Here is a 142,062-nt window from a genome sequence, read left to right as displayed (position 1 = left end):
AGCCTGGGGTGGCAGAGATTTGCCTTCAGCTCCTACTACTGCAGCCCAACTGTGGTGCTCTGTCCTCCCCAGAGCCAGTGCGTCCCTCGGATGAGGGACGGGATAGGTGAGGAGCTGTACCACCTGAACGCCTGTGCTCTCCGATGCCACGGTCCATGCTGAACTGAGGTCCTGGACTATCCCACACCAAGCTGCCTCCTCTATGCCTGGCAGCCTTCATCCCGATAATGAGCCCCTTGGAGCTCTTGAAGGATGGCCCAGGGCTGCTCAGCTGAGAAAGTTTGCTCCCTCCTCCTAAAGCAAGTGGCTGTTTGGGCCACCAGCCCTATTGACCCTTGACCCCAGCCTGGCAAGTCTAGGGAGCTCGAACGGACATGCTCAGAGCCTTCCAAGCTGGGTCACCGATGTCTGCCTCATTGCTGGACTGCTAGAACCATCCGAAGTCAGGGTTGCTGATCTCCCAGGAACATTCTGGATCTGTGTAGTCAGAGCAGCCAACTGCCAGACTCCCAGGCAGGCTGTGTCCCTGTGTCTTCTGGCTTTGAGTATACAGGTGATCCCTCGCTTTTGGCCCATCCCAGCTTCTCTGTCCTTAGGTATACACTCCCTTCAGCCTCTCCCCAAGCCCTGAGGCTCCCAATAGGGTAGATTTGTACTGTATCAACCTCCCAGGAAAGTGGAAGAGGCTCTTCATGGTGGGCAAATGTCCCCTCTGTATGCCCTGGCTCTGTTTCCACCTGCCCATTGGCCACCAGAACACACCCTCTCACAGCTCAGGGGGCAAGCCCAGCAGCGCAACCTTGGCAGCCTCTCCTGAACAGTGTGGTGGCTCTGGGTACCACACCCCATCTCATGCTGGGTAGAGTTGAGCATCTCACCCCATTGGGTACCACATCTTTTTGTTTCAGGATCTGACCCAGATGTCACTTTTATCCCTGGCCTCTTCCAGCTTGTGGAGAGTGTGTTTCTCTTAGATGGTGACCCCAGTGAGAAGGGCAGGCAACTACTGAATCACACAACTGGATCCTTGATGGTCGTCCTTAGCAACCAGCCCTGTGGCTTCCGTGTGGATGGGATTTTACCTTCTGTTTGTCTCAGCCAGCAGGGAGCAGGCAGTGAATGAGACCCAGAGCTAGTCCCACAGGCCGGTGACTACCAGACTCTTGGCTGCCGCTCTCGGGCTGCTTTCTGGTGCTTCAGCTTCAACGCCACTCTCCACGCTGGGCATCTCTGAGGACTGTTCCCCCGGAACATTCAGTGAGGCCCAGGCCAGCATTTAACAGGGGATCAAAAGCAGGGTCTTCTACATCTCCAGGAATGTTTGGGACAAGGCCTCTAAACCGTGTGCATCTTCCAAAAGGCCAAGAAGCAATCTTAGTGTCATCCCCATGTTGGTGTCTGAGGCAAGGCAAAGGAGGAGAAAATAGCCCTTCTCTCTGCCAGAAATAGTCAGCGTCCCTCCCAAACCAAAGTGAGGGACTATGAGGAGAACTTGGGTGTCTACTCTCCAAGCCACAGGTTCGACAGCTCCTCAGTCCTGGATGAGGTGACGATCTCATGCCTCTCCTGAGGTACGTGCTCAGATGTGAAGAAGCCACACAGCGGCTGATGCCCGGAGCACGTGTTCAGTGGAGCACCTTCCTGCTCCTGTTTCACATGCCTGGGAAGTTACTGGAACACTGAGAACCTTTGGGACTTCCCGAGCTAAGCCTCTCATCTCTGCCTCCTGACTCTAGAGTTGTGCATGCTTGCTGAGTCTCGGGGCTGTGGGGAGAAGCTGCTTGAAGCATCACTGAGCAGGAACTCAGCCTCAAACCATCAGAGTCTCTGGAGGCCCCAGGACAGTCACCCCCTAGGGCCAGTGGCCCACGATCAGTGTTCCTGCTTTCTCCCAATTCCCTCCCTCTCCTGGCTGTGATGTGAGGTGTTGGGGCGTCCTGCCTTTGAGGGTGGGCGACTGGCCTCCCAGGTTCCCCAGACACCTGCCCCAGAGTGAAGGACTTCCTCTGTTTCTTAGACCAAACGGGGAAACGTCAATGTCTTGGGTCTCAACCCTTCTTCCCACAGCAGTGGCTGCGATTTACATTAAGGGCTGGAGTAAATGGAGCAGGTTCACAATTAGTTTTCAAAGTACTTATCTCATTAAAGTAAATGAATTATTGATTTAGTGACACATGCTTTTAGTGAGTGGCATGGTGCCTTCCCCACTCTGCCTTGGCGCTCCGAGCAGTGGCCAGTCCAAGCGAGCCTGCTTTGTGTGGGGATTTTTTTTTTAATTTTAATATTTCCTTCTCGTTATTTAGCTTCATAATTAAAGTGGCTTCACATGAGAAATGAAGGACCGGTTTATGGGAATCAAAGCCCCAGGGATTGTGTGCTTACCTCCCTGTGGGGAAGCTAGGAGCTGGGGGTGGGGGTGGCTGGGGGAAGGGAGGTGGTGAAGGGGAAGTATCCTGACCTCAACAAGGAATGAAGGTTGTGGGGGAGGTACGCTGGCGATGAATGGATAAAGCAAGCTGAGGCTTCCTCATGGGCAGCTGCTCCACCAGCTCCGTCCATCCGTCTGTCCATCCACACTGTGGAAGCTCATGGTATTGGAAGCAGCTAAGAATGCAAGGTGACAGGAGGAGGCAGATGGCAGAGAGACTTTGCTGGTTGAGGAGCTAAGCCTGTCCTGATCTCTAGATCCAGAGTCCTAGTCCCTGTGTGTCTGAGGGACATGAAGGGCTTCACCTGTGCAGTGTCTGCTTCTGTCTCTCTGGGAAGAACCGCAGCATGGGAGGGGGCAGCAGGGGAGAGGGGCTGCCCCTGAGTCTCAAGTGTCAGCAGGGAAGGCCATGTAGGACACTGGTCACTGACCACCCGCTGCCCTGGGCACGTGCTGCTGACTCAGCGTCTTCCCAGGAAGTGCCGTCACCCCGAAAGATGAAGTGCCCCATTAAAGGCCACTGGCTTCTGCTGGCCTTGGCTTTGGGCAGATTCTAATTTCTTCTCTGAGTTCAAATGAATATGGCCTTGCTCTGCTCTGGGCACAGATGGTAGTGACAAAGTCAGAATGAAAATGGGGCCCGCGGGGACTGTGTCCCATGAAGCTGCTTTGGAGAGCTTCAGCAGGACAGCTGGGGAGGCCTCACCAGGACGGGCTGGAGGCAGCATTGTCCTGGACTCTTCTCTCAGTGGCTCTGCACGCCTTTCGTCTCACCCACACATGGGACCACACTGCAACCCAGCTGCCCAATCCCTGATCTGGGACAGGACCGGACTGGCTGGGGGTGAGAGGTAGGAAAGGTCAGGGGTCAGATGCCATAGGGTCAGCTTAGGGGACAGTCAAAAAGTGGCAGACCTGGGCACAGCAAGTCAGCAAAGCACCACTCCACCAGGTCCCAAAGGAAGGCCGGTCTGCTCTCAGCTCTGGAGGCATAAGCCTTCTGCCAGTGCCGCGTGGAGCTGAGGCATAGCTGTCAACCCACGCACGGCACGGCACCTTGCAAGCCCACCGCATCCCCAGACAGGCCCTGGGACATCCCCAATTGCTCTCGGGCCCAGCAGAAGTAACCCACACAGCCACGGTTGCTTCTGTACTCCCAACCTGGATAGCTCTTGTTCACAGCTCCACTGTCAGTGCCTGTCTGGACATGAGTCTGTGGGGCGCTGGGAAGCAGGTAGGGATGCCCGAGTGGCAGCCCTGGTCACCAGCTGAGGGTTCAGGGGCGCAGGTCTCTGAAGCTCTAACTCTGACCCAGGCCACTTAGACAGGCTCAGGTATGGGTTCATCTGTCCAAAGGTTCTCCCTGACCCTTGTGGGCGTGGTCCTACCCCACCCCCACCCAGACTTAGAGGACAGTTTTTAACATGTGACATCCATGAGCCTCTGCACCCCATCACGCTACTGTGACATCATCTCCCATGTATGGGTCTGGGACTGGGAATCTAGGGGCACTCCTCTTTCCAGCAAGCTCGGGATACTGCTAACTGGTTCAAATGTGGCTTTGAAAATATATACTTTCTTTGTGATCTAAAAAAAAAAAAAAAAAAACTTCATTTAATTAAAAATGTTGACATTGTGCCTGGACACCCCGCCAAAGAAAGTGGCTATAAATTAAACATTAAATCTTTAATGGTCCATAAAGAAATCTCCGTTTCTGCTTATGTCTATACTAGGTATAAATAAAGAGAAAGCTCTTTTCGCTGGGGAGGTGTGGGGACACGGGCTTTCTGGATAATCTTAGTAAGTGATTATAATTCAAAGTTAAATTAATCCATGGCTTTTCAGTGCATGTCTGCGTGGGTGGGTGGGGTTGGGAGTGGCTCCAGCTTTGCCTCTCTGTGACATACAGTGTGTTCTGGGCTGGAACAGACATGTCACCTCTAGCCAACCATTTTGACTGGGCCAGGACTCTGAGCAAGGAGTGTGAGGGCTAGGCTGTCCTCTGCCCTCACCCTCTGCCTAGGCAACACCCTGGAGAGGGGCAGGGTGTTCTAAACACCAATGTCTCTCAAAGATGACTTATAGGCACTTCAGGCTCCGAGGAGAAAGGAAGATGGTGGGAAGGCTCGGGAATGGGAACTTCATTAGGGAGAAAGCAAGTCCCTGTGGGCAGGGACCCACAGACTGAGGGAGGAATCACGCGGGAGAGGTTAATCACTGCTCCACCCACTGGGCTACAAACCTCCATGTCCCAGAGCGTGAAAACCTGGAACAGGGAGGGGGCTGGTGGGAAGAGTCAGGGGACTGTGTGATCCCCCCAACTGGTCCCCTGGGAAGACTACATTAGGTTCTTTTCGCTGCTATAACAAACACACCGTAGGCCTAGAGATGTAATGGGTCTCGCTGGACTTTAATCAAGGTGCTGTATCTTTCTGTTAATCCTAGGGGGCAGCGGCTTCCTGGTGTCTCCAACTTCTACAAGCCCCTTGGGTTTGGAAGCCTTTTACATCTTCAAAGCCGGTGGTGACTGGTCAAGTCTTTCCCATACCCCGTGACAATATTATCTCCTGCTATCCGTGGGACTAGGTCACCAACAGGCCACAGCACAGCACAGACTCGGTACCCCAATATAAAGCCAAATATTCTAGAGCCTTTATTCCCACCTACGTTTGGTCCTGTTAGCATCGAGACCAACATGGCGGTCGCTGCCAGGGCTAGGACGTGGCAGTGAGGATATTCTCTTCCTGAACGAAGGCTGCCCTTTCTTACTCCCCAGGGGAAGCTACGGCAGCCATGGCCCTCTCTGCATACTTGTAATCTTGGGGTGCCTCTTCAGTCTGTGAGGGCCAGAGTTGCTGAGTAGCGGTTTTGCCGCAGGTGTCTGAGAAGAAAGGGTTCTCCCCTCCTCCCGCCACCACGTCCCAGGGAGCAAGGGATATCCAGGAGCTGGGAGCTCCAAAGGTTTGAAAGTAGAGGAAGGTGGCTCCATATGGGGTTAGAGCTTGGGTAAAAAGATACGGCTGACAAAGCAGCTGACAGTCACCAAGAAGCTGGCTCAAGTGCCCTGTATTCCGAGGCCCTGGGGAGGGGGCTTTGGGGAGTACAGACTGGGAAGCATGCCGTGGAGACCCATGGAGAGAAAGCCTGCCTTGACCTGAGACTAGGAGGTCCCTGACATGGTGGCCTTTGCCCCGTCCATCACGAGTTGTTCTTAGACTGTGTTGAGATAGCGTGTCTCACCCCAGCCCCCAGGCACAGGAAGGGCACTCAGCAAACAGTTTGGTGTCACCTGTCACATCAGTGCTCTCTCAGGCACAGGTGAGGAGGGAAAGCCTCGCTGTAGCTGAGGGGCTTCCAACAGATCCCTGCAGCCTGCCCAGCAAGTGCATGCAGCGCTGCTTTTCACAGGATGGTGCTGGGGGAGAAAGGCGGAGGTCAGAAAGTTCAGTTATACCAAAGAAGGGAGACACCGACCAAAGGAATAATTGCTGGCCTGCTAAGACAGCTTGGGAGCGGTATATCTGACCTCACAGGGGGACTCTGTTATATATAAGTACACTGTAGCTGTCTTCAGACACACCAGAAGAGGGCGTCGGATCCCATTGCAGATGGTTGTGAGCCACCATGTGGTTGCTGGGATTTGAACTCAGGCCCTTGGGAAGAGCAATCAATGCTCTTAACCACTGAGCCATCTCTCCAGCCCCACAGGAAGAGTCTTAAGAGGTTAGAGGGAAAGATCACGGCCAGGAACACAGACTGGCTACAGATGGACCCTGAAGGTCAGGCTGGTCGAACCAGGATTCAGCGATGGTAGTGATAGACTAACAGATGAGGAACACCCTGGCAGTCTATTCATCTGGTCAGAGATGGCTCTGTGGGCTGACAAAGGGATGCACTCAATATTCTTGGTGATAATCCAGAACTGTGACCTTGGCTGGGATGGGATCGGGGCACCCAGGTGAACATAATTGAGCTGGAGTTATCTGAGGGTTGGGCCTGGCCCTCAGAATTCCAGATGGGACTGCCAAGTCAGACATTAATGTTCACTGGGGGGAACTGATGCCAACATGGTGAAGATGTCCCTGGGGAGAGCATTACAGGAATGAAGGGAGGGCTCTGGACAGATCCAGCAGATTCCCACTGAAGGAGAGGCTGTGGGGACTGGGGGAGGACGGCCAGAGCTACCGGAGGAAGAGTGATGTGTGTGGGCTGTGGGCCAGCCAAACATCTTCTGTGCCTGGGAGCCAGCACAGCTACCAGGCCTAGGTTGCACTGGTAGGGAGACAAAAGCGCCCCTCAGGTCAGCTGATCATTCTGTGATAGAGTATGTGGGTAGAAGGGGCTGGGAGAAGAGAGATCTGAAACATGGCCAGGCATAGTGGGGAATCAACAGAGGTTTGCATGGAACTGGGAACGGATCTGCGATGGTTGCAGAGCTGGGAACAGACAAGGATCGGAGCTAGGATCAAGACCAGAGATGTTATGTTACTCTAGCAAGAGCTGGGAGCTGGCAGGCACAGATGTTAAGAAGGGAGATAGATAAATAGAACCTGGGGGACAATGTAGGGAAGTGGGAATAGAGACTCTGAACTTGGGGTGCTTAATCAGTGGTGACTAAGTCAATCAATGACTAAAGCTGGGGCTAAACCCCCACACACACTGACTTGCAGTGACTAGAGTTGGAATAAGGTTCCAAAAATACTGGGCTGAACCTGTAGGTGCTCTCAGAAAGTATGTAGCACAGGGAAGCCTAGGAGTATATGTTTGACCCACAGAGTGGCACTGTTAGGAGGCGTGGCCATGTGGAGTGGGTGTGGCCATGTTGGAATGGGTGTGGCACGTTGGAGTGGGTGTGTCACTGTGGACATGGGATCCTAGCTGTCTGGAAACCAGTCTTCTGGCAGCCTTCAGATGAAGATGTTGAACTCTCAGCTTCTCCTGCACCATGCCTGCCTAGACGCTGCCATGCTCCCACCTTGATGATAATGGGCTGAACCTCTGATCCTATAAGCCAGCCCCAATTAAATATTATCTTTATAAGAGTTGCCTTGGTCATGGTGTCTGTGCACAGCAGTAAAACCCTAACTAAGACAGCTAAGCACACAGTCGATTGTCCAAGTCCAAAGGATATACCTCATGAATAGCTGAGTCAGGGTGCTGGCTAAGGAGGCAGGGCTGGTGTTAGATACCCTGAAACATCAGTCTAGGGGAGCCCTGTATAGGAACCTTTCCCGGAGTGTACCCATCCTATTGTTTCTTCAAAACCAAGAGTGGGGATATATGAAACTCACCACACGTTTATCCAGTGAAGCGAATACCCGTGTAGCGTTGAACAGCCACCAAAACAAATCTGCCCACAGGGACATTGCCACCCACACTCTGCTATCTGCTTACTTAACTGTCCTCATTAGAGACTTTTCCAAAAGAACAGCCCAAAAGGTCGTTTCTGTTATTATCTGAAGTTCTGACCATTAGCCCAGGGCCTTGGGGCTGTAAGAGTAAACACATCCACGATTTATCATGTCTCCCGTCTCAGCAAAGACTTTGTATATGAGCAGAAGCCTGGGAGACAGGAGCTATCTGTTATTAAATAAACGGAACTGTCAATCCAGGCACCGTCTGCAAATTAGCTGCTTGTCCATGTGGGTTAGTCGCAGGCAGACGGGCACCAGGATCTGGGTTTGATAAAAAATCCATGTTTGCCTCTTACTTCTGACACAAAACTGAATAACACAGACGTGTTAATCCTGAAAGTGAATTAGGTTTTGGGTTTTTTTTTTTTTCTTCTCTGCAGTGTCTCTAAGCTAAACTAAGAGCTAACTTGTTCTCTGCCTCCAGGGAGGCTCTGAATGCTATTCCTTAAGGTTAACTGTCTTATAGGAGCCCTGTTCCTTAGAGGCATGCTAGCAAGTATGGTGGCAGGGGCAGGGGGAAGACTCACCAGGCTTTGAAAAACTCGTTTGCCTGATGTGTGTGTGTGTGTGTGTGTGTGTGTGTGTGATGATATTTGTAGGTGCAGATCTAAGTGCATGTGCACGAATGTGTACACATGCTTGCAAAGGCCAGAGAACAATCCTGTGTCATTTTCAAAGATGTCACCTCCCTGCTGTGCTTGGCCTGGAGCTCACCAGTTAGGCTAAGCTGAGCAGCCAACAACCTCCAGGAGTCTTCCCTAGTGCTGAAGTTACAAGCACAAACCACCATACCCCGAGTTTTTGTGTATTCTGGGGGTCAACCTCAGGCCTTCGTGCTTGTGAGACAAGCACTTCATTGACCGAGTTTTCTTCTCAGTTCCAGGCTTGTTAGGGGTGGGGTGGGGTTTGAGTGTCTGGCTTTTGTTTTTCTCCATGTGGTTAGATGCACGGACTCTGGGAGGATTTCAGGAGCCGCAGTATAGACTGAGCTACACAGGAAGGCCTAGTTAGTGTAAGGGGCAGGTGGAACTGGGGGGTATGGGTAAGAGCCTACCTTATGTTTGTAAGGATAGGACAGGCAAACCACCAAAAGCTTTATTGGCTTGGATTGTGTGTTTGCAGTAGGCTCTTGACTTCAGCAGTTATCAAAGTATCTAGTACCTGGCCCTGGAAGGATTGAACAGCAGTCTGGAATGTTGGAATCCTGGACTAGAGGTAAGCACACTCCCAGACTAGCTGTCAGGAGTCTCTACAAATGAGCTAGCTCAGGGAGGGCTGCCCTCCAGGGACGGCCAGGCTCACATGCCAAAGTAAAGGCAGCTAGAGCCCAGTGGCCAGGTAGTACTGACCAGAGGGAGTAGTTAACAGCAGGCCCGGACTTTGCTTGCAGCTCAGCAACTCGGCCTGGCTCAAACTGCAGCTCAAGCACAAACAATAGCTCCGGAGATCTGAGCTCTCTGTAGCTGCCAGCAACCCAACCGCAGCAGAAACTGCTCGTGGTCCCCAGGCTCCTCTGCAGTTTCCGAGATGGATTTGCAGGGCTGGGTAGGTTTTGGGAGGGGTGTGTCTCTGGAGTACCATGTCAGCAGCAGGAGGGAGGTAAGCGTGTTGCTGATCTGATGGGAGTGGCTCTGTCCTCACTGTCAAAGACCTTCCTTGGGCTATGGAAACTCACAAGCCCTCTAGCAGAAGATGGGCAGTAGCCATTTGGCCTTGGGTTGCCCGTGGGGCCTTCAGGGTTCTGAGACTGGAAAGGAAGCCACGGAGGTGCCGCCTGCTTCAGGACTGGACACTGGGTTGCTATGTGGGTTATTTATGCTACTCCTTTAGCCTTGGTCTCTGTGGTGATTAATGATGGCCATCCCAGGATCTAAGATAGCCTAGAAGAAAAATGTCTTGGCATGTCCATGAGGGACAAGATGGGGTTGAGAGAGGGAAGAAAGTTCCACCCTGAGTGTGTGTGCAACATCCCATGGGTTGAAACCCCAAACTGGATAAGAAGTGAGCTGAGCCCCAGGAATCATCTCTCCCCACTTCCTGCGGCGGATGCCACGTGAGCAACCCTTAGGCTCATGCTGCCAGGCCTCCCGTTACGGCTGACTGTGACGTCTCTAAGTCGAGTTGGTATTTTGGCACAACTAGAAGGAAAGTTACTGATAAAATCCGCCCATAAGGCAGATGCTTAAGGCCAATGGTCAGGGTGGGACATGAGCTCCCCTCACAGGTGCCTAAAGGCTGAAGCATCACCTAGCAGGGCTCACCAGGATTGGATAAGATTTGCAAAGTTCCCTGCAATGACCATGCAAGCCTGGGCAAGGAGGGCGCCCAGCAGCTGCGGCTGGTTCTGTCACAATGATTCCTAGCGTCCAAGGAAACTAGCTAAGGCTGGGGTACAGTCTACCTTACTGAAGTGATGTCGCTTCCATTCAGGTTTGTGTCACACTCCTGGAAGACAGAACTCGTGGCACAGACAATGTAAGTGTGGTCTCTGAGGACTGACCTCCCCACCACACACACACACACACACACACACACACAGCTCACTATAGGATCTGACAAGGCAAAAAGTGTAGAAGTTTTTGACTTTCTCCAAGCTTCCTCTCCTGAGCCCCAGGACTATGGAAGGCCCTCCCTGGCTGCCTTGTCTGGGTGAAAAACTTGGCAAAGGTGAGCCTAATCAAAGATATGTACTCACAGAGGCATACATGCTTGCACCACTGAACAAATGAATAACCCACAAGCCCTGGAGGTAAAGGAATTTCTGTAATGGTAGAGGGTCTCCACCATGATACTTCTCCTCTCTCCTTTCCTCCGGAGCCGGAGGAATTTGCAGACTCCAAGTCCCCTGTCTCTTCCCAAGTTTATATCTGGGAAGTTTCACCTACTGCCACAGTGGTGGTCTAGTTGTTTAAATTAAAGGCTTGGGTATGTTCCCTGTGGTCTCCCTTATGCACCCACACAGAGCAGGTTGAGAACCATCCCCAGTTCTGGGCTGCCCTTCTTCCCCCACTTCTCTAGAGTCCTACACGGCGTTCGCCCTACTCAGCCCCACACTCAACTTTCATTGCATAGGTTCGTCGATTGAGACAGGTTTTCGAACATCTCAGAGGAGTTAATAGGGTGGTTTCTTGGGGGATTTGCTTAGGAAATGAGATTTTCCTAGTCTCTCAAAGGAGAAAGGCCACATCTAAATTATTGATACGGAAACCTGCTCATCCAAGAAGCCTGCACGCCCTGGTGGTGTGCATGCTGCAAGAGGCTGTCTGCCTTGTGTCGGGGTTTGTCTGTCTGTCTGTCATGCTGGGAATTTAACCTAGGACCTCAGGCATGCTAAGCAAGCATTCTACCACCAAACTATATGTCAACCCCTGCCCTGAGTACTAATAAAGCCCTACCTCCATCTCCCCCAGTGAAGATGCTCAGAGTCTAAGCAGTGCCCACCCCAAGGTGAGAAATGAATAGACCCCCCTTCCCAAACGTCACCTCCCAGGGGATGCCATCTGGGGCTCAAAGGGCCTATGGTATACACACCCATCCTAACAGCAGCTTAGGACACTAGTCCTCCTCCTTGAAGAAAAGTATGTTTTTAAAAGAAACAAGGGGACAGGAAGCAAGATGTCGCCTCCAAGTAGAGACTGGACAACTGCCCAGATGTGGACAACATTGAGCTGTCTTTGCTGAGTGCAGGGGAAAAACACTAAGTGTGCAGAGCCCAGCCCTGTGGGAGGGAGCTCAAACAGCTCCAGAGTCTCCATCTGCATTAAAGAACTCATAGTCAGGCACCAAAGAGGGAGATGAACCAAGAAACTGCAGGACAAACGGGGCAGTGTTTGTAGATCCAGTGTGAGCTCCCTGGGAGAGAGGACTACATCCCTCACATCACTATGACTGCACACATGCCTAGACAGCAGGGTGGCCGAGCTGGGTATCTCTCTTCCAATGTGGTGCCCACTAACCCTGTGGACCACTTGTAAGACATAATGCTCATCTTTCTGTTTGTGTTTGGCATCTGTTGTATCTCATGAGTCGGTTCTTGAAATCAGAGTCAGGGTGTTGGAAAGACCAGGTTCTAAAACCAGGCTAACGTGGCATTGAATATCAAATTTGAGCCTCCAGCCTCTTTTCTGAACTTACTGGTTGCAAAAGCAAACCGGGGGAGTATGACAAGTCATCAGACTCATTGTCTTTAAAAGTAACAGAAAATCCAGAAGGTCCTAGTGAGAAGAATGGATTTGCCAAGTGCATTGTTACTGCAGGGACAATTGTCCAGCCATTAGAAAGGAAGAAACTCTGACTGACACCTGCTACCTCATGCTGAACCCTGAGGAGGTCAACTGTAGTGACTCATAGCAGATAGGACAAATTCCATCTGACCCCGGTCACAGGAGTGTACTGGTTTCTATCTGACGCTGGTCACAGGAGTGCACTGGCTTTTTCTCGGGGTGACTAAATCCCTGATGAAAGCAGCCTGGGGTGGGTGTGAGTATTTGGACTCATCGTTCCAGGCATAAAATCTACCGTGGCAGGCCGAGTGTGCACCCCACCTCTGTACACATTATCACATAGGGGGCAGAGTTGGGATGAGAAACAGGACTGGGCTATAACCCTCAAGGTCTGCCCCAGGGGTCTGTGTTCATCAGCTAGAAGGGATAAGGAAGGGAGGGTTATCTGGGCCCTGTCTGCCAAAGATTTCATGACTCCCAAAACAAGTTCCCTAGCTTGGACCACATGTTCAAATATATGAGCTCATAGGGAACCTGTTGCATTCAGAGCATAATGGGGGACTCAGTTATCAAATTCAGGGACAGAAAGTAGAGGGGAGGGAGAAGGCTCAGAGGGAGGATTCAGTCTATGGAGTCTGATCCCAGGACTGGGAACAGAGTTGACAAGTTATCTTCTGATTTTTCACGTGTACCCAGGCATGTGTGTGTGTGTGTGTGTGTGTGTGTGTGTTTGTCTGTCTGTGTGTGTGCACACGTGCGCATGCATGTGCGTGCACTCAAGTGTGTGTGTGTGTGTGTGTGTGTGTGTGTGTGTGTGTGTGTGTGTACACCTGCACAACAAATAAATATAATTAAAAAGAGAAATAAAGCAGAAAGGGAGTTACCAGGAGCCGGGAGAAGAGACTAGAATTCAACCTTTAATTTGGAGCAGGTTCAAAAGGCGAAGAGTTGTAGAGATGAGGATCGTGGTCGCACAAGGCTTCAAACACCCGGAAATGGGTACAACACTGGACATTGCATGTGTTGTTCCATAATAGAAAAAAGTCCACATAGAGGACATTTTTCTGGGGCTCTGGTATGGCTGTCGTGGTGCCTGGCTCCTGCTCCATCAGAAACAGCTCCTAAGTAGCTTCCCATTAAAGGGGTTCACCAGGAGGCTGTCCATGACAAGCGAGCAAAAACTGGGTGACTTAACTAGAAGAAATGTTTTTCTTCCCAGGTCTAGACCCAGAAGCTACAAAGAAAGGCAGATGGTAGAGCAGAGGCTGGGCGCGACTAGATTGATTTGAGGGCTCGGAGGGAAGAGCCTTCCTAGACTCCGCCAGCCCCTCTGGATGGTGTCGTCTTTCCTTCCTCCATTCATAGGCACATCACCGAGCCTCTCCCTCCACCTTCCTGTGTAAGAGTCTCTGTGTCATCTCCTCTTCTTGTAAAAACACTGGTCATTAGAGTGGAGCTCACCCTGAGTCAGTGTCAACCTAAGCAGTGACAACTAGAAAGACCACATTTCCAAATAAGGTCACAGTCTGGGGTTCTGTGTGAGAGACACCCTCCTGCCCAGAACAGCTGGCTGGTATCCACCTCATCCATGTGTGGAAGGACGAGGGGACACCTGCAGACTTGAGATGGCCCTGTGCTGGGCCTTGGTGGTGAGGGCTGGATACAGTCCACAGCAGTATTCGTGATGTAGATTAGAAACTGTTAGCTCCCCTCAGCTGCTCCCCACCTGCCACTGTGATTAGTAAGCTCTCATCCATCCACAGGTTTGTGTTTGGCTCAGTGGGTACAAAAGAGAAATGGGGGTCCGAGATGCCAGCTGGCCTCATCCCTCCAATAGAACCTCACACGCAGCAGCAGCCGTTGACAACATCCAGCTCCTCCAGCCTACACAACAGCCACCAGTTAAAGCACTCAGGTCTTGCAGAGAGAGTCCAAGCTAGCAGAAGAACCAGCTGCCTTCAGATGCTCAAAGTAAAGACAGCCAGGGGTTGTTGCAAGCAGAAAGGTTGCAGGCTGTACTGGGTACCGAGGCCGCTCGCATCCTAGGCCCACAGTGATCAGAGATGGAGCCAGTAATGATCAGGTTGAATGCAGAATCTGTCCCATGAGAAGGCAGGTCTACTCTCCACACAAAGTGGATGCTGCAGGCTCCGTATTGGCAAGACCCACGCAGCCCAGAGTGAGCATCTGTAAGAGAGGAAACCAAGCTCTGCCCTACACAGCCTGTGGAGCCTGGGCGAGCTGCTCCACCTGGCTGAGTGTTCGATTTGTCATTTAGAAACTGGAATGATTCTAGCACCCACCGCATAATGATTTCATTAATAGTGTGGTCTCAGAAGGGCCCAGGCCCTGGCCCTGTTGAGTGGCATCAGCCGGAGCTCTTGTGGGCCCCATTATTACACAGGACTGTCCATTCAAGTGAACTAGGAAAGCTGGAGACCTGGAGGGACCTGGAGGGAGATGGATATAGAATTGGGGGACCACTGGATTGTTGAATCTTACTGGGCTTCCTTACAGAAGAGGCTGGGATCCTCAAATCCCTACTGCTCTGATGACTGTCCTATAGACCCATATGCAACTGTGTGCTCAGAGCTGGTAGCCTCTGGTAGCCAGAAACCTCAACAACTCCCAATGTCCCTGGTAATGGAACAGGGCCACAAGTGAGGGACCTCTCATCTTTTCCCTTCTGCTCCCTGACTGTCTCCCTCCTCTCCTCCCCTCTCCTCTCTTCTTCCTCCTCCCTCCACCCATCCCTCCAAACCCTCCCCTTCCCCTTCCCTTCCACACCTGCTTCCAGGTATCTACCAGTGAAATTCTCCTCAATAGGAAAGGAAAACAGTAGCTCCTCACCCTCCATCACGATGATCACCACCATCCAAAGTTGTAGTTAAGCCACCCCCGGTTAATTTTTTATTTATAAAATTGCGCCCTTCACCTCCCGTTCCCCTTAGGGAGCAAGCAGAAATGGATCGTTTAATAAAACCCAAAGCATCACACAAGGTTTGTACGTACCTTCTACAGCCTCCAGGCAGCTTGTTCACCTAAAAGGGTTCAGGATCATTAGGGAGAGGCCTGTTGAACAGCCTGTGACAGTTGAGGCAGAGGCTCCTGGGTCCACCCCTGCAGGAGGGTCTCGCTGCCAACTTCAGTAACTCACAGAGCCCCACATAAATCTACTTCAGAGCAGCAAAGGGGACAGTACCCAAGGGTGTCACATACATCTGCTCCACTGCAGCAAGGGAGTTGGAGCCCAAGCTGTCCCTCTAAGGCCTCATAGACACTTGAGTCCCACACAGATCCCTGGTCAGAGATGGGAGTGGCTTCTGTTGCCTTTGCTGCTGGGTCTGGCTGGGTGTGTGGGTTCAGGCAAAAGGGAGAAGATGCCCCCCACCCCCACCCCCCAACAGGGAAGATGAAACCAGTTCCACCACTTCCACTGCTGGGTCTGTCCCTGCTTCTGCAACTGCCACGAGCTAGAAGTCTGCAGCCCCAAGACTTCCCCGGGAGACAGCTGCCCTTGGACACGACTCACTGAGGCAACAATGGCCACAACTGTCAGTCTTGTGAGTGGCTGAGAGAGTCACCCACCAGCAAAGCCAAGCACTGTCCACACACTGGAACATGGTCAGTGAGGTGCATAGGGCTACACCCTGCTCTCTCCCTTCCCAGGAACAGGCAGGCAGGACAGACAAGCAGGGTGGGGTGGTACAATGGCCTGCCAAAAGGTGGGCTATGCAAAGTTCAGGGTGGAGAAAGGCTGGAACCCACATTCAGTCTAACACAGCAAGACCCCGTGTCCTCGTGTGGCTTAGAGGCTAGCTCTGTGTGGGACCAACTTCCTCCCTGGGCATCATGGTATCCAGAGAAAACGGAAAATTCTGTGACTCTGGAGATTTGGCTAAAGGAAGGAAAACAAACAGGCTATGTCTAGGAACTAGGAAAATGAACCCAGCCGCCATATTTGGTGGAAGCATTTGGCTCAGCAGCCTCCCTGTTCCCGTCAAGTCTTGCTGCTTAAGAGATGCAGAGGCTTTTGAGAGATGGAGAAGGGTTTCAGCCTCCAGGTTTCGCGGTGTATCCTGGGTCCATATACATGCGCCAAATAGTTGGTTTGAAATATTTGACTAAGCGAGAGCCATGAGACAGGTGCAGCGGTTTCGTAGTGTGAGCGGCTCGGAACTGGACAGTCAGGCCCAGGACAGCAGGGCACTTGGCCTTGCTCATCCCTGCCCTGCTGCCCAGAGACTGGGAATCCCAGGACCAGGGAGCTCCCAGGGATCGGGCGCAGGTATGGGGGAAGCTGGCTGAGGGAAAGGGGTATAGGGAAAAGGAGATTGTCATCCCCAGCTTTCCTGTCAGTCCTGACTTCACACAACCCCAGCAGGGCAGCGGGCCTTCCCTTTCTCGAGCTGTGGCTGCAGACCCAGCTCCCTCGCCATGTCTGTGTCTCAGGGCTCTCGTGAGTGGAGCGAAATCATACTGAGTTGGGAGAATAAGTCCCCTTATGAATTAATTCAGTCAGCACTGAGACTAGCCCCTGGGCTTGAAAGAGCAGCAATCGGTGAGAGCCGCTCAACCCATCCATCTTGTTTCAAAATGGATGGCTCTCTTCGAAGTGCCTTCCAACACATCTGCCCCACCAAGTCACTTCAACAAGAAAACACTTCAAGAGCCAAAGCAGCCTTTGACATTGTACCTGGGGGGACCTCCTCAGCAATGGCCTTCCCAATGTCTAGTTCAAATCCAGCTGCCCCTTGGACCACAGCCCTGTGACTTTTAGGCGGGTTGCTTATGAAACAGCCAGGCATTACCAGTAGGGAGTCAGCCAACCCCATTTTCATTCTTATTTCCCATGAAAAAGGATGCTCCGTCCTACTTTCTAAAGCTACAGTGCTTGGGGGTGGGGTCACAGTGCTTGGGGGTGGGGCCACAGTGCTTGGGGGTGGAGTCATAGTGGAGGATGGAGCTGGTGTAATATCGATTTGAACCTCAGCTTTTTTCTTATGAAAAGTAGGAAGAGGAAGAAAGGGCCCTCCGTCTGTGGCTGTGGAGAGGGCTGGCTGAGGCATGCCTATGCAAAATAAATGCCCACAGCCACCTTCTCTTTATGGCAGTGTGGATAGAGATAATGGTGGTGATTTTTCTAGAGCTCAAGAAAGATGCTCAGTCCAACTATCTTTCAGCCCAAAAGTGCTTCACTTCATCTTTCTTCTGTTAAATTAAAAAAAAAAAAAATCCATGTACAGGGGCTGGAGCTATGGTTTAGTAGACAAGGACACACAGTGCTTTTAATGTTTTTATTTTATTTTTATATTTATTTCTTTTACTATATGTTTGCCTTCGTGTATATATGTGTATCATGCACATGCCTTATTTTAGTTAGGGTTTCATTGTTGTGAAGAGATACCATGACCAAGGCAACTCTTATCAAGGCAAATATTTAATTGGGGCTGGCTTACAGTTTCAGAGATTCAGTCCATTATTGGGGGAAGCACAGCAGCAGCAGACAGGCATGGTGCTTGAGGAGCTGCGAGTTCTACATCTTGATCCAAAGGCAGCCAGGAGGAGGCTCTCCTCCTCACTATGTGGAGCCTAAGCATAGGAGACCTCAAAGCCCACCTACAGAATGACACACTCCCTCCAACAATGCCACACCTCCTAATAACGCCTCTCTGTGGCCAAGCATTCAAACATATGAATCTGTGGGGGCCAAACCTATTCAAACCACCACATGCCTCAGACCTCAGAAGGTCATAATAGGACGTCAGAGCCCCCAGAACTGACATTATGGATGAATGCTAGGGTCCGACCTAAGCCTCTGGATAAGCAGAGGATCATCTGCAGCCCAAAAACTTCCTTCCTTTGCAGAGAGCAGGATTCTGTTCCCAGAATCCGCACCAAGTGGCCCACAACAGTCTGTAACGCCAGTTTTAGAAGATCCGGCACCCTCTTCTGGCCTCTGAAGACTCTGCACACATGTGGTATACATACAGACAAGCAGGCAAAATACCAACACACATATAAAAGTTAAAACAGAAACAACACACACAGACACACACACACACAGAGAGAGAGATAGGCTTTTGGAAGAGGTAGGAACATTTTGGAAGCAGGAAGTGGAGATGGCAGTGTAACACTGTGGATGCTCTGACCCATGCTTCGGAAAAGAGCTGAAGTACCAACTGCTGGGCCTGTTCGAGACTATGATCACAAGTGTTCCAAAACTGTGTGCAAAGGTAATTTTGAGACTTCATAAAAATACACGAGGAAAACCTACATTCAGCAGCAAAGAATCCACAGTGTGTACACTTGCAGATATACAAATGCATGCACACACACACACACACACAGGCACATGCACACATGTACACACATCGAGGTGTGTGTGTGCACACATACACAAGTTTCGTGTGCACACACACATTCAGTTTATTTCTAAGCTCCCAAGTATCCTCCTGAGGTGGTGGAGTTGGGGACCAGAACAGGTGCGAACCCCTCAGCCCATGAATTCCCGCTGTGAATGTTTGGCTACAGGTCTGTGAATGAACATGGTCCACAACTGTCTATCTTTAGTTCCAAATCACTCCTGCTGATGGAAGCTACCAGAAGCTGTACCTGACTTCAAACACCGCACAGTGGTTGCTTGTAGATCACGGATATGCCGATATTAGCTGTCCTTCCTTCCGCAGGTTTTGGGATTAATTTGCATAAGATGGTCACACAGGGACAGTGACCTGCATACTCCTCATACCTCGCATATCTAGCAATAGAAGCCCAAATTGGGAATCAATACCCTGTTTAACCATCCACAGATTGGGCATTTGTGGATCGCTTAGAGCGGGGGCAGGGGAGGGTGTGGGCAACTGAAGAAAAGGAACAACAGAAACATCTCAGAGTCTCAGGAGACAGAAGTTTAGGAAGGGCGGGTGACAGCCCCTGCTTGTTTCCCTTCGAATGCTAAATGATACCTTGACTTCCGGCTAAGCTTGCACCGCTGCGGAACCCTTCTCACCTGGGCAGGCTTCCTCCTCCCGGGAGAGGGTGCTCCCGCCTCCCCCTTCCCCTTCTCCTCCCCCGGAGCTAGCATCACCGGGCTTCCAGATGCACATGGGCCAGGCTGATTGTAATTCTCTCTGCTTTCTCTTTCTCTTTTCTTAGAGAGCCCAGAGCGCCTCCGGGAAAATTGGCTGAATAAAAGGTATTAAGACTTTCTCTTTTCTTCCTGAATGGTTTTTGACAGATATGAGCATGTTGAACATCTCAGGAGCTGCTGATGGTGAGCGCCAGGAATTGCTGGGGTTTCCCACTGGCTAGAGGGAGGGAAAGATTGGGGGATGGCAGGGAAATTTGGACATCTCCTCTCTCGTCCCCCGGGAGATGGGCTTGAATTTTGTGAGGAAGGAGGCTCAAAGTCAGGGAAGCCTAAAAGAGCTGGACAATAGCTCAGCTGTTCTTAGACAACTCCGACCTGCCCAAGAAACAATGTCCGATCCTTCCTGGCCCCACCCCTCACTCACTCCCCATTCCACCCCCTCCCCATCCCCCGGGCTGCACAGTCTTAGATTCCACTGTCTAACTCCTCTCCCAGACCTAGTCTGGAGCTGGGAACTGTGAAGCCAGCTCAGTTCCCGGTGCTAACCCTCACTAAGAGGCCGGACATTGTGAGAGGGCTAAATCACCTGATGCTCTTCTCGGCTCGCCCTCCACCAGCAACTCCTCTGCTTCATAGAGTGTCAAAAAAAAAAAAAAAAAATTGCTTGAAGTGGGGGAGGGATGTTGTCCAAAGGATGGAGATTGGTTGTGAGCAAAATTCGAAGTTGTGACTTTTCAGCCCACCCCCACCTCCTACCACACACCCGTGCGCCTGGGGGTGGGGCTTCCTGCTGGCGAGCTCCTGGGTCTGGGGCGGGGCTTCCTGTTGTTGCGCTCTTGGGCCTGAGGTCGAGGTGGAGCCAGTGGTGCCTCAGTCACAAAGTACCTGGCGCTGGACAGTGCAAAAAGAGAACAAATGAAGCCCGGATGAGGCTCAGCAGACAGAGTGCTTGTCTGCAGTGCACGTGGTTGTGGGTTCCATCCCCATACGTGGTCCACACCTGAAATCCTTCGACTTGGGGATGGAGCCAAGGGAATCAGAAATTCAAGGTCACCCTCTGCTACTTGTTGAGTTTGAAGCTACACTGGGCTACGTGAGGCCCTGTTTCGTAAAAAGGGAAGGGGCCGAAGAGATGGCTCAGCAATTAAGAGCACCTACTCTTGCCCAAGACCCAGGTTCAGTTCCCAGCATGCACATGGTGAGTTGTAGACATAATTGCCTACAACTCCAGTTCCAGGAGATCCAGCGCCCTCTACTGGCCTCCGTAGGCATCAGGCAAACATTTATACACACAAAATAAAAATAAATATTTTTAAGAGACAAACTGACCAATTCACAGCTCGGGTTGCCATACGATGTTGAGGTGCTGGCACCCAGGGAGGGCATTACTGCTGAGTTAACAGATGTCATAAGGCAAGAGAAAAAAGCAGGCACCTTGGTCCTGTACTTGGGGTTCGGGATGTGTTTGTGTGCGTTATACATATGTATTCATGTGTACATGCAGACCCCACATACCCCAAAGCACACATGTGGAGGTCAGAGGTCAACATTAGTCTTGTACTGTCTTTTTCTGCTTTGTTTTTTAAGATAGTCCCTCATTGAACCTAGTGCTCAGTGATTGGCTAAATGGGCTGTCCATCTTGCTCCCAAAGTCTGTGCTCCCCTAAGGGAATAGAGTCACCTGCCACCACACCCTGCTTTTATGTGGTTGCTGGGGGTATCAAATTCAGACCCTCTTGTTTGTAAGCTATTGTACGACCCACTGAGCCAGCTCCCCAGCCCCCCAACTCCCCCTTTTAGAATGTCACTAATTCTCCCCCCTCCCGTGGAGGGTGGAGCCTTTATGGTCTAATCACATCTTGATGCTGTTACTATGGTAATTAATTTCCACATGGGGAGCATTCAAGCTCAGCAGATGGCATGTGGCAAGAGCCTCAAATGTTTCTGCATGTCAGAACTTAAAAAAACAAAACAAAAGAGTGTCATCAGATTCAGGAGCAGTGTGAGTTCCTAAGGTGAACTTGTAATGTCTTTTGTGCTGATTTTGCCCCAAGATACCCCCTGGTTCCCTCGTCGGTCCTGCACAATGAGGAAGAGTCCATGTGGAAACTGGCCTTTACCAGGCCTCACAGGCTGTCTGTGGAGCCGAGTGCTTAGGCCACACTCACCATCCTCCAATCAGAATGGAGTCAGGGAGCCCTGCTCCTGTGACTGGGGTGTCTCAAGCTGAACAGTGCTTTATAAGATGTCCTGGGCTCTTTGATCTCTGCCAGACTTGCATCGTTGCCAGACCTGGTACTTTCAGAGCCTATGAGGCTGAGGCAGGAGGATAACGAATTCCAGTCCAGACTGAGCTATAGAGTGAGACCTTGTCTTCAGCAAACAAGCAAAAATGGTGTGGGAATATTAACCACATTAAGTCAGATTTCTTCTACTCAGGAGTCCTGGGTTTTCTGTAGAAACTCATACATGTTCAGGTAACAGGAAGGCGAAAGGAAGAGCCTGCCAGATGGCTCTGTGGGGGCAGGCACTGCCACCAAGGCTGACCCCTGAGTTCCATCCCCAGGAACCCCGTGCTAGAAGGGAAGCAACTCCTGTACCTTGTCCTCTGACCTCCACAGGAGCTCATATGCACTCTAGTTGTGTGTGCGCGCGCGCATGTACGTGTATGCGTGTATGTGTGCATGTGCGTGGGCACACACACACACACACACACACACACACACACACACACACACACGAAGCTTTCTGAGATAGGGTCTCACTGTGTAGCCTTGGTTGTCCTGGAACTCTCTGTGTTGGCCAAGCTGGCCTCACCATGTCCAGCAGTAAATAAATAAATGTAAATGAAGAAAATTACTACAGTGGACTGCTGGGATGTGTTAGGGTAGCAGGGTATGGGGGGATTATGTTCAAAGGACACTGGGTATTTGCAAAACTATAGCCTTGTGTGAGCTCACCTTAACAATATTTTAAAGTTGTACTGACTCGTGCAGACACTTTACATTTCCCTGTGAATTTTAGAGCTACTACGTAAATTCTGCTAAGAAAAAAAGAACACCCTGCTAGGATTTCAAGCAGGCTCACCCTGGATCACTGACGTCCAACACCAGTGAGCCTCCCCTTCCCCCACACCCCGTGTCTGACACAAGGTCTGTGTCCACACTTGGAACACTGCTCCTCCGTCTCTCAGTAGCACAGCCTTTGGCGCCGGTGTGTGTCCCGGCACACCCACTCCCCGAGTCCCACTTCTCTGCTACCTCAGTGGCTTTTTCCGGCCCAGCTCCAGGGACGGCGGCAGCGGCGGGGCAGCAGCTTCAGAGATCAAATTCTTCTGTGCTTCATGTATTGATCTTGTGTCTGCAGCCTTGCTGAACTCCATGGCTGCTGGCTCCTGTCACCTTTCACAGGTTCTGTGTGACTTTCTATGGGGGAGAAGTGAAAAACACGCACTTTCTGGTCTGGGGTCCTTAACACTGGATGCAGCCAGCGTAGGGCTGGACAGAAGGGGAGCTGACGCTGACACGCTTGCGGTGTCACATCAGGTCATAAATCGTCCTGTTAGATGGAGTGTTCGGTGCCCACTCCCGACTTCCTACCTCATACAGCCTTGCTGGAGGTTGTTGTTGTTGTTATATTGTTTGCTTGTTTGTTTAGTGGAGGGCATGCATGCACATGCTAGAACACGCGTGTGAGTGGAGATCAGAGGACTGAGCACTTGCTCACTCATTTCTCTCCCTCAAGTATGTGGGTCTCAGATTAAACTCAGGTCGTCAGGCCTAACAGCAAAATGCCCTTTACTTCCTGAGCCATCTGTTCAAGCCAATTAATTTAAGATCACACACACACACACACACACACACACACATCCTACACATATATCTATGCAACATTATGTGTGCCTGGTGTCCATGAAGGCCAGAAGAGGGTATCCCATCCCCCGGGACTGGACTTACGGCTATGCTGTAGGTGCTGAAAATCGAACCCGAGTTTCCTGCAAGGACAGTCGGTCGGTGCTCTTAGTCTCTGAGTCCCTCCATCCCCCCAGCCCCAGATTTGTAAGTTTTCTTGGAGACTAAGCGTGGAATGCTGCACCTTCTTTCCTTGTGCGACTTCCTTCTTGTCTTGTCCACTCGGTGCGTCCCATCGACGGCTTTCAAACATCAGTGTGACTTCATTTGAAGCCACCGTTCTATTTTTCACACACTTATTCTTTGTGTCTCTGTCTTGCTGTGTTCTTTTGTGTTGCTTCAGTGATCCGGGTTTGGTTTTTTTACCTCGTCCTTGGCTTCCTCCACCATAGCTCTCCGCTCTGCCCTTCTGGCAAGCATCCCCACGTCCGAGCCTGTGTGTGTCTGCTCTGTGGTCAGCTTCCCGGTGTTTAAACCCACCTGCGTCGCACCGCAGCCAAGCGAGGATGTTCTCACGTCTCCCTCCAGACCTCCACGCCTTTGTAACCGTGCGCTTTGCTTCTGTGTGCAGTGAACTCTACGCAATGCCATTGATAGCTTTTGCTTAAGTGGTTGGGGTTACTGTGGTGGTTGGAATGAAAATGGCTCCTGTAGACTCATCAGGAGTGGCACTGTTAAGTGTGGCCTGGTTGGGGGAAGTGTGTCACTGGGGGCGGGCTTTGAGTTTTCAGACACGCCAGCCAGACCCAGTGCCTCTCTCTTCCTGCTGCCTGCTGATCCAGATAAAGAGCTCTCAGCTCCCTCATTGTCTGCCTCTCTAAGTCTACTCCGTGCCGTCACGCTTCTCACCATGGCCTTAATGGTTTAAACCTCTGAGCCCCAAGTGAATATTTTCCTCTATAAGAGTTGCTGTGGTCATGGTGTCTCTTTCCAGCAATTCACATTCTGGGTGACCTCAATGTGGACCTCAGCCCCTGTTCGGCTTCCTGGACTCTCTGTGAGAAAGTCCACCGAGTGTCTGAAAATGTCTTCATTTCATCTGCTGCCGCTAAGATCGGAGGTTGCTGCTTCACACTGCCACAGGGCCTCCTGTTTGCTGGGTTGTCTAGGTGCTACGATCTTACCATTCCCTTAGCTTACCATGTAGCTTTCTTCTCTGGCTACCTTTAGAAAATACTATTTTTATGTATATGTATGTGTATGTGTATGTATATGTATGTATGTGTATGTGTATGTATATGTATATGTATATGCAGAATGTGTGTCATGTGTACTCAAGTGCCTTTGGATGCCAGAAGAGGGTGTCAGATGCCCCGAGGCTAGAGTTACAGGCAGGTGTGAACTGCTCAATATCAGTGCTGGCAACTGGACTCTGCCCTTCCCTCTGTAAGAACACGGAGTGCTCTGAACCACTGAGCCATCTCTCCAACCCCTACTTTAATTACTCTTATTTGTAATTGGCACACATGCCATAGCTTGGCTGCGGAGATCAGAGGTCAGCTGTGGGAACTGACGCCTCTCCTCCTGCCATGTAGGTTCTGGGGATTGAACTCAGGTAATCAGGCTTTGCCGCAAGCACCTCTACCCACTGAGCCATCTCGCTGCCTCACTCTGGCTGCTTTGAAGACATTCTTTTGTGACTAGTCCAGAGTGATTTTTATTGTGACTTACTTAAGTGTCTTTTCCTCCCAGTTTCCTGAGTTTGTGAAGCTTTTTGGACTTGTGGGTTTGAGTTTCTTAAATTCTATTTGTTATTAGTGGGTGTGGAGATGGTGGTAGGGGCATAAACACCACACTTGTGCAGAGGTCCAAGGATGACTCTGACATTTCTCTCCTTCCACCTTGGTCCCCAGCAGTGACCTGAGGTTTCTAGGAAACTATAGCAAGCCGTTTGTCCTCTGGACCATCCCACCAACCCTGAATTTGCATTTTTTTTTTTGTCAAATTTAAAAACATTCACCATTTCCTCTCAAATATTCTGTCCCTTTCGGAGACCCACTGAATTAATGCTGCTTGTAGGTACATGTGTTTAGAGCCGACCACCCGGTATTGGATAAACAATTAGGGAACTTGTCCCTGAGGAAGACTAATTCTTCCTCCCCCATGCTGCACTTGCTAATTGAGTGTAGCTCTTCTTCTAGGGGTGGAAGTGTTGTGAGACCTCCATCCTTGTCGCCACCTGTCCTATCCTTGTTCAGGTCTTGTCTAGGTAGCCACATTGTTGCAATTTCACGCAGGCGGTTCCCGGCAAGTCTGGCAGCCAGCATCCTGATTCTCTGACTCTTAACAGTCTTTCTGCTCCTCTTCAGCCGTGTCCCCTGAGCCTTAGATGTAAGGGTTGTGCTGTAGATGTATCGGCTAGGGCTGAGCTGCTCACGGTCATCATTCCTCCACATATGGACCAGTTTGGATTTCTGGGAAGTTCTCCACCCTCTGTACAAGAACAAGTTCTTAGCTGGTTCTCCATCCTATCTCGCTCTGAGACATTGTTTCTTACTTTTCCTCATGGTGTTGATGACGTCATCAGTCCATCCCGGATATTTTTTTCCTCCCAGGAAAAAACTAAAGTAACTAAAGTTACTATGGGTTGTTTAAAAAAAAAAAAACAAAAAACTAACTTCTCTACCTGATTAGCTAATGAAATACAGAATATAATACCTGTTTTAATATCTTCGCCAGCCTCTCCTCATTTCAGGGGCTTCTTTCTGCCTCTGTTCATACATGACAATCTTTTAATAAATTGTACTGTATGTATATAGGTGTTTTGCCTGCACGTGTCTGTACCATATACGTGCTTGGTACACATGAAGGTCAGACGAGGGCATCGGATCATCTAGAACTGGGGTTACAGACAGTTGTAGATTATTACAGAGTCCTACAAGTCAAATCTAGGACCTCTGGGAAAGCAGCCAGTGCTCTTAACTGCTGAGTTATCAGTTCATCCCCAGACCTGGTAATTTTTAATTAGATGTTGGATGTTGTCAGTTTTACCTCAGTGGGAGGTGGGTGCTGCCATCTGAGTCACTGAGGCATATCCCTGTACATATCCCTAAGACTTGTTCTGGGTGCAGTTAAGCTACTAAAAGATGATGTGACCCTTGACCTTTGACCCCCTGGCAATTCTTAGTCCCAGATTGTCAGTGGCTCAGAGATGATTCTGAGTCTGGCTTTAATCATCCCTATTACTAGGGCCTCGGGGACTATAAGGTGCTTGACCCACGTGACTGCCAGACTCTCTCAGGTGGTACTTACCTCAGCCGTGGGGAGTCTTGGCTGAGTGCTGGATGGGGCAGGGTGTCTAGGGCTTCTGCACTGTCCTTGGCAGGTCTGATCCTGCAGCTTCGGGCACTTGCTGCTAACTCTCGGCTTTGCTTCCTCCAGCCAGTACAAGAACTAACCTCTGCTCAGGACCCCTGCACCATGGTTCAAAACTTTCTCAGGACAGCGGGGATCCTGAGCCGCCCCTTCCAGGCCTCCTGTCCTCAGTCTTCACGGCTGAAGGCAGTTCTTTGGTTGGTTGTCACTTCATGCAGGAGGCAACAGGCATCCTTGACTCTCCACTCTGCCTAAAAATGGAAGGTTTCCTTCGCACACGTGGATACCTGTGAGGTGGCCACATGGCCCTTCAGAGGGTACATACATGTGCATGTGAGCAGACCCAGGGGTGCCACCGCCTGTCCCTGTGTCATCTAGGGTGGGAGGTTATCCGAAAGGACAGACCGTGTTGCTGTCAGAGCACTTGGGACTTGGGGTCCCAGAATGGAAGCCAACACCTCTGTCTTCTTCACCATGAGAATGGCAATGGAACACTGCAGCCTTGGGGTGCAGACCCCCACAAAGGGTATGTCATATACTCTTTTCTCCAGGAGAATCTTGTCCGTGAAGAATAAGAGAAGAGGGGAGAGGGGAGGGGAGAGGAGAGGAGGAGAGGGGAGGGAAGGGGAGGGAGAAGAGAACAAAAGAGAGGGGAGGAGAAAAGGAGGGGTAGAGGAGAAGACAACAAAAGAGAAGGGAGGAGGGAGGGGAGAGGAGAGAAGAGCAGAGAAGAGAGGAGAGGAGAGGGGAGGAGAGTAGAGGAGAAGAGAGAGGGAATGAGTAAATACCCTACTCAGCACCCCCAGCCACCCCTCCCCCATAAATATGACTGAGTAGGATGTAATGGAAGGGAAGCATCCAATCCTCCAAATGCAACCCCCACACTGGCCTCGTCTGAGATGGGTAAGGCTGAAGCCTCCCTTTTGACTCTCTCTGGACACAACCTTGCCAGCCAAGAAGGGGCCTGGAGTCAGCCCAGCTCCCTTCAGCCTACATCTTCTTCCATGCCAAGCATGTCCCTGAGCAGTGGTGATTGTGGACTTCTTGGCTGGAGTTTCTATGCCCTGCCATGTAGAAGGAGCTGGCAGATCAGGAGGACTCAGAGGGCTCGCCTTCCTGCCCATTCTGGCCTGCTGCCCCTTTGAGAGATATCTCCACTACCCAGACTTCTGCTGACAGAGTCATATCGGATCGTGGTGTGCTAGGTGTGTGTGTGTGTGTGTGTGTGTGTGTGTGTGTGTGTGCGTGTGTGTAAAACAGATATTTTTTTTCTGTTGAATGATCTCCAAATATGTGGGTGGCAAAGGGTTAGCTCCAATTCTGATTATGCCTGACCCCAGCGCCCAACCTCCATCTCTCCATACCAGCAATATACTTTGTGTACTTCTGGCTGGAAAATCAGCTCCTAGCTCCACAGTTCTGCACCACAGAACATGGAGTGGGTCCCTTGTGTCATACACACACACACACACACACACACACACACACACTTCCTGCAGGTCCCCAGCTGGGAGGCTGATACCCTCCACAGGAGGAGCAGAGCTATAACATGAGAGGCAGGATTTGGGGGGAACAGGAGAACAAGGCTGTGCAGATGTGTGGAGGGGCTGCAAAACCAGCCTGTGTTCTCCCCGGAGTATTAATTACAGTTAGAGCCTAGGCTTGTCAGGGCGCGCTCTGCTCGGGCAGAGTAATTGATACCGGTTGGGAGCTGTGGGTGGGTCACGGTGCAGGAGCAGGATACCAGGACATCAGTCTCAGGGCTGCTCGCCGGCTCCAAGGAGAGAAAGGAAGGAAGTGTGAGCCTCAGGCAGCCTTCTACAAGATGTCTACTGTCTTGTCTGGGTTCATGGGAGGTCTGCGTGGTGGGCACCATCATCCGGCCGGTGACAGGGGCCAGAGTGTCCACTCACTCTTGTCAGTGCTCTTGCATGCTTTAGGCTCTCCAGGCTGCTGGTGTCATCATCGAGGGAGGTCAAACCAACCTCAGCCTGCCCCCACCCCTCCTCTCTCCAAGACTGCCTGAGCACCCTAACTCTCTGCTTTTGGTAGCTGCACCTGCAACCTAGGCTAGTCATGGAGAAGATCTCGGCCTTAGTGACCAAGGAGAGAGTGGGAAGGGCTAAAATAGAACCCCCTAAAGAGCACACCCTAGCATCATGGGCCTTAAGCAAACCTGCAGCACATCAGCCCTTGAGGAACAGGCTAGACCCAAACTATTAACAGTGCTCCCTGCTCAACAAATGTTCATGTCCATCTTGAGATGCAAACTGAATTCTGCTCATCTCCAAGAACCCCAGTGTCTTACCAATTCCAGGGGTGCACAGAAGCCAAAGCCTCCCCGACAGTCGGGGTGAACTGGAATGAAAGCACCCACTCCAGAGGGGAGGGCAGGAGTTGGAGGGAGGGTAGTAGGGGGGTGGGTGAGACCAAAGCAAGATGGAATCTCAGCAGACCAAACTCTTCTCGAAGTACCTAGCATCTAGGGCATGTGGTGGGATGTATGGGCAGCTCTCACCTCCTCCCTTGGAGACCCTGACTCTGTCTCCTCACCCCTCCCCTACCCCCTCACCCCTTCCCCTGTCCCCTCACCCCTTCCCCTGTTCCCTCATCCCCTCCCCTGTCCCCTCACCCCTCTCCTGTTTCCTTACCCCCTTCTCTAGTCCCTCACCCCTTCACCCCTCCCTGTCTACTCAGCTCTGTTCTTATTCTTTCACCCTCTCCCCTGTCTTCTCAGGCCCTGTCATCATCCTATGGCTTCTCTCCCCACCCCACCCTCCCCTTCCCCTTCTCTGTCCTGCCACTCACCTGCTCTGTTCTCTAGAGCTCCTCCCCTGGCCTCCCAAAGACCTCCCTCCTGGCTCTGTCCTCTCACTTGCTTTGCTGACTCCCAAGAGGACAGGAAGTTTAATCTGCCTGGGCGCTTGGGTGGCACCGGTTCTGAGTCAGGACAGCGTCAGTTCAGGGCCTGTGCTATGATACCTACTGCCCAGGCTGTGAAAAGGGCTCAGTGAACCCCAGCCCCTGCCCTTTCTCACCCACAGCTGAACTGGGTAGCAGAAGATCTTTCTCTCTCAGGCCGACTCACTGGCCACAGAGGACCCCAGGGCTCCATCTAGACTGGCAGAGCAAGCTGCTCACACTGCGATGTTGGGGGAGAGGCTGGTGGAGGCAGGAGTTTATGAGCATACCCGTCTTTCTTGTGGCAGATTTGGGGCACAGGGGCAGCCAGGAGCATCAGTGTCAAGGGGGCCCAACAACCGCCATGCGTCAGTCTGGGAGGGATGCTGACTTCACAGAGCCCCGGAGCGGCTCTCCCGATGGCCGCCTTTAACCGCAGTGCGTGGCGCTGAGGCTGGATGTGATCTGAGCAGCTTGAATGGCAACAGGCTGGTTCCTGGGGAATCTTTGATCGAGTGCGGCAAAGCTCTGCTCTCCGCCCCATCCCGGTCACAATTCATGTCGGTGATTGTGTAAACATCACATAGGCATTAGAGGAGCAGAGATAAAATTTTGCCAAACGTGATAGGAATAGATGTAAAATCTGGTTCGTGGTTCTAAAAATACTACTTGGATGGAAACTGTTGGAAGATCTGGGACTCAGCTGTGGGAAATTCAGCCCAGTCAGTGGTACCAGATACCATCCCCCAACCTAGGTATGGTTGACAGTTCTGGGGTAAGTCAGCTGTGTGCAGAAAAGCTCCATATAGGGTCACGTGAGCACAGGTAGCTCACCCTGACTCGGGCTTTCTTTGACAAGATGTGACGTGCACAGGGTGTGTTCAGACTTGTCAGCCGACATGTGGGCTCACTTAGAGTGTATCTGGGGGCGGGGGGCGTCCCTCACAGCCCAGGATATAAATTAAATGGAGGCTCCTGTTCACACCAAGGGGAGTGACTGGGATAGAAAAGCTTCTCAGAGCAGGACAGGACTTAGCAAGCCAGAGACTTTCCCTGGGACAAGGGGGCAGGCTGGTAATAGAAAGGGATGATACAACCCACAGGGCTCAAGAAGACAGGAGGAGATCTCTCCCATCCTCAGTCTCAGCTGAAGGTGGGAGCTGCACGGGAATTCTATTGTCCTGGGAGGGGAGGGGAGGGGACGGGAGGGGGAGGGGCAGGGTGGATCCAGGCTTGTGAGAGCAGGTCACACCTCGGTGGCTGCCATATGGTACTTGCTGAAAAGAAAGAATCTGCCCGCCACTTTAAATCAGGAGTCAGACAGCGCTGGCAGAGCACGGGGCTGTGTCCCCCACCCCACCCTCTGCTGAGGTGCATCCTCCTGCCCACGTTCCTCTCTAGCTGCTGAATTATTGAGAGCGCTGTGTGCTTTATTGCTGGGCTGGAGGGGCACTGCGGCGTAGCAGCTGAGCTTGGAGAGTGTCTGCAGTCCAGGGGGGTCATGACAGGCCTGAGCTTTTCTCTCTAGAACCCCTCCAATGAAGGGAGCGTCCTCCCGCTCGCCCTCCCCGACATTATTTATTCATAGCCACCAGCCTTCTGTTCAAGGCCATGCACCCTCCCCCACTCTGACACCACCATTCTGGAAGGCTGTGGATTGAATTTGTGGCAAATGGCATTGCCTGGCCCACATGTTAGGGCTCTAGTGCAGGGTCCCTCTGCTGCTGGCCATGGCAGGTGGGGGAGCAGCCCGTCCCTTAGGGATTAACTCCAAAGTATGCTCCATTTTCGTTTGTGTTTGGGGTGGAGTGTAAGTATGTAAATGCCTGTGAGACTGAATGTCAGGCGGGGGATGGGGATATGCAGTGAGTGCAGGAGGAAGGGATCCGTGGCCCTGTGCATATGTGTGTGCAGGGGCTGTGCATGTGCAAGTGTGCACGAGCCATGTGTGGGGGCTGTGTGTATGCAGATATGCATTAAGCCACACGCTGGGACTGTGTGTATTCGAAGATGTGCATGGAGTCCCATGCAGAGACTGTATGTGTGCTGATACGCATGGAGCCATCAGCAGGTTTTGTGTGTATGCAGGTGTGCATGGAGTCACGTGTAATGATGCAGGTGTGAACAAGCTATGTATAGCCATGTTTCTGGACCTTCCAGGTGTGCATTCAAGATCTTTAGAAAAGATACTTGTGTTGCTCACTTTGACAGATGGCCCCCAGTCTACCAGGCAGTTTTCTAGAGGGTGGTGGTAAGCTTACCCCAGAGTTTGGATTAACTTCTGCATGCAGACAGCCTCCACTAAAACCAACCACCCTTTATCCGCACTTCCTAACCTAAAACAAAATCTCCTCCTGGATAGTCCCTACTCCAGAATCCTCAAGATGCCCTAGTGTGGGAGCACCCCTGGGGTCTGCCATGTGTCAATCTTAGATCTGAGCCATGCTGGCTCTCAGCAGAGGGCCAGACAGCAGGAGTGACCAGTACAGGCAAAGCCAGGCAAGACCTTCAATGACCTGATAGTGAGCCCGGAGCAGGCTCAGAGCTGCACAGCCTGGGGACAGACAGTGAGGCTGAGCTGCCGAGAGGGAAGAGGGGACCAGAAGGACAGATCAGGACCTGGACTTCCTAAAACAGCTGTAGGGGAACGGCGAAACTGCACCAGAGAGGGACGGAGCTCTTACCACTACCTACCTAGCCACCCTTCCCCTAGTTGGGTCTTCTTCCTGCCTCCCCAGGAGCCAGGGTTCCGAAATGATGTATTTTTGGGTATGTACCAAGCGTGAACGGCTGTGTTGTTTTCTTTGCTCCAGGGCAGGTCTGGGGTTGAAATAAGGGGAATCATAGTACATACATGTATACTCTTACATACCTCCCATCATAGTACATACATGTATACTCTTACATACCTCCCCGGCCGAGCGTCTCATAATCTGTTCCAGCCTCCCCGAGCCCAAGTGCAGGCAGGGGTGCTGGGGTCAGGAGATCCCCAGACAGAAAGCACTGGCTGTCTCAGAAGCCAGCAGTCTCTAGAAGTGCCCCACAGAGGTAGGTTGCAGTACCTTACCGATCCCTGGGTACCCTCCTCGCTTGGCCTTCAAAAGAACCTATGGCAAACCCCATCCTAAACTTCAGATGGGGCACACATTTTATCCCCAGCCAGCCATTCCCACTCACCGTACTGCCCCCACCTTTGAGGGACACCAACAGATAGGGAAACAAGGTCTGAAAGGAATCACGGGAACATTATGAATCCCACACCAGCACCCCAGCTCTCTGAGCCCAGAAACCTGGGAGGTCAGCCCCGGAGAAGGAAAGAGACCTCACTCAGCATCCACCCTCTCCTCCTCTCTTGCTTGGCCCCGTGCCTTTTGGCCAGAGAGTATTATGGGGTGGCAGATCAGCGAGGGCTATGGCAGCTGCAGGAAGGACCTCACAGTGGCTCCCAGGAGTCTGCTGCTGTGGTCAGCCTCACCGATGGGGACACCAGGACTGCCCTCCTCCTAGCACTGATGATGGCATTTCACTTGGGGCAGAATCAGCACCAGGGTGTGTCTGGGTCCCTGGAGTTATCCCACCCGAACGAAGTTTAATGATTCTGCTGAGAATGTCTTTTGTGGAGGGAGCTCTTACCCACTTCGAGGCTATTCTCAGACGCCCACCAACTAGCCCTGAAGACAGGATAGCCCTGAGCATGCCTGGACAGTAAGCAGGTGCCCCCCCTTGGCTTTAGAGGGAGGGGCAGAGGATATCTCACTAATGCTGGGGTCCATTCACAGGATGCTGCCCCCGGCTGCCTGGGAAACCCTGGGAAGGGTTCTGTGTTATCTTAACACTCAACCTCAGGCTGGCCTGGCTTAGCTGGATGCTACTCCCGGGACCCTCCGCCCCAGTCAGGGTTCTCTATCCTTGCATACCCTCAGCCAGGCGGTGGGGAACGTGCTAAGTGTTCCCTCACTGAAATGCCCAGGCTATTTTAGGACAGGGGTGGATCCTGATCGGAAAAGTCTCCCTCCTCAGCTTCCTGCTGCACATGGCTCCACCCTCAGTCTGGTACTGGGAGCCTTGCAAAGTAGAAGACCTGGTCACTTCCTGTCTCCCTGAGCAACCTCAGCCAAACCCAGTGTAGGAAAGGTCACTGAATACTGCAGCTTCCTCCCCAGACCCTCTGTTATACAGCTGACTTCAACACAACTCTCCCACCTGTCTCCCTAGATGCTACCCATGTCCCCAATGACCAGACTTTCCTTTATCCCATGTTCACAGACCACAAGCTCTTGAGGAGTCAGCGTGACTTGCTGAGCCCAGCTCCCCAGCTCTGGCCCACGCTGGACCATAGGCTGGAACGTCCTCCTCTCCACTGCTGCCTCTCCTGTCCCTCACCTCTCCTCCCTGCCCCAGCTCTGTCTGCCTGACTGCAGTCTAACTGTGAATGAGGACCAGATTCCTCCCTCTTCACCTCTGGGATCTTGTCCCACCCAATAGCTCTCAAGGCTCTAAGCTGTTCCAGGACTATGACTGTGACTTCTATCCCTCCCCCTCATCCCTATTCTAACTGACACCACCTTCCTTCAGAGGGAGCTCTCAGGCAGGGAGACACGGTGACTTTGGCATAGGTGTCCCTACCTTCAGGAAGTTCTTCTGACTGCCACTCCTTCATTCCCTCCACCAAGGGCTCCAAACAACCCTGACTAGGTTTTATCCAATTCTTATTCCTGCTGTCATGTTGTGTCTCTGCTTGGATAGGGCTCTAGAAACCCAAAAGAATGAATGATGAATAAACGGACAGATGAATAGATGGACAGACAGACAGACAAATGGATGGATGGATAGATGGATGGATGGATAGATGGATGGATGGATGGATGGATGGATGGTGGGGTGGGTGGGTGGATGGATGGATGGATGGATGGATGGATGGATGGATGGATGGATGGTGGGGTGGGTGGGTGGGTGGATGGATGGTTGGATGGATGGGTGGATAAATGGTTGGCTGGATGGTTGGATGGATGGTTGGATGGATGGGTGGGTAAGTGGGTGGGTGGACGGTTGGACAGGTGGACAGACATACTGATGGGTGGATGGACAGACAGACATACAAATGGATGGACAGATGGATGGGTGGATGGATGGATGGATGGGCAGATAGATGAATTGACAGATGGAGGGACAGATGGACAGAATAAATCAGGATGGGGCCCAAGCAGAGTATCAGTGCAGTACTGCTACATATAACACCTGCTCCTGTCCGGCTCTTCCATCCCTGGCTTCCCTGTGGCTCAGGTCACCTGGTGAAAGTGTCTTCCTACCCAATGGGAGCAAGTTTTTAAGAGTATCAGGGGAAGCATTGCTGTTCCCATTTTAAAGTTGACAGTGTGACAATTCCTGCCCCATGTGTGACGTACACAAAGATGAGTGAAGGTTCTGAATAGGTAGCCATGGGTGCCGGGAAGGGATCTAGCCTGTGGTACCTCACTCAGCATGGTGGTGGCAGTTCCCTGGTACAGGAGGGTGCAGAAGCTCCCAGGTGCTTTGTGGGGAAGGTCTTCCATTGGACAGTCTTCTGCATGCTTTGGTAGCATCCCCATCTTTGGAGACCTGGAGTCTCCTGCAGGAGGGCTCGCACCAAGGAAGACAGGCAGAAGATCAGAGTGGACGTGCCACCCAACTATAGATATTGTACCATTGCTTTGTACCGTGGGGTTGAACAAGGGTCTTTCCCTGCCAGTCAGCAGCTGTGTGACACTGAGTGAGTCACTAGACCTCTCTGAGCCTTGTGTTGTTCGTCTGTTAGATGACGTTAGTACCGACACGAAGTCTGATTGAGGATGCAGGGTGCTCAGCACGTGACATACTCAGTGTGATGGGGAGACTGGCAATAAGGTAGCATTCTGCTTTCTGGCTTACCTGGATTCTGCTGGGACACCTGTGCTCTCATCCACTAGAGACCCCACCTTTCTCCCTTTGGGGACCATGATGGGCTCAGGCATTTCTCCCTGTGCCCTGTCTCTCCTTCCACCAATCTGCCTCCACCCTGTGTTCTCCAGATGTCCACAGCCCACTGACCCCAAATGCTCTCTGTGCATTCTCTCTTTATCCCTTGGGGCGGAAATCCTGTCCTCAAGTGGACCACATGCCTAAGACACCCAGGCAGCCACATTGTCCTCCGGCTAAGTTGAAGTCCCTGTGCTGGTCAGCTCTGCTGCTTCATGTCTGGGCCTGCTTGGTTTCGCCGTTGGGCAATAGGGAAAGCAAGGCTGAAAAGAGCCAGAGCTTCCAGCTCCAGCACCCACACACCAGCTCAGACAGTGGCACATTCTCATCTGGAACCTGTGTCCAGAACATTCTCCTCCCACCTCACCTCCTGCGTGTCTGGTGCCCACTCCCAATCATCTTTTGAGTTCAGTGTGTCTCCATTCGTGCCTCTGGTGTGTGGGTGCTGGGTACCCCTAGACTGGGAACACCTTTGAGGGCAGGAGGTTTAGTTTTTTTCAGTATTGGTTTGGAAAAGGGGCGGGGCTTGGCAGCAACCTGTAGAATGTAAGGAGGAAAAAAAAAAAAAAACCTGGAGTATTGGTGGCCTGTTGTTAGGCATAGGCAGTAGTTGAGCCTGCTATGTGACCTCCTAGAGCCACCTCCTACCAGGCATGGTCCTGCGAGGATGAGGATAACTTTACTATTGGTTGGGCTGCAGCCTGGAGCAGACCAAGGCTCCTCCTCACCGTCTGCACATTGCTCAGCCTTGGGTAAGGCTGGGACTTGGGATTTCAGACATCCAGGGAGCTCTGTAGAGCTAAGACCAGGAACCACAGGGCTCAGCATAGCTTGTGAGAGCCTGTGTCCGGGCATAGCATGTGAACCCTGGTGTGAGAGAACGGCACTCCTCCTGTCTGTGCACAGGGAAGGCAGTGGAGAGCCTCCAGCCTCTTCTGGTGGCGGACAGGGGGTGGCTTCAGAAGTGGCTGGCAGTGGGTAGAGATACCAGAGGAAAGCACCTTCGAATTAGCAGTAATTGCAAGAGAGATAAAGAGCAAACAGGGTAGCTATAAATATTATGTTTTTAAAAGTTTACCCTGGAGTAATGGAAGCCGTTTAAATGCGAATATCCTGTCTGCATTTTAAAACCCTGATAATGAAGACTTAGCAGCTGTTTCCTGGGGCCACTTTACTGGGGTCCTTCTCCCTCTACTCTACATCTCCTGGGCTTCTCTGACAACCGCCCACAGAGATCAGGAAATTCTACCCATAGGTCTAGATTGCCCCTCTCTGGACTCTAACCTGGTAGCTACCACAGCCCCACCCTGCTTCCTCCACAAGCCTGTCTGTCTCACGTGGTCCTGCCTCTCCTGACCAGAACCAGCAGCAACATCTTCTGGTCTCATCCCTCGCCGCTGGCATCTCTCAGGGGAGAGTGGATCCTGTTCCCTACCACCCTGGTCTCCAGCCTTCTCTCCAGCCAAAGCAAGGACCTGTTGTTCCAACATGGTCTTCACAACTAAGGCTGAATTTGACTTAAAATTGGAAGCAGAAGTGTTCGCAGGCACCGGCAATAAATCATCACTGTTTCCTGTTTTCCTCCCCTCACCTCTGGAGAGGTGGGTGCTCTCTGTCAGGTAGCAGCCTAAAGACAGACACGGAAAACCAAGCCTGACACTCAAGTGATTAAAGAGCGGCCAGTGGCCATGAGAGTAAGACTAGACCCTGGGAGGCATGGAGCCCAGCTAGTCACAGGGGCTGGAGCCTTTTGGTTGACAGCCTCTGGCAGGAACAACAAGGGGACAGTTTGGGGGGGCAAGTTGTCACCTCTGGAACTAAAGGTACATTAACAGTGATGGTATTTGACAGTTCTCATGAGACATCCCAGGGGTACAAGAACCCATTGTTTGAACAACCAGAGCCTAGCTACAAGAAATACCATTATAGGCCTACCCCTGTCCAGCTGAGATGACACCATTTCTGAGTCCCAAGAGAGTGGCAAGGACACCTGGGGGCCAAGGGAGGGGCTGCCTCTGGCTGGTTGCTTTGAAATTTTCACAGACTGCCCACCCCCACCCTCCCAGCTACCTCCTTTCCTCATTCTGCCCAGAAGGGAAACAACTTGGAGTCTGGAAACAACCAGTGATTCCAACTGGTGATTTGTACCAACCAAGCCACTGTAGCGAAGTGGCTGACACCCTGAGGGAAGGAAGGACTGTGGTTTGGAAATTTTCTCATGAAAGAACCAGATGGCTTTGAAAACCAATCACAGAGCAGGGGGCCAGAAGGTGAGGCTTGACTCCTGAAGGCAAAGGCCATGGGTTCCACAGGAAGGGGGATCTAGCTAGGACAGAGCAAGGAGCCAGATGCAGGAGGGGAAGAGAATGCCAGGGTGTTGGCAGATGGGGGGATGAGCATAAACAGCCCCGAAGGGGTCTGGGGTCTGAAGACAGTCCTGGAAAAGAGATCTTGTCCCTTCATTCTAGGTATCTCTTCAGTCTTCTCTCTGGCATGGTGAGGGCGCTGAGTCGGGGCCCATTGCTTTGGTGTTGATCAGTCCCTTGGAGGCAGCCGGACTGGTGCAGAGAAAGTATCAGGGAACAGGGGACAGGTATTTTCTGTGGCCCTGGGAGTCTCCAGGTTGTGGAAGAAACCTGGGCCATCCAGAACTTCCTGGGCCAAAAGGGAGAATCCCTGAGACCAAGCACCCCTCCCTATGCCCCAGGGACAAGGTGAGTGGCCAACAGAGGTGCCAAAAACAATAAGTAACAAGCCAGAGCCTGGATGTCTTAGGTCAGACCACTTATAGCCACATCCTTTGGATCTGGCTCTGGGAAGGAGATGCTGTTGGTAGGTGGTAGATAAGGTCTCTGAGAGCTGGAGGCAAGACAGGTACAACCCATGCCCTGGGCAGAGCCAGTAGCCAGCCCCAGCTACTCCGCTGAAGCAAGGGTCAGCTTGTTATAATCTGGAATGTTCTTATGGGAGGAAGCTGGGGTTAAGGAGTGTTTGTTTACCTTCCTGCCTCCACCGCCGCCGCCGCCGCCATGGCTTGTCAGCAGGTCCAGCTTGGCACATCCTGCTTGGGTTCTGGAGGGTGAATAGGCGAGACTGGAGGTTTGATGAGTGCCAGCGTCCATCTGCGGGGTCAGAAGAGCAGGCTGGGAATGCTGGAAGGAACACCTCGGTTCAGGCTCTGTTTCTCCCAGGGACAGAGGTGCCAGCCCTCCACCCTACTAGATCTCAGGCCCCTGATCCTCCTCTGCCCATGTTTGGGTTCTCTGCCTGACAAGAAGCCTGTTTTTCCATCTTCTCTTCACAGCCCCGGGTGCACTGGCCGGGACTGAACCATGGGGTTCTGAGAAGGGAGAGCCAGCCTCTGACACTGGCACCCTGCCAGTGTTGGGAAGCTGTGACTGAGTCCCAGTCTGTGCTCACAACATGCCACCAACCCAAGCACTAGATACACAATCAGCAAGCAGGTGGACCCTTCCGTGCACCTATAGAGTTCCACCGTTTTGAAGGACACCCTGGCAGAACATAACTATACCCATCGCGACCCCTCTGACTCCATAATCCCACTCCTGGGCCGTTAGTTCAGAGGCTAATTCTGAATGGAGAAGGACGCTTAAAGTATCAAGATATTTAAGGCAGGAGAAACCACAAACATTCCATGCAGCCAGGTAATGGTTAAGCTACTTACACAGCGGCCTGGACCTGAGGGTGGAAGACCACACCGCTGAAGGTACCTGGAACACGATCAAGAGAAAGTAGGGCACTGATTACAGCTAGAAAGACCCTATAATTACAGGTGCGGGGGGAGGGGCGGGAAGCAGACGCCCGTATCCTGAGCATGAGGATGCCAGGGGTCTAGCTAAGAAAAGCTGGAGAAAGATTGTCTAATTAGCAAAAGAATCGTCTGACTGGGTGTGGGGGAGCACACCTGTCATCCCAGAGGCTGAGGCAGGGGGATGATTAAGAATTCAAGGCCAGCCCAAATTTGTAAGATCCTATGTCAAACACTAAATAAGGGCTGGGGTTTAGCTCAGTGGTGCAGCACTTGAACAAAGGAGGAGGGGGAGGGAGAGAAAAGGGGAAACAAGCCTTTAGGAAAGAGAGAGAGGGAGGGGAGGGGTAGCAGTCTGTCTCTTAGATCCCACACTTTTGCCCATTGCTGTTCGTTCAGTTACCCGGAAAGAAGCCCAGACTTAGTCTCTTTCCATGTGCTCTGGGGCCCTTAGCCAGGCACAAACACCTTGGTTTGTCCCAGTCTCTGCCTTGAGGCACCCCCCCCACACACACACACAGATAGGTGGCTGTCACCTTTGGTGGCAGATGTGAGCTTTGCACCTCTGCTTGTCTCTGTCTCCATTTGTGTGTGTGTGTGTGTGTGTCTGTGTTTAATATTTATTTTGTATATGAGCACACTGTAGTTGTCTTCAGACACACCAGAAGAGGGCATCAGATCCCATTATAGATGGTTGTGAGCCACCATGTGGTTGCTGGGATTTGAACTCAGGACCTCTGGGAGAGCAGTCAGTGTTCTTAACCACTGAGCCATCCCTCCAGCCCTTCTCCACTTGTTTTTCTTGAGCATTTTCTGTGTGCAAATATTTGTGTGGGGGCACTGAGGGTAAGAAGACCTAGCTTTGCACAGGAGGAAGGGATGGGTGGGAATGAGGAAGTGAACAAAAAGAAAGAGGAAAAGGAGGAAGAGGGGGAACATGTTGAAGGAGGAAAATAGGAGGGGAAGGCAGAGGAAGGCAGTATGTCCTCAGATGGGGAAATCAGAGGGGCCAGCCTGTAGTGAGATGATATTGCACTCTGAAGTAGTTTGTATATTCCAGTGGGGTTCAGTTTGATTCAGCAAGCATCTCCTTGGAGATATGACCACAATAAAAGTCTTGTCCTGTCCCCCAGGAGGTTACAGACCAGTGAGAAGAGAGATGCATAGTCACTAGGCAAATGCTCAAACACAGTCAGAGGGGACGGTGTTGGATAACAGAGAGACCTGCCCATGACTTAAGTAATCACAAGTGACCCCTGAGGGATGGATCTGTGAATCATTCCAGGAACCAAGACAGGACAGAGAGCAAGAGAGAGCAAAACAAAGCAACGGCACTTTCAGAGAAGATGGGGCCAGGGGGCTGAGAGGCCCTGATCTTAAGAACACTCATTGGGATAATCTTGACTCAGGTGTTGTCACCTCCCCAGGGTGTCACCTCCCCAGGGTATGCTCCAGCCAGGCAGGTGCCTGCACCCAAGGCTACTAAGGTCTACCTGATTAATACCCACATTTCCACAAGGAAGCCAGAAGCATAATGAATATATATATCCTGAAGGAACCAGCTGGAGAAAGCCAGCCACTCACCAAGCATCACTTCCTTTCTGAGGAAAGGACTCCCCACAGGGCAACTTTGACCTGAGAAGATGTCCCACTACCAGGGACAGCCTGGCTCAGAAACCATGGCTGGGAGGGAGCAGGGGATTCTGTAAAGAAAGCCTCTTCAGTGTCCTGTCTCAGATCTTGACCAGTGTGGTGACATTACAGCCAGTCAGCCTGATGACTCAGCTCTATCTTGGCCACAAGGAATAGGCTAGGAAGTCCCCAAGTTGTATTTCAGAAGGGACACATGTTCTGTGCAGGGTCAGGCCTGAGTGGAGATGGAACAGTCCTAGACTGGTGAACAAGATCCGTACCCAGACCATTAATCTGCCTGAGCTCCTAAATCCAACTCCAGGCCATGGAGCAGATGCTGAACAGAGAGACACCTGAGGCCTGAGAGCCAGCATCAAGTACCATGTGAGAAGGATTCTGTGTTCTTGCTAATTGCAGACCCTTGAGTCCAACAAAATGGTTGGAGCTTGGCTGATGATCCTCAACTCTTCCTGTTTTCTAAACTCAGAAGTACCTGCTAATTATGCTATTAAGCAGAAGTACCTTTAACCCAAGCAATGTTCAAGATGGTTAATAAATCTGATTAGAGAGGCAGGCAAGAAGAGGGTGCTCACAGGCTCCTGTTTTTCTCCCTTGGCATAGCAAATCAAGTTTCAAGTCTTGTTGGCTGCATGGTCTGGAATTTCCCCCAAAGAGGAAGATGAAGGCTGGAAAGGAAAGGGTATTGGGAGATCTGGAAAAGAGAAAATCCACATCAAGTGTGGTTGAGTTAGTGTGCGACAAAGGACACAGGGCATCAGGGGTTCTGGGAAGGACTGTGGGGACATTTGATGATGGAAGACTGAGAGAGCAGCTGTTTCCCCACTGAGTGAGGACACAGAAATGGTCCGGGTCTACTCTTGAACTAAAGTGGCCACAGCCTCATGGGGCCGAGAGAGAACAGGTTCTTTCAGTTTCTACATGCAGTCAGAAGGAAGGCGAAGGGGAGGAGGAGGAGGAGAGGACCCATGTGTCATGTCCAGCACATCACAGAGCCTGTAAGGGGTCAGCCCACCTCGGTCCCCTCCGGAATTCACTGTCTTGCAGAGAAGTGTCTGGGATACATCGTCATCTCCCAAACCACTGGGAAATTCCCACTGCCTGCAGCATCTGGGACCTGCTACAAGAGCCTTCTCTCGCCCTATAATCTATGTAGAACTGGTTGCCTTAATGGACTCCAAGCCAAAGCAGTGTCCCTATGTTTATGTGCATTGCCTCCAACATCTAAAGAGGTTACTGATGGTAAAGGTTTCAGCCTTTATGGCAAGAAGATGCTGTGGGAGTCATACATCGAATATTTGTATTACAATTCATGACAGAAGCAAAATTACAACTATGAGGTAGTCATAAAATCATTTCGTGGTTGGGGGTCACAGTGTCAAGAAAGTTGGGAAACACTGACCTAGAAAGCATCTGGCTCTTCATACTTCAGATATGGCAAGCCATGCATCTTCCCAGCGCTTCCATTACCTACCTTCATGTAGGTCCGTGAGCCTGTCAGGATTGCTCCAAAATGGACTCAGGTCAGAGTCCTGGGTCCTCTGTGTGGCTCTCTCTCCCTACACCAATGGCTGTAGTGAGCTGTCACTTTTTCCAGAATGGTTTTCAGTTTGGGTCACATATCCCAATGTCTGCAAAAACTCTGGGTGCCCTATCTCTCTCTTTTCAGGACACAATTCTCTGGAAGGTATATCCAGGCCCTGCAGAGAGAAAGACAGGGGCTACCATTAAAACCACATTGCCTTTGCAGAGGTCTGTCCATCTTTCAGTCTGTGTCTCTGTGAACTGGGCTGGCCAGGGACGGAGTCAGGCCCTGCAGCTCTGCACTGGGCTGGTAGTGTCAGACACTGAACTGGCTAGTGCCTGGTGCCTCCGCCATTTATGCGGCTCAGGCAACGCCTTACCCTCAGCCTACACATCTCTTCCTCAGCAGCACCATGTTCTGTTAGCCACAGAGCTAACCTTAAGGTTTCTGGTGATCCAGAGCTGTTTTCTCCCACCTGTCTTTCAGAGTTGCATATAACCACCTGGTGTCTGGTCCTGAATCTGGTCTACCTGGCTGGCAGCAAAGAGATCCAGCTGGTGGCAAGGCCTTGGCCCCCAGAAAGCGTCCACTACAGAGCTGAGCTAACACCTTGGCATCTTACCAGTGTGCTTCTTACCACCTTAGAAGGACACATCTTCTGACCCTCGTGGGACGTGGCCATGGGTAGAGGTCTCTTGTTCCACTCTAAGTCCCCACCTATTCTTGATGGTCTCGTGAGTCAGCTCCAGCATCTCTAGCTCTGCTCCCTACCAAGTCTGCTCCAAGCAACTAGGCGGTCTGGCTCCTTTGTGATGCAGAGCATTAGACCCAAGTCATGGGAGACTCCCCATGTCAATCATTTCTCTCATCTGACTGTATCTTCTTTCTTCCCACTCCAGCCTCAAGGTCCCTGGCCCCTGCTGGTGTGTATCATGTAAGCCTTGCGGTTTGCTTTGGGAATGTCGCTGGGGCTGCCAGTGATGGTCCATTAACTGGAGACTGTCATCATTTTTTTTCTCCAGATTTCTAAATCCATTAGCCAAAGTCATCCAGCTCCACAGTCTACCATCACAGTGTCTCTAAACCGTTAAATTCCACAAAGTGCCTGGTGCCACACCTGCCCTTTCCAATGACCCAGCACCCTTACCTTCCAGGGGGTGTGACAACTATATGTGTCACCAGTCGTTAGTACACTCTGACCACCCACCAGCCCAGTAGCCTGTCCTGAAGCTCCAGGGTAGAAAGTGAGAGATGTCATGTTTAGATGAGGGCCTGTTAGGCTCCAACTGCCTCAGCAAAGGCTGGGGTGCAGTTAGCATGGAGTCAGATGCCGGGGGTGTCTGGCATGTGGGTTCAAATTGGGCTATCTCGGGTGAGTTTGCAAAAGCAAGTCTCTGTGCCCTGGAGAACAGCTTTCCTAACCTTCCTTTAATAGTCTGCCAAGATGGCATCAGCATCTCTAGTTTTCCCCACCACTGGGTGTGCCCCAGGGAGTCATGAGCACTGCCTCCCCATAACACCGAATATTAGACCTAAGTTGTGCAGACTCCTCTGTGCCAGTCATTTTTTTTCTGTCTCTCCTCCTCAGCTCCAATGTCCACTCACCTCCTGACCCCTGATCTCTGGAAATATGCATCATAGATTCCTTGTGTTTTTCTTTTCTGGTGTGACTGATCTCTGCCTGGAGCTGGGGACCCCTGAGCCTGGGCCATGTCCCAGCGCCAGCATTTCTCTTTCAGGTTTGAGGCAGTGAGCAGCTAAGGGCTCATTACTGGTGACCGATATGGGCATAGCAAGCCCTGGAAGGTGAAGGCATCATGGTTGGCCAGTAATTGGGAAGAGGGGCATGTTGGGGTACCTGGCAGTTTGTGAGGCCACAGCTATAACACGCTGTAACAGTTACAGGCGTGGTGATGAGAAGGACCATGCTCCTGGACAGCTTTGATTTAGAAGCCTTAAGAAGGGTGGTGAGAATCTCAGGTCAGTGGACCACCACTTGCCTCTGGGGGACTTATAAACAGATCCCTGTACCCTAAACCAGGAGAAGGCTACTGGACACAGTTCCACAGTGGTCTTAGATCTGCTTTCCTGGTCTGGTCCCCGAGTGTCTCCTTCGTTTTAGGGAAGAAGAGGCTACTGCATAGTATGCCGTTCTTAAGAGCCACCTGTCTCAGTGTGTGAGTTTCTTCATCCAGAACCTTACCAGTCTAGATCCTGCTCCACTCCACCCCCACACCAGGAAACCCTTGTCGTTACTTCAGGGAACAACCAGAAGACCAAGAGCATTCTCCTGGGACTGACTGACTGCTGATCTTCTAGAGACATGTGTCATCACCCAGGGTCTGTGACAGCTCTGAATGAGGCATGGAGAGGAGGGGGTGGTGGTGTCAGTTTAAAGTGGAGCATTCAGGCTGTCTACTGCAGAGGAGGAAGGACTCAGAGAGGAGCCAGGGAGGTGGAGGCAACTTTGAGTGAAGTTTGCTAAGCCTGCCCCAGGCTCCCCATCATTCTCCCCCACAGTCCCAGTGGTGTCATGAGAGTGTGGAAAAAAAGAGGCATGTGGGAAGGGCAGAGAACACTTAACCGGAACAGAGTGTAGAGGGTGGGCAGGCTACCTCCAACAGCGGTGGACAGGAGAGTTCATAGTAATTATAAAAAATAGCACAGGACTCGGCAAGTGGGGAAGTGAGGGAGAGATGGGGACAGAAATTATGAGAGTGCCCCTGTAAGAAGAGTAGATTAAGGGACACCCTAAAGTCGGGAAGTGAGCCCCACTAGGCAGAAACTTTCAGAACCGAGGACAGCAGCAAGGGAGGTGTGGTTCAGCACCAGGAACAGCGCCATTAGCTCCCCCGGCACTGTCTGCGCTAGGGATCTGCAGCCCGTGAACCGTTTCAGTACCGTGGACAGCAGTCAAAGTCCTTCTCATGTTGCGGCTTCAGCACCAGGGACAGTAACAAAGACCTGAGATCATCTGTGTGGCGCGTGTTAAGTGCACACAACGTGCACACACAGTACTTGTATTCTTGGTAGGCTCTTGGTATTATTTCCCGTTTTTCCCATTTCTCCCTCTCATCTGCTGCATTTCCCCCACATTTCCCGTTAAAGGTGACCAGTTCCAAGTACTCTAGGGAGCATGGGTTGGTACGGATAGTCTCTAAACCTCCGCATTGCGCAGCTTTCAATTTAAACGGATTAAACAATCTTACACATCACTTTTGCTTGTGTGTTGGGGGGAATCATGCTCAAAAGGCAAATACATCAGGAGCTGATAAGAGGAAGGGGACTTGGGAACATCAGAGTGATACAGGGTGTGTCGAGACCAATGAAGAGTCAGGATAAGCTGACCTCATCCTGAGTGAAATGATTTGGCCAGCCCCACTAACCTGGATGCAGAAAGTGGAGGTGGGGATTTGTTTTCCTCTCGCCCCGGTCTCCCCATGTGACCCAACATAGTGTGCTGGAGACTGGAGGGGTCAGAGATATCAGACCCACCCATCAGGTTGTTCTTCCCGCTAGGTTTTATCTCCTTCCCCAGCAAAGATTTGCCCAGTGTGCAATGTTCCCTTTTGCTTTTATGATTGAGTTCAGACATGGGCCTCTGCCAGCCCTGCAAAGCTCTCTTGGCTTCAGTGAATCCCCATGGACGTGGTCCGTGAAACCTTGAGACCTAGCCTGCCAAGGTCCACCCCCACAGCCCTGCCCTGGCCTACAAGAGGCTAGCTGGTATGGAGTCCCCAGCTTCTTCTGGCCAACCGCCGTCTTTTGTTTGCACTTCTGCCCTTCCCTCTTTTCTGAGGTGGCTCCTAACTTGTCTCTGTCTGTGGGTCTTGTGAGTCTTTTCTTCTAATCCTTTTAGGTTTTATGTGACAGCCACATGGCATGGATGAGGAGGACTATGCCGGTCAATGGACCAGGGGCTTTGGAAGCTTCCAGGGGGCTGTTCTTCTGATTCCTGGGGGTGACTATGGCAAAGTGTAGAGCTTCAGGCTTGCTGTTCCCCCAGGGGCTTTTATTCTTCCTTCTCCTTCTCTGCATCCTGACAGCTTGGACAAAACCTTGAGGCCACTTTGTTTATGGCTCGTGCACTTTGCTCTGGCTATCTGTCATTTTGTTCCTTGGGCCTTGGACAGCAGCTGGGAAGGGTGTGTGCCTCCTTGCTAAGCTTGGGAGCAGCGTTGAGTACTAGAACCTTCTGCAACGGTGGCAGTGTTTTTTCCGTCAGCCACAGCCGCATGTGATGATTGGGCCCTTGGAAATGTGGTTCAGGAGATGGAGAGATTGAAGCCTCGCTTTTATTTCAGTTTAATTAAAGCTTTAGAGACTTATTTATGAGCACATGTAATTACTTCCTGAACTTGAACCAAACCAGTCTGTTGAAGGTCGTCTGTTCCCACCGCAGAGGTCACGAGATTCTCTAAGGCTACTGTTGGGTTCGGGCCATCCAGATGGCTGGCCTTCCCTCTTACTCCAGTCATAGTCAAGCTCACTTCTCTGCTTGGAGAGAGCGCTCTAACCTGAAGTTCACGCTATATAGTGACATGCGGGGGAATGACGGAGCCCCAGACAACCTTATTTGAATCAACCTCTCCACCTGCGGCCGAGGCCCCGAGATGAGGGAGAGCTAAGGAACATTGAGGCTCCAGAGTGGCCAAAGCTCAGTTGCAACATGGGTACCAGTTTCCTTTCCCAGTGGCCTTTTCCACTCTGACTTTGCCTTCCTTTACTGTCTTGTCAGCCTCTCAAAGTCTCACTGCTTTATCGTGGGCTGATTCCAACATTGCATATTCAACATCTTTACATGTAGTCTGCCACTGGGAAACTGTAGACTAAGCAGTGGAAACCTCAAAGTCAGGATGGTCTCCAAAACAAAAAATTATACCATAGCGACCAGAGGTCTGGACAGTGAGTTCTGGAAAGTTCCTCTACTTCTGAGACATCAGTTCCCAAATACCTGTCTGTCTCACGGGGTTATGTGAACCATACCAAGGTCACATATGTAAACATACCTCCATGAGCTGGTAACACTCAAGCTCAGTGCTGGGAGGGTCTTTCCTGAGTGCATCTCCTTCCTAGGCACGACTTGCTGTCTACTCATGGGCCTGAAGCATCAATTCCTGTGAGGGCAGAGGGACTCCGCAGAAGCAATCATGATCTGGGGCCATGTAGAGAATGGCCAAGTGTCATTTCCAGGATGGCAGCCCCAGCACCTGCTGACCCAGGAGGAGATGCTCCAAAGGTTCTTAGAATCCCCAAAGCATTTGCCCAAGTCATGAGTAGCTGTTCCCTTGCTTGTTTGGTCTTAAGGCAGGATCCCTTCCAGGCCTGAAGATCCCCGTGTGAGCCAGCCGGGGAAGAACACAGGCCTTGGTGTTTTACTTCATTTCAGGCCCCTCCTGACAAACATGGAAATCTGACCAGGTGGCATTTTCTCTTTTTGTCTCTCTGCTCTGCAAGGGAAAATCAGGTGTCACTCCATAAAAGGAGCAACCTGTCTGGATACAAGCCTCTGGCCATAGCAGCTCCTTTCTCTAGAGGAGAGACAAGTACTCCCAACCCCCTGGATTCATAGAAGATATATCTGGAGAAAGGAGTGCCTGTTTGCTGGTTTGGTCCAGGCAGGCGTACTTAGGAGAGAAGGGGTAGAGAGTGATGTTCACACAGCCTCATGGGAAGACGGGAGGACATGGGGAGAGAAGCAAAAAGACAGAAAGCAAATATCTGCAAGGCAGGGCTGCACATCCAGCCCTGGCACTGCCCTTTGCCCTAGAATCCAGCATTGCTTCTCTGCGCTGGCCACCTATCCACAGCCACCACTTGGGCAGAGCCTTGAATCAACCATGTGAGTGACTGTCATGAAGGGTCCCCAGTGCCCACTCCTGCTGCCCATGTGCTCTGAAGTTGGGTAGGACATAGGGTCCGGGCTAGATTCTTCCTGGCGTGTGTTGGATACACCCCTCCCCACCTAGCAGCCTAGATCCTGAGAGTGCAAACCAGTTTGAGCAAAAGCCAGAACGAAACAGTAATTAGGAAGGTAAATCCAACACAAAAATAAGCATAATGCATTCCAAATTCAAATAAGAATTATTTGTGGACTCTCTGCTCTTTCCGGATTATCAGTGGAATGTTCCACTCCATTTGCATAGATAATTGAGAGTTAACTGTACTATCTATACAGAGCCCTGAAGACGAACAGAATGAATTCAGTCTGGCCAGGTAGAAGAGAAGGAGGTTCCGTTGGCTGTGCCATTTACCCTCTGCAAAGAGGAGGGACCCAGAACAAAGCCTGGCACCGAGAGGCACTCGATATATATTTGCTGAATTAATTAACACGAGTAACTGAACATTACTGCATGCCAGCGTCGCCGTCTACGGGTGAGCACTTGGTATGAAGGGTTGTGATCCTGTTCTTACAGAAGCCGGGAAGCGGGGAGCTCAAGGTGTGGAACCCCTGCCCAGAGTCCTAGGAAGAAGGAGGTGTGAATCCAGGCTGAAGTGGCTCCCCTTCCAGCTGATGAAAGGGGCTGGGAGGAGCTCACGGGTGTGTGGTGGAAGGTGGGGGCATAAAAATGCTGAGTCCCTCACTTAAGCTTTAACAACAGGGTCCACTCATCTCTGCCCTCTACCCTTCAGGTAGGAGCTGGGACAACCTGAACCCCAAGTCTTGGGGCTCCTAGGTGATCAGGATTTAAGACTCTTTACTAAGAAAATGGTGAGATCACACGCACGCTCGCACACACAGCACCACTTGCTTCCAGAGGGATCTCGGATACAGAATGAGGCTGTAGATGCTCTTGGTTCCTGGAATCCCATTTTCCCAAAGCATTGTTATTGTGGCAATTATTCCATGCTCTGTGGCACTGGAATAGAGTTTTCAGGGCCTCACATGCTACTCGGGGAGACTCAATAAGCCCCTCTGGGAGCTGTATGCGGAGGAACTCACCCATATGAGCACTGTTTGCTGGAATGCGGAGCGGTAGGGATATCGCCACAACCTCAAGCCCCAAGGCACAGCAGTCTGCAAGTGCCGGGTCCCAGCGAAGTCCTGGGAAGGAAGATACAGTGTACATGGAAAGCCACACCGCCCTAGCAAACACACTTTTCCCTGTCTGCACCGCGGTCCTTGATAAGACATAAAGACCAGAACTGAGAGAAGCAAACAGAACCCAAGGGATGGAGACAGATGTAGATGGTGTGAATCCTGTGGCTGGGCGATTTGAGGCCAAAAGATTTGGGGTACACGCTGCCAACACAGGCCCTGCCATGAGAAGGAGCTCAATTAGTTGTTCGGTCCTTCTGGGGGTTGCCAATGATGTGGCTGAGACTGGTAATGGTGAGATCAGTGGGCAGAGGGAGCGAAAGAAGTGTCATGCCTACACTGAGGCCCTGTGTCACTCGGTTGAGGCATAATACAAACAGCCCAGGTGTATCCTAACTTGTCAATTAAAAAAGAAAAAAAAAAGATTAGAAAAAGGAAGTGCTTAAATCACATCTACTGTGCACCTGATGTAGCCCCAGAGCCTCCCTGCTATTTCCAGACGTGTGTAGCTGATGCAAACATTGTTTCTATTCATTCTTGGGTTGGTCCTTCAAATAACAGCTTTTGTTTTCCATACTTGGATCATGGCCCTTGGTGGTGGTGGTGATAGTCGTTGTTGGTGTACATGTGTGTGTGGGATACATACGCATATGAGCATGTGGGTGCACACACCCATACATGCTCACAGATTCCAGAGGAAGATGCTGAGGTCCTGCCATTTTGAGAGTAGCCAGTGGCTCCCGTGTCAAACTGCATGGGGCCAAGGGAACATTCTTGAAGTCTGACGTTTGTCCCTGGCTTCCAGAAAAATCCTCTGTTCTCCAAAGAAGACGTCTAGTTTTTAAAGACTGCTATCTCATGCGCTTCTGTGGGTGTGTGCACGTGCCCATGTGTCACATGCATGCCCAGTACCCACGAAAGTCAGAAGAGGGCATCATTGGGTTACCCGGGGCCTGGAGTTAAATGCAATTGTGAGCTGCTGCGCTGATTCTGAAAACCCAAACCATATCATCTAAAACAGCAGACAGTGATCTGAAGTACCGAGCCATCTCTCCAGCTCCTAGAATTCTCTTTGTACATCATCTTAGTCACTGGGACCCTAAGGGATGCACCCAAAGCCCATAGATGCTATCGTGAGAACTCGGGGAGGTGCCCTGTGACACCTTCACCATTTAAAAAACATAAAACAAGCAAACAAACAAACAAAACTCTGCTTTTGTCAGGGATGCTCCCTACGGGCTTGGGAAAACATGGACTTCACCTTTTCTCAGCTTTTGGTCTGATGCCATAAACGCCATAATTTGTTTTCTATGCTGATAATGGTCCCTGTTCCTTCCTTCCTCCTGTCTTCCCCAGAGCAATCTGGCCAGCCCCAAGATCCCTCTAGCCCAAACACCTACCTACCACCGTGGCATCCGTGTGCCAGGGAAATGATGCCCCCACTAAATTGGTTCCAAGTGGACAATGAATTGGCCACCCTTTTCTACAAAGAAGAACTTGGCCAGCTCAAGGGCCCATTGACCCTCTCCACAGCATTTACTCTCAAAAATACAATCCCAATACCATAAAGATTCTAGTCTCCCAGCGTGGTTTTCCAATTACCCACACTCGGCCAAGTGGCAGCCACTTCATTATAATTCTGTAATTGCCATATGGAATTCCTATAAATTTGCTGTTAATTTTTAACCACCATGGCCTTCTCTTGGAAAGTGTAGCAATAATTTGAAAATCTATAGATGATATTTTAAGCGGATAGAGAGAGGTAGTCCGGTGGGGCTCGGTGGGAAGAAAATAACCACAACAGAAGTCAGGATTGGACCTGGAAAGGGACAGCCAGGCTCCTCTCAATGTTTCTGCTTCTGCGGTAAGCCAGTGGCAGAGAGAATTGATCAGAGCCCCATCCTCGAAAAGCCTGTTCTTCAAGAGAGTTACTTTGCACCAGGTTCTTGGTTAACATGCGCATTCCCCGCCCCTGGCTGGGACGTAATTTACAAGCTGGGTGCAATCTTCCTGTGTGTGCTGATCTGTGGTCTCTCCCAAAATTGCAACCGGGGGCTGGGTCTGTAAAAGGTGCTTCCGAAGAAGCAGTGTTCACACCGGGCAGTTTTACCCCTGCTCCTCACCATGCAAGTGAACCCACAAGTGCTATGCAGAGCAATGATTTGTTTTCTGGGAGACACTAGAAGGCAACTGGAAAGGGATGGGGGACTGCGGTGTGCTCAGCCGGGTACCAGAGAGGACAGAGAGCTCAGAATGGGTCAGAGAAGGGAACACTTGGCTCTACAGCAAGGAAACAGTCGCAAGGTGCAGGGTCAGGAGTGTCTGGGAAGATGTTTTGGTAAACTGTGGCAATCTGTAGGCCCAGCCCCTGCCCACTTACTGCCAATCAGAGAGGTTCATTTACACATTCCTTGTCTGGCCCAGGAAGTCTAGGGTGCAGGCACCCCAGGATCTGTCTGTCTGTCTGTCTGTCTTTGGTGATGCAGGGAATACTGTGTCCTTCCACCTTGCCACGTGGCTGCCAGAAAGACTTCTGCCACAGACATCCACATGCAGTCCCTGAGCCCACCCCCAGAAAAGGAAGGAGATCGGCTTCCAGCTGGAAGGGTTATCAGCCGGCAACAGCAATGAAAAATTGGGCCAGGGAGTGATTTGAAGGTCCCGGTGTTTGATCTATTGCGGGGCTGGCTCCTCACAGCTTTGCTGCTCCCGAGTTTGGTGACCTGAGAGAATTAGAACCTCCTTAAATACAGTGTCTGTTGGCTGTATATTAATCAAGCAGAAATCAAAAGTCACAGTATCCTGGGGAAGTCGAAAAAGGAACAGCCGGCTACCCCAACCTAATGCGGGAGGAAAGGCCTGGAGCGGCAGAGGGGGAGCTGCGGAAAGCAGCCCAGGGCTTGTAACCCGTTCCAACTTTCCCTAAACCTCTTTGCCAGCAAATTCTCAGAAACCCTGTGCCTTGGCACTAGGGAATTGTATTGGTGTTGAAACAGTGCTGGACCCAGTGCTAGCACAGGAGAGAGGGGTGCTTCTCCCCAAGATGAAGAGGGACCCAGGGGACATAGCACTGTCCCATAGCCCCACCAAGAACATGCCAGTTGCCCTGTTCCCATGGCAGGCATTAGGCCCCCAAAGAGCTGTTTCTGGACTCATGGTCCCCTTTTCTACTCACATCATCCTCACAGGGGGTGGCTATCCTCAGAGCTTGCATGATGTGTGTTTTCAGCTGCCGGGTACAGCGGATGTTGTCTGGGTTCTCCCTATTCCCACCCCAAGACAGCCCTTGCCCTTCCTCCCTGAGGCTCCAGGGAGAAAGTTCGAATTTAAGCCGTTTCCTTACAGGTAAGGGAGGAGAGTGTGTGGGTTAGTGTCTGTCTGTTTCTTTGCTGTCTGCCAGCAGAGCTGGGACCTACTCCTGAGTCCTGGGACAAGCTCAGTTCCCATGAGTCTGCTGACCATACCTGGCCTCTTATTGCTTGGTCACCCAGCTCCTGTCTGCAGCTTGGCTCGGCCTGCCTGACACGGGGCACTGGCCTCTCCAGGGCCACACTCTTTGGCAGGACACTGCTTCCTCCCAGGACCTTTGTGTGCTGTGGGCTCCTAATGAGCTTTTAATGAGCGGCCGCTATAGCTTCAGGGGGCACGGATGGCAAGGAAAGAGCATGGTGCCAAGCCCCTTGCATTCTGCTTCCAGAAGTCATGGTGTGGCTTCTTAACTCTATGAGTTCTGTGGGTCTGTAGGAAGAAGCTTCGTCTGTTTTATTCGTGTTTGTTCAGTTGAGGGACCTAGGTTCCATGATGCTTGACACAAGGAGCTCAGGAGATGATATTTGGATCTGCCATCTTGGCCTCCCTATCCTTGCAACAGTCAAAAAATGGGCACCTCTTTCACCGTGGGTAAGATTTTTTTATTTTTAGTTGGCAGCAAGGTAGAGAGTCCATTGACTTTCCATGTAAGCTTTGTGGAGAGTCAGGCTGCATAGAGGACCCTGGCTATCTCTCTGCAAAACTGCACCAGGCCCTTGCAAAGGAGGAAGCCCTGACTCTTTCCCATTGGCTCACTGCCTCATGGAAAACCCTTTGCTTCCTTGATGGGACCCGGTGGAGGTTCACACCAGTCTCGACAGCAGTTCGCACCAGCCTCGGCAGTGGCAATTTCACACCAGCCGCGGTGGAGGTTCACACCAGCCTCGGTGGAGGTTCACACCAGCCTCTGTGGCGGTTCGCACCAGGCTCGGTGGCGGTTCACACCAGCCTCGGTGGAGGTTCGCACCAGCCTCGGTGGCGGTTCACACCAGCCTCAGCGGTGGCAATTTCACACCAGCCTCGGTGGCGGTTCACACCAGCCTCAGTGACGGTTCACACCAGCCTCTGTGGCAGTTCACACCAGCCTCGGTGGAGGTTCGCACCAGCCTCGGTGGCGGTTCGCACCAGCCTCGGTGGCGGTTCACACCAGTTTGCCTTGGAGGAGCCCAAACTGCAGCCCTGTGCTTGGTGCTCGTCCTGGCAGGAAGCCTGCCCACTGCTTGGTGCTGCTCCTGTTACATTTGCTCAGCCTCTTCCTTCTACACAGAGCCTTGCTCTACAAGTCCGGGGAGTGACCCCCACCCTCTTCTGGGAATTAGAGGATGTGGCAGTCGCTTCAGCTCCCCCTGGTTACTTCCTCAAGGCTCTGAATAAAATTAAGATACAAGGCATACTTCCTTACATGCATGGGGATAAAATCCTGGAGGGCTCCCCGGGGAGGTGTCAGGTGCTCCTTCCATAGAGCACTTCAAGGAAACAGCCAGGAGACAGCACCTGTCTGGAAAGACTTTAGTGCCTTCTGGCCTAGGCAAGGCACTGAGTGATAGACACCCCAAATTCCACTGCAGCCCTGTCTTCTATGCCTCTGGCTATCCCCTCCAATTCCAGGCTGGAGGAGGGGATAAAGAACCCTAGAGAAGATACAGATGCTCTCTGGAGCATCCTTGCTGCTGTGGGGTTGCTGAAGACAACACGAGTGACCCAGGCTGAGCTCCAGGGTCAGTGAATTTTACAGGCTTTCCCAGGTCCTACAATTCACACCAGTGTCCTAGACATAAGAGACCTGCAAAAAGGACCCTGTTGTGATGTTAGCACAAGTCGCCCTCAGCCCCAGCTGTACCAGGGACCTGGCCATTCCAGGGCATTTTATTGCATTGAGCTGGCATCTACATGCCCAAGCAGATGCATGGATAAGGATGGCTGGCTGCTAGGCCAGAAGTTCTGAATGCAAAAAGAAATCCAGGCCAATGGCAGTTTCTCTCAGCTTCATCACAGGGTTCAGCAGCCCACTGAGTTCCTGTGACCTCCCGCCTAACGAGAAAGCAGAGATCGGAGATAATTACCGCCCGGCCCGAGCCGCAGCACGATTAGTAGATGCTTGGGCTATTGCAAATGATTGTTCCATTAACAGATTTAGTTGAGGGTTGATCCTGTTAGGAGAGAGAGCCAAGGGCTAATGATAAAGATATTTGCAGAAGGGCACATGCCAAATAGTTCAGTCAAAGGGAAAGCCAAGGGCTTCTGTGAATTCCCAGAGCCTGGAGTCTGGTTTTCCAGGCAGGACACTGCCTCTTACCGGTTGTGTGGACCTTGGGCTGCCTCTGTGATTCTAAGAGTGTCGTATGGCAAACAGGCCTTTTAGCATCTTCCCTGTGTAACTTGCAGCAGTTTAGGGAGGGGGGGGTTGAGACACTCTGAAAAGTTGAGAAGGAGCAGAGCCCAGTGCAAGCAAGGTATTGTTTCTGTTAGCTGTTGGTAGCCATAGGCATCCATCTCCTCTTCTGTAGCTGCTGTTCTTGGGCGGCTTTGAGCCAACAGCATCCCCTATCTTTCTGGTCCAAAATGAGGTAAAGATGTGTCCACACACCAGCTTCCTCTCCCTCTTCCTGTAAGATGCTGGGGCCAGTTTCTGAATGGTGGCTTGACCACACCAAGCAGAGAAGACCAAAGGTTTGGAGTTATGTTTTCTCCAAACCTCAGCTCAGGTTCTGCCAACCACCCCTCCAGGCATGTGGGGCCCAGATGCCACAGGGAACTCCAAGGAGTTGGTCAAAGGCACTGCTGCTAAGGCCTCTTGCCCACCGAGCCCTGAGGTGCTGAGCCACATGGTTGCTACTTCCACGGTCTGCACTGAGCTCACTTCCCTTCTGCAGGGAAGGGGAGGGGAGGTGGCCTGGGGATTCACTAAGGATAAAGAAAGCCAGGCAACTATGCTGAGTGGGAAAACAGACACTGCAGCCCTCTCTCTGGGAACAGTCCTGTGGCTCCTGGGGCCCTGATGGGAGGGACACTTGCAAAAGAAAGATGTCGGTATAACTGCAGCCCTGTGCAGCTTCTGGCTCTCCCCGTATATCTCGAGTGTGCCCTTTGCTTTCTGTCCCCCAGTATTTATTATGTTTAATTTTGCTGGGACGTGGTTGTAAGTGAGACGGATGGAGCACAGTGTGGCTGGCAAACGCCTCTTAATTAAACAGATAAATAAACTCCCTCTGCACGCGGGGGTTTTACTTTTGCTGCAGTCTCCGCTGAGGCAGGGGAATGGTGTCTCTAGGTGGGGGACCCCTGGCTGAGCTGAAAGGTGGGTGCTGACCACTGCAGGTTGCACTGGATCTAACCTTTTCCCTCTGGATGCTCTGGACTCCTTGACAGAGGGAGGCAGAGAAAAGCCCAGGGGTGGGGAGGAGCCCCCCAGAAGCCCCTCCTCACCGGCCAGCTGGGAAAGGAGCCTCCAGCTGGTGTGAGTGGGCCCTCTGCTGGACACCTTCCTAGTGGCCTCTTCAGCTGGGGCTGGGCCGGACAGCTCAGAACTTCGGCTTCCTCTGCCATTCCTCTCCTTGCAGAGGCTCCCCTGCCCTTCTTGGAAGTCACCTACCAGAATAAAAACACATATAGCCCCATGCACACTCCCACACTATGGGGAATACCTGCTTCAGAAACCAGAGACTTTTTAATGTTTTTAAAAGAGCTTAGGAACTTCTCAACCTAGCACACCCCTGGGGCGTCTGCTCCCGGAAGCCAAGGACAACACCAAACTCAAGGCTTTTCCCTGGCTCTAACCTCATTCCGTTCAGTGAAAAATGAGGATGCTAAATTTCCCCGGACAAGCATCCCACTGTGATGCAGGACTCAGGTGGTGTCTCATAACTAAAGGCTTCTGGGGAGGGGGGGTCGGGGAGGTCTCCACACCTCATCACACAACCTGCTCGGAGCTACGCCATCCTGTCCTACTCCACAGGGGATGATGGGTCCAGACACTCTGCCTGTTCCCCACTGCGCATGTCCAGGCCTGTGCCAGGAAGTCCAGGGTTGGGGCAGGAAGACCTGGCTCTGCGGACCGCATGGGAACTCAGTCTGTTTCTAGATGATGGCTCAGCTTGGCGAGTGGAGTCCGGCTGCATCCGGAGACTGTGAGCTCACCCCTCACTCTGGGTCACTTCTGCCAGACTCCACGCTGTCCTCTTTGCATCGGGAGAGCCTGGGACACTCAGACTGTGCATTCAGAAGGGACCAAGAAAAAGCAGAACAGTGAGGAGCTAGAACCCCTACTTGTCCCTCAGTGGTATCACGGCTTTCTCTTTCTGCCGGGGGGGGTACCCCTGGAATCCTTGGAAATTCCTAAAGATTTGGGAGACAGCAGGCAACACTTGGCTCTCCGTCATTCAGCTACAGAACTCCTTGGCCTACCTTTTGCTGAAATCACAGACCATCTTGAGAAGGGAAAAAAAAAAATGCCACCAGATACTAACTGAGGAAGGCACTTCACAAAAGTAGACACTTAAGAGGCACAAAGTGTCCAGAGACAGTGGGACACACATGCGTCACCCACTGCAGGAAGAGGGAACACACGAAGCCAGCAAGGCCCTGCTTGGGAAGGTGGCACAGGATGAGGCAGGAAGGAGCCAGGAGAGCTCAGAGCCAAGACACCCAAACCTTTTGAGGTGCCTCCCTTGCCTGATATTTATAGCGGTGCCCAGGAGCGTAGAAATAATTACAGCTCAGTTCATGCCTCCCTAACAAGGCCTTTCTCAGATTTAGGGCGAATGGTATATTTTTTTTTCCTGTATCTTTTTTTAAGTAGTGAATATTCTTACCGGATTGACAGCTCTTCCCAGCTCGCAGCCTACCTTCAACTCAAGAAAAAGTGGGGGCAGCTTAGCCTAGCAAGTGGCTGGGGTAGATTGGATTTCCCCACCTGCTACTCGGGACTGCACATCGTGGTTCACAAGGCCCCAGGAGTATGGGAGAGTGGTCAGGGATCTTGGGGACATGGAACCTGGTGAATGACCTGGGCTGATGCAGTTGGGCCCGGGATGCACGTGAGAATAATTCCAGTCTGCATGGTCAGGCCAAGAGACTTAGCCACAGCCTCTCTTAGTATGGGGCTGGTGGAATTCCGTAACTGGCTCATTTTGAAAGTGACATGTCATTTGCAGAGCATATGACAAGTAGCAGACACACAGCCCTTGTCCCAAGAAATAAGCCAGACCGTCACACTGTTCAAACTCTTTCTGGAGATTTCCTTTCATTCTTTTTCACGTTTCCCAGCGAACCTGTGCGTGGTGAGCTGCCTGGTGGAGGCGGCTCTCTAGACAGTCTCCCCTGACCTGGTGTTCTCGCTGCAGATTTGGTTTCCACACTAGACCATGAGCTCACTCCAGAAAAGACAATTTAATCTCAATAACTCCTAGCCCCACACAGTGGCCGCATGGTGGTCTGTCTGGAGCGCTGGGTGAGCTCTGCCGGGCTGCTCGGGTTCCACGGGAAAGGCTGCTGGGCAGGGAGTGCTGACCGAAAGCTGCTCTGAGAGGACAGATGGGTGTAGACAGGAGTAAGAAAGGCTGTGGGGACAGGAGGCGGTGAGTATATTCAACTGAAATAGCCAAACCCACTCTGGGTACTGCACAGGCAGGGCAGCTCCAGGGTCTCAGCTCACAGATGTGGCCGGAAGCATCATGGTGCCAGTTCTTGGTACTGGGGATACACTGCCACTATCCAGGCCTGGGAGATCAAAACAGTGACCTGTCCCTTGGGGGAAAACAAGGGTTCTCAGACTGTCCATTCTGCCTGAACCCGCCCAGAAGCATCCCAGAGACGTGCAAGGGAAGGGGAGAAGAGTGTGAGCCCCCAGCCTCCTGTTTTCAGTCTCCGCTGCCTGGCTGCCCGTTTCCCTGGGCTGCACAGTCCACTTCCTTCTCAGGGGAAGGTCAATGGCAGGGTGTGGAGCTTGGAGCATTGGGGGTCAGGGATGCCCGACAAGAAGTCATCCAAGTCGCACATGTCAACCTTCTCCTTTGCAAAGTCACTTCCCAGGCAGTGCCTGGAGGGAGGCCACACTCAGCCAAGGCATCTTCAGACACTTGCTGTGGTCCTCCACGTGTCACACAAAAGTAGGGGCAATAATCAACTGACCTCTAAGTCTGAAAGTGGAAGGAAAAGCCCAGGGACAACAAGCAACTTCAGAGAGCTCACACAGCACGGAGGAGGACCCCATAGAAACTACCATGTGCAGAGCCTGGGTAAGGCCGCTGAGTTCCACCACCGCCTTACTTGGTACCTTGGCTATGCGCCTTCTTGGAGGTGGTATTAGTAGGTAGGCCATGAGGCTGTGCACCTGACCCCTGGGGCTGCCTCTCACGGTGGCGGCAGCTGTGGGGGGGACAGTCCACTCCCAGCAAAGCTCACCTGTGGCTTGTCTTGGTAAAACTGACTGTGAGGGGAGCAGGCCCGGATGTTTGGGATTGTAAAGCTGCAGATGTATGCGGGCAGGCTGCAGTGGTGCTCTGAGGGCCTCGGGCCCCGCACTGCCTGAAGCCAAAAAGTGGGTGCCGTGAACCATGAGGCTTGGCGTGTGCACACCAAATTCAGCACATTTGATGATGGGGCAGGAAAGGTGCCCGATGATCACTGTTTCTTGTCCCCCCCCCATACTAAGTATCCACAAGATCCTAAGCCTGCGGCAGGCTGCTGAGGTATCTCATGGGGCCTAGAGGCCAGCAGAGGGGCAAGACAGACTCTTGGGGGGCTCTAGCTGGGTTTCTGGGCACTGAGCAGCTGGAAAAACCTTCCCAGCACGGAAGCCTCTGCGTATATGCCCTCATTACATCACCGACTTCCCCGCCGCGGAGCCGGCCTCCCTTAGGAGAGGCGCTTCTCTGAAGCAGGCAGAACGAGCGCCTTCCGGTCGGTGGGCCGCAGAGACTCTCCTCTCCACAGCAGCCTAGATCATCGGGGGTCAACGGAGGTCCCAGACCCTACCGCCGCCCGGAGCAGAGGCTGCGTGCCGGCGGAGGAGGAGAGCGTAGGGCTCGCGGGAGGGGGCTCGGACTAGCGGCCCGGCGCAGAACGGCAGACGAGGGGTTAAGTGTGGGACCGGCGGTGGTGCCTTAGGCCGGGTTCTCTCCCCCAAGCGCGGGGCTCCGTTTGATGTTGGAGTACGCCAGGGACTCCCCCTCCCACCGCTACACACGCGCGTACACGCGCACACTCACACACGCACACGCACCACTCTTTGCAGACAGGGCTCCGGTAGCTCCAAAGTGACTGGCTCCCCTCTCCCCACATCCATTCTCTCGCGCAGCGCATCCATCCTCTTTCCATCTTCTCGCGCGCGCTCTCCAGCCTCCCCGCCCCGGACAGGGGCAGCCCCCGGCAGAGGCGCGCCGCTCCCCTTTCCATGCCTCCCTCCTAACGAGCGCCACGCGGGGGAGGGGAGGCCCGGAGGAGGAGAGACCGGGAGGGCGCCCGGGAGGCAGGGCGCGCGCACACACAGAGGGACGCAGCGAGCGCAGAGCCGCCTCGGCCGCCGGGCGCCCCCCTGACGCCCCATGCTGTGCTCCATGGCGAACTCGGGCTGCCTCCTGCTGTCCAACTCCGGCAGCATGCTCCCGCACTCCGTGCCCTGCCCGCCCGCTTTCCTCTACCTCCAACAGGTAAGCGCCCCCGGCCCGAGCGCCCCCCAGTCCCGCGCACGTGCGCCCCGCGCCGCCGCCCACGCCCCGCACTTGGCCGCCTCCGCGCCGCCGCTGGTGGCCCCGCGGTTCTCCTCGCGTCATGGCGCCAGGGCTGGGGTTGGGGGAACTGCGCCCCTGAGTGGCAGAGGTGCGTGGGGTCGCCAGGGGAGCGTGCGGTGCCGGGTCGGGGGGCCGGCTGGAGTTTGGGGCTTCGCTCGCAACTTTTTTAAAGGCGCGGGAGGGGGCGGCGGGCGGAGTCTCGGGGGAAGCCCAAAGGGAGGATGCAGGGGTTCTGGACACCCGGTTACTTTGGGGAACTTCATGCCGAGACGCGGAGGACTCAGAGACGGGTAGCCAGGCTCCTTCCTCGGTCGCGTCGCGCAAGCCCAGGGGCCGCGGGGAGGTGGCAGCTGGGGAGCACGGCTGTGCTGCAGCGCGGACCGCGCGCCTGGCCTCGGGGGAGGCAGGCCACCTGCCTGGTGGGACAGAAAAGCTAGGCCTTGAAGCTCGGGCTCAGGAGGGGGCTTGTGCTGGACTTTTTCAGTCTACTGGGCTGTATAGGGATCTCAAGCTGGCAGGTTTGGGGGGACAGTAAAACATGCGGTTAGGAGCCCCTACATCCCCAGGATGTCCCCTAGGGAGGTGCACGCAGAGTCTCAGCTTCCGCCTGCCAGCTGGCCAGAGGCGCAGGGGGCGGGGTCCTGCGATCCCACCCAATGCGGAATCAGTGCGGGGATGTGGGGGTGCGCCAGGCCTGCACTAGGAAGGTAAAGGGGATTCCCTGGCCTCCCCCAGGCCCTCCAGGTTAAGGTTCTGGGCGCCAGCTTGGCCACAGCTGTCCTGAGTCTGCAGTACTCTGGTCTTAAGCAACCGGGCTGTCCACACCTCTGGTCTATCTCCCCATGTTCTTGGGGCTACCCTGTTGTGAATTCACACCTCAACCCTCTGGAATACCCACATGAATGAGTAGCTTCTCGGGGAGGCCTGGCATCCTAGGAACTTCCGGCTGTCTGTCTGTCTCTGTTCCTTTGCTCTCAACCCAGTTAGAGGGTTCCCATAGGACCCCCTTCTGAAGTGGGGTAGTATGAAGGAAAGAGTCCGAGGGACAGGGTGGCCCACACAAGAAGCTGGCTGGGGTCAGAATCAGGATCAGGCTGGGAAGAAAGAGCAGCTTAACACACAGCTGAGTGGAAATGAAGAAGTGTATTTCTTGGCCTCCAGTGGAGGTTTTGTGGAGACTCAGGCTAGACACTGGGAGTAGGAGAGGCGCTTGTCTGTCAGGCCCCTCCATTAACTCTCTAGGGAAGCATAGGAGGTTGTGTAAGAGAAAACGTAGATATGGCAAAGACAGACCCCCCAAGAATCTGACCCAGGGCTTCTGGGGATATGGCCCACTCGTATACCAGGGTCCCTTGTCTGCACTAAGGATTACCAAACATCTTGGCCGCTGCAGAGAGAGAGACAGGAACCTGCACAGTGATTAGAAACAGAAGGTGGCCTGTTGCCAGAGCCTTGGGCTCTGGGTCTCACCTTCCTAGGACCACCTGTGACATTTGAAGCTTCCTGAATGTAATACAAGAGCCTCTGGGAGCCTCAGACCCACAGGCCAGTTCCCCACATAATTTCCAGAGTCAGAGCCCAGTGAGGGTCCTCAGTGGGCAGCTTTCCAACCCTTCTGAGTTCCCAGGGATACCCTGGTCATTTGGAGACTCTGCGATGGGTCCAGACAACATGCGCTTCTGTCGGTCAGATGAGATCACTGGGAGGTGCAAGGGTCGCCCCTCCCCCCACACCCAGACGTTGTGGGCAGGAATAACCTGGACAGCCCCTGGCATCAGGACCCCAGGATCAGGGGTCATGTGAAGGGTTTGAAGTGAGGGGCCTGGAGGCCAATCCATGGCTCGCTTAGTGGTTGTACTGTCTTGGGCAGGAGGCCTCACAGAGCTCACCTGTGTCTTCCTTGAGCATAGAGTTCCCCCACCTCAGGACACAAGAGCTGAGGTGGGATGAAGAAGGCCCAGAGCTCACGCGTTGGCTGAATGGGTCAGACATGCGCTTTTGGTGGAGGTTAATCCACCAGCAAGGCTTAAGCTAACCAGAGTCCTCTGGGGCTTGGTTAACACACCCTGGCTGGTCATTTCGGCTTTCCGTGGGGGGGGGGCTCGGGAGGGCAGAGGGGACCTGAGATGGTCTCCCCACTACAGGTGCTGTCAGTGCGAGCAGAACCACTTGGGACAGCCATTGCATGCCCACTGCACCAGGCTCAGACGCACCCCCATTTCCTTTGCCCATCCGCAACTATTCTGCAGGGGCAGACAGCCCTGTGCCTGGGCATGGGTCAGACCTGTCTGTCATTCCTGACTGTTACGAGTGCACCATTTTCTAGGAATACACGGTTCTGGTGGTTCGGGACCATTACAAAACAAATAGTGGCGTTCAGCTTGGGACTCAGTTTGTCCCAGACCACCTTGGGGGTGAGATGGTCTTTTATATCTCCCGAAGGGAAGAGGAGGGACCTTGGGTGGCACCTGGCTAGTTTTCTAGAGATGAGAGCAGGCCCCTCCTCCAGCCCCCTTGTGGGGGCTGCGGGCCCGCCGCACGTGAACGCTGGTGCCATATGCTGGCGGTGTGTTCAGTCTAAACAGCACATTTACCATCAGAAGCAGAAGACGTGAAATCAAGCAAGACAAGAGACATAGTTGGAGGTGCATTAAAGATGCAGCTTTCTTAAACGGGCCAGCTCTCAAAACCTATATAGCCTTTCGACTTGGAAATTTAAGGAAAGAAACCTTAACCGGCAGAATCCTGTTCCTTTACAGAACCGTTAACCCTTGCATTCTGAGCTGCTAGGCCCTGCTGCGGGAAGGAGGAGGAGGCCGTACCCCCTCGGAGACACACAATTCTGTAATCTGTCACAGGGTTCTGTTACCATAGGTCCGTTTCCTCCCCGCAGAGATGATGACACTTAGATTCTAACCAAGATGACTTGGGCTCACCCGAGATAGGGTAGGTCCATGTGGGTTGGGTTCTGATTGGAGCTCTCGGGAAGTGGGCTTCCACCCTTGTTTGCCAGTCTGCACCAGGAGCGCCGTAAGGGATGGCCACAGGACTCTCTGCCTGTAAGGTCCTGGGCACACTGCTGAGCTGCCTCCTATGGTCCCCCTGGGGGTCTGTGCCCTCTTAGAAACCCTGAGTCTCTGGTTCCTGGTGTATGGTGAGGCTGATCATAGTGACCTTTGAGGGCAAAGGGGGATCTCATGGAAAAACTCCAAAACAACAGCAGGATTCTCTCGGGGTCCCGTATGGCCTCCAGCAAAAGCAGTTTTCAGAGTCAAGATGCAAAAAAGACCAGGCTCGAAAAATGGGATCTTGTCCACCATTGCCTCATTACTAAACTACAGTATCCTATAAAAGGGAATCGCATTGAGCCACCCGATAGCTATTACCAAGATGGCAAGTTGTTCATGGGGAGAAAGATGTGTTTTCAGGTAGGGGGAAAACAGCAGAAAGGTTGAGGAGTGTTTGGGGAAGGAGCTGGGGTACCTGGGAGATCCAGGGAGAGGTGAAGGCCCAGCCACCGTAAATTAGGATGGGTTCTGAGTCCTGTTGACGTAACTACATGTATATACTTAGTCAAGGTGAAACTCCAGAGAGTTACCATTGCCATGGCAAATGCTGCCAGCCCCCAGAAGCTTCCTTCAAGCCTGGGGTGGGCAGTCAACAGCTTCCTGGAGTTGTTGATAACAGTGTGTTCCCCCAGGAGCGGAGCCCAGAGTTGCACAGAGGGACTTGGGAATCCTAGGGCCTGTTCTGAGATTCATTAGACAGCTGTGTTCTTACTTATAACCATTTTCTCTCTGCTCTGAGGTAAGAATGCTGCTAATCACAGCAATTTTTAATAAGGATTAATTACCTTAGCAAACACAAGGCTGCTTCTCACGCCTTGCGCACATCCCTGGCATTTGGTCCCTGCTCTCGGGGTGCTAGCATGTCACCTATAGACTTGGAGTGACTCTAGGAACCCCACTACATACAGGCTCACTCACAGTGACACAGTGTGGGTCCCTGGTGAGGCCCCAGCAGCAGATGATGAGAAAGAAGGCACAGAACAGACACCTGTCTGCTGTGTCTTCAAGAAGACGTTGCTGTTCAGATCTGGTATGTTGATGAAGCCACGCCCCCAAATTATACTGTGACCTAAATAAATTAATCAGACTCTGTGTCCTCAAGCCCTGGACTCCATAGGAATGGAACGCTGTGTCTTAGCTGCCTGGCCTGGACACACCCATCCAGAATCAGGATGGTGCTTTGACCCAGTGCCTCTGGTAACTGCAGTGGCCACACCAGCTCTGTGGGTCTTCCCTTGGTTTAATGCCTTACAGGCTCATGTTTGCTGCAGAGCCTGCTGAGGGCTCACCGTATGCATGCACTGTGGACGCATTTAACAGTTGGGGAAACTGAGGCAAGGAGCAGGTAGACTGCACACTAAACCGTAAAGCTGCTGAGCCGCAGAGCCGGCCCGGCGCCTAAACTCCAGAGCCACGGGCTGAGCCCGTCTCACATTCTGAAGAACACCAGAGTTCAGGACATTTCCTCCCTTCCCGGCTGCTTTCTCAACCGAGGTTCTGGAGGTCTGAACTCTTCTTGAATTTCCTGTGGTCTCTAGGCAGGATCTGCCCCCAACTGGGTTCCCAAAGAGGCACAAAGCTGGGAGAGATGGAAGTAGGCCTCCCTGAGGCTCCTAGCATCCTGAACGTGACTCTTCATTTTGTGGGGTGAGGGGGGTTTCCTGGGTGTAAAACAGGGGCTCTGGCTGGTTGGACTAGGGTGAACACCACAGTGGACACGGGACTTGCCGCAGCCAGCAGCAACAGTGAAGGAAGAATCGATAATAGATCAGTGTTTAGGGTTTAAACCGCAGATCCGAGCAGGTTCGGGCCTCCATGTACCCACTGGGCATCTTCCCGGAGGTGAGAGACGAAGTCTCGTTCAACGCAGCATCTCCTCCATTCTTGTCCTATATGGATGGAGCTCACCTTGGCTGTCATGGGCCTGTGAGGCGGTGGGAAATAGCTGCTTGCTCTAGATGGGGTCTGTAGGATTTTCTGATTCCGCTGTTGTGACTACAGTCTCTTGTCCCTCTACTGACACCCACTGCTGCACCAATGAGTCTGGCTAGCAGTCTGCCTGCCCCAGGCACGGAGACATGGAAATGGCCGGCCAGCATTCTAGGAGGTGAAGGATGAGATTCCAGTCCGGGTGTCCTTCTGCCTCTGTCTTCTAATCCTGGGAACAGCAAGCTGAATGTGGCTCTAGGTGGAATATCGGGTTCCTGGGGAGATGGCAGGGGATGAGGCTCTTGTAGGAGGCTGACTGTGGCCTCTGTCCAGCTCTAACAAGGTGCCTGCAACCCTTGGCACCCGACTTGGGCTGGGTCAGGCAGCACCAGGCCTGAGGCAGACGGCCCCTCAGGCGAGGTGACTGTAGTTTCTGGCGGTGTGGGATCCAGGTGGCCCTTGTGATCCTGGCAACTGGTCCCATGAGCACAGCTGGGACATTGGCTAGGGGGATGCATACTCTTCCTCCTCCTCACCCTCCTCTTCTCTTTGCTCCTTTTCTGTGCACCTGTTTTGAAGCCCTGGCTGGCGTGCCTCCCCCCCCCATCTCTTTGCTTTCCTTGTTTCTGAACCTCTCCAGCCACCTCCATCACCCACTTTCTCTGCTCCTTCTTTCCTCTTCTATGCTCATTTTCTCTCTGCTTCTTCTCTACACTCTCCTCCGCTCCTACAAGATCCCACCCTGCCTCCTTCTCGTCGGGTGGTGGCCAGCCTCCCTACATCTGGCCCACACAGCTACCAGGTGGTTACCGGCTTCTGTTGGCAGAAGGCTGTGGACCAAACCTGACCAGACCAGATCTGGTGTGTTTTGTTATCTGTGTGGCTGGGTCATGGTCTTTGGCACCTGGGCCCTGGTAGAGGATCAAGTCCAACCCTGGAAGGAAAGGCAGGTGAAGATGAATCTCAAACAGAAGACTAAGCTGTGGTTACATACAGTGGGGCCCAGCCTACCTTGGGCAGTGAGATACCCTCCAAGTGCATCCCCGCAGCCCTGGGATCTATGGACAGCTCAAAGAATAGACCAAAGAAAAGGCAGAGAGAAGTGCCAAGGGGCACCACTGCCATGGCCAGTATTCCACACAGAGTTCTGTCCACTCCCTGTATGCAGGTCTAGTTTGGGAATAAACGGTGCCCAACTGCCCTTCCTGGAGTCGCAGACACAGTGCAACGCCAGATACTAGTCCCCATGGTAACACACATCTTCCCAGTCCATCTTGACTGTGAAGACCTGGTTAGAAGAGAGAAGGAGCCAGCCAATGGTCCTTTGCCTGCTGGGGCATCCGTGTGTCTCTAGCCTATGAGGCAGAATTTTACATCTTTTTCCCAGAGAGCTGTGAAGCTCAGATTTACTGTCTGCCACCCTAGCCCACACCTGTGCCCAGCCCACGCCTCCCTCCCGGCCCGGACATGCAATGCTGTCCCAGTGTCACCTAGGGTGGCCGTGGCAAGCCTGGCTAATGAGTTCCGGTGAATCTGATCCCAGCCCACTTGTTCAAGATAGCAAAGGGGACACAGGTATTTGAGCAGGAGGAAGTGGACTTGGTATGGTTTCTGCCGGTCTCTGACAACTTAGGAAGGGAAGCGGCTGCTCAACCACGTGCCTGCAGCCAGAGTGCCCCCAGAAGAAGGACTCACAGCATCTCCCCAAGAGCAGGCACCACAGTGGATTCCTAGGAATTGCCAGGTCCTGCAGTGTCTTTCCTAAACCCTCAGTAGCAGAGTGTCAGGCCTTTGTTTCCTTCTCTGGAAAGCAAAGATGCTCACCCATGAAGGCAGGTACTCCAGGTCCGGTGATGTCGCCTTTGCCCACACGCATCCAGACGTCTGTCTGTCTGTCCTCTCAGCAAAGCCAGATGAGTTGAACCTAGGTCAGCTGCAAGGAGCTCTCAGGCTGCCGGGGAGGAAAATGAGATGACCAGAGAGGAGAGGCTCAGGTGTGCCAGGAGCAGCGGGGGGTAGAGTGGGACCCCGCGGTGGGGTGGTGCCTTGGTGCAGCGGTGAGCAGGGAGGCCCCATGGGTTCAGGAAGCTCAGAGCTGAGGCCCAGAGTCCGCAGAGGCAGCTGTGGGGGAGGGAGCGTCTCGCTGGGATACACAGTCTCCTTGTGACAAGTGGACAACTAAGTCTGTTGTTCACTTTCATACACCCAAATATTACCGGTGCTCTACAGAGCCAAGCCCTGTGCTAAAAAGAATGTGTGTGTGTGTGTGTGTGTGTGTGTGTGTGAGAGTATGTGTATATACATGAGCACATGGGTGTGTTGTGACTGTGTGTGTGACTGTGTGCATAAGTACATGAGTGTGTGTGTGCATTGAGTACATGAATGTGTGTGTGTGAGTGTGTGTGTGCATTGAGTACATAAGTGTGTGAGTGTGTATGTGCCTGAGTACATGAGTGTGTGTGTGCATTGAGTACATGAGTGTGAGTGTGTGTATGAGTATGTGTATATACATGAGCACATGGGTGTGTTGTGACTGTGTGTGTGACTGTGTGCATAAGTACATGAGTGTGTGTGTGCATTGAGTACATGAATGTGTGTGTGTGAGTGTGTGTGTGCATTGAGTACATAAGTGTGTGAGTGTGTATGTGCCTGAGTACATGAGTGTGTGTATTGAGTACATGAGTGTGTGTGTGTGTGCCTGAGTGTGTGAGTGTGTATGCATTGAGTACATGAGTGTGTTTGAGTGTGTGTGCATTGAGTACATGAGTGTGTTTGAGTGTGTGTTCATTGAGTATATGAGTGTGTGTGTGTGTGCATTGAGTACATGAGTGTGTTTGAGTGTGTGTGCATTGAGTACATGAGTGTGTGCATTGAGTACATGAGTGTGTGTGTGTGTGTGTGTGTGTGTGTGTATGTAAGTACATGGGGGGACTCTTCTGTGTTTCCCTTATCCCCCAGTGCAGATTAGTGTGTGGCATTCTCAACCGTTGTATGAGGGGCTGAGGAATCAGTGGCCATGCCTATGACACTTGGGAGTTGAGGGTGACGGAGGTACCGTTTCTACGACTTCCTCCTAGTGGGGAAACTGAGCATGGGCGTGTGGTGTGCACTAAGCTGTGCCCAGTGTTGGGAAGGACTCTGAGGACATCACTCAGCGTCCACTGTGTGAAATTGCTCAGTAGTAGGCCTGTCCATCTACAGCAGCAAGGGGAACCATAGTGGAACAGGCCCATATGGCTCAGGTCTCCCCCATCCCTAAACAAAGGGGGCAGGTCAGTGCCACCCACCTGGGTACATCAGGTCAGCAGGAAGAACGTTGTTCCTTCCCGGCTGTGCCGTATCGTCTCCACCAGGCCACGGTATGCCAGAAGAAGGTGACTAAGGCGGCCAACTCAGAGTATTTCGGGGTCTCGGTGGGAGGTTAATGGAAATCTCGGTGTCCGGGCTGGGAAGATGGCTCAGTAAATAGAGAGTGCCATGGAAGGCACTGAAGACTTGAGTTCAGATCCTCGCAAAAGCTGGTCGAGTAGCATGTCTGTCCATAATGTCAGTGTGTCCCTACGGGGCGGTGGGAGCCTCATGACAGGACAGGCAAGGATGGCTAACATAGTGGAGGAGAGGCGCCGTCTCAAACGCGGTAGAGAGGCAGGTACTGTTGCCTGATGGTTGCCCTCTGACCTCCACACACACATGCCATAGTATCTGCACACTAGCAAACAAGAACAAGCGTGGACACACACACACACACAAGTATGCCAAACGAAATGGGCTCTTCCACCTAGACAGTCTGTGTTATCTGGCTGCCCGTGACGTGCAAGGAATTCGGCAGAGGCAGCCCACAGAAAGATAGTGCCAAGCAATAGGAAACTTTAAATTATCTAGCACCGGGTACAGACAAAGCAGGTGGGATGACTTCAGCACTATGCTTAACCCAGCTCGGGTAGGAGGCAGCGCTCCTCGCAGTCGCTCCCCTGGGCCCCCCATGGTAGCTTCCACCCTTGCGCTTGTATTCAGAGGTAGAAACCTGGCATCGATTTTACACGGAGAACATTTCTACTGGAACGGGCCACACTTTGAGAGTACGGCTATTCCGTGGGTCTCACGGTTAACCCACAAGGCAAATCTAGAACCTTCTGGAGAGTAAAACTCTTGGAGATGTAACAGAATTCGATCTATGGGCCAGGTGGGTCCTTGGGGTACCCATACGTTTTGTGGCAGAGTTACCCCTCAGAGGAGGCCTGATAGGTCGTGCTGCTAAAGAGTCTGAGAGTCTCCTGTGGCTGTCCGTCTCAGACTGGTCTGAGCTAGTTTTGCTCACAGCTCCCTGTGACAGCCTGTGGCTGTTTCCGCTCTTCCCTATGGGAAAATAAGGAAATAGGCAAGTCTTTTTTTCCACCAAAAGGCATCACACGATGGTTTGTAGGGAAATACCTGTTTAGTTAAGTGACAGAGAACAACTGTTTATTTCCCTAATGTCTGTGTTTGGGAAACAAAAGGTTGGCTTCTCCACTTGGCCTCTTATCCCACCCCCTTTAAAAATAAATTTTGCTAATTAATACACTTCAATGTCTGGACATGTGTTCTAACAATAGGCTCCAAGGGTCAACTCCTTCCTGTCTGTGGTCATGGACCAAGCTACTGTAAAGGGCCTGTGTTGGCTTACACACTGTCTGCAGAGCCCCCAGGAGCTGTCCCAGAGACACTGCAAAGATCACAAGTAGCCAAGCCCTTCATAGAAAAAACAATTCTCAGCCGGGCATAGTGCCTCACACCTGCGGTCTCAGCACTTGGGAAGCTGAGGCAGGGGAATCACTGTGAGTCTGAGACCAGCTACAGAAAAATAGAGTCTGCTTGATGGTTTCTCTAAGAGCCACATCCACAAAAGCAGAGAGGGGGGGGGGGAGAGGCCAATGACGTTCATTCTCATGATGTATTTCCTTCAGCCAGACCCTGGTCCTGGTGCTGCAGCAGAGTCAATATAAACATGGTTGAAACATTTAGCATTCTCCTTCCAAGCTCAGCCTTTCAAATCCACTGGGTGTTCTTCACTCACAGCCTGTCTTAGATCCAACCAACCACATGTCCAATGCTCGGCAGCAGCCACATGAGGCTGGTGGCTGCCACCAAGGATGGCTCAAACTAGCAGGATGATCCTGACCATCCACAGGGAACCAAGGAGACATCTGAGAATGTGCTCTGCCCTGGCTGATGAAGGGGAGCAGTCTATGGCTGCTCTGTCCCAGACAGAGGGAGCAATTTCTGTAGGAGAAAAGGAAAAAAAAAAACCACCCATTTCCATGAGTGATCCTGAAGTGCCTGGAACCCTGGGGTCATGAAGGGGGCTGGAGAGTGTTTGTAGAGTCTAGGCGGAGATTGTGCTGTAGGGAGGCACAGAGAGCCTTTGGACGGGGATGCCAAGATTGGAACCACAGGTCAAGGAGTCAAGAGCTAAACCAGCGATCAGCAGGACAAAAGCTTAAGGCGAGTCGTAAGACTTGATCCAGGTGATGACAGGGCAGAAGGACAGGACAGGCATGTGTAGCGGGTGGCCTGTGAGGAGGAGGAGGATGTGGAACGGGTCGATTCCTCACGATGGTACTGGCACATGGTGGCTGCGTACTCCATCAGGGTACCTAGTGGACCACTCACGGGCCATGGCCTCTTTCCCCAGCCACTTCCTTCACCTTCTCTGGCCTGTTTGGCTGGAACAGAGCAGGCGCCTGGCCAGCTTTGAACCTGAGAATGCCTTTCTGGAAGAAGCTTGAAGTCTTTACCTACTGTTCTCTATAGACATCCATCTTGGAACCGTGTGACCCTCCTGGGCCTCCATCCGTCATCCCTTTAAGACCAGTGTGCTCCAGTGAGTGAGGACATGAGGCAGAGAATGCCGGCACTCGGCTCTCTTGCTCGTACGGATCTAGTGACTCCCCATGCCTCAGCTCCAGTACCCAAACTCACTCTCAGTGGTTCCTGTCCAGAAGGTAAGTGGACAGGAGTTCAGGCCAGGGGGCAGGTAGCCTCCCAGTGACACCTCCTGGGTACAGAGAAGTCACAGGTAGAGCCATCAGCCCTGTACCCCCCTGGGAAAGCCTCTAGGACCAAAATGACCAGACAACTCCAAGATGGTGCTGGGCAGGGCTATCTGAGATATGGCAGGGGCATGATCTGCTTTGCAGAGGAAAATAGAATTCTCGCTGAACCATCTCGTCTGCCTCCTTGTGGCTGTGCCCGCTGCTCTGTGTGGGTCCTTCGAGGCTTCCTCTTAGGCTCTGTAGATTCCTCATCGTGTTCATGGATCTCCAACTGTACAGATAGCTTACTTGCTTAGCCTAGGTCTCTGTTGGAGGGGAGGGATTGTTTTGCTCACTGCTCTTTTCCCAGGGCCTCGGATGGTGCCTGGCTGTGTGGTTAGTGGGGCAGCAGTGACTATATAGTTTGGTTCCATCCTCCATCAATATATGCCGAGAGAGAGACAGAGAGAGACAGAGACAGAGAGACAGAGGGGGGAGGGAGGAAGGGAGAGAGACAAAGAGACAAAGAGACTGTCCAGATTCCCTAGTGCCCACTCCACATGCACAGGGAAATCGAGTTCTTATACACAACCCAGGAAGCAGGACACCCAGAGCTGGGCAAGAGCCTATGCAGCCATACATGGGTGCCTGGAGTCTGCATGGTGAAGGGGGGGGGGGCTGTGTGTGTGCACGTATATGTGATAGCTGTGTACCTGAAGCCACCATTGCATGGCTAAGGACCTATGCAGCCATACATGGGTGCCTGGAAGCTGTGGGGTGAAGTAAATGTGTGTGCATGCATGCATAGGGGTGTGTGTGTGTGTGAGAGAGAGAGATGCGTGTGAGCATGTGTGTGCACACATGTGTGATTACTGTGTACCTGAACCCACCATTGCATGGCTAAGGAGGTGGGAGGCAGCTGGCCGGCATGGGTGACAGATTGGGACAGGTTTTTCTCCCATGGTCCCATTGAGACTCCAGGCTCAATGGATGGAAGAATCCTACGGGGCAAACAGAAGCTTAGTTCTCTCCCTCCCCCTCTCCTTCCCTTTTGATAATTCATGTCTGTGGTTTTTTATTGGGAAGTAACTCACATATTATAAAACGCACCCATATGCGGCATGCAATCCAGTAGCGTTTGGTTGTGCAGCCATCCTTACTGTGATTGTTAAACATCTTCAACAGCACGCCTGCCGGTACCCGTGGTTCCCTCCCTGCCGCCCCTACCCACTACTCTGCCCAGTGGCTGTGCCTGTTCTTTGTGGTTCTTATAAATCTAGTCATATGTTGGGGACCCCCTTTCCTCTGCCATTTGAATGCTACAGTGGGTGACCCCTCCTTCACAGAAAGACGGCACACCAGCTTGGATGTGCTCCCTTTACTTTGATGGTTCTCAGATGGGCACTGAGGAGAGATTTGCTGACCCTTCATGCACACAATGGCTAAGTGAGGCTGGAGAGGGAAAGAGTCTGGCTCTATGAAGACCCTTTCCCAACCTGGCATCTTTATGGCTAGGCCGTTTTCAGCCCTTGCCGCTGCTTGGAGCGTGTGAAAAACCCAGATGGCAGGCTGATTGCGGCTGGCCATCACGTATGTGACCCGGGTCCAAGCAGAAGAGGGCACTCACCCTGACATCTGCAGTCCAGGCGAGCGACGGCTGCCTCCGTCCTTTGGCAGAGCCCTGTTGCTCCCCAGAGACCCAGACCCACAGGTACAGCTATGTTCCAGGTGCAGAGCCAGGCCCTGCGTGGCCTTTAGGAAGGTTTCTTGGCCCAGTGAGCTGATGAGTGGGTATGTACCTGAGGTGGCTGTGTCAGAACCATGGCTACAAAGCTGTCTGGAAAGAGAGAAGCAGAGTATTGACATGTAACTCTTGTCATAAAACTCACCCACTGGAGTGTGTAAAAACCCACTGGCAAGAAATTAGTAGAGTTGAGCCTCTGCTCCTGCAAACCTGTTTCTAGAACAATTTTCACCCCAAAAGTTTCTCACTAGTACCCTCGCCTCCACCGTCCCAAGTCCAGCATAGCATTCATTCACCAACTCTGATCTGGGGTAGCTCAGACTCCCCTTGAGCAGGCTGGCAGTAAGGGTTGAGCCCTCACTTTCTCTTGCCCCTTGCACACATGGGTGTAGCATGCTTTCCCAGACTTTGGAGCTGGGGTGCTCAGCCTTTATGTAGCCCAAGCCTCTGCCCCCCTGGGGACCCCCTGACTTCCTTCTTGCCCCCTTCCCCAGCCAGCTCCCTGTGGGTGGCCGCCCTTCATCCCTGGCTCAGAGCTAAGCCTTCTTAATTCTTTTGATCTTGGTTTAGAAACCAGCCCTCCAGCCATTCCTCCTGCTGTTCTGCTGGGTTCTGCCTGCCTGAGTCAGAACCCCAGCCTGCCAGCAGCTGTTACAGGCTCCCCTGGCACCTGCTCTGACTTCCTTTTCTGAGTGCTGACCCTTTCGTGGGCCTGCCTGGCTACTCCCAGGGGAGGCCTGACTGGGACAGTAACCCCAAGAATTCAGAAGGGAGGCCCAGGCCTGTTCCTTGACGTCTGCTTGGATCTGAGTCTTCTGTGTTGTGCCTGGGACCAGGCCCTGTAAGAGACTAGAAGCCCAGGAGAGAGCAAAGCTTCAGTTGGCATGCATCTGGCACACCTGGGTTCGTTTCATCCCTTTTCAAAGAGCCTCATTTATCCTGCCTTAAAACTTAGGGTCTGTACAACAGTCCTCTGCCAGTGTGAGAGAGGATGGCCCAGCAGAGACCTTAACACACAGTGGTCCTCAGCAGCTCTGAACCCTGCCTCATTACCAGCCCCACAGCAGGCAAAACCTCTCCTCCCTTGGGCCAGCAGCCCTTGAGGTATCTCCCACTATTGTAATAGAGAACACAGGATGCCCTGTGAGAACCTCTCCTGACCTCGCCCCAACTTATAGTGGTTAGGGTTAACTTAAAAGTGAGCTACCTTTTAATGGCGAAGTCCATTTCTTGCTCTTGTTCTGCCTAAGGGAGGGGGACTTGTATGGAAAACAGAAGAAACCCACCGGGCCACCTGGGAGACACACACACAGTCTCCCATAGAAGTTGCCAGCCAATGCAGAGAGCCACCCTACAGATATCCCAGGTGACTACTGGAACTCCGACACGGAACTTAGCCGCAATAATCTGCCACAACCTAACTCTGGGAGCCTGCAGGACCTGGGAACAGGACAGATCTAAACACAAGCCTCCTGTCCCTTGAGCAGGATTCAGCAGCCCTGAACCCAAGGAGCCAGGATCCCAGGGGTTCTGGAAGCCCGAACCCCTCCCAGGGAGGGACAGCGGGCAGGAAGGCAGAAAATGGGGACAGTTTGAAAATGGATACGGAAGGACTTCCTTATGCATCCTGGGAAAGAGGCTTGGAAAGCTCTGGAGCCTGCTGCCAGCTCCCCCACGAAGGAGGACATCGCATTGTCCACCCACCTCTACCAGGCCCTTTCTGCCCCTTCCTGGAGTTCAGTCTAGAGAGAGAACTGAAGGAAACAGGAGATTCATTCCTGAGTTGCTTTGTGTGGGGGCTCTTAATTAGACCTAATTATACTAATTAACTTTTAAATGAGAAACTTGGAGGTTTTTCTCCTCTCTCCCTCTTTTTCTGCGGCTTTCTCTCTGCTCCCCTTTTGGAAAATGAAGCAGGAATAAACATCTGAATGGCTCGCTCTAGCCTGAGGGGTAGGAGCTGGTGGGAGAGTGGGTGGACTGGGCCACTCCCCACTGGACTCTCTGATCCGTTCCATTTCTGCTGGCTGGCTTTGCGCACCTCTTTCCTGGAATGAGGGTGTGGTCCTGTCTTCATTCTGCAGATTCTGTTTCAGGGTCCGTTTTGTTCCTGGCACGCACGGTAGATATGTGTATGATGCTGGGTCCCTTGGGTGGTTCTGGTGCAGATAAGTTCTGGGTGGACCTTCTAATTTCGCTTCTCCAGTCTCTGTTCCCTGTACCTTCTGATGCTAGATCTTTGAGGCTTTCCTGAATAACCATCCAAGAATACCAGAAGACAGCTAGGGAGTCTTCTGGGTAAGGCTCAGAGGGGACCTCCTAGAGCCTCAGTCGGCTAAGGGCTAAGGGTTAATTGCTGTCCCTTGCTTTTGCCTGTATCCCTTGTCTGCCTGCCTACCTTACACCTAGTATCTGGCCTCCCACAGCGTGCCTGTGGCACTGCTTTTGTTGATTTAGTTAGCTCTTCCCACCGGTACCCAAGGCTTTCCATTCTGCAGGAGCGCCTACTAAGACCGCAGAGGCGGATGCTGCCAAGTGCAGGAGCCTCAAAAGCCTGGTGTGCAGGCCCTACAGCCTTGGTCTTGATCCTTGACAACTGTCTGGGGGTGTTTGAAAGCTAGACTGAAGTCCCCCAAGATTCACCTGGGTCCCTTCTCACTACCCTGGTTTGCCTCAATCTCTTACAGCTTCCAGAACCTTCCTGACCTGCTCTGTCCCTCCCTCTCTCCATCCCTAGTTTCAAGCTCCTATCTCTTTCCAGAACCTTGACACGGGATGAGTCCTGATGCCAACACCTACCTGCAGCTTCCGTATTGATCTTCCCGCAGTCTCGATTGAAACTGCCGAGTGGAGGCAGCCCTACCAGCAGAGGAAAGCAGGAAGCTGCTTCTGCTGACTTTCCAGAATGCACCGTATGCTTAGGCCTTAGGACAGGGAGCCCCCAGCTTGCTCGCCTTGGAACTAGACGTTCGTTTGCACGACTCAGCAGAAGGGTAGGGAAGGCCCAGGAGTGGATCCCATTGGCCTTGTCTGGACACCATCTGGCCCAAGATGCCCAGGGCACCAGGCAGGTAGGAGCTCAGCAAGGGTCCTGCTCTGCATCTGGTCCTCTTGACAGAGGCAAGCCCTCTGTAAAGGGCAGGGAGCCAGCAGGCAGGGGCCTGGCCAGGGGGCATGTCTTAGAGTTCTTCCCACCCAGACAGTGTGGATCCCAGCCCTACAATGGGATTGAATAGCTGGGTCTTGATGGCTTCCTTGTCTGCTCAAAGCTGCTCTCTAGCATTCAAACCAAAATGGTGGCATTTCCGTAAAACAAAACAGAGGCTAAAAGGGGGCCCAAGAGCTCAGTTTCCCAGCCTGGGACCCACTTGGCCTAGGAGCATACCCTACCCCTTGAGCCTCATTTCCCCTTCACAGTCACCCCAGGTTAGACATCCACACTTCCTATGTTGACCCTCACACTCCCCACCACCCCACCCTGACACCTAACCAGAGTCATCCAGCCTCGGCCGTTCACTGGACCAGTACAGGGCAGGACAGGGTCTCCCCGTGGGAGTCCAAGGGTAGCAGAGCACTGTCCAGACCGAGATACTCCAGGCGAGATGAGAAAGGAGACACCTGAGCATGCTGGGAAAGATCTACCTCACTGTTCTTCTACCGAAGCCTCTGTGTCTGGCTAACCTGCAACTTTGGTAGCCTCGGGAGCTCTCAAGGTGATGTTCCTCTCAAGGTGGCACCCCAGGGGTGCTGTGGAGAATAACTCCATTGGAGAGAAAAGTAGGCAGTTGGCTTTTTCCACCCAGCCACCTGCATTTCCCCAACTGCCCTGGGTTCTGCTTTTCCGCCTGGCCTTAGCCAGCCTGTCCCCTCCTCCTCCACCTGCTGCCCCCAGCCCCACCCCCAGCCCTACTTCCCCCCCCCCAACACCCGAGGGCTTTGTTAGCACAACTTGGTTCAAATGTCTGATTAGTCCTTAGGAGATGGCAGGGTCAATTTTCTACAGCTCCTTCCTCTCCATTTAACTAATTTAACTGCACAATTGTTACAAATTTCATTTTATTATAGCCCGCTTCTCCGTCCAATTGAATTACTAAAATCTCATTTTCTCAGAAGTGCTGAATATGTAATTAGAGGAAAAATTATGCTCTGGCCTGCCTGTTAGGTTGGTTTACGCATGTGTGCACGTGACACGTGAGAGTCGTCGTCGTCGTCGTCGTGAGGTGGGCTTGGCCAGGGGCAGGCTGGAGGGACAGACACGTGGAGGTTAGCACCATGCAGAATGGGGTGCCCGTTTGTGTGGAAGGGACTGTGTGCGCAGGCAGCCCGTGACTGCAGGAGAGGAAAACCACATTAACTCCAGATTACGAATTAAACAATATCTGTGGGCCATTGTAATTAAGGGGAAATTCAATTCTCTTCTAATGCCCCATTATATCTGACTCTGCAAGGTAAAACTTGGGATAGGCGGCCTCTTTAGTGGGAGGAGAGGTCACAAGGAGAGCTTTAGCCACAGATCTGCTCCCTTCATGGTTCCTGGGTCCCAGCAGGGACGGGAGGAGGACATAAAGTGTTCTGATCTGTGGATTTCTGAGGACTCCTTACTCACTTCCAAGAGGATCCTTCTGTGTCCCTGCGGGTATCTTCCACAGCTACAGGGTTTGATGTTGCAAAGCAGCCCTGGTCTGCTCCCCACCCCCTTATGGGTGTGGCTTAGAGAGGGGCGGCCAATAGGGAGAGCAAGCTAACAGCTGCAGGAAGGGGGCCTCCAGGCACCCCCGGGTGCTACATTGTGGCAGGACACACTGTGTGAGGTCACTTGAAGTGATGATGTAGTTCCCCAGGGCTGATGGGATGTGTGTCATTCTGGAGGCACGAGGTCTAGGCAGGCTCTAGACTCCCTGAACAGGGTGTTGGCAGTCAAGTGCAGGCTTCTCTTCACCCCTCTCACTTTACCTGTTCTGTGGGCTCTGGGGACACCTGGGTTTCTTGCCTCTGCGACCTAACTTTTGCTGGCCACCTTCCTCCTCATTCCTTGGGTAGCTCCTGAGCATTCTGGGAACGGTCCTGAACACCCAGCTAGGGTGACTTCATGATAGCTAGACTGTGTTCTCTGTCCCATTGCAGCCTTGGCTCACTGCAGAGGGTCTCCTGCCTCTAACCTGTAGGTTCCAAGAGAGACAGCTTACTGTCTAGTATGCCCTGCCCACAAGATACTTTAAAAAAGAAGGGGGGGGGGGCTTCCCAATTGCTCTGGGATCTTCTTTCTTCCTCAGAGAGTTTTCTGACCCAAGTTTCTGCTGGAGACATGACAGGTGGGCTGGATGGGTGCGGGGTCCCTGCTTGACCTGGCTGGACCAAAACAGGTAGGACAGCTGTAGCTTCTCTGTACTGTCTTTATGCCTCAGCGCCGTGAGAGCCACCCAGAAAACCTGGCCGTGGCTTGGGAGAAATCCAGGGGCTCCAAGCAGACACCATCATCCAGCACCAGCCAGGGTGGGGTGGGGCATGAGATGCCTTCTCTGTGTTCTCAGCCTCACGGGTGAGGCTCTCTTCAGTCATGCCCATGAGCATCCTGTCAGTTCTCCCTTGGGTGTGAGGGGGGTGATGGCTCTGAGTGTGCAGCTGTGAGTACATGTAGATGACACACAGCTCATGGGGGGGTATGTGAATGTGAGTAGCAAATCCATATGCTACCTGCACGGGCGTGAGTGTACCCCTAAGTGGTGCCTGGTGGCCTGGGCACAGCTCCTGTCTCCACATCTGTGTCTCTGTAAACCCCAGCCAAGATTCAAGCCTATGGAGGCAGCAAAGGTCTCATCCTATCGGCTCATGTCTGTCTGTCTGTCTGTCTGTCTGTCCTCTTCTTCCACATGAGCACACGAGCAATCTCTTAGGATCACGTAGCAATGTCAAGGCTGAGCTGATGGTCTGAGATGAGGGCAGAGCTGATGGTCTGGTAGTGAACACACCACTGCAATCCACCCCGTCTCTCCTGACCACCATGTCTGCCTTCCCATTCATTCTGGGGAGTCAGGGGGAGGACCGGCCTGATGATACTTCATCGCACCTGCCTCTTGATCAGCAGAAGTTCAGGCACCCAGCTTGGCTCGCCCAGTCCTGCGCTGTCTGCTCTCTGCCAGGCTGTCTAGCAAATCCTTCAGCATCCAAGCCCCCAAACACTACCAGACTCCCACACATAAGAGAGATCACAGTCAAGTTGCCTTGCCGTGCCTCGAGCTGCAGGTGGCCTCTAGGTTGGCCACAAGTGTGTGGTGTGCACCTGTGGCTGTACACACACACACCACACATAGAGACTCATACATACACACACACAGGCACACAAGAGAGACACACACAAATACACTCATAACACACACACACACTACAAACAGACACACACAAAGACATACTCATAACATACACACCACACACACACAGAGACACACAGACACACTCATAACACACACACACACCACACAAAGACACACACAGACACACTCATAACACACACCACACACATAGACATACACACACAGAGACATACACAGACACATATACCACACACAGACACACACATACCACACTACACACACAGACACACACCACTCACAGACATACACAGAGAGAGAGAGACACACTACACAACACAAATACACACAGAAAGACACAGAGACACACACTACATAACACAGACACACACAGAGATACACATACTACACACACACACACACACACACACACAAAGCTCACTGCATCCCCACACTGCTCTGATCTGCTGCTTCTTTCCCCTTCTCTAGTCGCACATCAGCCTAGCAGGCACACAGTGGTCTCCAAGCCAATGCTCTTAATCTGAGTACCATGGCTTTTAGCATCCAGTGGGTAACGGAGCCGATGTACGGGGCTTTGGGAACTGAGCTTGTTGCGTGGAACTGCTGTCAGCCCTAACGTTAGAGAAGTAAAGATCCAAGGTCTTCTTCGCCTAAGCTAGCTCACCCGTGGGGTATAGAGGCTGCCCCTACTCTAGGAGAAATGCTGTCCTGTTGGTCTGTATTAGTGTGAGGGACCCTGGACTTTGAGGCTGATTGTCAGCTGCCTGGCTGATGCTGGCCAAGGACTTACTTCGCTTACCTGTCTCTCAGCAAGCCTCCCACTGGGATACTACTGCTTGCTTCTTTGAGCTCCGGCCTACATTCTCCCTAGGAGCCTTCACCCTGGGATGTGTCTCTCTCCAGAGGTTCCGTGCAAACTCACTAGGCCCAAGAGCCCCAGAGCCTATTTACAGCCTCTGTAAATAGGAAGATGGAAAGACACTCTCCCTCCCTCCCTCCCTCCCTCCCTCTCTCTCTCTCTCTCTCTCACACACGCACACACACACACATACACACACACACACACACACACCATTTACAGAGTATTTGCCTCAGATGCCTGAGGTTCCATGGCACCAGTAGGACTTGCCAGTGGCTTCCAGGTCCCCGGCAGGTCCTAAGTGGTTCCATGAACAATACACTCCTACCCTAAAAGTCCCTACCCCTGCCCAGCCTAAGGGCTTTCTATTCATTTATAGCTAATTTTTCCTGCCAGAAACAGTGGCCCTGAGCTTGGCTGCCCGCCTCTGCTGACCTCACTCAGACATTTACACCAGGCTATCTCTTCCCTCATCTCGTACTCTCTACGGGGGGGGGGGGGGGGGGGGGGGAGCTCCGGCTGGGCCTGCTTGGAGCTGAGCTCTCCAGGGTCTGAAGGCTTCTGCTGTGTGAGGGAGGGGGAGGAGAGGAGTGGAGGGCCAGCCTGCCCACGCTCCCTGTGCTGTCTGCCTCACCTGACCTCTGTGCTGACTGGAAGGGGACACAGGGACATCCCCGTTTCACAGTGGGAGGACTAGAGGTGCAGGATGCAGGTCTGCCTAGGTCAGGAAATTAATGTGAGCTATCCTGGACAGCCACGTACTAGAGCTTAAGGTCCATGTCCTTGGGTGGGAGGCCAAGTTTGGTACAGGAAGCATCCTGAGGCTTCTCCTCCCTGTTTCTTGGAAGGTTGTCTGTGAGCATCAGCACCCCTTATTTTTCTGTTTTATATGCGACCTGTGGTCCACATGTGTGTGCAGGTTCACACAGTGGGTGGCTGTGGAAGCCCGAGGAAGACTTCAGGTGTCCTCGCCAGCTCTCTGTGCCTTATTCCGTTGCCACAGGGTCCCTCACAGAACTGGATGCTTGCTGTCTGAGCCACACTAACCGGCAGCAAGCTCTCGGGACGTCTGATCCCCCATCCACCCACCACCCAATTGCTGGGGTCACGAGTGTGCACAAGCATACTTGGGTTTTTAACATGGATGCTGAGGATTCAAACTCAGGTCCTCATGCCTGCAGGGCAAACAGTGCTACCCACCGAGCTGCCCCACCCCCACCCCCTCGGCCTCTTTCTTTCATCTTCTCATAGGACAGACGGAATGGGAGTCACCAGAGTGGACTCAGTTTGATCTGGTGACCTATGAAAGACCCAGAAGTTCTGGGTTTGGGGCCTCAGCATGCCTCTTTGTGGGTCACAGCTTAGCAGAGGCAGCCCTTCAGCCCCATCTGGATGAAACCATGGCCACCTCCAGCATCTCTGGTTTCCATAGACCACAATAAATATAAAAATTGTCTGGATGCTTCATGTCATCGTACCGCTGTGTGAGGTGCCAAGCCAGTCACACCCTGCCCTCTGACTTTCAGGGATAGCGGGGAACACAATATGGACGTAGGAAGGGACACACTTTATCATTCTCTGGGTGATGGTTTCCTCCACAGTTACTTCCTTGGGTTGGGAGATGGGCCAGCTCGGGCTCAGAGGGCTCAGCTCAGGGGTGCTTAGGAGCCCTGGCCCTGCGCAGCCTCACTCCAGCCCTCCCTATGCCAAGCCCCTATGTGCTGCCAAGCCTCACTGTCTGGGTCAGATTCTGAATCCTCTGTCCACAGAACCCTGAGACATCCTACTTGGCCCCTTGAGAGGGCTGTTACAGTCAGTGTTTGTGGGAAGGGTGAGCAGAGAGCAGTAAGCGCTGGTGGCCTCTCTGCCTAGAGAAGTAGGGTTGGCAGCAGGGGGATGGACGTCAGTTGGGCAGGCATCAGCAGGAAGGCCATCAGCCAGGAGCCACTTGGCGTCTGTGCCGCAGGGGGCAGCTGCAGACTGGACAGTGCCCAGGTGCTGATGGTGCCAGGTTTGCCAGACCAGGATGGCATAAAGTGTGGGGACAGACAGACCAGGCTGAGAGGGACAGAGCAAGAACAGAGAGCCAGGCTGGGTGTGAAGAGAGGAGCAGACATTTGCACAAGGCTCCTGGGGAAGCCTTCAAGATACAGCTGCCCTCCTGCCCCTCTCCCCTCCCTGGACTACATGGAAAGGAGAGAGAGGGGCCTCTATCCTTGCCAAGGAGACTGCAAACCCGACAGTGTGGCTCTGTGGTTTGCCAGGGATGAAGATCATTCTCACCCAGTGGCCACAGTGGAGCAGATGCAGCCAGCCAAGGGCACGGAGTCCCTGCTCCCTCCAAAGTGCCCTGCTTTCTCAGGACTCCACAGAAGGCCCGGTGCCCATTCGCAGGGGCCACGAGAATCTCGGGAAAGCAGGGTGCGAGCTCTGACAAGACAGTTTCCTACTGACTCCGCAGTGCACAGTGCATAGCTTCAACGCCCTCCACCTTCGACCCACCTCCTCAGCAAGTCTCCTGCAGCAGGAGACAGTCTAGGCCACACGTGAGGATGTACCTGCTGCTGCCTTCCCATAAAACTTTATTTACATAAGTCTGGCCTCTGCGGACTTTACGGCAGCTGGAGGAGCTGCCCACGGTGCTTAAACCCGCCCAGCTGTAGAAGGGAAGGACCCTGGGTTGCTATGGGAAACTGGTCACCAGCCCAGCAGCCCCTGGGGAAGCTCTCTTGTTCTTGGTGGCTCCTGGCACTGGGATACTCAAGGAACAATGTCTCTGAGAACGGGGATCCCATAGAAGGGCATTTCCTCCAGTGTGGGACCTAGTGAGCTCACTGTTAAAAAGGTGGGTTCGCCAACTTAGCAAAAGAAGTGATTAATAATTAGGGTAAGTTCAGTGATGCTCCCAAACTAGAGGCCCTGGCCTGACACCTAGTGTCACTGGCTCAATACAACTTATTTTACTAATGACCTCAATGTACCACAGGCATCTTTACCCCAGGCCCCCAGGAAAGGGTCCAACAAAGGAGCCTCCTATGAAATGTCCCATAATTCCTCATCTTCTCAGCCATCAGCTCAGAGGCCAAGGCTAGCCCTGAGTGGGAAACTTGCCCTCTGAGTGCTGCAAGCCCAGGAAGTTCAGGGCAGGTCTACCTTTGGGACCTCTAGACAGCCCCTGCTGGAAATCCCCCTGGGGCCCGGCTGCCCTGTGCCTGCAGCTGCTGATTTGGCACCAAGACCTTGGCCCGAAACCCGAGTGCTGTGGCTGGCCCTGAAGAGACACAAGCAGGCAGGAGGCAGGGACAACTCTATCCTCTCCCGGGATGATATGAGGTATCCAGGAAGCCTGTGTCCAGGGACAGCGGAGTGGGCAGCCTTCTGCCCAGTTCTGGGGCCTTCAGGAGTTCTACGACCCACCTGCAGCCAGGAGTCCCCTGTCCTGGAGCTGGCCATGTCTCCTCATGTTGTACCTACTCTGTTCAGACTGTTGGCCGTCCTCTGTTCATGCTCCTAAGGGTCATGGCCCTCTTTTCTAGCTGCCCCATCTTCATCCTGAGTGTCCTTTGCCCTGAGCTCTGGCCCTCCTAGTCTCTCTGCCTCTGTGGCACAACATTATCATCCCATAATACTCTGAAATATACATGGACTTGGCTGAATGCAGACAAAATTGCACCATTTACTGCATGAATATTTCATGCTGGCTTCGCTCCGAGGTATCCGTCTGATGGAGTGGAGACGGATGCCCTGGCCCTCCCTGCCCACTGGCTTCCTGCCCGACAGCCGGCAGTGCCTAGCCCTTTTGCTGGCTAAGGCTGTCCAAGGAGAGGGGGAAGGAGACACGTGTTGAGAGGTTTGAGGGTCCTTTGAGATTAGGGGCAGGTGTGAGGTGGGCTCTGGACTAATCCCCAGCAGCTCCCCGCCTGCACTTGGTGGGCTGGGTGATCAGAAAATTGTCTTTCTAAGGTAGAGGACGGAAGTAAGGAGCACAGGGCCCTAGCTAGCTGCTTCCCATAAAACCCAAGCAGGAACTGCTACTGTGTAGGGCATTCCTAAGTAGAGATATCCATGGTTGCCTGCCTTGTGAGCCCTTCCAATGCCTGATGTAACACCAGCATCCTTTGCTGGACTGAAGGCCTCCAAAGGTAGAGGAATCCTAGGGCCAGAGGTACACTGGGAGTCTTCAGGAGACCTGGAAATGCAATAGAGACAGTGGCCCATCTGCACGTAGCCTCTGTGTGCGTCCTCAAGGGAAGACTCTCTCTTGTGGAACCCCTCTGACTACTGTCTGGGAGGATGCAGCAACTGGAACAGGTGGGTCAACAAGTGTCAGCCATTGTGAGTTCTGAGGATCATGGTGCAGCCTGCCTGTGCCACATGGGGACAGGCAGGGTGAGCTCGTGCTGGAGAGACACAGGGTTAGCCTCAGTCGGAGCCCCGCAGTAAGGAAACAGGTTTGTCTGCTGCAGTCTAGGCCAGACTTGAGCCTTCGATGAAGACTGTTGACTTTTCCTATCCGCCCGTCTGGCTACCCTCCTGTTTATTGAATTTGTGCTACGTTCCAGGAATGGTGGTGTGCAAGGAAGAAGAGAAACATGTCCACCACCTCCTGGGACACAGGGATAAGTGAACTAAGAAGAAACTTACTGATTAGCTTCAGCACAAAGATACAGGGGCTTCCGATAATGCTGGCTTCAGACAGGAGTCTGGGAGAACACCTCTGAGGGGACAGTGTGAGTGCATGCAAGTGTGTGTGTGTGTGTGTGTGTGTGTGTGTGAGAGAGAGAGAGAGAGAGAGAGAGAGAGAGAGAGAGAGGTGTCTCTGAGATGTGTGTGGTATGTGTGTGTGTTGTATGTATGTGTGTATGTATGAGATATGTGTGTATGTATGAGATATATGTGGTATGTGTGAATGTGTGTGTGTGAGAGATGTGTGTGTGAGATACATATGCATGGCACATGTTTGTGCACATGTATAATATGTGTTATCATGTGTGCATGTGTGTGTGAGATGTGTGAGTGATATGTGTATGGTATGCATACTTGTGTATAGAATGTATTTATGAGGTGTGTATGGTATGCATGCCTGTGTATGTGTGTGTGGTGTGTGTGTGTGTGTATGGTATGCATGTGTGGTGTGTGTATGGTATGTATGTGTATTATGTGTATGGGTGTGTGTGTATGGGGTGTGTGTGTATGAGGTGTGACAATGCGTAGGGGTGCTTGGGAGGGTGTGTATAGTATGCATGTGAGTGTGTGTGTATGTGTGTGGGGGGGAGGATGCATGTGTGTATATGGATGTATGTGTTTATGGTATGCTTTCGAGTGTGTTTGTGTGTATGTGTGTGTGTGTCTGTGTGTGTGTGTGGTGTGGGAGGGTAGAGGTATATTGTGAGTGTGCATGTGTGTGTGTCATACACACAGGTGTGTGCCCTGTGTTGGAATTCTCCACCTTATTCCCTAAGGTAGGGTCTCCCCCTGAACCTCCAGCTAGGCTGGAAGCCAGCGAGTCCTGGCAATCCTGCCGTCTCTGCCTGAGCCTCACCCCCTCCCAGCGCTGGACCACAGACCCGTGTCCGCCTTTCATGTGGTTTTCAGGTTCTCATGCTTGCCCAGCAGGCATTCTGCCCAGCTGAGCTGTCTGCCCGGGTAACTCGGGCAGGACCGTGAGGGGCTGATCAAGGGAAGACTGAGGAAACAACACAGCGGGCACGGGGAACAAGTCGTCTAACTGGCTTAAGGCAGATAGAACTGGGGCCAGGTGACCAGAGCAGCACTGAGGACAGAGAGGGATGTGAGCAGAGGGCTGTGCAGGACGGGCCTGGAGGGGCTCCTCTTCCGCGTGAGAACAGTCACCAGGACGCTTCGGTAGAAGAGATCCTTTCTCTGTGTGTTTTAACACATCTTCCTGGCTGCCAATGAATTGTGGCCAATCTGGACTTTTTAGAACAGCTGAGGTCAGTTGCTGTCATTTAAACATAAAATGGCTGTTGTGTGCAGACATGCAGCCTGGGGTCCCGCCTGGGCAAGGGTGCAGACAGAGGGGAGCTAGCACCACCACCACCACCATTATCACCATCACCACCATAACCACCATCACCACCACCACCGTCATCACCATGACCACCACCATCACCACCACCATCACCACCATTACCACCACAACCACCATCACCACCACCACCACCATCACCACCACCACCATTACCACCACAACCACCATCACCACCACCATCACCACCACCACCACCACCCCAGCCAGGTAAAAATGTCTGAAACCAAGGTGTGAAGGTGGAGTCTAAGTGCCAAAGTCTGGGCTATGGAGTTGCACGGGCTCCTTTTCCTTCTCTGGTTGAGTCTCCTGTGTGGATGCTGTGTGTAGCCGGTCAGGATTGGGGGTGAAGGGGAAAACAGAGAGCTGAGGCAGACCTGGAGCCACAGGCCTGTCATTCCAGCTTCTGGGGTGGCTGAGGCAGAAGGATTGAAAATTCAAGGGCAGAGGGGCAACTCACTGAGAGCCTGTCTCAAAATAAAAACTTAAACACCAGGGAGGGTAGGTGTGGAGCTAGGGCTCATCAACACAGTGCTGGTAAGTGTAAGGCTGGGCGATCCATTCCCTAGGCTAGACAGCAGGGAGGGAGGCAGATGTGTGGAACAAAGAAGAATTTGAGGGGCGCAAACACTGGGTAGAGAATGTGGGAGACAGACATTCTGGCTACTTGGCATCTGGGGCAACTCTTTTGGCTTCTCTGGGCTTTGAAGTAAAGTCAGCTCCCAAGAACCAGTGTACTTTAGACACAGCCATTGTTCTGAAGACCCCAACCTGGACAATCACCTCTCTGGCTCTGGTTGCCCTCCCACACCCTGACAACCCCGGAATTTGATCTACAGTGTGCATAATGAAAGGCCATGGGACAGAGAGGCAGGGCCAGACCCAGTCATGTAAAAGGCAAGACAAGATGGTAGCAGTGGACAGAGCTGCTCCCTGCTCTGCAGAAAGAAAGCCAAGGTGGAGGAGCACAGACACCCGCGGACCCCTTCTGACCCAGCCCACCTACAGTGAAGAAAAGGAAGAGCGGCCCTGGTGTGGGGGCAGTCTAAGCTTTGGAGTGGCAGCTGCACACTGCGCTCCCATTTCCACCCCTGGCTCCCATCATCACTTGCTGCTGTTTCTGCCACGCCCTCTGCAGCATCTGCTGCCACGCTTGTGAAACCTGTCCATCCTTCCGGATGCCCCCTCTCCATCTGCCTCTTTGGTCCCTCAGCCTCTCCCAGCTCTCTGGTGTCCGCCCCACTGTGCAGAGTGCAGAGAATACACATCCTCGGCGGCTGATGACACAGGCAAGGTAGAGGTGCTCACAGAAGGGACCACACTCTCCCTCCATTGATCCCACACCCAGCTAGAAGGGGCTCCTGATGGTGGCCTCCCTAGAAAAGCTACTCCCTGCTACCTTGGCCAGGCAGCCAGCTTCTGCAGCTCTCACAGCCCAGCCTTCTCCTCAGAGGCTGCCTGGTGCAACACTTTGATTTATCTGGAAGGCGGCACCATGTTTGCTGAACTATATCAGTGTTTCTAAGTGTTACACTGTAGCAATCTAGACGAGGCTTCCGGCCCTGCAGAGATGGCGCCCTCTGGAGTCCACCCCCTCCTCCAATCTTTCTACTCTGGACTCTTGCACTTCAGGAGATCTGAGGTGGGCTGCCCTGAATTTGGGCCGGGGTCTTCGGGTCCCCAATATTCCTATCTCTCCTGACTCCTCATCTCTCTGTCTCCGTGTGGGATAGAGGGGAAGCTATGAGAACACCCCAAAGGCTTCTTTCCAGCTCCCCTCACAGCTCCTCCGAGCCTGGGCGATGATGAATCCTTCCTGCCTGTGCGTCTCACCCCAGCCTCTTCCCAGAGCTTTCCTGGAGCCTGCATACTGGATGTCCATTCCAGGAGACTTTGGGCTTTGTTCTTCTTGGGGTCTGTCTGATCTACTTACACCCTGTACAGTTCCCCCTCCCAAGGTAGAGGCCGAATAGCAGCCAGAGCCAGATGCCTGGTCTGGAGGTCAAATCTAGAACCCATACACAGAACTGTGGTCATTGTTCTGAGAGTCCAAGTAGCCTGCTCTGCCAAGAGCCATTCAGCACCGGATGGCAGCTAGGACAGACCGGTGCTGTGAGAGACAACTCTGATTACCCAGCCACACAGGGGCAGATTCCACTAGAAATGAGTGATTCTTAGAGGTGCCTCGGAGGGACCACAAGTGCTGCCCTTTCTGGTGCTCTCTTTCTCAGCGTTGCTGGGCCCTACCCACCTCCACTCGGAGACTGGGCTGACTGCTGATGCAGAACAAGGTGGATTGCCAGGGAATTAGGAATGTGGAGAGTCTGGTCACCTCACATTGTCAGGCTTGCCAGAAACGGCTACGTCATCAGCATCCCTGGCAGCCCTGTTAAAATTATCCCTGGTCTTCAGGGCTGGCTGGGCCACCTGGAAGGGACAGTCACGTGACCACCTCTTGAACTGAGAAATGGGAACACGGGTACCAGGATGCTGCAGGGGTACAGAGGATAATCATTTGGGCTGGAGGCACTTGCCAGAAAGAAGGGTGCAGACACAAGCGACATCAGGGCTACCTTGGGAGCCAGGGGATGGGGTATAGACATACTGTTTCTACTGCCTGGGCCACACTAGCTTCTTCCTCCCCCACTTGCTCGCTCGAGGCCTCCATCTAACCACCCTGGCCTGGGAGGAGCTCAGTCCTCTCTCTCCTTCTCTTAGATTTCTTCCCATGCTTCTTTATATCAGCCAGAGATTCCAATGCCTAGGGGACACACCCATCCCCTCTACCCCTTGATACAGGGTCTGGCCTACCCTGGTAGAGCCACCCTGAACACCAACCAGTACTTCATGCCTGTGGGAAGGCAATTTGGGGCAGCTGTAGTCCACTGTGACCAGCAACCAGCCACCACTATCAGACATCCGCCTCTATTGTGATCAGAAGTCCCAATCTGACTACCTCTCTCCCAAGGACTCCTATTCCAGGAGACCCTTCTGGGTTTCTCCACTAAACATTTCTCATATACCCTAGTCCTTAACCTGAGCTCAGATAGGCACAGAGAGCTTGTCCCTGTTCCCCAGAGAGGATGTTATCCCCTCCTCTCTCCCGGCCCCTGCCTGTATGCCACAACTCAGGTGTGGCTACTATCCTGCCCCAGACTCCAGGGGCTGTAGATCTCAATTGGGGGTCAGAGGTCAGGGTCTGGTGGGGTAGAAGATTTGAATAGGATTGGGTGACAGTACAGGTCACCCCCAGTCTTCCAGAGTACCTAGCTCCCCTCCTCCAACCTTCAGCTCTGGAGCCAGCCTAAGGGAGGAATTTTCCACAGATCTCCCCAAGCCATGTTTCCCAATGGCATGCCTCACTGCTCAAAGGACTTCCATGAAGCTAACCCAAGTCTCTCCTGCTGTTAACTCAGTCTCTGCCCTGGCCTCCAGTCTCCCTTCTCCCCTCAGGACAGGAAAGCCATCAGGAGTTAGCAGGGGGAGAGGGTAGGCCGGGGAGGGGGTGCTGGCACAGGGAGGGGGCTTCCTCTCCTTCACCCTGCAGGAGCACGCACCCCAGATCTCTGCAGCTGCTGCCAGAGAGGGGTCATGAGACAGCGGCTCCCATGCTCTGCTAATCCCCAGATGAATGCCCGGCACCTTCTAGGGAGCTGGCTAATTTGGAAACACCGTCTCCAATGTAACCAGGCAATAAGGCAGCCCACACATTTCCCCTGCAGCTGGCTGGGGCGGCTTCCTGGGGGGTCCTGGGGGGTCTCGCAGTCTTGAGCTCCAGGGTGCCCTGGCATTGTATGGTGACAACCCCAGAGCCAGGGTTTGGAGTCTACCCAATTGAAGCCCCACAGGGCAAGGCAGTCTTGCTGTTGGTTTTTGTTTGTTTGTTTGTTTGTTTTTTGTTTGTTTTTTTTTTCTGAATAGATTTCTTGTCCAACCCATTGAAGTCTCAATAGAAGGTCCAGATTTTCCCTCTGATGCTTTTAGGAGCCCACTGAGCCCAGAAGGTTGGTCACAGCCTTTTCCTTCTCAGGACTAAGGCCTTCCTGCGACCCTGGAGCCTGAGGGAGCCTAGTGAAGAAGACTGTCTCTTGCCTCTGCTGTCCCTGAAATCTAAACTGGGGACAGAGCCTTCTGACCAATGCATCTGCTTAGTGAACCCCTCCCCAAGATCCCCCTGAGGTTGGATCTCATTCCGTGTCATACTCAGTCACCTATGGGGAGACCCCACTATCAGCTTTGGTTTAGGGTCAAAAGGTCAAAGTTAGAGAGGCGATGCCTGGGACTGCGGGCTCTGAGGGACATGAGGCCTGACAGGGCTGAGGCAGGATCTGAGCCCTCCTCTTGGCTGTGGGGCCAATGGCGTTCATTTAGATCTCTCCAACGGTCACCTGTGCCATAGTATCAGGGAGCAGGGCAGTGTGAGCTCCTAGGATCAGCTAGGTGTGAATCACCGGGAGCTCAGGAGACACATAGCAACTCCAGGCATGGCACGTCACGGAGTCTTAGCCAGCACCACCCCAAGCCCCAGAGGCTCCCCTAATGTTGGCACCTGCCAGGCACCAGTCTCTTGGTTCTCCAGGGCTTCGTGAGAAAGTGAGTCTGGGCACAGCCTGGAGGAAGGAGAGGCGGGCAGGCTCCCCATGCCCTGGTTGGGCATCTCGGTCATATCACATCCTGGGTGAGCCCAGAGCCCCAGCCATGCAGGACACACCTGCCCCACAGCTGTTCTCACACCACGTCCACCCTCCACATCCACCGCCGCGACCTCAGACGGTGCTCACGGGGCCGCGCCACGGCGGCGGCTGCTTTGTATGGATGGTGCGGCATTTTGGGTAATGAAATATTCACAGGTCAGTGCTTCCTTGAGAAATGATGGGGATCAGTCAATTCCTTTTCAGGGAGTAATTTTCTTCCCCTTCACAGCCTCTGTTTCATGTTGACAGCCATTAGCATTGAGAGGGAGGCTGGATCGAAGGCGGTTGTCAGAGTCGGGGACGAGCTGGCGTCTTGTCACAGCTGGTGGGGTTGGGGTGTGGGACATGGACACACATGTATGAGGACAGCAGGCCCAGCAGCAGGGTGTGGACGGCTGATACCCTCCTGGGCTTGCTCTGTCTGTGTGGACTATGCTGAAGGCCCCACAAAGTTGTCATGTGAGGGTTCCACATTCTTAAGGACATGCTTCCTTATGCCCCCAGGATGACAGAGACCTACCTGGGCACCCCCTAAAGGCAGGTGAAAGAATAACTGGCCACTTGCAGGCTTGGAAGGTGACAGTGGCCCGTGTCCCGTGTGCCTCAGTTTCCACTTCTGTAAGATTGCATGTTTTAAGTCTGATCCAAAGCATGAACACCCAAGGCCTCTGCAGAGGTAGACACAAGTAATTTGCTTCCTTCCTGGAAGACCATACACCACCCTGTAGCCCAGACCCGATATCTCTTCCTTTCTACCCACCCTATAGGTGAAAGGCAGCCAGTCTGGCCACCGCTGTTGTGCTTCTGAGATCAATGAAGGCAGTTCAGGAAATGAGCGGCTTCAGCTTGCACAGTGCCAACATCAGTGTCCCAGTGGAGTGCAGTGGGCCTGGAACCTGGGCCAGACTTGATCTGAGGGCAGCCAGAGGCCTGTCTTTGTGTTAAACACCCAGAGTGAAGGGTCTAGTTCTGCTGTACCAGGAGACCTGGGCTGACTGATTTACTAAACCCACAGAGGGACACCATGCCCAGTGTCAGGTGATAGGTTCCCCACACACTTATGGCATCTGCCCACCCACTCCCTTCCGGTGAGTCAAGTGTGAGGCCAAGGGCCACGCTGTCTTCCCAAAGCCGCTGTGGATGAGATAATCCTGACCTGAAGCCAAATTAGATGTGAGGGACGGACCAGCTGTGGGTGGGCTCTGGAGTCAAGAGGCTGCAGATCTCCCCAAGTAGGACTGAGACTTGAGGTTTGTCACTGCAGCAGGTGGCCTGTCCTCACGCTGAGGCACCTAGCACTATGTCACATACACCCCAGACAAACCAGCCCCCCAGCTGCTCCCAAGCTAGACACAAGTCATGTGAGCTACCCTAGGCACCAGATGGCTTTTCTCAGAGTCTAGACCCGTGCCTCTAACTGTGACAAGTGGACTCGAGCTGCCGCAGCCTGGTTACAGAACTCCCAATCACTTGCACCTCTGAGCTGGCCTTTACTGAGTGTACCTTGCCTGTGGTTGGTAGCAGACTGACCCAGCACAATCTGTGTGGCTTGGAATGAACCCGGGACCACAAGGAGGTAGGCCAGGGACTGAAGAAAGGAGCTCTCTGCCTAGCAGCAGGCAGTTGCCCCCAGAGGACGTTTGCAGATTTGGACATAGGACAGCCATAGGTGTCTAGTTCAGAGATGCTGGCATGCTACCCAGCTTTCTCCAGGAGCCCGGGCTGGCACAGCTACAGCCATCAACCCACCTCATCTGCCCTTTGCTCACTATGCAAAAAGCTGACCCGGGGAGGGCTAGCCTTAGCTATTAAGACCTAACAAGACATCTGTTGGCCAAAACTAGCCCAAGCAGCGGGTGAAGGTATCAGTAGACTGCTCTGAGCATAGGAGACCCTCTCCCATCCTGTGGTGTCCAGGACCAGTGTGGAGCAGGAAGGAGACCCTCCCTCATCCTGTGACATCCAGGAACAGTGTGGAGCAGGAAGAAGGCCAGAGCTGGTAGCAGCAGACATTCCCTCGCCAGGAGCTCTCCCTCCCTTCAGCTTAGCTGTGTCACCTAAGCAGCTCCCGAGAGCCCCTGGTCTGGGCATGGTGGCCTTGACACCTTTAATCCCAGCACACAGAAGAGAAACCAATGGATCTCTATAAATTCGAGGCCAGTGTGGACTACTGAGTAAGTTCCAGGACAGCCAGAGCTGTAAGTAAGACCCTGTATAAAAGGGGGGAACTGCTCTGAGCTCCTTCTACACACAACCCCTTTCTAGCCAATGATAACAGACACTCTGAAGATGAGAACCAGGCATTTGTTTGGTTGTTTTTTTTTTTTTTCACAGGGTGAAGATTAAAAATATATGGGCACATTGTAGATCCTCCACAGAGGCATGGGTATCAGGGCCATGGTGCCTGTGTGGGAAGACAGATGGTAGCTGGCCCCATGCTACTGAATCCAAACTCCCATGAGCCTCCATGGGTGGACCACATGGGTGTGACGCACATAATAGGCCTTATACCATGTCCCCATGGCAACTCACTGGGTCCAGAACAGGATTTGCCCAGCAGAGTCAGCCTTGGGCCTCCTGAGCCCTGGTCTTGTTTCTGCGACTGTCAGCAAGAACAAGACAATCATGTTGGGGTCTTCAAAGACTGAGAGTAGGAGAGAACATTTGGCGAGTTAGTGTCTCTTGCTAGGGGGTCTCTGTGAGCCCCGCCCACCTTTGCCCCGGGAGTGTGCCTGGCCCTCTGGTGTAGAACATTGTCCTGACATGGAAGTTTGGGTAGGGGGTACAACACCCCATAAATCCACACCCCTGAGGAAGTTCAGTGATGGTGTCTCATCAGTTTAGAATTAAATGGGTTGTCTGTGGCCACAGCAAAGGTACCCTGCTAGGAGGTCTGTGGGGACCGTGTTGCTATATGTGGCACCTCCTCCAGGAGCTGGAGAGCGGGGTGGGGAGAGCTTAAAGAATCCAGGGCAAATGTCTGAGGGAAGCAAAAGCCACTCCGGAGACTAAAGACACAAGTCTGACCTGGGCAGCCAGCTGATGTGAGAGGAGAGGCTGGATCCCGGATTACTAAGGAGGCAGCAGACCCTGGTGGCAAGAAGCATGGTGGGCTACCCATCCCCCAATGGAAACTTCTACAGTGCAGCCATACACAGGAGCCCGTGTCCTACTGGGTACTGCACTTCTCTTCACGGCTGTTTCCGTTAGAGGACCAGGGGTTGGTCTTAGTGGGAGAGCATTTGCCCTGGGTTCAGGTCTCCATACCACAAAAGTAAATAAGAGGCAGAGATCCAAATTCTTGCTATTCGGGCTGTGAATCCAGCCCTAGGAGGTGAATGCCATTTACCCTGAATGGGTAGAGCGTAAGGGTCAGGCTCTTCCCCAGCATCTCCACAATGCCCCAGGCTTCCCTCATTAACATTCGGTCCACGGTCTGGTCCCCTCTGCTCCTTCCAAGTAAGGCCATCATCCACTGGTCAGCCCCTCCCACACACGCATCAAGACCGGTCTCTTAACAGCACCAGTGCGTGCAGTTTCGTTACAGGCCAGAAGGTGGCGCTCTACTGGGCAAGCGAGCCGTGCGGGTCTCAGAAGCGGGGGAGGGTCTGTCACGCGAGGCAGGGCAGCTCGGAGTAGAAACTTCCATTAGTGTGCAGCGATGGGCAGCGGGGCCTGTTCAAAGAATACATTCAATTAAAAATTGATTTTTCAATTTAATCTCAATCATAATGAGCCACACTCAAGCCCCATACGCCACTCTGGACAGGGCTGCCCTCGCCACACAGCCGGCCCCTGTGCGCTCCTGGGCCAACTGCCCAACCGGGGATGGAGGATATAGTGAAGGCCTGAAGCTGGCCCGGGCGGGGAAGGGAGTAATTACAAATGAGGCACACGGGGTGTTTGCTAAATCAAAGTGTCAAGGTGGCAAATCGTATTTTTATTTATGGCGAGGGTGCGTTCGTTCGTAGCGTGGCCCTGGTTAAAAGCGGCAGTGTTTAATGTCCCTTGATCCGGATTGCATTATATTTCAAAAAGCATCATAAGGTGAGATCAGCCCGACTTTCCTTCCTTAATCTCACAAACTCAGAGGTATTGGGAAGCCCCAGGAGGTCAACACTTGGCTCTCACCAAGGTCTCTCCGCTCCTTCTTTGATGTCTGGGAGCACAGACTGGCTCTTCTAAACCCCCTGGTGTGTCTGGATACAGAATGAGTATCAAACACCCTTTCCAGATACCTGCTGTCTGGTCAGCTACAGCAACACATCCAGTCTGCAAACTGCCTGGAGCTGGGGGTAATTTACCTGTTCGGAAGCTACTTCATCCCCAGTCTGGGGAATCCTCAGCTACTCAGACTCAGACTCAGAGCCTCCTGACTCTGGCTGTGACTTTGGGACACCCAAATGTCCATTGCTCTTCCAAACACCACCTCTCAGGGCTAATTTGCTATGTGATTTCAGGCACCCTGTCCACCCTCACTAAGCCCATGAAAAGAAATCTTGCGCTGGTTTTTTGTGATGTAGTCAGTTTCTGAGTTAGCTGCCTAGGACAGAGCCTGGGCAGGTACCCTGCTGCTTTCTTCCTTCTGCAGGCTTCTTCCTTCTGCAGGCTTCTGTCCTGCAGCCTTCTTCCTTCTGCAAGCAGTGTAGATGAAGCTCCCCGTCTGGCACCCAGCTGAGCTCACCTCAACTCAGCTTCCGGGCCCAACTTCCCGCTTTGTCTGGTTCACATTGACTGTGCTTACTAAAGGAATAGAATGACCCATTCTCCTGGAATCTTCTAGAAAGACTGAGTCTTGTCCACTGGCCCCCTCTAGTGCAGAGCTTTGTCTACATTGGTCCTCAGGAAATGGCCGTTACATTTGGTGTCCAGAAGTTGACGTTGCAATCCAAAGTTTCTTGGTGCCTCCATCCCCAGCTGTGTCCTACAGCCTTCAGCTCTTTGTAGGAGTCACTGCCGGGCAGGGCCTTTTTGCCAGTCAAGGCAAGGGCCTTCAGCATAATCGAATAGGGACCATATTGCAGCCATAGCCAGGTGCCCTTTAAGGGACCAGCCTACCCACCAGCATGGCATCCCTTGCCCCAGGTGATGTCTGCTGTGCCTTTGGCCGAAAGAAAAAAAGAAAATAAGCCCCCTTCCTTACAGCAAGATTATCCATCTTGACTTTACAGTGATAGCACAAACTTCTGCAGGAAGTTTGGCTGTGAACATAAGGCGTATGTGCATACGTGTGTGTGTGTGTGTGTGTGTGTGTGTGTGTACTGCTTCACGAGCATGTGTACATATACAAGAGGGTGTGTTCACTCATGTCGGCACCTGCGCATGCTAACTGTCATTCCTCAGCACTCCACCAGCCCCTTGCTGAACCCGAGTCTCACTTTTTTCTCTAACAAGGCTGTGTAGGGGGGCCTCCTGTGTCCACCGCTCCCCACCGCTCCCCAGTGTCAGCATAACAGGCATGAGCTGCTACATCCAACTTTTATGTGAGTTTTGGGAATCTGAACCCAGGTTCCTGTCCCCAGCCTATCCATGGATACTTTTCTAGAATGTTCCAGAAGCCCTCAGAAGCCTGGAGTTCCATGGCACATGACTGAAGAAGTGCCGGTCAAGGGAGAAAGGCCGGTGGGATGAAGTCTAGTCCATCTCTCTGAGCCTCAGTTTCCCGGTCTGTGAAAGCAAAGACGATGATGTTGCCTGAACGGCTGTGTGCTTGTGGGTAATAGAGGCCTGCATGTTATAGAGGCTCACCCCATGCAGTAACTACTCAGCGTTTACTGTCACTGCCTGGTTGCCAGGCAGCATCTGAGACATAGGTGGGCCCCTTCCGGTGATAAATTTTGAGCATCCAGGGATACCACGAGTCATTGCTGAGTCCACCAGGGCCTGGCCTTGTCTTCTGTTGACCATGGTCCCCCTGTTGGTTCAAAGTAGAGGAAGGGAGTCACCATAGTGACAGAGATGGGGTCTTCTCCGTCTTACTGAGCTGCATGGCTGTAGGGGAGTTCCATGACTCTTCACAGTTTCCTCAACTGTGAAGTGGGGGGCGTCAGCTGCGTGTGCCGCTCAGGAGCAGGGAGGGGGTCTCTGAAGGTGTGCTAAGGTCAGGAAGATTCTGAAAAGGTGGAGTTGGTAGGTGTCAGGACCCTGAGGCAGAACTTTAATTAGGAGCAGTCTGAAAGTGGCATGAGGGTGGTGCCCGGGAAGCAGGCCTGAAGTGCCGCCCTGCTGGGCTCAGAACCACCCACCACTTGGTTGGGGTGGGTGGAGCTCCGAGACTTGGTTGTCTGCTCTTGTTCTCAATGTCCTCAGTGGATTATGGAGATACTGAGACTCACCTGACCTGGTTAAAGTCTGTGGAGTCCACACAGCCACGAGCTGGCTGCCCGTCTCTTGTCACCGTCACAGGGGTGTCCTCAGACTGCTACATCTTCTCATGACTGACTTCTCACAGAGGGTCCTGTTTCAGCCCCATCTGAGGGCTCTATTTCCTGTTGGTTCTGATAAGCCCATCCCTGTTCTAAATAGTCAGCGTACCTGGTTCCCACCTGCAGGACAGCTGGACAGCACCTGCTGGTCCTCCCTGGCCTCACAGCTGTGACTCCTGGTGACCACCTTGTCCCCAAGAGAAAAGGCATGCTTTCAATTCGGATCCCCTTGTGACCAACCAAAAGGACTATACATCCTCCCAGTCCCTGGAGCTGAGAGTGAGTGTGCTCGGGCACAGCAGGGTGGCACCACTGGAAATAAGGAGCCACCAAGCAGGGCCATTCGAGGTCCCAGTTACTACAATGTTGGCGTTCTACAGAAAGCTCTGTTCCTATTGGGATGGTACTGCCTGCTAATGTCACTAACTTGTGGTCCCCAGCTCGAGGCCGTGCTGTGTATCTGGGTTGGGACACCACATGGTGTATACGAACTGCCCTGGGGAACTGAATATGGCCCTGAGAGAGACCGTGGTTGGCATATTAACACAGCATTAACGTAAGACTGTTAGCGTGTGTTGTATGTGTGGGAGTGGGTGGGAGCTGGTACATGTATGTCTGTGGGGCCTCAGGGGTGAACACACGTGATATGCACATGTGCCACTGCAGTGGGCTGCACAAGATGGGCTGGTGTGGTAGGAATGTACACGGGTTCAAGACTGAGGCTGAACCCACATTGTGTGTACGTGTGTGTGTGTGTGTGTGTGTGTGTGTGTGTAGATGCATGTGTGCTATGAGGGTGGCATGTTAGTTACCACAGGTGTATAAGCCTCTTGTTAACATTTGTTGGTTCAGCAGAGAGGCCTGTGCCTGTGTGTGCCCTCCATCGTGAGAAGAGAGGCTTTTAGTAGGACCTGCCCTTGTGCCTGGTGTGTGACCCAGGTGAGCATGTGTGAGGGTGTCTGAGGTGTGCTCTCATTGGTGTGTGCCAGCACGAGTGTGTGCATGGCTTCTGGAGAGAAAATGTTTAAAAATGGAGTTGTCAGCCCCGAGTTGACAGGCGCAGTCAGCAAAGTGCAGTGTCGGCAGGAACAGCCGCTGCTCCCTCAATTACCCGGGAGGAAATGGCCCCGCTTTGTGCTGAGGAGGCACTGTGCCTGGGATAAAGCAAGTGGAGCAGGCCCCAAAACTTCATTAATTAAAGAAACTCATTAATGAGGGACATTTAATCAGCTGAAGATTGGATCCACACTGGTCTCTTCCATGTACCAGGCGCCCCTTCGCCTCCTTCCACGCCTCCTGTGCTGGGGGCCCAGGCGCCTGCCGCTTGTCTATGAAGAAAGGAGGTACCTGGACCGGCTGTGACCTAGAAGCTGGGTAGTGGGCAGACAAAGGGCCTTTGTGCGGGTGCACTGAAGTGTGTTCAGACAAGGAAGTGTGCCGGCGTGAGTGTGTGCCTGCATATGTGTCTGTGAGTGTATCTGTGTGCATGCATGCCTACATGTGTGGTGTGGTGTGGTGTGGTGTGTGGGTGTGTGTGTGTGTGTGTGTGTGTGTGTGTGTGTGTGTGTGTGTGTGTGTGACTATGTGTTTGTATAATGTGAGGGCTGCCAGGGTCAGTAGTTCTGAGGGGATTACCCTGTCCTCACCCTCACCCTTTCCTCCTCCCTTCTCTCTCCTCTCCCCCTTTCCCTCTTCTCCCCCTCCCTCTCTCCTTTTTCCCCCTCCCCTGAGGACTCAGGAAGTGTGAAGTGTGAGCCCAAGTGTGCATCTAACTCGGAGCCTTGTGTGGGCTCTCACTGGGTTCGGAGCAGAGCACAGTACCTCTTGGAGAGCAGAAAGCGGCTCTGAGTTCCCGTTACACCCAGGGAAGTCTGGTGTTGCAGAGTTTGCAGGAACACGGCTGAAAGGCTAGCCCCCGAGTCTGAGTCTCCAGGGAAGGTCCTTGTTTATCAGTGTGTGCGTTCGGCTGCTTTCTGTTACTCTGACAAATACCTGAGACAAACAGCTTTAAGAGGTACATGTTTATTTTCACTCTTGGCTTCAGGGGTTGTTTGGGGGGGCCTGTAATTCGGCAGAACGTCATGTGGGAGCAGGTGTCAGGGTAGGGCTCACTCAGGGCATCCCAGTAGCAAAGAGAGAGAGAATAAGCCCTCACCCCACCCCTGTGACCTTACTTCCTCTGATGGTTCCACCTTCCACCTCCTTAGCACCATAAGCCCTCAACATGTGGATGTGGACACAGAGGATCTATGCAGACTCAGACCGCGCCCGGGAGGAAGATCATCCACTTGGTTTCAGGCCATAAAGACACAGGCCTTTCCTACGGCAGCTGTCTCCTGTCCCCTGGGAATCACTGGCCCAGTTCACGGGGACAGAGCTAAGATGAGAAGGACAGAGCCAGGTCCCAGGTCCCCAGGGTCTCTGATCCACCTGCCTGCTTGGGGACTATTTGAGGTTACAGACCTAGGGTGGACTACCCTTGCAGAATCGATGCCCCGTGGGAGGTGGAGGAGGGACCCAGGATTTCTCCGGTACCTTCTCTTTGCCCTGTACCCAGGCTGCCTCCCTGTGAGAAGAGCTTAGACAAGATGGGCCAGGTCTTGAGTGTCAGGGATGTTTGTAACATAAAGCAGCCCATGTCCTCAGCACAGGTCCTGCCCTGACTGAGGAGGGATTGTGCCTCCTCAGCCTGGGGCCTCTTTCTCCCCTCACCAGACCCTGTTCTCTACCTTCTCATGTGCCCACAATGTTGTCATGACTAGTTTACAATCTCCTCTCAACCAGTCAGCTCTAACCTGGGATGGGGTGACCCCTTGACCCTCTCACACACAACTGCCCTCAGCTACACAAGTCCACAGGGAGCCAGCAGAGGGTGGCAGTGCCAACTTCCATATGCTGCAGGGCTGCCAGGCCCACACTGAGGAGGACAAGATGGCTTGGCCGTGGCTCTGGACAGCAGAAACCCACAGCGGGCAGATCCCAGGGAACGGGCCACTTATACACAGAACCCGTCTGAGGTTGCAGGACTCAGAGACAGCCTCCACCTCGGCTGCTAGCCATTCAAAGCAGGGGCGAAGGGGCCCAGACCACAGAGGGACTGGCTTTGACCTTGTCCGGAAGCTACCCGGTCTAAGCAGGTTGTGACACCATCCTGCTAAGAGGTCGAGTGGCCTCCAACCCTGCGCAACCAGGCCCAGGATAATCTTCCAACAGCTACATAGCACCAGTGTGGAGTTGAAAGGGGGCTGTGACCCTGGCATCACCCCCCCAGGCTCCTGCTGCCTTAGAGAGTACCTGGAGAAAGCCCAGACACTACTGGAAGCCCTGCCCTGTTAGGGAAAGGCTCGGGCCTACTGGGTAGGTGCCTCTGAGCCCTGGGCTGTGGGGACTCAAAGCATTCAGCTCAAGTCAGGCAGCTATGGCTGGGAGCGCCTACAGTGGCCCTGGTTCCTTCTCTAAAGGCTCCACACTTATCTCATTCAGCCCTAAGCTGAACATTGCTGTGACTTTGTGCTGCCTCAGCCTCCCCAGATGGCATGGGCTGAGTAGTAGGCAGGAAAAGCCTATGGAATCCAGGCTGGGGGAGGAACCGGTTCTTCAGCAGAGATGCAACTGCTGGACCAGGAGGCCACTCACCTACTCGGGGCTCATGTCTCATCCAGACCTTCACTATCCACAAGGTCGGTTAGGATAGACTTCCTATCACGACCCACCCTCTCTGTCTGATAGTGGGGTTACTGGGGACCCCCCAGCGGACTCAAAAGTAGGTCCTGTGGGGGTGGTGCTCTGCTCTGAAGATGTGAATATCCACCCTTAGCCACTATCATCTGGTGTTCAGAAATGTCCTCAGGCCAAGGGGGAACATACCCCTGCTCCCCTCCAACCCCACACGGAAGTCCCTCTTTGTTACCTCACAGAGGTCTCAGCTGGGTCTGGGACCCCAGGTCCTACCTCTGGTGGGTGTGGCTTGTGACCCATCTGATGGTGGGTCTGATGGGGTGTGTGGCTCCCGCTCTTGCACATCTGTGTTTCTGGGAGCTTTCCGGGGTGCGACTGGTCTTCAGGCTTGTTTTGAGGGAGCAGAATCTGAACTTGTCACATAAGGGAGAACTTGCTGTGTCCCCAAAGTGTCCCAGGTGTGTGGCTAAAATACATAGACATTTCTAAGTACGTAAGTGCCCTCCCCTGTTCCCAGAGACACTGCCCCAACTTGGCTCATAACAGGAGGAAGAGCCTGTTAAGAGTATTATCCCAAAGGACAGACAGACCCCAGCTTTTCACACTAAAATCCAGCAGGTGGGCGTTTGGCTGTGGGATGCATTACATAATTTTCATTGCAGGGAGATTTCCCTTCCTAATTACATTTTGCAAATTGTTGTTTCTGTGTCCTTCCACGGACCACAGTAGCTAGAAGGGGGTGCGGGGAGCCCGAGGGCACCGTGGGAGGGACCTGGCGCTGCTGTGCAAACTGTGGGCTGCTTCCTAGGTAGGTCCTGCTGGCCCAGCTTCCTGCTGGTACCCCGCACTGCCTCCACCCCCTCTGCCCAACGTCATGTCCTGGGTACCATGCGTAATAGCCTGCTCCATTGGCTAAATGAAGACCACGGGTAACTAATAATGATAAAATTCTCTAATGGATGTACAGGGAACAGCTATGAGGTGCCTCTGTGCCTGGAAGACGCTCATCCTGAGGCATAGAACTGCTGCTGCCTTGGGAGAACATGACCCAGAGGTGTGGCGGTGTCCTGTGACCTTTCACATGGAGTGTCACCCTCTCAACAGCTGAACCATCGCTTTGTCCTCTAATTTGTCCCTCTAGAGAGGGAGCCTTGGCTCAATGACATTCTTGTCACCCCCATCCTGAGTCAGGCTTGATGTCCCTGGTCAGTCTACCAGTGTTCACTCTTGTTTGCACTGTCCTGACAAGCCTGGAGCGAGGAAGAAAACAGGCAAAGTAGAGATGACAGAGGGGCGGGGGGGGGAGCTTGGAGGGCTCCTGGAGGAGGTGCTGGATGCCCTCCAGAATGTTGGGGAGAACTGGAGGAAGCCTGGGACTTCAGCGCAGAGTCTTTGCAGTCTGTCTTACTGTGACACGGCCGGCCTCAGCAAACCGTGCTTGGCTGAGTGAGCTGAAGTGAAGCTGGAGACGGGATGACCCCTGGGGGCTGCAGTGACACGGGTATGGGGACTGCTGGGCTGGGACCTCCTTGGGGATACCTCCCTTCGAGTTGTTCATTCTTCTTCCTCCAATATGTCTGCACACTCCTCTGGCTTCCTGCACCAGCCCCTCGCAGTCCACAGGTGTTTCCCAACCTTGGGCCTCCTCCACACTGGCAATGGCAAGGGTCTGCTTCCCTTGGCTGCTGTCATGCCCTAGCTCACCTAGGTCAGCCAACCCCCTGAAAGTCAAGGAGCCATGTGGGTGAGCCACAGCCTTTGGACCCTAGGCACTAACCTTGGCCACTTCACCATGTGGCCATGTGGCTCAGGCCGAGTGTGGAACCCCTCGGAGCATCACCGAACTCGTATGTGAACTGGGGCAAAGGCCCATCTTGAGCAGCAGTGGGAGCAGGGAACAGGGCTCCTGTGGAACCAGAGCTCTGCTCCGCCGTGGTGAAGAGGGCATTCGTCTGGGAAGGGGCCGTGCCCTCCCCAGGACCTCTCTTAGCTTTTGAAGTCAGGAGTGCTCTGTCACCAACGCTGGGACCTATTGGATGCCTCCTGCCACCCCTGTTCCTTCTCTTTTGTTTTCCCTCTGGAGTCTTTTAACTTTGAGAAGAAAAAACCAGTGGGTACTGATCAAATCTGGTACCTCCTAGAGGTGAATGGACAGCCACTGCACCAAGTGCTCTCCTGGGGGGCAGGAAGAGAGGACCCTGTCCTCCTCCCCGCTCCCATTTCTGTGCCCACGAGCTCCAGCATTGCTGGCCACTTTGCCTGTCAGACCAACCACAGACACCATTTCCTGCCTGTCCCCATAGAGAAGCTGCCCAGTGTCTGACACCCCTTCCTGCGGCAGTACCTGTAGGCATGAATACAGAGCTGTAGGTCCCTTCAGGACTGCTGAGAAACATACAGAAAAGGGATGTGGGTGTCACTTATCACGCTAGGAACCGGCCCAGGTGGCTGGGTTCCCTCACTGACCCCAAGCACAGCATTTGTCCACCCACCATCTGCCCCACTGAAATCCCCACATTCCAGGCTCAATTCTCAACCCAACCCAGTGGCCTCACGTTCCACAGGGCCCCAGAGGAGGGGCGCAGTTTATCCCCGTTGGCTTGGTTGGCAGTCAAGGGTAAACCCTGACCCCTCCCCATGTGTTCCAGTTCCAGCCGCTGCTTTCCCGGCAGCCATCAGTGGGATGGCTCCTGGTTCCTGGCTCATTTCCCCCGGCAAGACAGTGAGGCTGAGGGAAGAGGAGATTTATGGCGCTTCGTTCTGTGTGATTGGTATGCCATGCGCTTGGAAGGAATTACCGCCTAATCGTGCGAAAATCCTTCCCTCGGCCCGGGGCTTTTCAGTTTGAGATCTATGCCAGCCCTAAGCAGAAAGAGGCTGGGCTGAGGGGCTGTCGGCACTGGGGTAGGATTCTTCTGGGGCTAGCCTTCATCCTGGGCATCTGTCAGTAGCTGGGCAAAGGGTATCGACAGGGCCGGCAGTTCCTACTGTGTCTTAATGCCTGGAACCCCCTTGGTACTTCATGAAGCATGCCAGTCCTCTCTGGAAATGGCCTTAAATTACAGAATAAAGTTCATGAGATTATGAAGAGAAACAATTAGATTGAGATACAGTTAGCAGAGAGAAAGCAGGTCTGCGGGACACCGAGGGAAAGCTGTAGCTTCTGGACCAATTCCTGAGATGCCAGGGTGGTCGGGGGCACTCAGGGCTTACAGCCCAGCGAGTGTGAAGATGGGTAGGAACTGGGTGAGTGCAGCAGGGTGGGAAGGCCCTGAGGTCTGAGGTCACACTCACCCATGATGCTTGTGGTCATACACGTGAGCGAGACGCAGCGGGGAACAGCGGAGATGGCGTCACCCAATCAGTGCAGACCTCCTGTGCGCTGTGCCCAAGCGTACACAGTGCTGTGGGACATGCGTGCACCAGAGAGGCCATGCACGCTCACCCTGTAGAGCACAGGACACACAGAGTCCTTGGCATGAGCAGTGGACATGAGGAACACATGAAACCCAGTGCACACGGAACCTACGAATACACCGAGCCCGTGGGACACACAGCCCTGGGAACTCACAGTGCACGCACAGCCCACACAGCACGCGGTGCACCGAGACCAGGGGAACATGCACATGGAACAACCATGCACACAGACCCGTGAGACGGGTGGTACACATAGAGCAAGCTGCCCCACGGGTTCTCTGCTCCTGCATACACCTCCTATCCGGTCATGACCTCAGGTCTGGGTCACAGTGCAGACGAGAAAAGGAGCCAGGGCACAAAGGCTCACAACAGGGCCAGCCTCAGCAGGGAGCAAAGGCTAGAGGGGCCAAGCCTGGGCTAAGACTAAGCACTCAGCATGCTGCAGGGAACTGTGTCAGGAGACAAGTGTGAGTGGGCACTGTGAGGACCCAGGACCATCCCTGGGACCTGGTGAACAGGCTCCACCAACAGGCCTCGGTGTCATGGAGGCAAAACTGTGGCCTCCATATGCCAGAAGATGCTAGAAGACCCATCCCCCACCCAGTGAGTGACTCAGCCCATCCCCCACCCAGTGAGTGACTCAGCCCATCACCCATCCAGTGAGTAACTAAGTCCATCACCCACCCAGTGAGTGACTCAGCCCATCACCCATCCAGTGAGTAACTAAGCCCATCACCCACCCAGTGAGTGACTCAGCCCATCACCCACCCAATGAGAGTACTAAGCCCATCACCCATCCAGTGAGTAACTAAGCCCATCACCCACCCAGTGACAGTACTAAACCCATCACCCACCCAGTGAGTGACTCAGCCCATCATCCACCCAGGGAGTGACTCAGCCCATCATCCACCCAGTGAGTGACTCAGCCCATCACCCACACAGTGAGTAACTCAACTCATCACCCACCCAGTGAGAGTACTAAGCCCATTACCCATCCAGTGAGAGTACTCAGCCCATCACCCATCCAATGAGTGACTCAGCCCATCACCCACCTAGTGAGAGTACTCAGCCCATCACCCACCCAGTGAGTAACTAAGCCCATTACCCACCCAGTGACAGTACTAAACCCATTACCCACCCAGTGAGTGACTCAGCCCATCATCCACCCAGTGAGTGACTCAGCCCATCACCCACACAGTGAGTAACTCAACTCATCACCCACCCAGTGAGAGTACTAAGCCCATTACCCATCCAGTGAGAGTACTCAGCCCATCACCCATCCAATGAGTGACTCAACCCATCACCCACCTAGTGAGAGTACTCAGCCCATCACCCACCCAGTGAGAGCCCTACGGCCTCCTGGAAAACCAAGAGGTAGTGAAGCAGAAAGAGGAGTCAGACATAAGCACTTGCAGACTGAGGATGGCAGGGACCTTGGAACCCAGCCTCCAGGACTCCTTGCTGGCAGGAAGGGGCAGGACCTGGGGCATGTGGCAAATTAATCTGCTGAGTGACTCTGGGCCTGGGGCCTGGTCACTTCCATGAGATCTACCTCGGTCAGCCCTGGAGTCCCTCTCGGTTCCAGGGACAGAGGAAGACTCTCACTGCACTGGGGTCCTCTGGGAGTCAGGGCTCTGAAGCCTTCGAGGAGAAGATGAGTAGACAGGACATCAGCTAGAAAGCCTAGTGGGCCGTGGGTAGAGCAATCCGCTTGGCAGTGGGTGCAGCGTCCCTAATGAAGGCAGTACTGAGGGCTGTGGGGACGGGTAGACAGGAAAGGCAGGAAGACCATGTGATTCGGGCAGATATCGCCCAGACCCTGGAGTTTGTCCTGCACCGAGCCCCTTGCACGCCTGCTCCCAGGGTACCCACTGTGTTATCCCTACACCCCTAGTTTCCCATCACTCCCGCTGAGCAAAAGGGGTGCACCAACAGTCCCTGAGGCAGGTCCTCTACCCAAGGGTACGTGACTCCTCAGAACAAACTCCTACTGGGCATCTGGTCCGGCTGTATCTCGAGCGACTTCAGACTGGCAGCCTAAAGTAGTCCTACCAAAGTGTTTGCACCAGGAAACTGGGCAGACACTGCACCGTAGTGACGTCCCCTGAGGTTGTCTCTCTCCGGTGTTTCTCAACACAACACTGCCTTCCTGGGACACAGAATCCCGGTAGTGATTCTGGACCAACATTCACCTAGCAGAAACCCTGAGGCCACTAGGGCAGAGGGTGCGCCCTCCTATCCTCAAAGTCGGGTGGCAGAGTCCAGAAGGGCTCCTTTAAAATCCTGGGTTGACTTGGGTGGTAAAGTCACACACCTTTAATCCCAGCGCTGGAGAAGCAGAGGCCAGCAGATCTCTGAGTTCGAAGCCAGCCTGGCCTACAGAGTTCCAAGATCGCCAGGGATACACAGTGAAATCCTGTCTTGAAAAACCAAAATAATAATTAATAATAATAATAATAATAATAATAATAATCTTACATTGGCCAGACACTGGCTGTCTGTGCGCAGGCAAGCAACCCTGCCTACTCTGAATCTCTTTACTAATATGGAAAATGCTAGGTCAAAGGATTGTTCTGTGATTAAAGGCAGCCATGTGATTATAACCTCTGGCTGCTGCCACAGCCTGTCATAATTGTCAGCAGGGCCTGAGCACCTACTATGTGCCTGAGTCTGATGGAAACACAATACCTGAGCTCACGTTCTCCTTGGTCCAGAGCTACATCTTCCACAGCTGAGGTTCTGGAACATTCTGGGGGCTCAGGCTGGAAAAAGTCCTTGCCCCCGGAAACCCTTACATGGGGATGGCAGCCTTGTAGTTCTCTGAAATGTTAGTTCTAGTGCCTTGGGACTAAACAGGGCTGCTGCTAACAGTTCTTCACCTTGGCGTGGTCATCTATACAGCCAGCTTCTTGGGGTGCCACCTGCACATCAGAAAAGGAGGTCTGTGGAGAAGCTGATGGCTTGTTTATCTTAGAATGTAAGATCTGGGAGGAGCTGGATGGAAGGGCGGGGCTCATCGATTAGCACAAAATAAGAAAAAGAAAGCACCCTCAAGCTCAGTGCATGCCCGCAGGGCAGTCTGATGGTCGGGGTGAGGGTCCCCTCTTCCCCAGAGACTCTGGTTAACTTGACAAAAGTAACCAGCACAGACTGTGGACCGTGGAGGTGATCTGTATCTGTGCGGAGGAAGATAGACAGCAAGAACCTAAGAGAGAGGGCAGACTGTGACCTCAGAGGCCTCCCCTCGTACCAGCCACTTTCAGCTAAAGGCCGAGCTGAGCTCTGGATGCACAGGACCCCTGACCCCTCCTGCTGACTCCTCTGCAGGACCCCCACCATTTAAATGATGTTCATTTTAACATCCACAGGAAACTACCGCTCATCTGTCCTACCGGGAACCTGGCATGTGTCACCACCAGGATGCTCAGCACAGATGCAGGAACACCCTGCTGTCACAGAGCCACATAAGAAGGGCTCGTGTTAGGGACCTAGCACTTCCTCCAGCCTCCGCCCCAGAAGGGGGGTTACTGCTCAGCCCCACAGTTGGGTGATGCGGCTCCAGTTACTTCATGTTTGCTGAGCACATGTCCAGGTGATGGCTGCCTGAGGCCAAACCTTGATTTACTGCTGCCCTCCAGGCTCCTAGGTCCCGGCTTGACCTGAGTGTGAACGGTGGGCAGCTTCACACCACCGCTCCCTGTCTGGTTGGTCTAGCTCCAAAGGATGTCAGCCCTGAAATGCTCAGCAACAGAGAGGGAAAGTAGACAGATGAGCTCGAACCCTTTTCTGGGACCCTGGGGCAGGAGGACTCAAATCCCCTGGCTTACCACATCCTCCTTGTGTATATTTCGACCCGTCTTGCTGATTCTGCTTGGAGCCCTGTGATCCCATGGCCTCTCCAGAGCCATGTCGAGCCCGCAGTGTGGCAGCAGAAACAGGCTCTGACATGGGGTCCCTGGGGTTGATGGCCAATAGCTGCGAGGTATCTTCTCTGCAGATTGCCCTAAAACTGCTAAAAAATGTCCCTAAAGTGATACTGTTCTGTCATGTGCAGATTGGAAGAAGGAAAGAAACGGTGCCCAGTGTAGACACTACCACCACCACATTCTGAAGATGCTAGGTCGGGATCCAGACAAGATGTCTGCCCGGCAGGTTCCATTTGCCTGCAATTCTTCACCTGGGAACTAGGGGGCGATATTCAACTTCTGGGTCTGCAAGGAACAGCTAGGCTGACCAAAGCTGTGCTAGATTCTTCTGCTCCACAAATCGGTGGCCTGTGCATAGACCCAGATGTCTGGCACAAGTTTCTAGGAAGATTTCAGCTCTTTGAGTGGTGTGACAAGCATCCTCAGTGGTGGTGACCCCGGCAAGGCTGGGTCTCCCGTTGTCACCTTTGGAAGCTGAAGGAATATTCTCTTTGCTCAACTCTTGCCAGAGGCAATGGTGCAGAAACAATGGTCCAGAAAGTGGGCCCAGCCCCACATGAGTCAACCCTTTGGGTGGGGTTGGGGACAGGGGGTTGGGGGCAGGGTCCTCCCTGCTATGGGAGACCAGAAAGCTGAAGTCACTGGTATTAGTTAATTTTCCTGTTACTCTGACAAAATTCCTGACAAGAAACCAACCTAAGGCTAGAAGGGTTTGTTCTGACTCCCAGTTGAGGGCACAGTTTGTCATGGTGACAATCTGTCACCATGGATCAGGGAAGGCAAGAACATGAGGTGGTTGGTCACATGGCATCCGCAGTCAGGAAGCAGAGAGGGGTGAACGTTGGTGCTTAGCCCACTTTCTCTTGATTCAGTTCAGGATGCCAGCCTAAGAAAAGGTGTCACCCACATCTAAGATCGGTCTTACGTATCCCTGGAAACACCCTCACAGACGCATCCAGTGGTGCGTCTCTTAGGTCACGCCACACCAGAACCCAGACCACCTGCCTGCTGGAGATTAACTTCAAGGGCAGCCCACCTGCCTCTCAGAGCCTGAATTCTGCAAAGGTTTGGGTAGGAAGTTCAGAGCAGCCACCCATCAGGGGGCGGCCTCTTTCCGGGCAAAGTTGACATCTTGCCATGCTGGTTTCTCTCATGGCACCCAGGGCCCAGCCTCTCCTCTTCTCAGACTTCCAGATACATGTGACCCCGTCCCCACAGCCAGTGTGATCGGAAGGGGCTGTGAAGGAGATCTCCCTTGCTCTCTGACCACGTAGCCTCTGGCGCCAGCGTCCACTCCTTCAAGCCACCATGAGGATTAACTGGGTGCCGGATGGCTATGAGACTCCATGCTTACAGAGGCACACATGCACAGTAGGGTGCATCTCCGGGACATGGGTAATGCAGGACTCTGACCTGTGTAACAGTTTTGTGATGAGGCTGTGGTTCTCCGGTGCCTCCTTCCTCTCTGCTGCCAGAACTGGGGACAAATGGCCCAGTGCCCACTCGCCCCGCCCCCCCCCCCAGCATGGCTATTGGACCTTGGGCAGGCAGCACCCTCTCTCCAGGGGTAAGGAGTCCGAGAGCAATTATCTTAATTGTCCTGAAAGGTCTGAGAGCCAGCAATGGGCTGTAAAGGGAAGGTGGCCAGGCCGTTTGGGGAGCAGTTCCAGCCGCTGTCAGACCTCCAACTTTCTGTCCGCCCGGTCTGCCTACACCCAGAGCACCTTCCCTCACCTGGCACCCCACGTGCAGACTGCAGGGACACAGGTTGAGGATGCTGAGGCAGCAACGCAAACAGACCCCACAGGCTCCTGAGCCACAGAGCCTGCAGGTGAAAGGGCTTTCCCCACTCTGGCCTTATGGGGGACAAGTCACTGCCCCAGTCTACAGCTGAGGACCAAAACAAAAAGGTTACATTCAGCCATGGAGGTGTGCTTGGGATCCACATTCAAAGGCACAACCATCCAAATGCGAGTTCCCAGGCTTCTAGGATTAGCAGTGAGCCACAAGGTCTGCCCACCTCAAAGCAAGAGGAGCCTTCTCATCCCATTGTGTCGATGGGACCCAAATCCCTGGTGTGGGATGCAGGTAACCCATCCACTTCCTGGTAAGTCTAGGGTCGAGTAGAAGGACAGAAGAGACAGTGCAGGGGCCCAGGACTGGCAGCAAGAGGAAGAAGCATTGACTAGAACCGGAAGGGGGTGACTCAGAGGGGCTGCCAGGAGAGGTCCGGCCCAAGACAGCTTCCCAGAAGAAACCAGGAGAGAAAGTATCTTACCCAGACTAGCTGCCCTACCACTCTGAGCAGCTGAAAACCAAAGGACAAGCTGTTACACCTGAACCTGCCGGCCTTTTGGTCAGAGCACAGGCCGAAAAGGAGGGCAGGGTCTGTGCGGGCATCTTGTAGCGCCAGCCCAACCGTCTGCCTCCTTCCCACACCAAGTTAGTTCACCCTGAGTCCTTCCTGCCAGGGGATGGAACGGGCTTCCTGGAAATCTCGAAATCTCCCCACCACCCAACCCTCACCATACTGTCTGGAACAGTATACCCCTGGACCAAAAGACCCCCCACAAGGGTATGGATTCATCTCAACCCCTGTAATGAGGACTTCCATAAATGTGCTGGGATCACACCATTTCAAAACATGGAAGGTAGACAAGAGAGCTCAGAGAGTAAAAGGCCCTTGAAATTTCCTGATGACCTGGATTCCATCCCTGAATCCACATAAAGGTGTGAGAACTAATTCCCGTCCGCACACATGCCGTGTGTGTGCACACCCACATACACTTCATGCACCCACAATAATATTTTTAAAAATTGTTTTTCATTAAAAATTACATCAAACCCAGGTAGACATCATGGTTGGTGTCATTTGTCATTTGTTTGCCCCAACATTGGGCTCCAGGTCAAGACTGGAGTGTTCTGTGGTGTGAGCTGAGGGAGCCCATCCTAGTAAGCTGATAAATGCCTGACCTGGGACAGCCTCTCTCCTCTCCCCCAGCCCATGGGAGTCCTTGATGTGGCCAGTGTTCGGCCAGTGAGGTGAACTTGCTCACCTGGATCTATCCAAGATGCTCCCAGCTGGCTGAAAGAAGTTAGGACCACCACAGCAGGCTGCCCTTCTTCACCTATGGACTCCTGCCGGCCTTCCACCCAATCTTCGGAACCATGTGGGTGACAAGTCTCTGATGTGGTCCCTGCTCTGTGCCTCACCTGCTCTGCCTTTTCCTCATGCACTTCGATCCACCCGTGAAAGTGTCAGCTGTGGTACCAGCCATGTGGGGACATTAGTAGTGGACTGCACTGGTGCTACAAAGTGGGAGTGGAGGCCCCCAGTGAAGCCCACCCAAAACCTGAGTCTCTTGAAGGCAAGCTTTGCCACCGCCCTAAGCTAGAGCGTCCTGTCCTGCAGGGCCCTTCCCAAGGCTAAGTCAGTGAGTGAGGGTGTCTGCACACTGGCTGTCTTCACCCCCTTACACATCTGGTCTTTCCTCGTTGTCACCTCTTTGTCACCTGGAGACTCTGACACATAGAACTCTGACACGGCGGGTCAGCAGAGCCAGGCAGGCTCATGCCTGTTCTCCCGAGACCGTGTCACATCCAGTGGGGTAAGGGCTAGACGGTGGCCCTAAATAAACAGCCGGCTGCAGGCTTGCAGACTGAGGAGAATGTGGGTCAGGAATGACCAGTGGTGAGCCAGGGACCCTAGTTTACGATGGCCTCAGTAAGACGGCAGGACCGAGGATGTGAGAGTACCCCAGGGCTTGGAGGAAAGAGCATCCCCACAGGAGGAAGGGCCAAAAGCTGGATGGGCACAGAACAGCAGGATGTTTGAGCAAAACAAGCCAGAGGAGGCAAAGGCTTGGGGGATAGAACAGAAGCAGGGAGCACTGAGTTGGCCTAAGAGGTTGGATTCTGGAATCATGGTGGCAGTGTTAGTATTGGCTGGGGGACAGTGGACCAGGAGAGTGGTCACTGTCGCTGAATCCTAGGGTTCAAGCTTAACTCTCAAGGGAAGGGAGGGAGATGTATCCCAGGATGGAAAGATTTCTAGAGCAGCAGATCCAACAGAGTGTCATGAAGAAACCAAATCATACAGCCATGGGAGGCGGTTGGAGTTCAGGTGAGAATGTGGACATACGCGTGTGGCCTCATCTAACCCGAGTACGTGGTAGACAACCATTTCCTACTTCACAGCTAAGCAGACTGAGGTAGAGATGGCAGGCCACTGTCCTCCCAGGAGGAAGGACCCTTGATCGCAATGACACAGCTGAGGTCCTGGGAGATGAAATAATGTCAGCCTGAACCTCTAAGCCACCGGGTGGCTCTGGTCATCCCTGAGCGTAAGGTCTTAGCATCTGCAGCAGGTACCCAGGGCCAGGGATGCAGAATAAATAGATGGGGCTGTGTGAGCCTGGGTGAGAGCTCCCTGCTATACATTTCCATCCCCTCAGACCCAGCCCACTTTTACCCAGAAGCTTTAAGAAGATGCCCAGGTCAGGGCCCCACCCCTGGCAGCTGAAGTGACTCACTGCCGAAGCCACCCAGGACGGGCAGGGAGAGGAGCTGTGAAGCCTCATCAGTTACTGAAGTTTCTCATCAAATATTTACGGGGGAATTGATCTCCCTGGCGTCTGCCAGGCCGCTGACAGGCCCCTCCCTCCCCCTCTCCTTCCACACCCTTGGGCCTCCTGTTCTATTCTGCTCTTCTCCCTAGGCTACCAAGGGTGGCTGTGTTCTCTCCACCCCTGCAGGCCACACCAACCTCTCCCCAGCCCTCCAACATCTCCATCCATGAGCCACTTACTGTTTTGAACACCAGGATGTCTGGCAACAATGGGTAGCGTGGCTTCTGGACCTCGATACTATGGAGAATGAGATGGATGGGAATCTCAATGGAGAGAGAGAGAGAGAGAGAGAGAGAGAGAGAGAAGGGGGGAGGAAGAGGAGGAGGAAGAGGAGGAAGAGGCATGCCACTCCAGCACTTGCTTACACTATAGAGGAGTTTGAGCTCCTCTATAGTCAAGGAAAAGGCCAGGCAGCTTCGCTAAGGGGGATGAGAAGGGGTGGGCAAAGAAGACGGAAAAGAAAACAGGAGAAGAGGGATGAGACCTTGGATACCAGAGACTATTGGCTCTGCCCATCTGTTCCAGGGTGGCTGGCGCTGGGGGCTTTAGGGAGAAGGGCAAGGCTGACACTCACAGCTAGTGATCAAGGAAACAAGGTTGGTGAACACAGGCAGATTCCTCACATTTGCTGTGTCCATGAGGTAGGCAGGCCCTCTGAGCAACACCACAGTAGATCTAGCGTCCGGAGAGGGAGCCTAGTGAAGCAGGCCTGTTCCTGTTCCCCAAGGCAGCGCAGCCCCAGTTTGGGCCTGGTATGCCCGAGATGCCAGGAAGGCAGCTACAGGGAGAGCAAACAGAACTCCAGTGACGTATATGGCCAGGAACAAGGCCCAGTGTGTACTCTGAGGGAAGGAGCTCTCTTGTCAATGAGGGTGGGACACTGAGGCACATGGTGGTCAGCTATAGCAAAGAGGGCATGCTTGAGGGCATGTCACTGGGTGATACTTTCCTGTTACCCCAGGGCTGAGGTGGACACAGCCACACTGAGAGGTCTGGAATGCAACTGGCAAAAAGGTTGAGCAGCCATAAAAGGAAACAGGAAGGAATCATGCAAGTCCACCCCCCACCACCCTGCCTCCTCGAGGCTGCATCTAAGTGGGTTCTTACTAAATGATGTGTCTGGTACTGCAAGCCACAGGGGCAGCCATTTTGGAGGGACCCGGGTGGGCGGGGTCTGGCCCTGTCCTGCCCTCTTCCTCATTCTTGCTGATGTCCCCTGGGGGGGGGGGGTCTGCTCTAGCGCTGGATGCTACCTGTTCTCTCAGATGATGGAACTCTGTAGCCACACAAACTAAAAGCAAAGGCACTGCCCGCCCAGAGAGGGCTGCCTCAGTGTGTTTGCAGCAGGAGACAGGGAAGTGAGCCAGTCCCCTCTCTCCGGCTCTGCCTGCACCCGGTGTTGCAGGATGGGCTCCTGACTGAGCTGCTCTTCTGCCTATGAGTGATCCTCACAAGTACCCAAAGAGCATGGGGTGGAGCCAGACCTGCATCCTCAGGTACCTGGCTCCCAGGTGACACTGAGGACCCAGGCACTCTCTTGGAGAGTCACTGTTGAGATCCTGCTGGGGATTAGGGGTCAGCAATGAAGGGGTGCTTATCACTTCTCTGGGCAGCAGACTTTCAAGGGGGCAGGAAGGAATCTGGGAGATCTCAGAGAGCTTCTGACCTCAAGGTGAACTGTGAGGCTACCCATTCTTCTGAGAAACTGAGGCTGGGAGCACCTTGGAGGAAGGGCTGGCAGGGGAAGAGGCTCCGAGGCAGGGGAACTGGGTGCTCCTTGAATGGATGGGTATCCATATCCGGGGGACACTGGTTTCAGTATTTCAGTGTATTGTTGGGGTGCACACCCGGTGAGGGGTGTGAAGATCTGTCTGTGTTGATTCCTGCAGCTTCACCTGAGTTCTTCATAGATGGTCTTCATAGATCATTGGTTTTAAAGATCTAGGTAAGGAAACAGAATTCTGAAGTTGTGCGCTCCTGACAGCCAGGGGTGCCCCACTTCAGACCAAGGCCTCCCGGTACCTCTATCCTGGCCCCTCCTGAAGCTCTGGGCTGGGGCCTCTCCTCAGGGAGGACCTGGGAGATGCCACGGAAAGCAGTGTGTGGAAACCACAGTCTCGAGTGGAAGCACAGCACCCCTTGAAGGCTCTGGAGGGAGAGGGGTTCTAACCAGCACTTTGCTTTCTCCACCCACAGGGTAATCAGGACGCCACGGCTCCGCCTGAAGCAATGGCCCAGCCCTACCCCCCTGCCCAGTACCCTCCTCCGCCTCAGAATGGAATCCCAGCTGAATACGCTCCACCTCCGCCACATCCCACACAGGACTACTCCGGCCAGACCCCCGTCCCCCCAGAGCACGGCATGACCCTCTACACGCCAGCACAGACGCATCCTGAGCAGCCAGGCACTGAAGCCAGCACACAGCCAATCGCTGGGACCCAGACGGTGCCGGTAAGAGACCCTTCCTACACAGGTCAGCCCAGGACTGTAGCGCAGAGGGTCCCCAGTACATGCTGGCTGGGTAGAACTTTCTAGAAAAGGCCTCTAGGTACAGGGTCAGGCTTTTTTGTCGGGCATAGATCCTCAGTCCGGTGAGCCTGCTTCCAGCCCCAGACATCAGGTGCACCTCAATTGATACCGAGGTTCCCGTCTGTGAGCAGGTGCCATGAAGGGACCACAGAGTTAGGTAGTGACCTCACTCAACCTGTCTGGGAGTATAGCAATGGCTGCTGATCTCCCGCTAAGAGAATGTAAGAGCCAGAGATTGGGCTGCCTAGGGTCTCGGGAGAAAGCAAGGGTGGGCCGTGGGTGGTGGGTGGCTGGCCACCCTGTGGAGCTGTCTCGGGTTGCAAGCCCTCCTATCATTTCTAATCACTTGTAATCTACCTGCTTGGCTGCCCTCCAATCAGATAGCTTCAATTACGTGGTTGTAATGCAGCTCGGGGGTAAAAGTGCTGAGCACAGCACTTCTCAGATTTCTTCACGGAGAAAGGAGTGGAAAACAGAGCCAGCCGCTTGGGTGGGCTCTGTCCTGTACCACCCCACTCCCAGGCTGTCCTGCAACCCCCCTTCCGGGCCCTGGTAGCTGCCACACCGGCTCTGGCCTCTTCTCTGGCTCTTCCCATTACATTCCCTGTGGGCCTTCCCATCCATTGCTCTGGGGCTTTGGGTTCATCCACCCATCCCGGCTGGCTCCAGCCCAACAGCCGGCCGCTGGCTGGCAGAGCCTGGGCAGGAGGCCAGCTCGCTCTGCTCTCCCCAGGCAGAGTGGCACCACCCTGGCATCTCCCCAGAGGCCCTCCAGCTGTGCTCCCTTAGCTTTGCCCCCACATCAAGCCTAGCTCCATGGATGCTGTATAAACCCAAATACTGTCCTCTGCATGGGCAAGGCATCTTCTACCATCCCCTGAACCCTCTGTGGACAGTCTGCCCACTTGTACCTGGGCTGGGGCTGTGCCTGACCTTATTCCGTGTCCAGCCAGTGTTCACCCTCCCTACACAAACACTACATTCTGAGAAGTGAGCAAAACCCTAGCTCCAATGCAGGACTTCTGACCCCACCCCCACCCCAGTCACCAGGATTCTTTCCGCTGTGGGCCGCAGGCTGTCAACGCCAACCTCTGGATTATAGAATTGGAAGTCTGACTCTAAGTCACCAAGTCCACGGTCTCTACATGCTCAGGATAGACAGAGGTGATCCCAGAGGTGACCCCAGATAGACCCTGCATGAGTCATAGCTATGTGGCCCAGGTCTTCGCTGATAGACTTTAGCAGACAAGCCCCATCTGACCAAACGTCTATGAACAAATGGTGGTGGGGAGTTGGGGAATTATCTCGTGAGCCATGGGGCCTGGTCAAAAGCAAATTACTATTGCAGATGGCATAAGGTGAGGGCAGGTAGCTTTGTAACCAAACAGCAGAAACCAGCACCGAAGCCTCTGGCCACCTTGGGGCTACTAGACAGATACAACTACCAGTATCTGAGTCAACTCCTCAGTCCTGCACAACACAGGCCAAGTGCCAGGTACCAAAGTGGCTCTGCAGCACAGAGGGTGTGTGACCAGCCCTGTCCTTTGGGTTCCACTAGTCCAAAGCAAAGATGTCAGGAAGCTGAGGGCTTCATGAGGACTGTCTGGGAGCACCCTGGAGAAAGCCGGGTTTTGAGGCTTGGTACCCAAATATCTCCGGAGGGACCTGGCTATGTGAGGGACTATCAGAGCCCTGAGAAACACACAGCCCAGACCGTCCTGCTCTCTGATTGGAGTGTTTGAGTCAAAGGTATCAGATTTTCTAACCATGTTTATTTCACCGTGAAGACAGATGTGCTAGTCTAACCTGAGGAGGTAGAAGGTGCTAGACCACTCGAGAGAGAACATTCAGGACACTGAGGGCTGCCCCTCCCCAGAACATCAGCCGTGATCTCTGACGTGGGATCACCTGTGCAAACAGAGCTCTCCACCTTGGAAGACGCTCAGTGAGGACAGGTGTGCCCAGTTCTAAGATTCCAGGAGCTGCTTGGCCCCGGGAGGAGCTGACTCTCAGAGGAACTGCCTAACCCACAGCAAAGCCAGCCCCTGTTGGCCTGGTCAGATGTCATCAGCCTATGTTGACAGAGGACTCTTTCCACTCACTTCTGGCCTTCTCTGGGCCTTTCCCTAAGCAGCCTGAGACTATACCAGGGATACCAGGACAGCAGCTAATTATGCTCAGAGCTCTAATCTAAGCCAATTTCTCCCACCCGGCTCAGAACCGCCCTTGACTTCCCAGAACAAGTGACCTGGTGTCTTCCTTCCCTCTTCCCCACGTCCTATGTACCTCATAGACACAGACACCATAGGGGCCCCTCTCCCCTGAGAGATTTCTTCTTGCTGATGAGCAGCCCTGATCCACAGTCACATCTCACTGATAGCAACCACTAAGTCAGCTCTAAAACGCTGATCCTGCCCCCAAGACAGGAGGTTTGCTTTATCTTTGCGCTATGATGCACAGGAGGGAGCAGGTGGTCCAGTAGTTGGCACACCTGCCAGGCATCCTCTTGTCTCCTATTCTTTAGAGACATATGTCCTGGGCCTTAGCTCAGAAGGGTTTTATTTGTTTGGGGACAGGGTCTCCATGTGACCTGAACCTGCCATATCCAGCAGGTTTCCCCAACTCAGAATGGAGGCATCTCTGTTCCTCACAGCTCATGACTCTTTCTGACAACCTGCTACTCAAACACAATGCCCAAAAAAATTAAGCAATAGAGAGATATCGGACCCTAAGGGACCCAGTCCACTGACCATCTGTTACTTCCAGAAGCGTCGGCCTCCAGGGTCCTCAGGCAGATACCAGCTGTTTGTCCTTAGCCAACCTCAATGACTGGTTATTCCTGGGAACACTCCTCATCATCACAGAGGGGACCTCTATTCTGTACCCCCACAATCTGGAGGTCCCTTCTGAAAGAGCCACCCCTATCTGTGATCCTGGCAGGAAGTCTGGAGAGCTGGGAGTTCATATACATGGATTCAGAGTCTCATATCTCTTACCATCCAGGGCCACCTGCTAAAGGCAATACAAGGTGTCATCACCAATAGGGCTAGAAAGCTCTGCACACAAAGAGGCACACCCTCAAGCAGTCCTTCCTTCACTCAAGGTCACGTGATCACCAGCACTGGAAGCCCAGAGGGCTCACACCCAGTCCTCACACAGAAGGAAGCTCTTAGAGAGACTGATGCATTGCAGGGTATCTGAACCCACTGTGAACCCCAAGACTGAACTGGAACAACCTTGTCATGGTGTGGCTCAGTCCTAGCATGCACCTTTCATCCAAAAGCTCAATAAAGTCAACCCCGGGTCAAGAGGCAGAGCAAGCAACCAGCAGACCTCCCTACTCCACCGATGTCCCAGAAGGAAAAAGCCCTTCTTCTCCACACAGTCTCAAATACCTTCAACTCAATGTCCTATTGTCTGGCTGCTTTCTCCACCTCTTCTTGATCTAGGGTTGTCTTGTGTGTGTGTGTGTGTGTGTGTGTGTGTGTGTGTGTGTGTGTGTGTGTGTGTGTTGTGTGTGTGTGTTTGTTGTGTGTGTGTTTGTTTTATTTTTTTTTTTTAAGATTTGTTTTATTGCCCAAAAGAGGGCATCAGATCTCATTACAGATGGTTGGGAGCCACCATGTGGTCACTGGGATTTGAACTCAGGACCTCTGAAAGAGCAGTCAGTGCTCTTAACCATTGAGCCAACTCTCCAGCCCTAGGATTGACTTTATTGAGCTCTCCGGTTAAAGGTGTGTGGGAGGGCTGAGCCACACCACAACAAGGATTTTCTAGTTCTTAATCTTGGGGTTAACAACGTGTTCAAATATCTTACAATGTCTACACACTTGGAAGCGCCAAGGAGGGGCAGACAGGAGGTGTCGTGGGCGGAGAGACATAAAGTGGCTTCTTTATTCCATCAGTAACTAAAGCCTTGGGTCCCTTGCTCCTTGGCTCCCAAAGGTAGATAAAAGTGCTCATGAGAAGGAAAGAGAGGAGGCTGAAGGCATCACCCTTGAATTCGCCATGGCCACTCCTCAGTGTGATGGCTCACCACCAACTTATGGGGAAAGGGTCAGTGCAGTAAGTCAGCTGGTGTGTGGCAGCCGGCCGAGGCGTGTGTACCGCTCAACCTCCAATGGAAGCACTGAGCTGGCACTCTGAAAGACACTCAAAGAAAAGACCCCTTGGGACCACGGGCGGAGAGCCCCTCCCCGTAAGCCCACTGCTTTGTCCACAAGAGTGACTTCACTGTGTACTCCAGGGAGCAGGAGGCACAGAGGCTGCGAGTGAAATCCCAACAGCCGGTGTAGCTCATGCCACATCCGCCAAGCTTGCCTCTTAACCGGTAACGGGGTAGCCGAGGCCTTCTGCTACCCACGGTCCCCCTAAAACCTCCCTGCCCGTCCTATCCAGGTGACTTACCACTCCTCTGTGCAGGGCTTGGCAGACCCGGGCACAGGGAGTCGGAATTCTCACGTCACCTTAGTCCCCAAGAGCTGGCACGCAGCCTTAAATGTACAGAGGTGGGAGAGTGAAGGGTTTGTGATAGCCAGGGCCGTAGGTATCCAAATAAAATTTCTCGGTGCATCTTACAGTTCTATAGGTTCTGAGCCCATTTACTTGCTGCTGTACATTGCTGAATAGTGTGGGGGAAACAAAGAAGCTCTGACACCCCAACTTCAATAGTTCCCCCCCACCCCCGCCAGTTGTCTTAGGAATTCCTGTGCTAGAGTGGCCACCTTGGCGGTGCTCATTGCTTCCCTCTGCTGGTCAGAAGCCAACATTACAGTCCCTGGCCGGACTGGATTCCTCCAATCCAAGAGAAAGATGACTTAATTAGTAGAGAGACACCTGCAGCTGCCTGCTATGTGGATTCCCACAGGGAAGGAGGGATCTACACCTGCTGTGGGCCTCAATAATCGCAGGCTGCTTGGGATGTTTTGCCTTTGTCCAGGGGCACAGCCGTCCCTTCGGAGTCTAGCTGTCACTTCTCTGCAATAATACTGAGAGCAAAGAGGAGAGTCGTGGATCTGGGCGACAGAGGTCCTCCGGGTGCTCCAGCGTGTCCCCAGAGAGCCAGTCAGCTCCTGCAAAGACACCCTGCTGTCCCGTTTCCCCACTGGGGTGGTTCGGGTGCAAACAGACCACTCCTGCCCACTACCAGCTGTGTCTTCCAGCCCAAGTCCAGCTACCACATCATAGGGCTCTGGGCAGTGTTATTAAACAATGGCTTAACAAGCCTGAGGCTTCTGGCCACCCTCTGCCTCTCACAAGCACGGAGGGAGGCCAGGTCATCCTTACAACTCCACTCACGGGGCTCAGAAGACACACACATCTATCATATTTGTTCAGGCACAGGTGTCTGATCTACTGACACAGACCGTCGGGTTGTCCGCATGAGTCGGAGAGAGGAAAGGGTCCCATGTTCACAACTGCGTCATGCATTAACCTGCCTCTAGAGGACATCTGGGTGTGAACTCTATAGCTCTGCATGTCTCCCAACCCCACAGCACCTGCCACCCAGTCTCTGGGAACCATCACCAGACCTTTCTGTTCTGGTCACCTAGGGTACTTACCACCAGAAGGCAGGTCAAAGGCCTCTTGGATGAGCACTAGAATGTAAGGGACTCAAATGGAAGGCCAGAGAGCTGCTCCAACTGAAGCCAAGCCTAGAGGCTCACTCGTGCTACTTAGCCACGGTGTGGTCTGGCAGAGACTGTCCATTTGGGCTCTGCCTTTTTTTCAGCCACAGCAGAGACCCAGGCACATTAGCCTTGGGCACACCTTCCTGAATATCCTGCCTCCAAGACACCCATACCTGTCACCAGTCCTGGAAAAGCACCGACTGAAATAGCCAAAGAACACCTGTGTTTCCCGGAAACCGGTAGGAAGGACCGCTGTGTCTGTCCCATCAACTGCCCTGCAGCTGCCTCTCTGCTCCTTAGGCCACCATGGAAACCACAACCACCGACGCTGACCTCTGACCTCTGTGCCACTCCATGATGCCTCCACCTCTGCCCCCAGGAAGACTCCGAGATCAGTGGATGTACTTGGGGGCTGATCCCTAAAACCTGCGGGGCCATGGGACATTGGGATTGGAAGACAGCCACTAGAGGGTGTGTCCCTGGCCTGGTGCTGCCATGCCGTGGAACTCAGTCCCTCTGGAAGACCTGGAGCAGCAGTGAGAAGAACTCCAGGGTGGGAGCTGAGGCATCCACCACCCCTGTGTGCGCCACCTCAGAGCTCTTGTCCCGGACACTAAAAGCTTTAGGGATGAGTGGAGCGCTAGACAAGCTGGTGGTGCGAGCTGACTGTGAACACGGAGGCCTCAGGCCTGGGCATCCGAGAAGATGGACTTCACCATCTTGGTGTGGATACCCACTCGCCACGCAGAACAGAGAAGTGCTGCTCAGTTTGCCTTTGCCGCTGGGGATGCAGCTGAGGGCGAGCCAGGCTGGAGGCAAACCTCGCCGAGGACATTGAGCGTACTGCCTCTGGGCTCCCAGCCCTCCAACACGAACTACAGGGTGGTGGGCTTGAACTGAGTCCTATCAAGCTGCCTGCCAGCGAGTGAGGACAACTAGTCTAAATGAGAACAGAATATGTGAGACTCACCCTAATATTTAAGGCACCCCCCCAGGGGTTCTGAGTGGCACAGAATGACCACTGTAGGAAGGAGCCTTGGCAATACATGGCAGACATGTACCCAGGGAGCCATTCGTGAAACCAACCCCATCCGGACACCAGAAGGCCCCCACTCCCAGAACTTCTCTGAGAGCAACAGCAGTTTTAGGCTAAGAGGCCACTGAGGGTGAAACTCAGTAGAGAATTTTGTGCTCACAGCAGACCTGGCAAAGGACAACTTAACCTGGTCCGGTGGGAGAGATGTGGTTCATCAGGACAGTAAAGGCTTGAAGGTGGGGCCTCCAGTTGCCCTACGAACCTTGAGAATTTTGTACCCAGCGTTTATTGGGGATCGCTGGCCCAGGGTGGGAAAAGCTGTGGTGGAGGGAAGGTGTGCAGGGGATGGGTGGACCCGCATTCTGCAGGAGCACCTCACAACCTGTCCCCTTTCCTCCGCAGGCAGAGGAAGCAGCAGAGACCGACAGCCAGCAGCTCCACCCTTCCGACCCCACGGAGAAGCAGCAGCCCAAACGACTCCATGTCTCCAACATCCCCTTCCGGTTCAGGGACCCCGACCTGCGGCAAATGTTCGGGGTGAGTGTGCGCACCCCACCCCGTCAATGCAGAGTCTCCTCAGGGGACTTCCAGATGTGATTCCTTAGCCGAGCACAAATGGGGTACCCAAGCTGAGAGTAGGGGTTTGACACTACTCCCCTGCCCCTGTTCCCAGGGGGCCACAGAGTCCCCCCAGAGCCCTGCAGCCTACCTGGAGGCAGATCACTGTTTCCCAGCAGAAGGTACCTGGAGGGACAGCCCAGCCTCCTGGCCCTACAGCCTCAGCCTCGTCTGACAAGACTCCCCTCTTCCAGGCTGATTTCCTGGCTCCCCACAGGAGGGGCACCTTGCAAATACAACTGGTTGAAAACAGTCAGCGGCTCCCTTCCCAGGTGCTCTGGGTGTTACCCTGGATTTTGCACGGATGGGCCTGGTCAGGGCAACCCCACACCAGGCTGCCCTGTCGGCTTGCTCCGGACCTGAGCACCAAGTCAAGTTCTGGTGTCCACGGGAGGTGGGGTTGCCATGGAGAAGAAGGCTGGGGTGGGGGGATATGGTACAGCTCCCTGAGCTCCTCCTCTGGCTACCGAACCGTGTAACCTGCCTCTGCTTCTCTCTGTCCCCCTCCTTGCTCCACCCCCTCTCTCCGCCTAGCACTATCTCCCTCTGCCACACCAGGCCATCCAGACCCCGAGTTCAGCACCAACCCTCTGTTCAGTCTTTCTCACACAAGCTGGGATATGGAGGGTGACTCTGAGAAGCTTGTGTGACCCTAGAATTGCACCCCCAGGCTTGGGGTGGGTTTCACTGGAGGACTCTCCGCCTCTCTGAGCCCGGGGAGCCTTAAGTTAAGCGGCTGACACTGTGGTAATCACTGGCTTAGCTCTCACCCTGCTCTTAGCTCAAAGGGTCCTAACAGAGCCCAAGGGTCCTGCTTCTAGAACGAGGTAAAGGCTTCCCCTCCCCTCAGAAGCTGGCAGATGAGGGCCCTATAGCTACCTGGCCCTCCAGGCCCTCTTGCCCCGTCTCAGGAATGTGTAAGTTGCTGGCCCAGGAGGACCTTGCTGGTATTGTTTGGAGACAGGGGTCACAGGTTCATGGTTTTGCTTACCACTGAGGGAGGGAGATAAGACTGACCATGGAGACTGTAGCTGGAGGGCTGGAAGAGATTGGCCGGAGCCAGAGCAATGTATTCTGGCTGGCAGGGTATCCCGTGCTAGCGGGAAGCCTGGGAACCAACACATATGCCTTTTCCACAGCACGGGGGGGGGGGGGGGGGTGAAACGTACTGAGGGTAAACGTACAGGGAGCCAGCTATCAGGATCCATCCACCTCCCCCGCCCCCGGCTCCGCCCACCTAGTTCTACCCCTACTCTTCCGGTCCCTTCACTCCAATGTCTTCCTTCTGCTTGCCAGCTTCCACTCTCCTCCCCACGTCAGAGGGGTTTGAAGGTCCCTCCCAATCTAGGGTCCTGATCTGTCATCTCTCCTGCCGTTTCCTGGGATAGCTCAGCCCCCCCCCCCCCCCACACACACACACACCTATTCTGGAAAAGGCCTGTCTGTCCGCATAGCTCTAATGCCTTGGGCATTCCATCCCAAGGCCAAGGCCAAGGCCCAAGAGGATCCCGGTGTTATGACGCATGCTCCTTAAGAAAGGCGAAGACCTCCAGAGGAAGAGAGGGGGGAGGGCGTCCCTGGGGTCCTATTTACCTGAGCCCAGTGGCGTCTTGGGAGTGAAATGGGTAAGGCTACGCTGTCATAACCCCTTTCTCCTGTCTTCCACCCCTCCTCTCTCTGTCTCTGCAGCAATTCGGGAAAATTTTAGACGTGGAGATCATTTTTAACGAGCGGGGCTCCAAGGTGGGTGCCGCACAGAGGCCGCCACCATTACAGCGCGCCGGCTGTAGGTCCCGCCAGGCTAACGTGTGAAATGTGCGTTTCCTTCCTGGAGAGCTTCGCGCCCGCTCGCTCGCCCGCCCGCCCGAGGACCCCTGAGCCACACGGGTGCTTGTACTCCCTGCTCTTCTGCCCCGCCCCCAGCTGTCTGTTGTTGCTACCAGGCTGCTTCTCCTCTTTTGAGCTGCCAGGACCTCCTGCTTGCATCCCAGAGCCCCCAAGCCCACTCACCCTTAGAGCCAGGAGGTTTGTGGGAGGGGCTGCAGAATCTGTAGGTCAGGAGGGCACCCAGCAAAGATAAGCTCTGCTCCCCTCTCCAGGAAGACACACACACACCCTGGGCTCCCAGAGCAAAATGGGGAGGACTGTTCCCCCATGGAGCCCAGCCTCAGCCTCTCACCCCAAGGTGGGGTTACAGTAGCAGGCACGGCCCCTGGCCAGGTTAACATCTCTTTGGCCCGTCTTCCTGGGAGGTGTCCCACATGGTGAGTGCGGGCTGGTCTCAGGCTGGGCTACCAGCTGCCCTTGCCTGGGGCCACCCCAGCCCCCCAGTACGATCTCCACGACAGACTTCTGACACTGAGAGCTGTCCTTCACTCACTTGCCCCCTCTCTCTCCCTCCCTCTGCCCCTCCCCCACCTTGCCTTCCCTTTTCTCATCCTGTCTTCTCCTGTCTGTCCTCCTCTCTGCTCACAGGGTTTTGGGTTTGTAACTTTTGAAACTAGCTCAGATGCTGACCGAGCCCGGGAGAAGCTGAATGGGACGATCGTAGAGGGACGGAAAATTGAGGTGCTCAGATAAGTGTGCGGCGTAGCAGGGCAGGGAGGTCCTGGACAGCATGCCCCATCCCTGGGCCCCCCTCCAGCCTGGTGGCTGCTGCCCACCCTACAAAGAGCCCAACAGAGGCCTGTGATTGGAGGAGGAGCTGCCCCAGAGGACAACCTCCCACCATCTCTTTTGGCTGAACTTAGCACCTGTCTGCTTGAGGCTCCCTCTGAGGGCTCCGCCTCTGACCTCCTTTCCCCCCATGGAAGAGTCCCATCCCTACACACACACACACACACACACACACACACACACACACACACACACACACACACACGAGGGACCCCAGGTGGTCTCCGGGGCTGTAGGCAGCCCTGCCTGTCCCAGGCAAAGAGGGTCCTCTCTTCGGGCAGCCTGAGCTGCAGCCTTGTGGAATCTCAAAGCTGAAGTGAAGCTAGCAGTGAGCAGAGCTGAGAGGATCACCCAGATACCCCACTTCTGCCCATTTCCTCCTCGCTGATTCTTCAGTGTGGCCTTGAGGTCCAGAGCTGAGCCCCCCCACCCCACCCCAGTATACCTGAAGCCTAAGGGACAACAATTAAAAAGGGTCCTAGAACTGTAGGAGCTGAGGGGTTCTGAGATCCCTGACCCCACCCACTACCCAGGCCTCTGGGCTCACACATGCTCACACAGTATAGAGGAGGCATGTGGCCCAGACCTCTTCCTCAGGCACTGCCTGGTCTACTTCCTCCTCCCCGCTTCCATGTGGGCCACCTCTGTCTTCTGTGTCATTGCCCCCCCCCACCCTGGACAGGCCTTACATATCTGGAACACAGGACCCAGTCCCTGGGTCTATCTTTCTCATGTTTCCCTCATGACCCCATCCTTAAATTCCATCCTGCAGAGTGGTCAGAGATCCTGCCCTGGGAAAACCGTGGTGGGATAGCAATCCGGTACACACTTAGGAGGGCAATTACCTGGAAGAGGATGTTCTAGAACCTGGCCTGCTGCCCGCCTGGGGCTATCTCAGAGGGCCTCAGTTTACCCGCAGTGTTGGGCTCTCCTGACTGGAACTGCTTCATGAAAAGCACCACTTTGGGCAAGGGTCCTGGACCCTTCTAGAATCAGCTTAGGATTCGGTGGCCTTCCTTCCCAAAGGCCACACCCCAAGGGTAAAGCCAGGGTGGCTGAGGGCCTACTATGAGTCTGACGTGCTCACCCTTCCTCTCTGTCTCTGAACAGGTCAATAATGCCACAGCCCGGGTGATGACCAATAAGAAGCCTGGGAACCCGTACGCCAATGGTGAGAACCCTTTCCCAGCATGCTTTAGGGGCCGGGGCAGAATCCTGGGGAAGCTGAGGTGAGCCTTCCTGGATACTCAACCATTGTCCCTGCCTGGTATCCCAGCTTTCCCACTTTTGTCCTGTTAGACGCCTGGGGTCACCCTCCCCAGCCACATAATAGCTGGTGTCTCCAGTCACACCAGTCAGAGCCCCCGAGCTTTTCCAAATGTCCATAGCTCTCATCTGCCATATAGTCAGGAACAAGTGCAGCAGTTAAGTTCCTGGGACACGAGAGAGGATAGAGGGCTCTGTGGTCTGCTGTGATGTCCTCATTCCCAATACACATACACAGGACAGGCGAGGAGGGGCCAGGGACCTCAGCCAAACTTCCAGACACCTCTGAATCCCAATCTTCTCATCCGAAAAGAGGAAAATTGGGGGATGAGGAAGCGTTTGCCTGGCATGCACGGAGCCCTGCGCTCCAGCCCCCCACTTCACATAAACTGGTGGCTGGTGGTGGTACACACCTATAAGCCCAGCCCCTGCAAAGTAAAGAGAGAGGGTCATAGTTCAAGGCCAGCCTGGGCTTCTTGAGACCATGGATCCGATGCTTAGAGCTGAGTAATGACAAGTACCATCTGTAAGGGCATCTCCGGGCTGGGGTTACTCAGGGCTGGGGACACTCGGGGCTGGGGTCACGAGTGTCAGTGTTGCGTGAGATGCTGACAGTGAGAAAGAGCATGTCCTTTCAGCCTTCAAAGGGTCAGCTACGCCATGAGGTTCCCAGCTGGCCTAAACCGTGAATGAACTATATGGCTGGGTATGCACACCTGCTGGCTGCAGGCAGCCTTTTCTTTGAGTCTGCTAATGCTGATGGCCGTCTCCATGGTGACTTCTAGAGACTGTAGTGAGGGTCTGCTCTGCCAAGTGAGAGCAAGTCTTCCCTGAGGGAGCAGTTTCTGTAGTGGGAGGGTTATACCATCCGTAGACAACACAACGACCCACCACTGCATGGATGGAGGAGGGACCACATCACAGCCGCCCCTGACCTTAGAGGTGGGCAAAGCTGGGTGAGTCTCTAGTACCAGAAATATGAGGCAGGACAGAAGGCAGAGCTGGTGCATGGTCAGACAGAGATCAGGTGATATGGTGTATTTCTGTTGCTATGGTAAATATCTGTGGCCAAGAGCAACTTGAGAAAGGGTTATTTGGCCGATCACAGTCTGTCACTGCAGGAAGTCAAGGCAGACATTCACGCAGGATCCTGGAGGCAGGAACTAAAGCAGAGCCCATGGAGGATGCTGCTTACTGGCCTGCTCAGCCTGCCTTCTTATACCATCCAGGACCACCTCCTGCCTGGAGTGCACCACTCACAGTGAGCTGGACCCTTCCACATCAAATATTGATCAAGAAAATGGCCCAGAGGCTTGCCCACAGGCTAATGTGATGGGTCATTTTCTCACTTGAGGTCAAGTTTGGGGGGGCGCTAACTAGCACAGAAGGATGGGTATTCTTGGGGGGAGTGCTAACTGGCACAGAGGGGGACTCTGCACAGTTCCAGTTTAGAACTGAGTGCCAACTTCCTCTCCCCATTTTTGCAAGGACTTGGTTCTCAAAATTCTGAGAACTTGAAGGTGTCCTGGATTTACCAGAGTCCCTAGTGTGTCATGGCTAACTTCTGCTAGCTAATGACTAGCGCAGGAGGTCAGAGGGTAGGCTTGAGGCGGACAGGATGTGGGATGTGTGGGTGGTGTGACAGAGGAGTGGTCACTATGGGGGAAGCCCTCCTGAGACTGGATAATACTCCCAACCCACAGAACCCCAGTCAGCCCTACACCTTGACCCTCATTAGATTGGTAAAGCCCTCTTCTTTAAGAGCTGGGTGTTCTGTTGGCCTGAGAACTTGACCCTGATTCTGTGCAGTGTGCCTCAGTCACAGGCTCCTGATTCTGTAACCTGGAGTCAATGAACACAGTGATCTAGCCAGTGTGGACATCTGCTACATGAGAGCCACGGGTATCTCAAACAACTCTCTGGACCCTGAACCAAGTCATGACGTCCACTAGGAAGTCTGTCTCCAAGGCCAGCCACCCATGCTGAGGAGACTGCTCTGGCAGGGAAGGGGCCTGTTGGCTTCTCTGGATCCATGAGACGTGGGTGGTCCTCAGACAACATAGCTAGAGCCCCCTTTCCCCTCTTCCCTCAAGATACTTGGGTCACACTGCTGTCTGGGAAGAACAGCAGGTTGAAGGCTGACTCCTCGGAGTACTGATGCTGGTTGCTATCAGGAGTAAGAGAGGCAGGAAGCTCTGCTCATCCTCCTGTAGGAGACTTGTGCTTGCTTCAGCGCCTCTGTTTGCCAAGCAAAAATCCCTGGGCTTCAGAGGGACAGCCCTGGGCTCACAGTGGCATGGCCAGATGGGGCATCAGCTCGTGAGGGCTTTAACTCTGAGTGATGTATTTATAAAAGGATAAAGAGAGCGGAGATATGTTCTATGGAGGGGTTGGTGAGGTGTGGGGGGGGGGAGGGAGTGTCCCCGGTGGACCCATGTTGGGGCATCCCTTCCCCCTGAGGGACCAGCCACATGATGGATAGTATAGAATAGTTTATTCGGGGCATGGGGAGGGAAGTTAAGAGGGTAGTAGAGACACGGAGAGAGAAGAGTAGGGGGAAGAGACCAGCCGTGAGCACGTGGAGAGAGGGTGGAAGGGAGTGGGATGAGGGGAAGAGGGCAAGAGAGCGAAGCGAAGGCAAGCAGCCCCTTTATAGAGCGTCAGGCTTACCTGGCTGTTGCCAGGTAACTGTGGGCTGAATGCTAACACTGAGTACTCTGAAGTTCATTATCGGGGGCTTGGGGTCCCCACCATAGGAAGCAGCCTCACGAGGTGTCCTACCTACAGTAGACACAAACAGCCTTCCAGGTGGGACCCCAGGCTGCTTCAGTTAAGCTGTGGGGTTCAGCTGGCGCAGAACCCACGGGCAAGTAGACATTCTCAGACAACCAGATCGGACAGGTCAAGGTGCCCAGGTCCCCAGGATGCAGCCCCCGACTCTCCTCTTCCCTAGGGAAGGTGGGACCAGACCAGCCCCAAGGCTTTGCTTCATGATGACTCATTCCGGAAGATGAAATCTTAGGGTAGATGCCCCCAGATTTCTTCTCTGCTAACCTTAGCTATGTGGAAGATTCCAGTTTAGAAGTGGGATGCTAGTGGCCTGAGGGCGGCACAGGGTAGATGTCACCTGTCACCCACCCTCCTGTAGAGCTTCCGTGTGTAGTCAGCTACGGTCCGTTGCTACTCTCTCGCTGACTGCCCAGTGACTCGGGTCCTCTCTGCCCTCTTCAGCATGCATGCCAGTGAGGAGACCAGAGTGAGTGAGGAGGGTGGGCTCATTCCTTCCCCAGCAACCATCTGACCTCTATGTTACCCACTGGAATCCAGCGGCCTTCTACCTCTGGAGGCTCCAGGGATCCGGCCTTTGCTCCGGAAGCCCATTTGGGAAGAGGACTGCCCACCTGCAAGAAGGGACAGGCAGGGGTGCAGAGTCCAGCTAGGGTCCCAGAGTGAAGCCAATCACACACACACACACACACACACACACACACACACACACACACACACACTGCCAGTCTGTCTCTGAGTGTAAAACAGGGAGATTGTAACACCTGCCCTGGTGCATGATGAGACCCTCAGGAGTAACTATGGTATTTATGGTACACAAGACCTATCAACCACCATTATTCTTCGTGTGTGTGTGTGTGTGTGTGTGTGTGTGTGTGTGTGTGTTTGTGTGTGTGTGCGCACTCGCGCGTGCGTGTGTGTAAGTATATCATAGTATGTGTGGGGAGATTAGGGAACAACTTGCAAGAATTGCTTTTCTCCTTCCACCATGTAGGTCCAGGGACTTGAACTCCGGTCACCAAATTTAGTGGCAAGCCCCTTTACTCACTGAGCCATCTTGCTGACCCTGTCACTATTCTCTTCAACCCAATGGGCCTCCTCCCATCTTCCCCAGCAACCCTACTGAAAGACTTGGGATGAGAGCGTAGAGGGTGGGGCCCTTACTAAGGGAAGGGAGCCCCAGGAACCTCAGGACAGCAGGGAGACTTGGGGCAGAAGGTAAAGAACCCTCAGCAGTGAATCCTTTGCCCCAGCATCCAGTTGTTTTCAAGTTGTACCTCCCTTTCTATTGTACCCCAAGTTTCTGACACCCCAGGACAAGGATGCCCAGGAGCAAGCTAGGGGAAGTCACAGTGCAGGGGGAACCTAAGAACACCAGAGTGGGGTTGCTGGTGGCTATAGATGGGGACAGGGACCCAGGCCAATGGCCCGTCATTTCTGCCCATTCCCCGGTGGGGTCCTACCATTTGCCATTCCCACTGCCTTTGGGGGCGGGGGGGTCCCAGGCATAAGAAAAGGTGGGAATGTATGTGGGAAGCCAATGGTTGTGTTCTTTTTGTTCTAGGCTGGAAGCTAAACCCTGTGGTAGGAACAGTCTACGGGCCTGAATTCTATGCAGGTAATGGCAGGGAGGACTGGGTGGGTGGGGTGGGGGTAGGGCAAGCGGGCTGTAAGCCTGGACCATCTCTTCACTTCTCTCTCCCACGCTCTTGTGCCCCTTTCTGCAGTGACCAGTTTCCCCTACCCCACCACGGGTACCGCCGTCGCCTATCGGGGTGCACACCTGCGGGGCCGGGGCCGTGCTGTGTATAATACGTTTCGAGCTGCACCACCTCCGCCCCCCATTCCAACTTATGGAGCGTGAGTACCTGGAAGGGGAGGCTGAAAGAAAGCCAGGGGGCGTGGGAGGCAGCCCTTTCAGGACCGTGGGGCAGGACAGATGGTGGGGACCTCAGAACCCTGCTGCAACTCCCTGCATCATCAGTACCCCAGCATGGGGGACACCTCCAGGGCCCGCTGGCCTCTGCGGGCCATCAGCACGTCATCTGAATGTTAAATGGGGCGTGTGCCCTTGGGTCCAGCAAGTGCCTTCTGGGAGCTCTCTTTGGTCTCTTCCCCGGGGTCCTGCCCTCTACTGCTGAAGGGGACGGCTGCCTGTGGGGGAAGGGAGGGTGGCAGGAACGGGCTGATGGGCCCCTGGGTTCTGGGAAAAAGGAGCTGACCAGCAAGGGTGTTACTCTATTGTTATACCAAACAGGGCACTGGAGCAAACGCTTGTTAAAATGCCAGTCCCGTGGGCGGGGCTGGCACCGTGCCCCCTCCCTCCTCAGCAGACACCGGAGCCGGCCTACCCCACCTCTCCAGCGTTCCCACCACTCTCTTGTCCGTTTGCTTCCAGGGTCGTGTATCAGGATGGATTTTATGGTGCTGAGATTTATGTAAGTGTAGCCCTGGGGAGGGAAAGGGCAAGTCCAGCGTTCTGTTTGTGTCCTTGAGAAGTCTGTCTGCCCTTTGGACGCGGTGCCCATGTGCCAGCGCACATAGACCCATGGTATCTGTAGAGATGCCGGCACACCTCAGTCTGGGTAATGGTTGTCCCAGGAGCCCTATAATCGTGTGGGATCCTGTTGCAGGTGCTGAGGGTTCTATGAGGGAGATCAAGTGGCCCTCTTCCATCCCTAATCGTAGTAAGATCAGCATCTGAGAACACTCTTGCCTGATGTGGAGGCCCTGAGAGAGACCAGAGGCAGGCCCCGGTGCCCATTCTCTCTCAGTGAGGTTCTGTGCCTCGCTCTCCCTTTGAAACTGTGCTCATCCTTTCTGTGACTCTGAACCCTCAACAAGAAGCCCACAGAACAAGCCTGGCTGCGCCTGGGCCCTGGGAAGCTCTCTGTAGTTAACTACCCACTGTCCAAGGCTAAAGCCTTGACTGAACCAGTCCCCTTCCAGGGCTCCTTCATCCATCCCGGCATTCCAGACTGCCCATAGTCACCGGTGGGTTTCCTGTGACTGTCAGCATTCAAGATGTGGCTGGACTATGGGTGGGTCTGTGGGCACTTAGCGTGTGCCAGGGCCAGCATGCAGCCAGACATACAATCAGTGCCCATTAATATGGGCAAGTTACAAATTACAAATGGTTGTAAGGAAGGAAGGAAGGAAGTGACAACCCTACCTCATCTTGAATAGTGAAGTCCTCAGGCCTCCCCATCAGACCCACAGACCAGGTTCTTAGGACAACCTAAGCCACCCTACACCAAGGTGGGAGTGCACAGTTGGGCCCAGGAGACCTGAGGAGGTCTGCAGCCCCTCCTAAGAGCCTGGCCCTGCTGGGTCTGTGCTCTCCAGTTTCTCTGGCTCTGCTTCAATGAGAGTGGGCCTCACTAAATCCATCCGCCATCTCTCCTTCCTGCCTCCCCTGCAGGGAGGCTATGCAGCTTACAGATATGCTCAGCCAGCCGCAGCCACAGCAGCCTACAGTGACAGGTAAGGCCAGGAGCAGCAGGCTGCACAGGGGCTTGTGGTGGGCTCTTTGGAGGGTGGGTCCAGACAGACAGGAAGCCTCACCTACCGCACAGGACCTATGCGTGCCTGTGTCTGGTGAGGGCAGGGTCCGGAAGGGAAACAAATCCAGACTGAGTTCAGAGATCCATGAACCCTTGAGCCCCGACTGGTCCCTTCCTTCTAACTCAGGTAGCAGACAGCACCTGATTCTCAAGACGGGGGTTAACAGCTCTCTTACAAGGAAAGCAACTAGGTGCCTCCATTTGGCCTCTGGAAACAGTCCAAATATGTATCTGGGAGCACCCAGCCCTTCCTCCACCCAGCTGTTGTAAACATGCTCAGAAATGTCTGTGCTGGCCTGCTTTGTTCAGGGGCCAGTCCTCGATGGAGGCTGACCTTAGTGCTCTTTCCCTTAGACTCTTGACCTGGTTGCTTCAGGGTTTCTGTTTGGGCCATATACTAGATCTTCACAGAAAACTATCACATTTGTCCATGTGCCCTGGTGATCTAGGAGATGCTAGAGCTCCCCACACCCCACGCCCTTCACACAGTATTGTTACCCCGCCTTATAAAACGGACAAGGCATGCATGGCCCAGGTCTGTCCTCTAAGAACTTGTCACAGCACAGATTAAGTGACCAGAAGGTCACCCAGGACTGAGTGCCACCTCTTGGGTCATAACGTTCCTGGTCCCCACCTCCATTTCTCTCAAGTCTTTCAAACCTTTTCCCGAGATCTTAGCTATTGGGTCTTGCTGGGGACAGAGTCAAATGAACTTGTTAAGGACACCAGCCCCTCCCTGTATCACTGAGCAGAGCACATCGCCCCTAACGAAAGGGGCAGTCTGCTGAGTTCTAGAAACTTCCTTCTATACCGGAAGGTCAGACAGCTGAGAGGGTCTCATAGGGGAAGGAGGAGTCTTGTGGGAAGGAGGCTGGTCAGCTGGTGCCTGCTTCAGCCGCCTCTCCTGCACCCACCCCGCACCCACCCCTGCTCTTCCCTAGTTATGGCAGAGTGTATGCAGCTGCTGATCCTTACCATCACACCATCGGCCCCACAGCAACCTACAGCATCGGAACCATGGTAAGAGGAGCCACCAGTAATGAGGAGGAGATCCATCCTGTAGTGGGCGGGGCAAGGCTACAGGGGGAGGCTGAGACCTCTAGCCAGTGCCTACTTGGGAAGAACTATTGGGAGAGACCAATCCTCCATTATGACCACACCTCTGGGAAGCATATAATGGCCACCGTCCTGTCCAGGTTCCCCCGTTCCCAGTATCAGGAGAGCAAAGGAAATCAGCCACAGCCTTTCCTCCCTGCAGGGGCTCCAGAGGCCTGGCCTCCCGGTGAAGTGCCTGAGGTTAATCCCTCGAGGTTCCACCCTCACTTGGTAGGAGATTAAAGTACAGCAACTCTCTTACCAAACCCTCTTCCCAGCCTACCCTGGGATGCTGAGGATATGGTCCCCAGCAAGGTGGGAGAGTCAGTGGGTTGGTGTGTCTGTGTGTGCGTGTATGTGTGTATGTGTGTGTGTGCCCAGACGTCAACACAGCCCAGCCCCTCTGTGCCCACAGTCTGTGTCCAGTGAACACCCACTTCCTGTGCCGCCCACACCTCCCCCCAGGGATATTGTATGTTTTCAGCTTGGCATCCAGCATCAAAGATGAAAACATTTGGGGGGCAGTCAGGAAAGAGAGAAGGCTGAAAGGCAACATGAATTTTTTTTTTTTTTTTTTACTTCCTTTGGTTTTGATTATTCCCTTGGAATTTTTGTCTTTGTTGATTTTTTTTTTTTAAGGCCCAAACATCCTGAGCAGGCCTATAGCGGCTCTAGCTAGGATGGTGCCACAGCCATCCAGGAAGAGGCCAGGGACTGGGCCCTGAAGGCCCAGACTGCCTGCAGACCTCAGCCTGCAGACAGCTGCTAGCCAAAGGCCACTGCTGGCTCCCTGGGCACGCTTGTTTCCCATTTAATTTTTAACACCATGGAAGCTTTCTCCAACTTTTTCTTCCCGTCTCCTGCAAAACCTGGGGCTGGGGGTGAAAGACACCACAGAAACCTCTCTGGCAGGACACAGAAAGGAACCTAGGAAGCCCTGGGGGGTTCGGATACAGGGCAGGAGCTGTGACCAGCAGGTGTGTCCCTCCAGTGGCTCCAGAGCTACTCAGCCTAGGAACCCTGTCAGGATTGTCCTGACTTACCCTGCAGACAAGAAGAGCTCACATTTAGATACCCTCCACCAGAGGGCACAGTGGGCTCAGGAGAAGCCCCAAGAAGTGGCACAGAGACAGAATAAAAGTCTGCAAGAGAGGACCATCCCTCCCAGCCCCAAGATCACCACCACAGAGGAACTAGCCCCTCCCCCCCAGGTTGCCATGACAACCTGAAGCCCATTCTTCCCAAAGAAATAACTGCTGGGGGAAAGAAGTTGGGATTTAGCTATTTCTTTCTTTCTTTTTTTTTTTTCCTTATTTTTTTTTCTTTTTGATTTTTCCTCCCGATGCCAAAAGATGGTACTGATTGGCTGTTTTTCATCTTTGATGTTGCAGGCTAGCCTCTGCCGAGGAGGGTACAGCCGCTTCACCCCCTACTAGCAAGAGACCCCCCCTCACAGCATTCACACCACAGCTTATTCCAAACCAAACCCTACAGTCCCAACACCAGGCACAACCGCCAGGAGGACAGTGCGCCCTCCCAGTCAGCGGCCAGCAAGCTGACCCTCTGCGACTCTAAAGTCAATAGATTTTTACCTCCAGCCAGCTGGTCTCCCCACCCCACCCATGCTGGTGTGTGTGTCTCTGACCCTGGTTTTCCTGTATGTCTGAACCTTGGTTTCCTATCTTGACGTTGTTGTACAAGCCACTTCAGGTACGGTATGCATACAGTGGGAGCCAGGCCGGGGGGATGGCAAGGTGCCGTGCCAGGGCTGTACCCATGCCTTGGGGCAGCACGGGCCCTTGGGGCTCCAGAAGTGCCAGGCCAAGCCTCCCTCAGAGCCGCCTCAGCCAGCCCCTGCAGGCCTGGCCACCCCAGTTTGATGGCTGACAGAGGAGTTCCAGGCCTAGTCAGTGGGATCCCCCAGTGGGAGGGGCTTTCACCCACCTTTCACAAGGAATGTCAGGAGCATCCCTTCTCCGGCTTCTGCTCAGCTCAAGTTAATGTTTCTATTAAAGTTTACTAACGATCTTCCTGTTCAAGTAATCACAAGCACACTGTTCTGTGTGCAGAACTGCCATGGTCACCCTGGCTCTGGGACTCCTTACAGACATGAAAATGTCCCTGCCCCAAGGTTACCCTGCATTGTCTGTGGATCTGGAGACCATCTGAGGCTCCTAGAGCTAACGGCTCTGGGTATTTTTCCTTGACCTACAGAGCCCATCCCCAAGCCCCAACATACCATTTCAGGAAAGGGAAGCGTTCCAATAGTCAGACCAGGGACACAGTATCAGTTTCCTTCCTCTGGCCTCTCCGCAGCTACCCAAGCCTCAGTTAGCATGCGTGTGCCTCTGTGGCCTGTGGAGGCCTACCTAGCTCCACTGCCTAGGGTCCCAGAAAGGATGCCAGTTGGTACCTGAAGTCAGGCTGAAACCCTAGAGAAGTAGCAAACGCTAATCCCTCCACTCTGGGGGTTCAGGGCCACAAGGTAACCAAAGCTGTAAGTGCCATCAAGCTCTGTTGTGGATAGAGCCCTGCTCCCTCCCTTCCACCATACCCTGCCCTCTACCGGGTCCAGATATTATCCGCTCCCAGCCCTGCCCATTGCTTCAAGATGGTCTACTTTAGGTCTAGCTTGTGGTGTGGTCCCAGAAGCTGTGGTGAGGGTGTGGGTAGGTTTGGGGGGGTGCGGCCTCAGGGCAGGTTTAGGGGGAAGTGTGGCTTCAGATCGGATCCCAATCCACAGGCACAGTGCCCCCTCCCGCACCCCACCCCAGCATGCTGCAGCCGCCCCTCGGAAACTGCAAGCCCTCATTTCTGTTTCTGTTGTAGTGAAACCTTCCACCGTCTCCTTCTCGGACCATGAAGGGCAAAAAACAAAAACAAAAACAAAAAACAAAAAAAATCACAAAACAAAAAACAAAACAAAAAAAGATGTTAAGATCCAAGCAACAACAACAAAAAATACCAACCAAACCAAGAGGCATCCAACCAAGTCCACGTCTGGCGTACACCCGCACCGAGGGAGCTCGTCCCCCAGGGGGCGCCGGAGAGTGGCTTTGCCTGGCTGGCAGTGCAGTAGGGATGCGTCCAGGCCCTGGGGAAGACCTGGAGGGGAAACGTGGCCTGTGGGTGTGGGGCGGGGGGCTCCGGTATCTATCCAGTCTTCCTTTCCCACCCTGCTCCCCAGACAGGGGGTCCCTAGGGTGGACCAGGCCCCTGAGAAGGAGCAGCCAGCTGACTTGGGCTATTGCCTGCTGAGCCCTGAAGGGGCCGGAGCAGTTAGGAGCCAGCGGCTTATCACTCATCCCAGGTCTCCAGCCTGGCTGGGCTCATTGAATGTGTTGCCAGTGCCGTCAGCTACCCAACCAGCCGCCCTGGGTTCCAACTCCCAATGCAAAGGGCTGACACGGCTCCAGGACTCTGGGGCACCCCATGCTCCGCTCCCCTATGTGAGAAAGCTTCCGGCTACAAAGAAAGCCCAGCCAGCGGGGACCCAGTCCTCACGCTGTGAACGTGGACAGGTGGGCCCTCGGGCACAGGGTGGTTTGCCGTGGCAGCCTCCCCGAAGAAGGCACTGTGGGCTTGAAGGCCAGCCTCAGCTGTCTGCTAGGACCCAGCCCTCCTCTCCACTCCCTTCTGTAGGAACGAGACGGGCCAGCCCCAGGATGCACCTCGAGGTTGGGAGTCAAGGTGCTATGGGTCTGGAGGGCCACAGTCAGAGCAGGACCCATGGGAAAGACGAGGGATGGGGAAGGTCTGGGCTGGCCCTGCCACAGGGAAGGCCTGCTGGGCTGCAGCCCGTTTGCTCCCTGGGCAGGTGACGTAAGGGAGTCGCAGGAAAGCTGCAGGCCCAGTGGATGGAACAGGGAACGGTATCAAGAAGCCCCTGGGCAAGGCGGGGATAGGTGGAGTAGGGTTAACAGCAAAAAATTCACAGAAACCAAGGCTCCCGACGCGGCACCACTGTCTCATGACACCTCGAAATAAATCACCTCACTTTCTATCCAGAATCAGCCACAGAAGCTATGGAAACGGAACCCTCCTTTTCTATTCCTGTTGTACATAGCCCCGCGCCTGCCTCCGGCTCTGTCCTCTGTACCGAGCCCCTTGCCTTCTGCTGTTTCGGACCCTTTTCCCGCAGCAGCTCGGACCCCTCATCCCAGCCCCTCCCAGGACTGCGGCCGAGCCCCAGGCTTCCTTTCTTACCATTCTGTATGCTTCCACGGTGTGACCATTCAAATTAACAGTATTATTATTAAGATTAATAAAGATTTCTTTCTTCAAACCAGGAAGGCTCTTTCCGATTTAGCAGTTCCCGGTACAGAGGGGGTTGGAGGGTATGGGGTGCCCAAGGGATTTGAGGCCCCGCCCTTGGATTTTTTTATCCTGCCAGGTAGTAGTGGGGAAGCTATGTGCCAAATAAATAGGGCAACCCCCTTATTAAGTTGGCCTGGTGCACCCCAGCCCAAGACAGGCTAGTGGGACAGAACGGCCCCATGAATTCTGTGACAAGAAGCAGAGCATGCTGGGTACTCCACAGCCATGGCGGCGTTCAGGGGAGTGGGGCCACTGTGGTGTGGATGCCCTGAGCTGTGGCCCTACGTTCATTTCAAGGTGACCACTGCAACGACAGCCTCTTGAGTCCGATTTCTGATGGAGGCAGGAAAGAAGCGGGGGCCGGGGGGGGTAGCTAGAAGGAAAGGGCTGAGGTCTGCACACGGGGTCCAAGGGTCCAGACACAGTCCAACCCAAGAGCTTCGGAGCTGGATCACACAGGACTCAACATCTCATTTTTCACATTGGATAATTTATTTCCGAGCGATTATATCCACCAGAGGGGCCTAGGCTTAAATGCCGGCAGATTAATTTTCCTGCGCAGGAGCCAGCGTTGCCGGGACTGGGGACCGTGCTCCTGGGAAGTGAGGTTGCGCCGCTCTGCCTCACACCATGGCTCTGCTAAGCCCCCTTACTTCTAATTGCTTGCTCACCAGACTGTGAGGGAATAATTGCCACTATAAATTTTCTCTCCTTCTCTGCATAAAATATTTGAAGGAACCAGCACTTTTAAAAGCAGGCTCCGTGCCACAGGGAGGGAGAGCATTCAGGAATGCTGCCCTGCCCCAGAGCCGGCCCTGCTCCCCGACTCCACTTCAGCCACACAGAAGCCTGGCTGCGAGTAGGAGAGCCAAGGCTCGGGGTAGATTCTGGAGGACAAACCAGAGAAAGGCCAGCACAGCCCCAGGGGCTCCCCCCACCCCAGGCATGGCTGGCAGAGCCCTGCTAGGGTACAGGAGTAGGCTGGGTTTGACCAGAGGCCCTGGTAGGCCACAACGAGAAACAGGGCAGAATGTTCCCAATTACACTTCACCCAAGAGGAACAGGGTGCCCAGGAAATCAGGGATGATGAATGGGGGAGGGAGTACGGGGGGAGGGGGAGATGGGGGAGAGCAGATTTCAGCCCATACTGGCAGGAGCAACACTAGACGCCTCGCCTCACACTGAGGAATCTAACCCCTAAACCTCAGAAGATGGCAACAGGCTGCTCTGCCATCTTGTGGTCTCTCTCCATACTACAGCACGAGGGCCACGGGTCAAGACCACAGAGCTGTGTCAGAGAGAGGATGTGGGAGGTCCTGAGCTGAAACACCGGGAGGAGCAGGAATGTGCTGGTGGCGTCACCCAAGACCAGACACAGCAGCAGGAGGTTCCCATGCAGCTGAGTGTCTACAGGGCTAAGGATGCCGCTGTACCCGGAAGGAGGCAGGGCTCACCTGCCTCTTGGAGGCATAAGAAGGCAGCTGGCACCCTCATGCCTCTGCCCCTTTAAATATCCTATGGGAGATATTGCTCAGGCAAGGAAGGGGCTTGGGAGGGGACAGCCAGCTGCCAGGGCCACCATCCATACAGGTAGTCTGGAAAGTGACTGGCCCAACTTGTACAGGTCAGGGGTAGCCACTGATGGTGCTCCTGGTCCTGGGGAGCACCACCCCAGCCTCCCTGGGAGCACCCGACTCCCACCCCTACCCTGACTGTTACCTCGGTCTTCAGAGAACCTTACTGCCACCAGTGCAGTTTGCCTCTGATTATCAAAGCTACAGGGGCAGGCGACTGCCATTCTCAACAGAAGCATCTTTTCAGACTACGAAAAACAGCCTTTATGGAATTTTTCTGGAAGAAACCTCAGACTCTCTCCTTCTTCCTCGAGGACCACATCCCTCGGAGAGTGTTAGAGGAGGGTGTGGTTGCTAGGTAACTCACCTAGCACCCAAGGGGCAGAGCTTCCTGAGATTGCAGCTAGAACCTGGAGAGCTTGCCTCCTTGGGGGGTCCAGCCATCCTCAGCAGTCCACTCAGCCTTGGGCGGCTGGCCGGGAAGAAACCTCAAGTCTTGAGCGAGGAGGTTCCGTGCTCTGGAGTGGGCTCACTGAGGGGCGGAGTAGAGCAGGATGGCCCTTCCCCACTCAGCCTGAGGCACCAGGAAACCCTCCCTGGGGACAGGCTCCACCAGAAACTCCACACGACCATCTTGCCCAAATTTAGCAGCCTCCACTGCCAAGTCCACCACACGGTACTGGTTGGCAAAAGCCAGGCCCAGGAACACGGGCTTCTCTGTCCCTGGGGATTCCTCTACCACAGAGCTGCTTCCTGTCCGTTCCCGGCAGTGAATCCGGAAGCAGCGGGCTCGGAGCAGCGGGTAGGACCAGTGTAGGGTACAGCTGAGGAGGAGCCGGGTTGGGAGTCCCTCGGATCCAGAGATCAGAGGAAGCCAGCGCAGCTGTGAAACGGTGACATTCTGCACCCGGGGCAGCGGGGCCAGAAGGCTGTTGGCATCAACCACCTGGTAGGAGAGAGAAGGTTCACCTGGCTGGATGCCCAGGGAGGACATAACGGACATCCCCTAATACCTACTCCTCAGTGCTCCATCCACCCGTCGCCCACACAGTCCTCCTCCCATCTACTCCTTCTCCCCACAAACCCAGCTCCCACATACACACCTGTATCTCCCCAAGACGACAAATGAAGCTCTCTTCCTCCCGGCTGCCTGGCGGCCGTGAGAAGCTCACCAAGAGGTCCTGGAGCAGGCAGCCACGAAGGTTCACCTCATAGCAGCTGAAAGAGCACAGAGGCTGCTCACAAGCCAGCTGGGCTAGGGCCCCAGCCACAGCATGAAGTGGAAGCAATTCCAAGGCTGCTCCCGGTCATGGGGCCCAGGACTGCAGCAGGTTCTTGAAAGGAGCGTCCTGGTCTGTCTCACTGCTGCCAAACCCTGGATGGCCAAACCCAGGCTGCCCCTTCACTCTCTTCTGGGATTTCTCAGGGGCGACTCTAAGTTCCCCCATGTATGCTCACTGCCATATGGGACTTGCCAGGAGAGGGACTCACCGTTGAATCCAGCCCCCACTGAGCTGCTGGCCACAACTGCTGGCCCATCTGGCCAACCTGGTGGGAGGTACCCGGAGGGGTCTGGGGCTGTGCCGAGAACCAGTGTCTGCTGGAAGACATGGGCTTCAGAAAGGAGAATCCCGCAGGAAAACCCAAGAGGGGCAGGATGTAGCAGGGAAGGGGTGTCTAGGTAAGACCCCTGGTGGGGCAGACACTTGGGCACAAGGGAAAGCTTTGGAGAAAAGTAGGGTGTATGTATGTTACTGGCCAGATTCACTCATCCTGGCTGCTACCAACCTGCCATCTCCACAACCTACAAATGTGAACACCTCAGTGTCCCAGAAAGAGGAGACATCTGTAGCCAACCTGACCGGAAGACCATGCTGCTTAGCAGAATTGTAAGTAATGACCATTAGCCACAG

General features: G+C 53.6%; 2 protein-coding genes across 4 annotated transcripts in view; one reads left to right on the top strand and one right to left on the bottom strand.

Moving 5' to 3' along the window:
• Positions 1-60,115: 60,115 nt before the first annotated feature.
• RBFOX3 (RNA binding fox-1 homolog 3) lies at positions 60,116-135,694 on the top strand (the record flags this gene model as incomplete). 2 transcript variants are annotated; one of them, XM_080924448.1, is made up of 12 exons in its annotated part: positions 60,116-60,220; positions 115,255-115,509; positions 122,656-122,790; positions 124,561-124,614; positions 125,347-125,439; positions 126,658-126,718; positions 131,165-131,218; positions 131,328-131,460; positions 131,999-132,038; positions 133,022-133,083; positions 134,105-134,183; positions 135,650-135,694. In XM_080924448.1, 12 exons carry the CDS (start codon positions 60,116-60,118, stop codon positions 135,692-135,694), a joined length of 1,116 nt encoding a protein of 371 aa, XP_080780574.1. The 2 variants fall into 2 exon arrangements, with proteins under 2 accessions (XP_080780574.1, XP_080780573.1); XM_080924447.1 differs by having other exon boundaries at positions 131,858-132,038.
• A 3,523-nt stretch (positions 135,695-139,217) lies between these two features.
• Positions 139,218-142,062, bottom strand: part of ENGASE (endo-beta-N-acetylglucosaminidase) — an 11,109-nt gene continuing 8,264 nt past the window's right edge. The window contains exons 12-14 of one of the 2 annotated variants that reach the window (XM_080922758.1): positions 141,641-141,749; positions 141,253-141,367; positions 139,218-141,095 (exon numbers count right to left, since the gene is read on the bottom strand). In XM_080922758.1, coding sequence (XP_080778884.1) covers positions 140,679-141,095; positions 141,253-141,367; positions 141,641-141,749 — 641 coding nt within the window. In that variant the 3' untranslated portion in view covers positions 139,218-140,678. The remainder of the gene's footprint in view (positions 141,096-141,252; positions 141,368-141,640; positions 141,750-142,062) is intronic. The other variant, XM_080922759.1, reaches the window with a different exon arrangement.

Source organism: Micromys minutus (assembly GCF_963924665.1).
Source record: "Micromys minutus genome assembly, chromosome: 10".
Taxonomy (NCBI): Eukaryota; Metazoa; Chordata; class Mammalia; order Rodentia; family Muridae; genus Micromys; species Micromys minutus.
The sequence above is the reverse complement of the archived record's forward strand: the minus strand, read 5'-3'. Positions and strand labels throughout refer to the sequence as shown.